This window comes from Ylistrum balloti, unplaced genomic scaffold (assembly GCF_031769215.1).
Source record: "Ylistrum balloti isolate Yb309-2 unplaced genomic scaffold, AGI_CSIRO_Ybal_v1 Utg370196, whole genome shotgun sequence".
In the NCBI taxonomy this organism is placed as follows: Eukaryota; Metazoa; Mollusca; class Bivalvia; order Pectinida; family Pectinidae; genus Ylistrum; species Ylistrum balloti.
This window is the reverse complement of record NW_026782173.1, coordinates 1,876,816-2,020,994: the sequence shown is the minus strand read 5'-3', so window position 1 is coordinate 2,020,994 and position 144,179 is coordinate 1,876,816. Positions and strand designations below refer to the sequence as shown.

The 144,179-nt window shown below is 36.1% G+C and overlaps 2 protein-coding genes across 2 annotated transcripts; one reads left to right on the top strand and one right to left on the bottom strand.

Moving 5' to 3' along the window:
• Positions 1-12,455: 12,455 nt before the first annotated feature.
• LOC132551396 (keratin, type I cytoskeletal 9-like) lies at positions 12,456-13,401 on the bottom strand. Its single transcript, XM_060215537.1, has 2 exons — positions 13,365-13,401; positions 12,456-12,862 (listed from the first exon to the last, which is right to left on the bottom strand). The coding sequence occupies exons 1-2, from the start codon at positions 13,399-13,401 to the stop codon at positions 12,456-12,458; spliced, it is 444 nt and encodes a 147-aa protein (XP_060071520.1).
• A 27,325-nt stretch (positions 13,402-40,726) lies between these two features.
• Positions 40,727-131,600, top strand: LOC132551395 (tachykinin-like peptides receptor 99D). Its single transcript, XM_060215536.1, has 5 exons — positions 40,727-41,103; positions 101,171-101,383; positions 118,714-118,864; positions 125,391-125,584; positions 131,363-131,600. Exons 1-5 carry the CDS (start codon positions 40,727-40,729, stop codon positions 131,598-131,600), a joined length of 1,173 nt encoding a protein of 390 aa, XP_060071519.1.
• Positions 131,601-144,179: the final 12,579 nt, after the last annotated feature.

Here is a 144,179-nt window from a genome sequence, read left to right as displayed (position 1 = left end):
AAGGACCAAAAGCTTTATTTGCAGATTTAGACGTGTGTCATGAAATTATTTTAATATCGAAACCCGGGCGGTCTTTGATAAATCCGTAAAAGGCAGCTAAGGCATTTTCTTCCCAAAAATAACTAAGAGTTCTGTCCCTTGAATTAGAGGGCCATCGGTCATCTGATTGGTCAGGTACTTTCGCGCGGATGCTGAGACCCCAATCATAACGCAGCCATCTTTAATTGTAGCAATACGTATTTCATTTAGTGGAGTGGATTTGCATTTGTTATGCAAAATTTACCCACCTACTTCCACCCTATTGTCTGTTCTATAGTAACGTTATTTATTATAAGCAATTGTGGCGGTTTTTTTTTTGTTAACCCCACATTAGCTTTTTATTATAATTACTTAAAAAATAATCTTTTGTTCATTTTACGGTTTTTGTAACTGTAAGATATGTTTTTAATTTCATAAATAAATACAAAGTCACTCTCTCTGTAAGGGTGGCCTTTTTCATTCATATTCATTGTTGTGTCGTTTCTTGTCGTAGAGTGCAGATACATAAATAGTATTCTAAGTTGTGGGTACGAAATATGGGGCTTTCATAAAGCACCTGAGGTTGAAAAAATTCAATTTGTAAAAAATTATTGGAATATCGGAAAAATTCGTGTAATAGTATGGCTTATTTAGAACTCGGTAGGTTTCCACTGACATTGCTAAGAAAATTAAGAATATTAAGGTATTGGATGAAATTAACAAAGACTGAATATTGTATTTTAAAATCATGCTATGAAACTATGTTGGAGAAGAATGATAAATACGTTTTAAATATCAAAACCGAATTGTGTCGACTATATTTAGACGATAGTTTTCTCTCTCGGGGTGGTTTGTATTGTGTCTGTAATCATGTGTTTGTATATTGTTATAAATGTTTCATGCTGTTACTTTCCTGTATCCGAGGAGTCAATTGACTTGAGGTAAGAAAGAACTTAAAGTAGACGTCTTTCCAATAAACAGATATTGCCGCAGGTCACTTTCGACCTTGATCGACATACAGGAAATAGTCAGTGTTTTAGAATATAAACTTTTGGCAGGGGTGAAGACAGAAAACAGAACATGGCAAGCCTTTGTCACTTTTGTCTTTCTATCCCGAGCCAAAATACAGCTTGTATTTTTCGACACTGACCATCAAAGACGCTGAATTATGTCTGAAGGTGCATAAGTGCCAACCGAATATATTGTTCTACACTTCAATGGGTATAAAAAAAACAATTCTATGAATTTCCGTACTCTGTGTTACAATAAATTAATGTGCTTGTTTAAACAGTTTCTTATTCTTACTTGAAATATTTAGATAATAAGATGTCCAACTGAACAGATGATGCAATGATATTGTTTCCGTTACTGCCCTATACAGCAGAAATGCATATAGTAGGTTTATGCCGGGAACGGCAGCTTCGTTTTCAGGATAAACAGTTATATCCGAAGTTGTTAGGACTTCCTGTAAGAGGTATTCATCTTGATAAGATAACAATGTGCAATCAACTAGTTTCATTCCAAACAAACAAAAACATAAAACATTTTATCTATTTCTGTTATTTTTAGACAGTTGACACTATTGTATAAGAATATAAATTTGAATTTGTTATATCACACAACCTCCCTCTCAATTGTTATATTGTACGTAACATATTCTACGGTAAAGTGGCCATTTTTGAAAGCATGTCTGCGCCCGCGGAAATGTCCGTGGCACAGAACAAGACTCTCCATTAGGATTCAGAGCGGAATGAATCTTGTTTTACACTGAGAATTATTCCTTACATTGTGACGAAATTGTTTCATTGTGCCTCAGACTCTTGACGGCCATCTAAAGCGACGTCTAGTGAAATGTCCATTGAAGCTGTCTGATCATTTCTAACCCTTTGACACACAGGAATATTTTAGACGCACCATTGAGAAATATGTAGGCCGGATAAGAGAGAAAAAACTTTATTTAGAGGGCGATATTAATTCCGAATGACAGTTACCCGAGTTTCTCATTCCAGAAGCGAAGTGAAAATAAAGAAACAGTCTCAACTCCCAGTGAAGTAAATCAGGTGTATGGTAAATTCGTTTTTCGGAGATTAAAGCCCGCCAATAGTTCAGACGGTATTCCCAGTGATGTATAGGCAATGACTGGTAGCGAGGCTACAGATTACACATTAAACTGGGGATAGAACAAAGTCCTGATCCTAATGACTTATTGACGCTTCTAAAAACAACCTTTGAAGGGAATTGAAAAGCTCTTGGCCCAGTAGAATACAGCGATAGATAGGTCTGACGGGAACATTCGATGAATTGCAAACGTCACGAACTCATTTTGTCTGAAAACTAATATCCTAGATATATGACGTAATGAAAGTTGCTATCGTTTCAAATAAACGATGACATTTTCGCGGCAAACATTTAAGATTGGCAAAAACGTAAAACAAGTCAGATAACTGCGTGTTAATGTTATCATAATTGTTCATAACTTAACAGTTTATACAATATCGCTTGCGTGACCATCGTACTGAATCTTGACGAATTTGCTGTCTTAACGACAGTAGATAACTTGTGTACAAGACCTGCACAACGTTTGTACATAACTGTTCTCTGAAAGCTTAACAAATATTGCCATATCTATTGAATGATTCAGACAATTCTAATGCATTAGGTCAGACAATACATTTTACAATGTAAAATCGATTGTTTTGTCAGTATCATGGATTTCTAGATAGACAAGTGTTGTAAAACTCAGCGCCGTATGTAAGAAATAGCCTTCAAAAGCCTTAGTCTAAGATGTTTGGCAGATGTCTTTGAATGACTTCCATCCACATAGTGACTTTTTCAGAAACGTTCCGGCTGAGCCTTTTATCACTGAAAACCATTGCTCTAATCAGAAATTGACGTTACATAATGTGTGGGGAGAGCGCAATGTTGAAGATGTGGTTCATTATGTTGATGTGTTGCGGTGTGAAACGAGATCTGCCTAGAAAATTCCCCTTTATATAATAAAGTGTCCTTTTATTTTAAAGCGACATCACGACAATTTTTTTTTTCTTTTTTTTTTTTTTTTTTTTTACAGATTTTGTTACAGTTATTACTGTTAATGCATTAAAATATCAAGTGTATCGCCTTATGAACAATGACAGTTGATTTCGCTGATATATGCACATAAAGAGGTAAATTAATAATTATGAAAAGAAAATCCTTCTCTGTTAATCAGTCTAGATATGTAAATATTTGCGTCATATATGATAGCTCCAGCGCACAAAACACCGTCGCCTGTAAACAAAATGGCTATCCGCTGAATAGGCCGCGACAATGTTGGCGATTAATGTCACTTAATTCCTAGTTCTAAATTTACTTAGATTTATCGAATAACATTTGCCTCACCTATAACAAAAACCCGGTGCTGAAAACGGAATTTTATCACCTGTGTTACTACTGCTGCAGTCGTTTCTACCGCCATCATGAATTTCGTCTTTACAAAATGAACTGCTCGTTTTAAAAACTATTACGTGATGTCATCAGCTCTTTTTAGAGATTTTTCCCGAGCCAAGGAAATAGTCAAGCTGGACTTTGAAAAACCATTGTGAATATCGGAATAGCATAGACACGTAACTTTAAATAAAAAAAAAAGCACGTACAATTATTTATGTTTCTACAGTGACGTTTCTTTAAGTTCACGAAGGTAATTACATGTGATCTTGTAGTTCACAGACAACAAATCATCAACATGTCACGACTACTGTTGAACATAGTGTTCCCAGGTCTTGATGTCTCCTCGATCACTTCGGCTACGTACAAAAACAAAAACTAAAAAATCTGGAAAGTAGAGAGGTACAGTGTACTGTTTGTTTTTTCTGAAGTTTTTAGATATATTTACCAATTTCATCACTATCTCTCACCCACAGTATACCACGTATTTCCGTCAGTAATGGTTTTCTTTTCACGAAAGACGATAAACATCCCCCGTATTATTTGCAACATGACAAATGGCAGATTGCAGAACAAAGATACTGACAATACCGGTATTTAATCACAGACAAGAATATGGAGATACGTCACATGCGCAAAGAGAATCAACATGGTCGATCACACACCATTGTTCCTCATTTATCGCCTGTGAACATTTGAGTTAACATTGCCCCTTTTTTTACATGTTAAGTAGCATTTATATCACTCACCACTTTAATGGTCCTTTTATATCTGTACGTAATATATCTCACATGCAACGTACTTACTGTGCCCGTAGGCTTTAAAGTCACAGTGGTGTCGTTAAACCGAAGCTCGTTCAAAATATCAGTATCCCCCATGACAAATAAAAAATCAAAACTTTTCTTCTTTAAATAAACTATACCTGTGGACTTTTACCGCCGTTGCCATGACCTTATATCTGCCAAGTCACTTTGTTCACTATACATTACACCAATGAAGATAGATACGCGTTATTATTCTTTAGAGAATCCAATACGACTGTCACTATGGTGACATGGGCCCACGTGTTGTAGATTAAACTGCTATTTGTTGTTATCCTTTTTCGTGTTTTTTTAGATTTCAGTTTCGAGTTTCAAAACTTGTCATTTTCATATTTTTTCTCAATGCTAACGTTAACGTGTATATGACAAAAGATCAATGACATAAAATTTGAAAAAACTTAGCTGTGTTACTGTTTATTGCTAATTGTCTTTTTCTTTCTATAACTTACTCACTACCATTTATTTGATTACACGGTTACCTATTCTCTAGTGACAATAATTGCGTTGAATGCTGCTAATTGAAATGATAATACGCAAGCTTAAACGACAAATTCATGCAATCATCTATTGGTCAGTATACACCCTTACAAGGTACACACTGTATCACAATTGTCTATACTTACTGCCTGTCGTCGGACAGATGATATAGCGTGTTGTAGTGAGTGGACATTTCAACTGTTTAGACCGGGAGCCCACAGGGGTCAGCCTAGCTGGAAAGGTAACAAAATTTGTTGTGCACAGCATGGATCTATATACTTGGGCAAACAAAGAAATGAAAGTCTGCCGGTCCCCTGCTGGTGGGTGTGGTCCTCAGGGGCAGGATAATACATGGAAAATTTGAGCTAGCTTAGCTTTCATGAGTAACAAATAAAAACAACTCAATATGTAATAAGCGTGATAAAGTGTATTAGAAATGACTAATGACAGAATTTTTTCGTAGTGGGGTACCCCTGCCAGAGCTCAAAAAGGCCCCCAAAAAATCATGCTAGCTCAGCTCATGGGGTAACAACTTAAAACCAGCCTCAAATTTATCAGTAGGGCCCACTTTAACAGAAAAGAAAAGTGACAGACATTTTCAGTGGTGGGGGAGGGTCCGAGCCGGATGCCCTCAAAATACCTTGCTGATAGAACCATTTTGTCATGCATGCATGACTTTTTAAACCTTTTTACTTGGTCCAGCTCAATGGATATACAACACATTACCTAATATTGCATTGAATATCCTCTCAGGCCTACATCGTGAATAACTAATCCCAGAGGATTTTTTTCCATCCAGAGTCAGTGAATCCATCATAGATACAATCCTAATTCAAAACTGTGGGCGTTTTCTCCAGCCAGTCAAAAGAACGAAAGTTCAGAACTTCGCTGCTGAGAATGTAAAGAAGAAGGTCAAAGTACCAGCTCTGAAGAAAGCCATTACCAATGCAGAGAGCATGCGTGATGCTTTCATCTTTCTGATAGTGGCTGTCGCAGAAGAAACAAGCGTAGACCTTCGCAAGGTGCTGTCCTTCCCGATCATCTCATATCCCCTGTCAATTGCACACTATGATGGGTCAAATGTGAAGACAGTCAAAGCAGCACTGCTCAACAAGCTGGAGTCCATGCAGACAGTTCTGTTTACAGAGAAATACCTCTCACAGGGGTATGCACAGATCTTTGATGGTGGACTGCTTCTCCACTCGACAGTGTCGCAGACGAATATTGGAGCATCATACGGATCCATTGCTCGGTCAATCCTGTCTACTGTTTGTAAGGGGAGAGCCACAGAGGTACACGTATGCCTTGACAAATTTGTCACAAATTCCATCAAGGACAGCGAAAGGAAGTTGCGCGGAGCAATTGACTGCCAGTACACAATCACAGGACTTGATCAGAAGATGCGGCAGAATGGTCAGAATCTCCTTGGGAATGGCAATTTCAAGGATGAACTGGGAAAGTTTTTGTTGCATGAATGGGGAAAAGAGCACTACCTCAATATCTTTGGAGGGAAAACAGTTATTGTGTCTTATGGAGGAGACTGCTACCAGTACATTCCTGATGACCAACAGCAAGTGATATCTGTCACGAAGCCAGCACACCTGCAAGGAGACCATGAGGAGGCAGACACACTAATAGCCTTCCATGCTGCCAACGTCACAGCTGGACAGATAATCGTCAGAGCCTCAGACACAGACGTGTTGGTGATCCTCATAGGTGCTATTGGGAGTCAACGTCCAGAAGTGAGGTCACTGGCGAACATAATCTCAGACTGTGGGATGGGGAATACAAGGCGATTCATCAATGTCTCAAATATTGCTGAAGTCCTGGAAGAATGCCAGTCCGGATTACCAAGAGCACTCCCAGGGTTCTATGCTTTTACGGGATGCGATTTCACGTCTGCGTTCTACAGGTAAAGTAAAATCACTAGGCATTGCAACTTTAAAAATTGAGAAATTAACATTTGGTTGGCCCTTCGTTCAGAGAACCAGGAACAATAGGACTGATCAGGAATTGGTCTAACCACGTTTAAGTGTTTTATCTGTGTTGAATAGGTCCAAACATGAGATGGCAGAATCGGTATATTCTTGACAATCCCAATTTGAGAGATTTTACCAACGAATCAGAATTAATCAGAGCTGACACCCATGTTTCAATGCTACAATGATAATTTGAATTAAATTTGTCTTCCTTAGGAAAGGTAAAGCCAAACCCTTCGACATCATGAAGAAAGACGTCACCAGAAAATTTGAGATGTTCATCAGTATGGGCGATATCACTGTGGATGTTGACACTGACGTTGCTTCAGAATTCGTCTGCCTCATGTATGCCCAACACAAGACACGAGATGTTAATGAAGCCCGTTACCCCAAGTTGTTTGAAATGACTGGAAAGTTAACCAGGTGAATTGACAATAGACTGAAATGTACATGTATAATAATGTGCTTTACAACAGTACCCAAGGAGGAACCTTATAACCAACCCTCTCTTTTCCTTTCAGGATAATCCGCTTGCCAACAACATCAAAAGGGTGGACTGTGCACTATTGCCACCAAGTCGCCCAACCCTCAAAATGAAGATACGCCGATCAAAGTATGTTACAGCGATATGGAGCCAGGCAACCGAAGCTTCTCCTGGCAGCAGCTTGATACCATCAGGTTATGGGTGGAACAACAAAGACAATATTCTACAACCTGCCTGGTATGAGGGACCTGCAGTTCCATCGAGCCTGTTCAAAACAACTAATGCCGATTCCATGGAAGGGGACAGTGACAGTGATGAGACCATCATCACAGGTAGTGATGACATGGACTTAGACAAAGAAAATCCAGATGAGCTGGATGAACTGATCGAGTCTGACGACGAGCCATGGAGTGAGGACTCCGATTCAGATCACGAAGATGACAGGGAGTAACATAATTCCAATGAAAATTGGAAGGTAACTGGCGATTGCCATTGCCTCGTCCTCTGTTGAGAATGTCACTGTTTATTTCTGAAAAAATGGGCCCTTCTGATAAATAGGAAGTTGGTTTTAAGGATAAACTAAAGTAAATCGCTATTTTGGAAAATCCCGAAACCAGGCATGCCGGTGTAGCCAAACTGACAGATGTGAGCAACCAGTATACATTCAAACTGGGTCTATAACAAAACAGACATGAATGGTTTACTTAATTTGGACTGAAATTGTGTACTTTGGCCTGACTGACTGAATCAATTCATTTCTGCCACTTTCAAAAAATTCCAAAATAATGGTTAACTTTAGTTGATCCTTGAATTGTTACCCTATGAGATGAGCAAGCTTGGCTGTAGGGCGTGGCACTTTGGGGGGGGGGGGGTCTGACTCGGACCCCCCACCACTGAAAATGTCTGTCAGTGGTCATTTCGGATAAAGTAGGCCCTACTGATAAATTTGAGGCTAGTTTTAAGTTTTTACCCCATGAGCTGATCTAGCTCAGCTGTAGGGCGTGGTACTTTGGGGTGTCTGGCTCGGACCCCCCACCACTGAAAATGTCTGTCACTGCTCTTTTCTGTTAAAGTGGACCCTACTGATAAATTTGAGGTTAGTTTTAAGTTGTTACCCCATGAGCTGAGCTAGCTCAGCTGTAGGGCGTGGTACTTTGGGGTGTCTGGCTCAGACCCCCCACCACTGAAAATGTCTGTCACTGCTCTTTTCTGTTAAAGTGGGCCCTGCTGATAAATTTGAGGCTGGTTTTAAGTTGTTTTCCCATGAGCTGAGCTAGCATGATTTTTTGGGGTCCTTTTTTGAGCTCTGACAGGGGTACCCCACTACGAAAAAATTCTGTCATTAGTCATTTCTAATACACTTTATCACGCTTATTACATATTGAGTTGTTTTTATTTGTTACTCATGAAAGCTAAGCTAGCTCAAATTTTCCATGTATTATCCTGCCCCTGAGGACCACACCCACCAGCAGGGGACCGGCAGACTTTCATTTCTTTGTTTGCCCAAGTATATAGATCCATGCTGTGCACAACACATTTTGTTACCTTTCCAGCTAGGCTGACCCCTGTGGGCTCCTGCTCTAGTTGTGTAGGAGTTTGGCTGGCTAGACAAGCTATTACATTAGAGATTGAGATATCTCTGGTCACACAACAGACCAATGTAAAATTCTGTCGATTGATCTTACAATCGATCCGTATCTTGAAAGATTTCAACATGAAAATATATTTTGATACGTTCACTCCTTTAACAGCAAAGACTGCTTGAGTGTTTGCAGACAAGGGCGGGCAACATGATTGCCATAAAAACCGCGTGGAAAGATTTTATTATCTATATATATATAGTATCGTCATTCTATGGTTGGTGCCAAAAGTTATTTTCAGTATGGCCATTTATTTGGATTTATACAACTATCTAGTACATTAAGTTACACCCGCTCCCTAGTGAAGCCTTCCGTGAATTCCATTAGTGTCAAAAACTCGCCATTCGATACAAGACGGTTCATTGCTACGGACGTGTAGAACCGCTTTATTTGACCTTATCGTACTTTTCTATTTTTGCAAATTCGAAAAGTACATTTCAGTAAGTTATATTTTTATGCTAATTATCAGTAAAACTCTTAGATAGGTATCACTTGTTCTTTCAGCTCATCGAAATTGCTTCCTTGAGCAATAATTATTATTTTGTAACACAGTGCACACATGTAGGAAGCTGAACGTAATCTAGTATTATGCCAATCTTCAACAAGAGACCCATGGTAGTGAACATCTGAACATAAAGATTGATGTATGACACACTGGTAATAGCAGCAACAGTAGTTGTGGAAACAACTATTAATTGATTAAAACAGTTCGGAATATCTTATAAGCAAGGGTAAAAACACTCGTCATTTCAATTTTTCAGCTGATCCAAAATATTCCATCGGCAAAGAGAAAATAGGAAATCAGTTTTAAATGTGTATTTAAGACGGCGGTCAAGACTTCCATTTTGGATTTCGGACCGACCCGAAGAATGACAACACTTGGTCAGGACCATCTCTGGAGCAGTTAAGACAAGTTTCAGTTAAATCTCACTGATGGAACTTAAGATGTTTAAAATAGATATTATTCAGGGAAACGATGATTGTTCAATTGTAATACAAAGTGGAGTTTAACCGTGCTTTGTAAGATGGCGGTAATGGCAGTCACTAAGTCGGTGTCATTCACAAATATTTGGTTTGTAATGTCCTTCAATAGTCGGTGTCATTCACAAATATTTGGTTTGTAATGTCCTCCAATAGTCGGTGTCATTCACAAATATTTGGTTTGTAATGTCCTCCAATAGTCGGTGTCATTCACAAATATTTGGTTTGTAATGTCCTCCAATAGTCGGTGTCATTCACAAATATTTGGTTTGTAATGTCCTCCAATAGTCGGTGTCATTCACAAATATTTGGTTTGTAATGTCCTCCAATAGTCGGTGTCATTCACAAATATTTGGTGCACGTATAGTATAAAAGCGATTCTAATAAGATTTAACTCGTCTGTTGGGAAAGTCCGAATTTCAGCAAATGCCGTCTTACTTGAGGTTTATGACTCTCTGTTTGGTCAAGATTATAGAGTTAAATATGTGCGATGTGATCAATAATATTTCGTTTCTTCAAGCTAGTTTATACAGATAACCAAGAACAAGTTAGACTGCTTATTTTACTATGTTCTTAAGATCTCATTATATAGATATAATGTAGAATAAAGTCGTTATTGATCTCATTTCTTAATAATCCCGACACATTTTAAAATATCATTGAGACATCAATACTCCAGATTTGTACATTGCAATATGAGATTTTCAAGATCTCGTAGTAATCATTATTTCTTCTGCCATGGAAACTAATGCGTGAAGAAGACGTGCCATGACAACAACGACCAACATTGTTATCTTGCATTGCTCTATAATTCCTCATATGATCGATCTTCCGGAATGAAACACACAAATAATTACATTAGGAGAATGATATAATTTCACAACAATTAAATATGTGTTCAATCTGTTTCATATCGATTACTTGTCACAATGGCGGAAATCCCTTGACGATAACGTAAACATTCTGTAGCGGTAAAATGTTTATTTTAGGATCACTGATAAGAAATGACATTTAAGTAAAAAAGGATAAAAATGCTGTCTTTGTGTGTATATGTATTTCTGCAGATAACGCTATATCGGATGTAGAGTCTAGTAAAGGAAAATTATCACCCAAACTAAAAACATGCGGTTATTTCGTGACCCATATTATTGTAAGATTTGTTAAATAGATGTGGTGTGCAGAACAAAGCGTCAGAGATAAGCATTTCCGCCTCCCTTTGAGTCACAAATGCGTTTCGTGTAGTCAGTTAATAATGGAATAAATAAGTTTTTAAGAATATAGAAGTTTATAACAGATAAACAAAACTAAGACTTACAAACCATCACTGACTCGGTGCCGGTGATGTGATTGGCCTAAAGGTAGAATGTCTTCAGTAAGCAATTGGTTCAGTTCTTGAAGACATCAACAAAACACTGGTTTTGTGGGCGTACGTCTAGGTATAAGTTAGATGTTTATATTTGGCGTTACAAAGTATTTCTAACGTGTTTTATCTGGGGCAGAGGGAACATGGCGTTCTATGGAATACAAAGTGAACATATCTGTACGAAGTCAAGAGGAGTGACGGCACAGGACTTAGTTCCATTAAGTTGGTTTCTCCAGAACGACTGTACAACCCCTTACTGTAGAACAAAGGAAACACAAACCATTACAGCCACCCCTGCCTACACCTTCCGCACAATATGGAGAACTTAACAGATGTAATGACTCTTACATGAGTGAATTATATATTTTATAACCACTTTGTGAAAGTAAAAAAAAAACTGTTTTTCGTTTCTAAATGTTTGAGTTATTACCTGTATTTACGTCATGCACGGGTGCACACCTTGTGTGTACTTGGTTGTGGGTTAAACTTGGTTAGGTTTATGTACCGCTTGTATTTCTTGTGTTTACTTCATATCATTTATTAATATACAGTTGTATAATGTCACGATAAATGTCTTTGTAAAACACACATATCGATAACTCTGTAAAACGTTAGCTGAATTTGTAACCGTAGTGTTAGTGTAATGAAAAATGAAATGTTTCGCTCTTGTCTTTCCTGTACGAGTCATTCCCCTTGTGAGTTGTGTATGTATGAAAGGATGTTTAAGTTCGCTGTAATGAAATCCTCGAACCCTCCGTCAGTGGCATTGATTGTGTTACGCATACTTGCAAAAACATCCCCCGTTTTTTATGTTGTACATCTTGTCACACTATCACTACGGTTACCACCATAGTTACCACCATAGTTACCATCATAGTTGTCGCCATAGTTACCGCCATAGTTACCACCATAGTTACCACCATAGTTACCCCATAGTTACCACCATAGTTACCACCATAGTCACCACCATAATTACCGTCATAGTTACCACCATAGCTACCACCATAGTTACCGCCATAGTTACCACAGTTACCGTCATAGTTACCACCATAGTTACCACCATAGTTACCACCATAGTTACCCCATAGTTACCACCATACTTACCACCATAGTAACCACCATAGTTACCACCATAGTTACCACCATAGTTACCACTCTAGTTACCACCATAGTTACCACCATAGTTACCACTATAGTTACCACCATAGTTACCACCAGTTACCACAATAGTTGTCGCCATAGTTACCGCCATAGTTACCACCATAGTTACCCCAAAGTTACCACCACAGTTACCACCATAGTTACCACCATAGCTACCACCATAGTTACCGCCATAGTTACCACCATAGTTACCACCATAGTTACCACCATAGTTACCGTCATAGTTACCGCCATAGGTACCACCATAGTTACCCCATAGTTACCACCATAGTTACCACCATAGTTACCGTCATAGTTACCACCATAGCTACCACCATAGTTACCGCCATAGTTACCACCATAGTTACCGCCATAGTTACCACCATAGTTACCGTCATAGTTACCACCATAGTTAACACCATAGTTACCGCCATAGTTACCACCGTAGTTACCGCCACAGTTACCACTATAGTTACACGTAATTACAATGCTCTTACTCTCTCCAACAGCATGCTGTCGTGACACTCGACTCACTTTAAACCTGACAAACACTTTTTATGTCACCATGCCAACATCAGTCCATTATGTACAAACTAACCGTGCTTACTTAATAATGTACCATAATAACACAGTTACGTAATGTGTTAGAAAATAAATGACTTCGCCATTCTTAGAAATCAGCTGATTAATTTCCCCATTTGTCCTAGGGCTGATTACATAAGCCTGTATATAGCAGAGCCATGATTAATGGCGACATACCTACAATGACAAAGACTTACACTAGCAAATATTTACGAAACCATCGTTCAGACTCCTTATCGACAAAATCAGGGCAAAATATTAAGACAAGAAACGGTCATCGTGGACAACACTTAACAAGTATGAGATAATAAGACCATGTGTTTCAGAAGTATATTGTTGATCAAGGAAAGTCGCTAAGTAAGGATAGATGACGTTTCCAAACTGAACGAGAATGTGGTTGGTTGGTAATCAGAAAGCAGCCAGGAACGCAAACTAGCGTGATATGTAACTTACCTGTGTTAACTTGTACACACGATACATACAACGCCATCAATGCATGTAACAAAGGCCTTTGTTTGTATTGGATGTATTGGTTGGAAGTAAATGCTATGATATTTCAAATGTAGGGTTTCCATGGGGCAAGCGCAATCCACATTTTTTACAATGTGATTTATAAGAATGGCGGTTTATGGCATCAATTTAATGAAAGTGGTATTACAGCATGTGCCGCCAATGATGTAACGCTGACTAGTGGGCTTTATTTCACTCGTATTCAGCCAATGTAACTAGAACCTTGATGAAGGCAGGGAATCAAAACACACACAATTGTAAATCATTGATATCACATTGAGAATTTCTTTAACCTGTTGTCATGGCAGCATTGTGCGTTTTTGTGAATAACAATTTGTAGTGACAATTTATTCATGGGGCACATCACTCCAACATATATCTGGTGCTCATTATTGCTTGGCGATTTCCCGTGATACCCTCTCGTGCGGGGTTCCTCCACAGATAACCGGTGCTAACATGACTTTCCTTATTGACTGCGAGGTTGTATCTAATTGACTGAGACACTTTAGCAATGTTAGATCTATACATAAAAACTTGGCAGTGTGATATAATCTAGACTGATCTATTCAGTCTCGATGCCTTTCTGTTCGCTTTGCTTAACACCAAGGATGCAAACTATGTAAACATTATGCATTAGAAATATGGTATATATCCCGCAACATGAAAACCAAAAATATCTTTGAACAATACATTTATCTTATGATTGTGCTGAACGCCTCACTGAAACGTGAGATCCTCCAAAAGTTGGAGAATGGATGAATGAGAGTGACCCGCACCAACACTGGTTCCTGCACTGTTACTCCGGCATGGCTCCTATCAGGTTTGATCAGCTTGGGGGTTTTTGAAGATGTCAGTGTTAATGAATGTCAAAACAAAACAATGGGCTGCAGCACGTCTGTTATACAAATTGTCGAGATTCTCTGTCATTTAGAATAACAACACAAAACAATGATTGACAGCTACACGGAAGTTTTTTGGAACATTGCAATGTTTTAATAATTGGAATCATTTTTATCCGTTATGATCCAATCTGTACAATGTTCTTACTGTTAAAGTGTTGTAGTTGTCGCAATACTACTCTGGGCAAGTGGGAATTTCACTGCAGTCGAGCGGTAGAATAATCCGTTCGAGATTAAATAGTCGCTAGTTAGAACCCCAGCAAGGGTAGGGTATGTTTTATTACTCCTTCTTATAACAGATTTGGTGCCTTTGACCAGTACAAGGGTGAAAACTATAGGAGATTGAGATGCTTGTTTGGATATATTGAACCTAGGTCGACGTTGATTTTGGGGTCAAAGACTTCTTGTAGGAGGGGATAGTATAGATGTTACGTGTACAGGTCGCCTTACTAGCCTCGACTGATAGGAATATCAATTTATTCGAGTTGAAGAGCATTCGACTAGAGACCGAAGGGTCGCTAGTACGAACCCAAGTGAGGCCAGGATCTTTTTCATTACTCTTTCCCATTACGATATTTGTACTGTGTTTATTAGAGTCACAATCCTGAACGAGTAGGTGTATTCAGACTATATGTCGGTCGGCCATTCCAATATTAATAGGTGGATTAGTTCCTTCAACGAGACACGAGAGATCGGAACAGCGCTGATTATATTGACGCGAAAGGGTCAGAGTGATATGTACAAGGTGTTAGTCATTTCGGACCACGGGGAATGCCGTATTCAAAGCGTACCTTTCAATACAAATAAGTTAAATGTGTCATATTTCTATTTTGTCTGTCAAGGACTCTTCAGTGATGCTAAGGGCCAAATCTTTCTGCTATCATAGACCAGATCATCAGGTAGTCTGTCACCAAATCCCGTTTAAAAATGGTTGACTATTTTTATATTTGGTGACTATTTTTATATTTGGTGACTATTCTTGTATTCGATTTAAAATCTACGACATAATTACGGGGTTGTATCGTGTTATTAAAAGTTTATGTTTCCGCTATAGCAATGCATTAAATATGTATTAATGAATTCCTTGAATACAGCGGTACATAAACATCAATACACTCAGAATACACCAGTGTGGTAGGGTTTCATAGTATATTAAAAATTAACAAAACAATCTAAATACACCAATACTACAGAATTTCATAGGTACATACGAGGTTAATCAGTACTTTACATGTACACCAATATAAAATGATTTTATAAGTACATCGGAGGTTTATCAATACATCACAAGAATAACAGGCTGACATCATTACAGTTTGCTCATTCTAGGACCTGCCACTGATACTAAGGACCTACATTCTTAAATCTAGGGGCCCGTTGCGTAAGATCAAAATTGATTTAAAGAAATATCAAAATCAATATGGTGAGGTGTACTAGCCCCATAATTCAATATATTTCGTATTTTCCATAGATCTATGAGACAGTAGTGCGGACGTCATCGTATGATCACTTGGTAGTATTCTATTTCCCGGCACAATATGCAATCTGGCCTACTCACCCTTGTTAATTTGTGGCAGCCTTCCTGAATAGTATGTCCTTCTGTTCTTGTGAAACTATACGCATGCCCGGTGTCTGACGGTTAACATATTGTTCTTAAATTGCCAGCGCAGATAATCTTCATCAAAAAGATTAGGCATAAATGTAAAATGAACCGTGTTTGACAGTTGACAACATATCTTGTAGCTCAAGAAAACAAATCAGAAATAAGTTATAACATTCCCGTGATTTTTGTTTGACAATAGATATTTTAGGAAAAATTTACTTCGTTTGAAGTCAGAATTATGTTCTTTAATCAACGTGTTTAACTGTCAATACTTAACGTATTTCTTGTGTTGTCTGTAGACAATCCTGTGGTTGACGATTAAGGCTGAAGGAAGACACCCTCGCCTTTGTGACTGGACGACATGCCCCGTATTGATACTAAGTCCATTTCTTGGATGGTAAACAATTGTGATGGTTGTCAGAAAAGGGGTGGGGCATGCTTCCTCTTCTTCCTCGTTTTTATTATATTGATTAAATGTTACCGATTACTTCTTTTAAGTATAAAAGGTAGCACATGATTCTATCAATAAACTGAGGATTTATAGTCTAAAAGGTAGCACATGATTATATCAATAAACTGAGGATTTATAGTCTAAAAGGTAGCACATGATTCTATCGATAAAGTGAGGATTTATAGACATCGTTCGTTAATGAATGATGTCTTCCGCCCATGTACTTGACGACATGATCAAGTATCTATCGAATAAACAAGGATTTCATTGATGAAATTATTTATTGCATCAAATCAATTAGAAAAGACCACACATATTTTACTAGACTTGTCAACTTTAAACAACATTCTCTTCCTCTAAATACAATCAATTCATAGTTCCAAAAATAGGGTGTGACAAGTTTAAAAATATTATCATGGGCTATTACTGAAATAATCCGAACAAAAACATTTTCCAAATTAATCAATGTGGCAGACTTTTTTTAGACGATATACCAAAGGAACAGCTAACATCCTTCTGGTGAGGAGGCAAAATCGCAGTTCAAGACAATGGCGGCGAACAGGAGTGACCAATACACACTCACACAATCTGTCAAAAAGGAAAGGCAATCATCACATCGCACTCGTCGCTCTCCAGATACAATATTGTTGAATCGATATGCCATGCGGGTTCAACAAATGATTTTTGGCTTTTTAAATATTTCAAGTACACGTTGACGTGATAAGTTGGGAAAACTCTGACAAATGACACAGGTGAACTACAAATTTGATCTTTTCAAAATTGGAAGCAACACTGGTGTGATTGAATACCCCTGTGTATATTTGCTTGCTTTCATATTTAATTAACTGTTTCAGTAAACAAACAGACGCCTTTCCCGCTAAGCAATATCAAGTCGGATAGGAGAAAACAAACATCAAATAGACAGTAGAACTTTGAATAAAACAAATTAGCGACGAAAGAAACTAGAGAGCGAAAAGGAATACCGATTAATAATGTACAACGGTGGATATCTCTCTCTGGTAGAATAATAACGAAAAATTATCACATAAGGAAACCTAGATAGAAATGACATACGTAGAACTGTTAATTGTGTTTTTTTTTTTTTTTTACTTTTTTCCTTCCAATAATTCCGTGAAATACCGATATATCTACAAAACCTATATTCATAATTAAATTAGATTGGATTAGAAACTTAGGAGAATGAACTACAAAAATTTTACACGAAACCAGCTCAATAACATCGGATATTCCGGAAGGTAGATCATTGGCTTCAGTTTGTAAATCTTGGTCAATCCATGTAAGTAATGTCACCTTCCTAAATGGGGACCAAATATGTTGCAATGCAATCCCTAGGCATTCTACATTGTAACAAGAATCGAAAAATTTCAGAGCACAAGAAAATAGAATATTTCAAGCTTCTTCAGAGAATTTATAAACATACAATTCTTTAAAATCTATGTTGTAAAATTATGTGTCATTTGTCGCCAGCTTTCGTGATATTATATCTTCGACATGCCCATATATTAAAAAAATGGAATATTCAACGTAGGGACTATTTTCAAGTTTATCACAAATATCCTAGCTTAGTGGAAAGCTGACGAAGAGTTAATCGTAATTTCCGAGGTTTGCAGTAAATTGTATGCTATGTTTTATAATTACATAATTATTCATGTGGGAGTTTTATAATTCATTCGAACAGCGGCGTGGTTCAGAAAATATACAAGTACTTGGCGTTCTTTTGAAATAATCAGATATATTAAAAAATGAGAAATGTATTGAATTATGGGGCTGGGGTACCTTACCACCTTTTTAAGACACAAATGTCGAATTTGTAAAGACAAATTATGATATATGTATTGCCAGATTGAATTAAGCATATATTCCTTATTTAACATGAAAATTTAAATTGTTAAGCTCGTTGCATATGAAGTCTAATAAAAATAGAAAATTGGAAGTAGGAAACATTAACGCTGACATCATCACTCTAAATCGCCCGTGACCTTTATATCTATTATCGCGAAACCGTAGACAATCGATTGGCCTTAAACATTTCTTGTCATTAGAATCTCCCGAGTCCTTTTCTTCCAAATTGTGGAATTTACGTTTAATTAATCTAATATTGAAACTTGTTTTGGAAACTTCGAACTGGATAATATGTATATATATTCTTTCCGTCTCATCCTGTCAAGAAACAGGTTTTGCCTTGGTAGCTTTTTTAATTACTTATTTCCATAAACATAGGAACCATATCGGAGATCGGAAATTCAGAGAAGCATATTAGAAGTCATTTATCATGCATCTCCGCAAGAAAATCATTCAAAATTAATGTACGATTTGTTTATGATACAAATATTTGAGACTGGCTGAAATTGTTATTTGTTTCCTGCTTAATTCCATGCATATATCCAGGAACTGAGATACCTAAGTCCGTGATATATCAAATGTGATATAGGATCAGTATGCATTGAACACAAACTCCTCGATCAGCGGTAAACAGCGCCTTTGTATAATCGGTTTCGTTAGCATGGGCGTTCCTGTGACTTCGAGGACACTCGAATCATCCACTGGCAAATCACATACTTGTATGTACTACTACAATGTTTTGCTAGAAAATAAAGACGACAAGAGGCATGTATTTGTCGATTTCCCTAATGATCTAGGGAGCTCTCATTTTCCTTCGCTGTTATACCATGAGATCTGTGTATTATCTCCATATTCCAACAATCTACGTTTGTGGATAGGATTACTTAGATTTTAATGTAATGACGCGTGATTAGGGGTGTAACCATACTATCAACTATTACCACAGTTCTGACTACTTTTACTAAAATTAAGAAATAAGTACATCGTTTTTCAAATGGAGAAAACAAATTAGGATATATCTATATAGTAAACAAACTGATAACATAGACAAAGTAATAAATAAAGACAAAGTAGGTTCTTTTTTATTTTTATCACCAGCTTAGAAACAGATACAACAGAGTCATATGGTCCCGTGTACATATAATGTCCTGTTACAAACAGTATCGCCTTCGTACGACAGCCGACTATTACCATAAGAAATAATACGGCTCTTACGAGTTATGTCATCTCGTTATAACGAGTTACTAAATAAGTTATTCCATTATTACGAATTGAAACGCCATTTCGTTATTACGAGTTACGTTATCCCGTTATTACGACTTAAGTTTATATTTATCTCGCTATCACAAGGCTTTCTATCTCGTAATTACAAATAAAGTTACCTCCTCATTACGACTGAGCGTAACTCGTAATAACGATATAATTTTTTTATTTTATATCTTGTACTACTCGGCTTTCATAGTTTTCGTACCTTCGTATATAAAAAGTCATAGAGAATCAAATGATGCTGTGGCGACTCAAGAAGAACTAGTGAGAGCTAACGTAATATTGGCTACGTAAACTAAAGCTCCCGCGACCACGTTTTTTCTTTACGTAGTTTCTAGCAATTATCTGCATGATATTTCAAAGCATGACACATTCCAGAGCATAATTTATTTCCTGGCGCGTCCTAGTCAAATTAAAAAAAAAACTGTTATTGAATAATTTCGCAACCTCAGAATGGGGTTTTGCGGTGATGATATTTGATATCTTCACTGAGTGAGAATAACAAGTTTTGATATTTTCATTCGTTTGTTCTGGATAATTAGAATGTCGAGTGTGCTGTATTTACAATTTTAATTTAAATATAATGTTATTTGAAGACTTGTATCCTAGATCAGAAACCACTCTATATTATCCAGCTGAATAAATCATGATAGTCACACGACATTTAAATAGATAGAGCGACAAATGCATATACCAGCATCGATGAGAATTCTGATATGAATGATATTTATTTCATCTCGTAGGGTGGAAGCCGTTAAGTACCTGGTCTCACATCTGTCATGAATCACTCATCCCTTACCGTTTCTTCTGTAAGTAATCCATTCTCCCATTCTCGAGTGTCTACCCTCTGTCTTGTTCTGTAACCGTCTGGGATGACTCGTCCTTTCCCCTTATGACTTGCCTCGTATTCATCTTGTTGGACGCCAAATATATTGGGTATTCACCTCTACTGTTCGTGGGTACCTCGTCTCAAGTGCTTTGTACTTTTTCCTCTTTTTATAACGTTTTTTGTTTTCTTCCTCCTTCCAGACAAAATTAATTTCCTTCCGACAGTTTATCGGGTAACTCAGCTCTCCCATTATATAGAGAAAAAAGTGTATTGAAGTACAATAACTTTGGAAAGTACACCTTTCCAATCAGCTTATTTTCTCGATAGTTTTTTGTTAGCAATTTTTTATTTTTCTTTTTACAAATCGATCTGTCTGCACACTGAGTAAATGTAATATTCAATAAAATGAATGAAATTCTGTGTATACTTATTTGGCGCGTGTTGAAGTAGCAACGTGGCTGATAACTGATATTGTTGTTACATGTAATAATAACATGGACAGTTAGTCATTATCCTGCTGCTCATATCTGTAAAACAAACGTGTTGTGACAGTGTGTTGCAGCAGTTTCCTTTCGCAAGCAATGCTCTGTTAAAAGAAGACGTTTTATTTTTAAAGTTGAACTAATCGGAAAAAACTTGCGCGATCTGGCAGAAGACGGATATTTTTTCAAGTGCTATCGAGGAATTGAACATTTTGTCGCAGAGTGAAAGGCGGACACGTTATCTTCTGTACCACTCTACCCCGTATGTATTGATTCTGTCCTGTTCGATGAATATCATCTCGTAGATGGTCTTCGCTCTGTTGAGACTCAAACATTGAGTTCTGTATCTTACATTAACGGAAATCTCTCAAAATATCCCAAAATCTAGATTTCTATCGCCGTTTCTCTGTAAAAAGTATGTAAAAAATCAGTTTGATGAAATGCAGTCCTTTAAGAGAAGATTCATTGCAAGTGAAATGATGCTACTATAACCTGAACTATACATCTCATTTGTCAGGATTCGGCACTTACGAAGCCTTTTGGACACTAACAAGTTTTATACTGAATAACGAGTTAATAATGTTGTACAGAATGCTATCACCTATTAAAACTAGTAACGTTATAGGGAGTGGTAAACTGTACAGCGGAAAGGGAATCTGTTATGATACAAATTGGTTTGATAATAACAGGCGATATTTTAGCCTTTCCCTGTATCAATGAAACATGTAATTGCGTCATTTCTATTTTAGTAGTATTCGTCTTCTTACTTTCTGCTATTTCTATTTTTGAATCGGTCAAATCAGTGCCGACCAATTAACAGAAATGTTTTAGTTTAAGTTACAACACAGTAAAACGATTTTTTATTATTGCATCATAAATCAAGTGTATCGCTTTATGAACAACGACAGAATTTTATTTAAAAATTACAAAAGGGAATCCTTATCTGTTGTTCTGTAAATTATGTATATATGTAAATAAGCGCGTCATATATGATAACGCATGCGCACAAAACAATCGTCGCCTGTAAACAAAAATGGCTTCAAGCCTGAATCGGTCGCGATAAATGTTACTTATTTCGTCATTTTGAATTGACTTTAGAGTTGTCAAATAACATTTGCCACAACTAAAACAAAAACCAGTGCTGAAAAACAGGATTTTACTCACTGTGTTACTATTGTCGTTGTCATTTCTGCCCGCCATCATGTGTTCGTGTTTACAAAAGGAAATGCCTCGTTTTCAAAACTAAATATAGTTATCAGTCATAAATTTTAGAAGGTTTCTAGAACCAAAGAGCTGGTCAAGTTGGACATTGGAAATAGACCGTGAATATCGTGATAGCATGGAAACGTAAAAAGAAATTCATTAAACAGATAAAATCAATCACAAAAATAATGTTTATACTTTGATGTAACTTAAAAACATAATCTCGTTTACAAACACTAGAAGTAATAAACATAATATGACTTGATTAGCTACATTTATGAAGAGTATGGAGCCAAAGGAACAAAGGACACTGATGATGTACAATGTATTGTCCCTTACCCTGAGATTATATAACAAACGACACTGATGACGTACAATGTATTGTCCCTTACCTGGAGATTATATAACAAAGGACACTGATGACGTACAATGTATTGTCCCTTACCTGGAGATTATATAACAAACGACACTGATGACGTTCAATGTATTGTCCCTTACCTGGAGATTATAGAACGAAGGACACTGATGACGTACAATGTATGGTCCCTTACCTGGAGATTATATAACTGTTAGTCTCATAATTTCTGTTTTGTGTCATTAAAATTCTTCACGTCGGTAAGCAAATTGCTTTCCGAAAATAGCATTGACGCCCAGGTTACACACACAAGATATTTAATGTTTTTGTTTGTACCTCATCAACACAGCGGTAACATTTGTAACACAGATAAAAACTTTCATTTTTCAGTACGTATACCTGCATCTATTTATGGCAATACATAATATTATTTGGACTGATGAAATATATCACCTTATTTCTTTTTTGGGGTTACCTGTATATTTCTTGGCGCGCGTTTGTACGTATTGGAAATAAGCAATTTTTATAACTAAGCACATGTAAAACATTGAAATACAAACAGTCATATAATTATACACATTGTTAGAACACCGTTGCGATTAATTAAACAGTCATTATTACCGAAAGCAGTAGGTGGCGCCAATAAGGCGTCATAGAGAACCTCATGACAAGAAATTTTTTTTTTTTTTTAAATAATGTTTTTATCCACTTAATGGATACATTACATGTAGATGTCTTACATCTTTCTTCACATTTTCACATTTTTCACATTTTGTATAAAATTTAGGGATACAAGCAAACATCTCGCATTTACAAGCGGTATAATAAATAATGACCATAGATTATAATCTTCAAGCAAAATCGCAATCTGTGAAAAAAAACTAAACATTTAGCAAAACCTTGCACATAGTTATGCCACTTTGTACATCGGGCAACAACACGTTGAGAGACTGACCTACTGGTTTGGAGAAGAGTACAGCTGTATGTCAATCGGCGACTAACTGACAAAGTTCCTGTCTCAAAAGATAAAGGCGGTTAAGAAAATATTACATGTTTTTTATCGACAGGCAGGACTTACTACTGAGACATGAATACGACAGGATTAACCGATCCTTCCCCGTTTTTTATTCTAATCTTTCTGTTATCTGTAGTTTTAGGGTTTACAACAAAACTCACCAGCTGAACACATCACTTTGAATCAGACAAAGGATATTTTAACGTTTTAGGTTTTTTATCCATACTTTGGGGGTTTTTTTTATCTATTTTACATTATACCTTTCTAAACTCTTCTTTTTTTCCGTGGCATGTTTTTTCGCGACAGACCAAACTTCTATACTGTACATCCCACTAACTCTGTACTACCATCGAACTGTGGACTTCTTAGAGGCTCTAATTTTTCCTCTTTTTTAGATGGAATAGCATACAAAGAGCAGATGAAATAAGATTATCACACAACTTATTCTCTCACCAGATATATATGTTCATCACACAGTCATGACATGCTTATTAACACCGAGCGGGGCTGTGATTGACTGAAGATATTGATTATTTCAGTGATGACGTCGTAACTTTATGGCGTCACAAACACCATAACGTTAACAGAAGAAGATACAGGGGGTCAAACTCCAAGTTAGATTATAAATCAGAATAAGTAAAGTTTGTTTCCACAAATGCTTACGAAATTACATGTAAGTTATTCGATCAATATGATATTACGTACGATTCACATGAGACTTATGACACCAGTAAAATAAATAAATCTTTCACTCTTCCATGAATCCTCTGTAAAATGGAATGTGTGATCTTTTTTTATACAGACAGCTTCTTATCTACATTTATTACATAATGCACTGTGTTTGCTTACACCTGGTTTTCAACAAATCAACTCATAATACAGACGTGTCATGTACTCATAAATAGTATCGTGGTGCCAGATTAGTCTGTAGTGCCGACATGATTTCGAAATTCGTTTTCATTTCATGTGTCATTTATGAAGCTCATGCCAGTTTTGTTTCGTTTGAATTCACTAGAGTCCTACTAAAATCATACCTGATCCTTCACATACCATAAACAGGCATCTCAAAGTGTTGTCGTGCAAAATCGGTTGTCTTAGCCTGAACCATAACGTTCAATGATACCAGATCGTGGTCTGTGGTGACGAGGGATACTAGAACATTGTACGGTATATCACATTCAATGATACCAGATCGTGGTCTGTAGTGACGAGGGATACTAGAACATTGTACGGTATATCACTTTCAATGATACCTGATCGTGGTCTGTGGTGACGAGGGATACTAGACCATTGTACGGTATATCACATTCAATGATACCAGATCGTGGTCTGTAGTGACGAGGGATACTAGAACATTATACGGTATATCACATTCAATGATACCAGATCGTGGTCTGAAGTGACGAGGGATACTAGAACATTGTACGGTATATCACATTCAATGATACCAGATCGTGGTCTGTGGTGACGAGGGATACTAGAACATTGTACGGTATATCACATTCAATGATACCAGGTCGTGGTCTGTGGTGACGAGGGGTACTAGAACATTGTCCGGTATATCACATTCAATGATACCAGATCGTGGTCTGTAGTGACGAGGGATACTAGATCATTTTACGGTATATCACATTCAGTGATACCAGATCGTGGTCTGTAGTGACGAGGGATACTAGATCATTTTACGGTGTATCACATTCAATGATACCAGATCGTGGTCTGTGGTGACGAGGAATACTAGAACATTATACGGTATATCACATTCAATGATACCAGATCGTGGTCTGTGGTGACGAGGGATACTAGAACATTGTCCGGTATATCACATTCAGTGATACCAGATCGTGGTCTGTGGTGACGAGGGATACTAGATCATTGTCCGGTATATCACATTCAATGATACCAGATCGTGGTCTGTGGTGACGAGGGTTACTACAACATTGTCCGGTATATCACATTCAATGATACCAGATCGTGGTCTGTGGTGACGAGGGATACTAGATCATTTTACGGTATATCACATTCAGTGATACCAGATCGTGGTCTGTAGTGACGAGGGATACTAGATCATTTTACGGTGTATCACATTCAATGATACCAGATCGTGGTCTGTGGTGACGAGGGATACTAGAACATTGTACGGTATATCACATTCAATGATACCAGATCGTGGTCTGTGGTGACGAGGGATACTAGACCATTGTACGGTATATCACATTCAATGATACCAGATCGTGGTCTGTGGTGACGAGGGATACTAGATCATTTTACGGTATATCACATTCAGTGATACCAGATCGTGGTCTGTGGTGACGAGGGATACTAGATCATTTTACGGTATATCACATTCAATGATACCAGATCGTGGTCTGTGGTGACGAGGGATACTAGATCATTGTACGGTATATCACATTCAATGATACCAGATCGTGGTCTGTGGTGACGAGGGATACTAGATCATTTTACGGTATATCACATTCAATGATACCAGATCGTGGTCTGTGGTGACGAGGGATACTAGATCATTGTACGGTATATCACATTCAATGATACCAGATCGTGGTCTGAAGTGACGAGGGATACTAGATCATTTTACGGTATATCACATTCAATGATACCAGATCGTGGTCTGTGGTGACGAGGGATACTAGATCATTTTACGGTATATCACATTCAATGATACCAGATCATGGTCTGTGGTGACGAGGGATGCTAGATCATTTTACGGTATATCACATTCAATGATACCAGATCATGGTCTGTGGTGACGAGGGATGCTAGATCATTTTACGGTATATCACATTCAATGATACCAGATCATGGTCTGTGGTGACGAGGGATGCTAGATCATTTTACGGTATATCACATTCAATGATACCAGATCATGGTCTGTGGTGACGAGGGATGCTAGATCATTTTACGGTATATCACATTCAATGATACCAGATCATGGTCTGTGGTGACGAGGGATGCTAGATCATTTTACGGTATATCACATTCAATGATACCAGATCGTGGTCTGAAGTGACGAGGGATACTAGACCATTGTACGGTATATCACATTCAATGATACCAGATCATGGTCTGTGGTGACGAGGGATGCTAGATCATTTTACGGTATATCACATTCAGTGATATTAGGTCATGACCTTTAGTTTTCAGGATATACTTAACACCTGAATGCCGAACCCGTGTTAAAATAGTTTTTCCCTGATATACAAATTTAAAAACAGCCTTTGTTGAGTCACATCAAAGGATGATTAGGTTCCTGCCACGCCCGAAGATTTGAAATCTGTTTGTTCTATTTCGATATAAATACCAGACCCAACAGATATAATATCTACCACGCCCTGATACCAGAATTTCTACTTCCGAGTTACAAGATATTGCTATCCAATCCCTAGATATAGAAGAGAGTTGCTCTGTCACTCAGACCTACCAGGATTAACAGAACCAGATTGGTTGTCATTTGCCATGTCTATCGTCTATAGATAAAAGGCCAATCACAAACTGTACTACATCTGACCGACACTTTTATTTGATATCTAGACACTGGATCACTGTTCTGAGATAAAATACATATATTATTAACAAAAAATCCGACAATAGTTCTCAGAGTAACATAACTATTATGTTTCGATGTTCATTTGCATCGCTTTGAGAATAACAGAGTTCTATTTAGAACTTGAACACTATTAGCGCCCCTCCCCCCACCCCTCCTGCCTCCAACCCTTTGTGGATTCCGTTGTAGGGACAATGGGCCTAGGGCCTTATTAATTAATTACATATAGGTATGCTTGAAGCTTTTAAGTTATCTGATCTTGAGTACTAATGAACTCCAAGTGTACCCAAGGAAATGTAAACAATACGAAGCATTCGATCATAATTACACGCCTCGTTGAACGTAGATCATCCGTAGCCTAGGGAAGCTAAGTAGATATACATATCCTGTGGCTGTTCATTGATTGGTTTAAATCGTGTACATGCTTAGAGTCTGTGAGGTTTTCTTGTCAAGGTTTTCAGATATACCGGAAAAAACTACATTTATAATCGCATATATAATGCTGCAATAAATGAAATTGTTAGAAAATAAAACATCTCTTCAATCTGATTAAATCTGTTATATCACCACATATATAGGCCGTTAACACGCCGCTCCAGTATGTATGTTGATACTAAATATTCGCTCACATGATCCATTTTCTGTATAATTTCCGGAAAGGCAAACACTCAAAAGTAGTCACCACAATTCTATCTTGTACACTGAATTGAATACTGTCATTTGGAAATCAAGAATGACATCTAACATTCTTTTTCATGTTTACTGCGGTAGGAAGAGATAGATGAAGACGTTCCTACTGTAGACAACATATCACAGAAAAAGGAGCGTTGTCACTTAAACCGGATAATGAACAAGATTCCGTCATCGGGGTCTACACGTGTTTATTTACATCGTTACTCATACAGCATTATGTTTATAAATAATTATATAAAATTCACACGGGAGCTCGGAATGATCATACTATAACTAGTTCCCTTATATTTACTAAGCATGATAATACTTGTTGATATATATAAATATATATATATATTTCAGACATATTTTTATTCTTGCTCTGTTCGGACCTCGAACTCACGATTTACGATTCCAAATCGTCCAAACTGCATAACCATTACACCACGACACCCCCAAAAAAGGATGTATGGAAGTTGTACTGGAAATTCTCGACATGATCATAGTGATAAATTGTCTAATTGTGTGATATAAGCACCTGGATCGCAATGTATATACCTACATACGGATTGTACTGATAACACAAAACAAATAAATATATATTATAATTTATCAACCACGTGTGTAATATTTGTATTTGACTACTGGTGAAAACTGTGAATTTCAGTGCACTTATCTTTGCCCTTTTCGCAAGTCCTTTGTATTAATATAATGTTTTGAAAATATTAAAGAATTATTGTTCAACACAGCCAAATTTTTTTAAAATCTACAAAGGATGCAAAATAGAAATACCATAATTCCCAGCGGTGAGGCATAGTCTATAGGCTGTATCGAGAGAATTCAGCAACATCAGTGGGGACACGGAAAATGTCCGCTGTCATCTTTTTTTATGCTTTTACCAAACATTTCTCTGAACAACTTAAAAACTTCTTTCAAAGCACACCTATAAGGAGCTTGTCATGGTAACATTAACTCTTTTTATCGTGGTTTGGGTTCTACGTGATTGTGTAATACGGAGCAAAAGTGGTAGTCCTTACAGTATACATGTTAATCTTTAGCCAGAGTTGTCGTTCCTTTACTCAGTCCCTTTTAAATTTTACAACTACTTGTTATTATAGATTAATAACGCCAATTGGAGTAAAAGGAAAATAAAAATAAAGAGACATGTGTCAAGCCCTCTAATGTAGAAAAACTATACAAAACGCATTCGATTGAATTAATTAAGAATTAAATTCCAAACTAGCTTTACCTTGAATATGTAAACAATAACATACCTGCATCAAACATTGCCTGTAATACAAGAACCTAATTGCTTATGTAAACCAAAAAACACATATCCTAAAAAAAAAAACGTTGCTTAGTATTTTTATTTGTGGTCGCCTGGTGCGGTGACTAGTTAACGTCAAAAATAAAACCCCACACAATACACAGAAATGAAGTAATTTACAAAGACAAACAGTAACAAATCAGAAGTGTAAGAGCTTAGCAGGAACATAAAATCGTCTGGGAACATTTTATTGAATTACTGACATGGCATGGCATGGGACTTCTATATATTGTTGTGTAATGGTGTCCTCTCCTGTACCTGCCAATAAGTCGCAGGGGCAACTGTTTTATGATTATTTAGTAGTCTGGACTCTGTCATGTTCCTTTTAAATCTCCCTACGTTTTAACTGTCGTAACGGTATGCTGGTTGATTTATATCGTTTTGTCTTTTCGTCCCCTCCCCCCTCCATCCCACTCCCAAATGTATATTTCAATAAACGTTATTGCGACTCAAATTTTGTATTTTTTTACAGCCGACCTTGTTGAAATTGAATAAGAGAAATAAAGAGGTTTCAAACGGCTCCATGTATTATATTGAAAGAAAAAAGTAAAAAGAGGTGTCGAACGAAAACAGAGGAATTAAAGCTGTTAATTTTGTATTTTCTTTGTGTGTTGTTATTGTTGTTGTTGTTGTTGTTGTTGTTGTTGTTGTTGTTGTTGTTGTTGTTGTTGTTGTTGTTGTTGTTGTTGTTGTTGTTTTTGTTGTTTTTGTCAATCCAATAGAATCCTGATTGCTTTCTCGTCTGATAGGTTCCCATATGCCATGAATAGTTCCCCTACGGAATTCTGGGACATTGTTTTGTCCATATGGTCATTTATTTCTTCATGACTGATATTGGAACATTTTTTTCATCCAAGCCTGATTCACGTGTGAAGTAATTTTTCTTTACTAATGTGGTGTGTTGTGCATATGAATTATCATATTGAAGAAAAAAATTCATATACAGAATGTTGATCATCGGTGAGAGATTTTCCTTTCATAATTATCAATTTATATCGCTATGGGTACATTTCATTGAAAACCACTATCATTGTTCGTAAGGTCAACATACCTGATATATATACATCGATGTAATTATAAAGAACACCACGTTTTACCGTGACGTAGCTTTAAGAACTATCGAAGGTTATTCAATCGATTCGGAAGGACATGCAGAAGTTTCCTCTAGTCATTAGCCCGTGACACGGTTATGCATAGTAAGGTAGAACTCCTGTTACAGACATGAATAAATAACCATGTCTGTTGAATACATACTTCACAGTAATGCAACACTCTCAAATGGACTATGCGCATATACAGAATATGCACGGAATGTACAGAGAGCACGGACTGCACAGAGAGCACGGACTGCGCAGGGAGCACGGACGGTACAGACAGTACAGAGAACACGGACTGTACAGAGAGCACGGACTGAACAGAGAGCACGGACTGTACAGAGAGCACGAACCGTGCTCTCTGTACGGTTCGTGCGCTCTTTACACTCCGTGCTCTCTGTACGGTTCGTGCGCTCTTTACAGTTCGTGCGCTCTTTACAGTCCGTGCTCTCTGTACGGTTAGTGCTCTCTGTACAGTCCGTGCTCTCTTTACAGTTCGTGCTCTCTGTACAGTCCGTGCCTATGTAGAGTCCGTGCTCTCTGTACAGTCCGTGCTCTCTGTACATTCCTTGCTCTCTGTACAGTCCGTGCTCTCTGTACAGTCCTTGCTCTCTGTACAGTCCGTGCTCTCTGTACGGTTCGTGCTCTCTGTACCGTCTGTGCTCTCTTTACAGTCCGTGCTCTCTGTACAGTCCGTGCTCTTTGTACAGTCCGTGCTCCCTGCGCAGTCCGTGCTCTCTGTACAGTTCGTGCTCTCTGTACAGTCCGTGCTCTCTGTAGAGTCCGTGCCTATGTACAGTCCGTGCTCTGTACAGTCCGTGCTCTCTGTACAGTCCGTGCTCTCTGTACTGTCTGTACAGTCCGTGCTCTCTGTACAGTCCGTGTTCTCTGTACTGTCTGTACAGTCCGTACAGAGAGCACGGACTGTACAGAGAGCACGAACTGTAAAGAGAGCACGTACAGAGAGCACAGACTGTACAGAGAGCACGAACTGTAAAGAGAGCACGGACTGTAAAGAGCGCACGAACCGTACAGAAAGCACGGACTCTACAGAGAGCACGGACTGCACAGTGACCACGGACTGCACAGAGAGCACGGACTGTACAGAGAGCACGGACTGCACATAGAGCACGGACTGTGCAGAGAGCACGAACTGTAAAGAGAGCACGGACTGTACAGAGACGAACTGTAACATCGAGATTCGTTGGATGCAAATCAAAGGATCAAACTACTCTTTTTGTCTTGTCCACAAGACACAAGGTGACGCTGTGGAACCTTCAATTTTGCCATGACATGTTCCAGGGGAATATAGAGAGAAAGTGATTGTAACCCCTGGAGTATTGAGAATGGTTCTAGGGGTTAAGAGAGCGAAAGTGAATGTAAATCCTTGAGTATTGAGAATGGTTCTATGGGTACAGAGAGCGAAAATGATTGTAACCCTTGGAGTATTGAGAATGGTTCTATGGGTACAGAGAGCGAAAATGATTGTAACCCTTGGAGTATTGAGAATGGCTCTAGGGGTACAGAGAGCGAAAGTGATTGTAACCCCTGGAGTATCGAGGATGTGTAAGGGTTTCAAATCTTACAAACCGAACGATGGTCGGGTATGATACAAGTTATTATAAATATTCAGCTACAATCGATAAAACTCCCAAACCAAACTTAAATTTCTTGTTAACGCTAAGGTAGTTTGTTTTGGTAACTATCGAATCCGGGTCGTTTACAGTAATGTCGTCACAGTTGTGGTTGTGGGTAGGCTATCAAGTTCTGCACGTGTGTTGCAATTAATTTCCATCTTTTATGGAATGCAACACTTCGCGTGTTAAGTGGTTCATCTCGGTTCCTCGATATTCTATTCATCATGTGCAGGTTTTGAAACTCGAAAAAAATATATATCAACCATAACAGTAAAAACAGGATTTAGCAAGTGCCCCAGAACTCGAGATTATAATGTCAAATTAGTGTAGCAGGGATTGTTAGCCCTGTTCTAAAGATAACGAACGAATTAGAGTTATGAGTCATTACGGAACTGTGTATTTAACACCAGAAAGATATCAAATGTCAATGTTAAGGGTTGAAAGTAGTGTATAATGTGCCATTTACATTAGTGTTGTATTTTAATGATCTGCTAATACGTTCCGTTGATTGCCTTTGATTGCCTAGACGGTTGATGAAAAGATAAAACGAATTTCAGTTTTAACCACATTTCACACAAACCGTCATAAACTTGCTGCGGTTGAAATGAACACCACCATTACAAATGCTAGAAAACAAGTAATGTAGCATCCCGTAATGAAATACATATCGAGACTGGTAACTTGTTTATCTTATTGATATTACTAGACATAAATGGTATCAAGATTCCCCGTTGTGTTTTGAAGAGTTATATAAAACACTAAGCTAATAAATTCCATATATATGTTCATCTTAAGAACATTTCAAAGTAGTCATGTTGCTGGTGAACGTGTTGTGCGAAATTATCAATGTGATGTAAAAACAGCATGTTTCATAACATTATCATTTCACTGTGGTGTAAAAACAGCATGTTTCATAACATTATCATTTCACTGTGGTGTAAAAACAGTATATTTCACAACATTGTCATTTCACTATGGTGTAAAAACAGTATATTTCACAACATTTACATATAACTGTGGTGTAAAAACAGTATATTTCACAACATTTACATATAACTGTGGTGTAAAAACAGTATATTTCACAACATATACATATCACTATGGTGTAAAAACAGTATATTTCACAACATTTACATATAACTGTGGTGTAAAAACGGTATATTTCACAACATATACATATCACTATGGTGTAAAAACAGTATATTTCACAACATTTACATATAACTGTGGTGTAAAAACAGTATATTTCACAACATTTACATATCACTATGGTGTAAAAACAGTATATTTCACAACATTTACATATAACTGTGGTGTAAAAACAGTATATTTCACATTTACATATAACTGTGGTGTAAAAACAGTATATTTCACAACATTTACATATAACCGTGGTGTAAAAACAGTATATTTCACAACATTTACATATAACTGTGGTGTAAAAACAGTATATTTCACAACATTGTCATTTCACTATGGTGTAAAAACAGTATATTTCACAACATTTACATATAACTGTGGTGTAAAAACAGTATATTTCACATTTACATATAACTGTGGTGTAAAAACAGTATATTTCACAACATTTACATATAACTGTGGTGTAAAAACAGTATATTTCACAACATTTACATATCACTATGGTGTAAAAACAGTATATTTCACAACATTTACATATAACTGTGGTGTAAAAACAGTATATTTCACAACATATACATATCACTATGGTGTAAAAAATGCATATTTCACAACATTTACATATAACTGTGGTGTAAAAACAGTATATTTCACAACATCTAGCTAATATCCATTATAATGAAATTTCATCAACCAGAATAACTGCTGTTTTATCTGATTAGTTAAATGTATAAGTGCTTGTCGAATTTAATACAACGTCTCTATGTTTATGTTTGCTCTGGATTTTAACATCTTCACTGGTGATAGAATTATCGCCATTTTGGTACCTGAATTGTGCATGTGAGGTAGAAAGAATACGCCTGCTGTAGCTCATTGCATGTCGATAGAAGCGACCAATTGTATGACAAACCTTGCAAATCAGGGATAGTTTCTTCGATTCGTTCTGTTTATGAGACATCGGAGAGCTAAGGAATGAGATCTGCTGTATTTCACTAAATGTTTCTGAGATAAAACAAGAAATATCATCCTCTCCCTGCAGTCTTTTCTTTCGTCTTTCTTTCTACTGTCCCCATTGCAACACTTTTCGTCTAGTTCCCTATTTCTGTACTCTTGGTGTCCCTCTTTACACCGGTCATCATTCGAGCCTGGCTGTAGCTAGGATGTTAAGTCTGTTAAGTACAGGTTTAACATACCCTCGTGCTTATCAGCATGCTACCGCTATTGCAGCAGCGCATGTAAAAATGTTGCGAAAGATTATTTAATATTCACTGCGACTGTTTACGTCCTTTATCAGTATAAACAACAAATAGCATCTCCAGTGTTTAATTTGTCAGCATGATAAATAATATTAATCTCATTCCTATCTCTATGTTATCATTTTCTTTTCTGTTATTTTAACTCTCCAAGTCTGAAAAAATATATAAATGTTTGATACTAAACTTTAAATGAAAGTACAAGTGCAATTCCTTTAATTTCAGATTAGCAGGATATTAATTGCCACAGTAAATATGTGGTATATTTTAGCAGTACCGATTTCTTTTCATGTTGTGACGATATTTGCATGAAACCTTGTAAATCTTGTCGTTTACTTGTACATGGCCAACAATTTAATAGATTTTATCCTCCACTGCCTTAAAGTGTAGATCATGAGTTTGTAAGATTCTGATACAAAGCTGCTTCTGGACTTAGTTCTTGTTACTATGGATACACAAGAAGAGTCGAATACACGCCATGACAATTTAAAGATGGCTGCCGCCGAAATCGAAGCGAGGCGGGAGGTGGCCGTAGGGCATACTATAGTCAATATTCTTCTGTGTAGTACTTTCATAGTAATTTCTTAATCCTTGACAAAATTAATAATTGCAATTAAACGTTTTCAACTCCTTTATTTCAATGTGTTGCATAATTGTAACACTGTTTGATATCCTTTAATGTCAGACTATTTTTTATCCAAGCCATTAGACTTGTATAATAGTAATTGTAGACTTTCATTTTTTCAAAATTATGAACGCAAACAATCTTAACTGAAATCATTAATCATTTCTAAATATTATATTTAGATCAATTTCATAATTTTCATAGATTAAATAATTTCAAATTAACGTCAAGTACATGTGTATATTCTGAACCGTGGCATGCAGGTTACGCCAAACCTCGGGGACTTCAACAAATCCACCAGCTCCACTTGCAATCTCGAAAATTGTACAAAAGACACACAAGTGAAAAGCATCTTTCAATAAAAATGTTATTAGATTTATTAGAGCTAAATTGTGATGACAGTTTGACATAGCCAATCATTCCATCAATTTCTTTAAAACCATTACATCAAAGCATCATGAGGACATTCCTCCATGTATAAAAAAAACTTATTCAAAACCTGAGTGAATTTAATAAATATTAAGAGGAATTTCGTTCCAAACATTTTTTATGAAAGTTATGTGGAAGTTTTATGGTTGTCATAGTGATCTCATTGAGAAATGTTCTATTTCTTGGTGTGACATAAAGCTGGACATATTTGATGCTCGTTTGTTTGCCTGTTGGTTCTGTTGTTGTATACCTTGTTCTCATTTGCGAACATTACTTGATTGGATTGACCAATGTTTATATGGTGGATGTTGTCAATAAAGCAAAAGATGCTTACTCTTCTGGAACACCTGGTCTTATTATCCTTGTACTTTTTCCGTGTAAATCTTTCTTTCGGTCATATATTGCCCTAGTTTTATGGAGTTTGAGTTCGAATGATTATGTTGCCATATTGATATTTTCTTGAAAGAACTGACGTAGAGTGCATTCCAGGTCAGTTTCTAGAAGATGCTGCATCAGTGATTACGGTGCCTGTTACAGGTTTGATAAACACGTCCATATCTGTTGTACCAGATTGCGAAGAAAAAAACATTATTTGGGTTAAAAGGGTATTTAGGGTATCGATTACACAATTATGGGGGGAAAGTCGTATACAAGCAGCTTGAGCAGTTTGTAATTGATAGCAGTATTTCACACGAATTCAAATCTGGTTCGCGAAGATCCTACCTCACTGACTCGAGTTTGATTCATCTGGTTGACTGTATAAAATCAAAATTATTGGGACCCCTTCTTTTAATGATCTATGTAAATGATATGAGTATCAGTGTTGACCCACATGTTACCAGATGACAGTACAATCATCTTTTCGCACATACATCGAACTGTAATCACTAAACTTTTATCTAACGTGACGTCTGATTTATTGTTAATGTATTTTCCTTAGATCTTAGAAAAACAGAGAGTTTCTGTTTGGCCCTAATTATCTCACAGCTCTTTCTCTATTTCATGTGTGTGTTAAATATTTCAGTATTATACGGAACAAGTTGATATCTGGAGATTATAAAATTACATTATGAATAAAAAAATAAACAAATAAGAAACAAAAAGGCAGCTGTCTCACAATATGACCTAGAGAAATACCCAGGTGTCGGCATCATTTTAACTAAGTTTTCAATATTCAAAAAATCTTACAAGAAAGAATTAATAGCACAGACAAAATACTAGAAACAGTAATCTATACTTGAACACAAAAGGCGGGGGATTTTCTTTCTGCAATATGTGCAAGATCCTGAATAATTTGCTTCATTCAATAAAATCTCAAGATCATAAATGATGTGTGTGTGTGTGTGTGTGTGTGTGTGTGTGTGTGTGTGTGTGTGTGTGTGTGTGTGTGTGTAAGTGTGTGTGCGTGTGTGTGTGAATCACTTTAAATAACATACCAAATAAAAATACCAACATTGCAATATGATATAATCATAATTCAAACTGAAATTCCATAAAACTAGGGCAGGATATGAACAAAAGAAATTTTATTACATGGAGACTCCTGAAAAAGTACAAGAGTAAGCGTCTTCTACTTCATCGAGGACACCCGCCATGTATACATTTGTCAATACAAGTACTGAATGTCTGCTTCTCAAATGAGAACTAGGTATACAACAACTGAACCAAAAAGTAAAATAAGGGGCATAAAACTCGTCGAGCTTCATATCACACAAAGAAATAGAATGTTTCTCAATGAGATTACTATGATGACCATACAACTTTCCCATAATTTCCATCGACCTGCATTTTTTGAAACCCTGTGTTACGAGTTTGTCCGTCAGTTGGCGACTTCTTGCAGTAAAATCGTGATAATGGGACCAGACCCTTAAATATCGAATCAACTGTGACATAAAAATACAACAGGCTGGACATGTAGTTATTTTACTATCAAGGAATGGAAAATTCACAATAGGGAAATTGAAATCATCACGTTTAGCATACAGATTGGAGGAAGATATGTCATTATGGTTTCGTTGTAGGAAAAGAAATCAAGATAAGCAGTTGATGTAGAAGAGTCTGTCGTGTCTTAAATTTCCAGTTCTGGTGGGTTTATACGATAGACGTGGTCAATAAAGTTCTAGTTATTTAAAGACAAGACGTCATCAATATATCTGAAAGTAAAATTACACAACTTTACATTTGGATAAATCTCAACTTCTACAGGTATTCATTGTCCCCCTCCCCTTTCCCCTGTTGCACACTTAAATAACTAGGATAACTATAACTGATCACAGAGATAAGTAGTGACATTGCCTTCAGTTGTATAGGCTAGTCAGTTATCATCTACCCTATTATTAATCAACTCAATTGTCTTGGTAAGCATTATACATATCAACTACCAAGTATTTTTGACATAAGAATTCACAATAACACCGTTGGTTCTACTCCCATCTTAGTAATTTGTATTGCATGTCTGATCCTACCGTGGAGGGGCAGAAGAGGAGTCGATAAAGGCCACAGGTGGAGGAAGGATTCACTAGTCATCTTCTTCACATTAGATGTTAAGCAGAAGTCTGATTCGAAGTTTGTCTCCCTTGCTGACCTTAAATGATAGATGTTAGGCTTGGCCAGACACAAGTTGGAGCTATTCAACGGACAATAGATCATTATACCCACGGCAGGGATGACCCAGACGACCATCCAGTAACAGTACATCGACAGATGCCACGCATATCCTCATTTTTGACGACAACGGAGAGACGGACATCACCAACGAACAATGAAGCTACATACATGTATATGAGGTCCACTATTCCTAATGCAACAAGAAATTCTTTCTACCAACGGTTCTACAAGCAGTTAGACTTTCATTGAAAGGATATACCGAACATGTAGATATGACAGTTAGTTATGACGCCACGTTATCAGATCCTGGACAAACCAGTTTGAATCTATAAGACAGACAAGCGAGCTGATGACCTGATGAAGGAAGAGTATACACGGCAGAAAGGTGCCACTAGATGGGGATGTATAGTGCAGCAGTTCTTCACCAAGGTAATGAGGTAACGGGAGAAGGCAATACCATTAGGCCAATATTCTACTCCGGATGATGTATTGGAAGCCACTGAGAAAACCACTTCTAAATCTGAAATGAAAAATCATATATAAAATACCAACGAAAGCAGACTAGGTTTCATACTTTCTGGTAGTAGATGGTAAACGTTAAAAAAGTGGCTGCTACCTTTCCGAAACTCTGGTTACCATACTTCACAGTAAAGGAGATTAAAGCGCATGCAAATGTCTTAAATGACAGTGATCGTGAAGGCAGATAAATGGTGACATTTTCCTGAGAGTATTGAGAGACAGTTGCATTAAATGCCTTGTAGTTTTAAATATAAAGTACTGTGACCTGTATCGTATACATAACCAATGCAAAATATATAGTACTGGCATAGTGCGCTCTTCTTTTGAGAACGGCTAACCAGACGTGCTGCAGTATTCTGGAACTTTCGAATAACTTTACTTTAACCAATAAGCACCGCGTGGTAAACTGTTTCCACAGTCAATGTTCTTCTATGTTATCATGCATGAGAAGAATATAGATTTTGTTGAATAATACATACATACATATACAGGTATAACTTTGTTTCATTTCAATTGATTTTTACTTGACTCGTTCTTATGTATATAATTGTAGTTAACGTTGCCATAGGTCAGCTGTCATTTACGTACCTTATCAAGGAATGTTTGGCTTACCTAAATCGTCATGTACGTTTTAATATATCTCCATATAGTGAGATAGGGGCATGAAACGCCGAACTTGAGGCATAGAGAAGAGATAATGCTTAATAAAATGACTGCTTAATTACTTTTGAAGAAAATATTGTTATCGTACTCACCATAACATAATCCTGACATACACCCCTCCTAATAGATGCTGTCACATCAATCTAACTTTTTTTAAAAGAAAATCCCGATGCACAGTGTTAAAATTTGAGCTCGCAGATTCTAAATTTCATTTACAGATTTCCGATTATTTCACTTTCGTTATCAATTAAACATAGATATGATACTGGTAAAATGGTGAATCCTGATGAAATGCTGAGACACACGAGAACTACAATTATGTGTAAGTATTATCTGTTTCTCCGTGTAGATAATTACTGTTAAAATCAGAATCTGAATCGACATTTTTCAGTAAATGTTTGAGAAATTATGATATTAATTGAACGACAGACCTAACAACAAACAGAGAGTGTTTTGGGGGGTTTTATGGTGTTTCGTCAAGTTTCACTCTCGATCTAATACACCAAAACGCATCCTGACTATTTCAACGAAGTACAGAATTAGTTTAGGAGATCTGTTTTTACAACGTGAAACAGTGTGTCTTGCAAGTGTGAGAGAGACTTGGCATTTGAACAAACAATAAAAAGTAGCAACTTTGGTGTGGAGAATAAAGGGACACAAGGACACAAGACAAAAAAAATGTCACTTCGAATCTACAAGAAAGATGGGCAATCAAGTTGTACAAAGCTCATTACTGTTTGGAAAAAAATAGTTTCCTCTCGAGCTCTAGTATTCCGTATAAGAATGTGGAAGACTTTGAGTTTATTTTCGACATTTACTACAAATGCCGTAGAAACTAATTGGAACTTAAACGTGTAAATAGTTCCTTAGATGGAAGCTGTCAGCTGTGTTTCCTTTACTGGTCTTTCCTGCCGTAACATGTTAGTCAAGACATTCGCCCTCTTTACCAGCGATGCATTGAAGCTAATTGTCGTTAATATCATCGGTGAACATAACACTTCTATGCAATATCCTCGAAACCTTGCCTGTGAAAGTCAACAGGTCTAAAGTACACAAATAGCGCAGAATGTGACGCCTCCCGCGTAACAAATTAACCTTTATCAAGGCAGGTTGATTATCAAAGTATTTAGATAAGGATTGACTTTCGCCACAAACTAAGTCATGGCAAGACCATCAAATATTAATTTTAGATCGAACGACAACAACATGTATAATCGGTTATGCCTTGTCTAGTGTTAATATCCCAGTACCGAACATAGCGGTAGGTACCGCCACTCAGCCACTGGTAAAGTATATGTTATTAACGAACAGCGAAATCTTAGTGAGAGAGCCAACCACTGATAGGTATTGGCCAACAGCGCTGCGAATCTATACATTCATTCATGGATTCTCATATAGTCTGTAATATATTATAAGGGACAACATATGCTGAGTGTACACTGAGTTCGCGTAGACTCCGCAGCCGACGGATTTTTACTCTGCGCACTCAGCGATCATATTGATAGGCTCTTCTGTATTTCGCCTTTTCAAAGAAGACTGGAAACCAACAGCCATCGGATTCTCACAAATATTCTGAATTGTCTTGAACTCTTTCTCAAACAAGAGTTCTCAGATAGAATGTTGTGATATGTTATATATATTTCACAAGTATCACCTGTTTAATTTGTTACATTCCTTACTATATGAGCCTACCCAAATGTGTAAATTTAGAATATATTAGCTTTCTAATATAGTTAACAACACTAGGAGAAACACGTTCCGAGGAACTACAGATTAGACAAATATTTCGTGAAGTTGAAATTCAATAAACAGTTATGGCTTTACTTGGAAGTAACAGCACGAATGACAACGAAACTATTCACATGGTTTTTGGATTCAACTTACCATGGTGGCAACAGTTTATCTTTATTACCGCTTTTTCGTTGTTGTTCATCGTCGCCGCGGCGGGAAATATCATCGTCATTTGGATTGTTATGGCGCACAAACGAATGCGAACAGTGACAAATTACTTCCTGGTGAACTTAGCTATTGCGGACACTCTTATCTCTGTCCTGAACACATTGTTCACGTTTACCTATTGTTTGTACCAGGACTGGTGGTACGGAGACGCTTATTGTCGATTTACACTATTCATCAGTCTATGTACAGTGACCGCCAGTGTCCTCACATTCATGGCCATCGCAATCGACAGGTAAGTCAATGTCAAATAGATGTATCTTAGATTCACATGTTATTCACTACATTTCTGCTAAAACGAAATATAGCTACTTGACAACTTCACAAAATATTGATGATGAAATAAAGTTACTTGACAATCAACTGAAATCAACTAATGAATTAAACCTACCTGACAACAACTTTAGCACAAAATTGAATCAATTGATGGAATAAACCTAACTTTGCTGCTGAGTTAAAACAGCTCATGAAATAAATCTAACTTTACTACAAAATTAAATCAGTTTGTGAAATAAACCTACCTGACAACTTTACTAAAAAAATTTAATCAGTTGATGAAATAAACCTTACTTTGCTGCTGAGTTAAAACAGTTGGTGAAATAAACCTAACTTTGCTGCTGAGTTAAAACAGTTGTTGAAATAAACCTAACTTTGCTGCTGAGTTAAAACAGTTGGTGAAATAAACCTTACTTTGCTGCTGAGTTGAAACAGTTGGTGAAATTAGCCTACCTGACAACCTTGTTATAGAGTTATATCAGTGAATGAAATAAAACAACCTGACAACTTCGCTACAGAGTTATATCAGTTGATGAAATAAAACAACCTGACAACATCGCTACAGAGTTATATCAGTTAATGAAATAAAACAACCTGACAACATCGCTACAGAGTTATATCAGTTGATGAAATAAAACAACCTGACAACATCGCTACAGAGTTATATCAGTTGATGAAATAAAACAACCTGACAACATCGCTACAGAGTTATATCAGTTGATGAAATAACCTACCTGACAATCTCAAAATAGAGTTAAACCAATTGAAGAAAATCTTACCTGAAAACGCCACTACAGAGTTATATCAGTTGATAAAATCAACATATATGACAGCCTCAGTATAGAGTTAGATAAGTTGATAAAATGCTTACCTGAATTAAATCAGTACATAAAAACAGTTTTACACTTTTTCGCTAGCTTTTACTTAGAAGAGAGATATTCCGCCAACAGAAAATACTTAACGGAATCACCTATAATAGTTTCACTTTCAATAACACTTTATTCTTTAAAGAACTTTTTTTGAAAAATGGAATTTCCAGGACAAATTAAAGTTCAATATTACTGGGCTTAGCACATTTGACCAACGATGATTGGACCGAAGAATACATGTGGAGATATACGCCGAGGTCTTAAACGTTTAAAATACACAAAAGAAATGTTATGTCTTTGTATCAATTACATTTCTTGTAATATTGTCGATTCGCATTACACTTAAGTAGTATGCAGTGCCATTTTTACAGAAAATATGCCATGCCTGCTCTGTTTACTGAATACATTTTTTTTTTCATTACTGAAATAGGAATAGTTTTACATTTACGGAGACAATGATGCATTTTGTCCGATGCAAAGACTGGCATGAAATAGCCTTTTCAAAAGTTACACATCGTTTTTCACACTTTCAACACCAGGTGCTTCATTGGCCTTGGTATGCACTAGTTGAATCTGAAAATGATGAAGGTTTCTTCGCCGTAGATTCCATTTCCCACCACTGACACTTTGTTATAGTAACGCTATTTATTTCCCAAATTCCATCGTTTATGTCAGCGAATTACAAACAATGCCTTAAGTACGAGATTTGGTAGCCAAATGTAACCTCTCATCATCTCGACAGAAACGATACAACATCGGGATGGTTTCTGTTTAAAAAACAACTCTTGGCCTGCTGTTAATTTACCTTGCTCCTTTGTGCTGTTTATCATCCATAAAGCAATGTTTTATATATAAAAAAACAATGTTTGGCTTTATCTTTTCACATGTACCGTGTAATTATTCTCACAGATTTTTTAACTTTTCCTGTGTGCTGTTAAAGATAATTCTGACGAAAGTACTGGAACTGATTTTGATATGATTTATCTTGCTACAATACAACCTCCAGAGAATAAGTCAGTCAAACTACAATAGACGCTCGTGAGGTGAGGTGCCCGTTAATAATCAAGGCATTCATGTTTATATCTAATATGTATTCCATGGGGTTTTTTCCTCGTTCTATAGTTTATAATGAACAGTAAGCTGTTGCCGTCTCAATCAATATTTATGTATTGTGTTGCATACTATTCATAGCACCTATAATAATTTACATTATAAATACCTGTCAAGAAATATTTCTAATTAAATTTTAATCAATAAAGTGAACGCTGAATCAGTTATTATATAATTCATTAAGGTTTAGTCGCACTTTCCTTTCTGAGCGATCTGAAATAGAATTTTATTGAATTATTCTGAATTAGAGGAAAATACATGCAGCTGCCTTTTTGAAATTGGAAGTTTTTATGCCTAATGTTGTTTGTCTTTTTTAATGCAAATCTCCGTCGTCTGATTAAGAATGTGTATGTTTTCTAAATAAACCATGGTCCATACTGAACTCCTCACAAACACGATGTCGTCTTTAATTGAAAGAGTCTATTTTTACTGTAATTCCTAAAAACATTTATATCAGAATTATTGTTGGATAAGAATTTATCATTTTTCGAACTGATTTTCAAATACTATTACTGATATAATGACGGACCTCCCCCCGATGTATCATATTGCTTAATTTACCACAGCAGTATGATTAGATTGTCTCTTCACACCTATACTTTATTTCTTTTCCAATGAGACACAGAAAAGGAAAATAGAGAAACAACTACCTTCATTTGGTATCACCATCATCTCCATTTTGAAATCTAATTTTAAAATCGAATAGGTTTTTTCTTGATTAAATTATATACGATTGAAATCACCTCTACTTCCCCCGAGGGTCGTCTTTGACCATTTGTCTGTATCTTTCGCCTTATGCCATCCGTTATCAGCATACAATTACATTCCATATTTGACCATTCTGATCCAACTAGAGGATACAGCTAAATGTTATCAGTCTCAGCTGGTGTGTCACGCGAAAAAGAATACCCTGGAAAGCATTTCTTATTACAACAGACGAGACTCAGGAAATATATTAAGACCCGAACAAGACTGCCAGCTACTTATAGGATCATGACTGACCAAAGATGTACATTGAAATAGAAGACTTAAATAGTAATTGATGTTCTTTAATCACATTAACAAAAATACGAAATGTGTGTTACTAATTTTGAAAGGAAAAAGAAAATGAATTAAATACCTAGTATGTTTGATATCTATCTTTACTTTTGTATATTCTACAGCATCCTATATACAGGCTGAACTGGTATATCGGTTTCATATATAATACCAAACAACAACAACAAAAATATAAGAAATCTTCTAAATTTTGAATTCCAATGGTCGACACTTTCAACATTCAGATGTCAATCGAAGAAAATCATTTTATGTAATGAGATCTGAATGTTGCAATACTATTCAAGAAATCAAATATTGTTTGACGTCGCACAAGGACGTGTTAACATTTATTTTAGATACAGGATCAGTCATGTCCTGTTAGAGTATTACCTCCCTTCACCAACGACAACGTACTTCTGATCACAGGTAACTAGACATCATATCAGACTTCACATAGATATGAATTAACAATCTCATCGGTTGTGTACGGCGAACATGATATTGGATCTATGTATACATGCTACAGCTCCATTGTTAATTTAACTTAATCAGGGATATCGCTTTGTCTTGTGTATCGAATGTTACAATTTTTGGAAGGAAATCAAATACACAATATTTCTTATTGAAAATAGCTTATGTGAAACGACGCGCTAAGTCTGCCACACACAATCAACGTTTGTCTGCCATGAGTCTTCTTATGTGCTCTGTTTTCTTATGAGATTTCAACTTATCTTGGGCAGATAGTACATATCGTGTTACAATAAGCTTGTTTCCCTCTGGATTGGGGATATCATTACACGTCATTATCTCGACGTATTAGCCAATTCTTACCACGTGATGTTAAATATAGACTACAAATTACTATTTATAATTTGAACATGCAAAACATGTGCACGGGCGTTTTTCATTTTCGAATACAGTACGTGTTACGACAACAACGTGGTTTTTAAACCATTATCTAACAAAATCTGTTAATATGTACAGTTTATCATAAATGAAGCTAATTTTATGTCTATGTTATCAAATCATCCATTAGATTAAGATGACATACATTTGCAGGCGGATGAAGCAGGCTGGGTACTTACACGACATGGAAATAGACGGATTGGCTCTAAAATTGTCCCACTTTTCATACACTTTCTGTCTTAGTTGTAAACCATTAACAGGTAAAACCCAAGGGAATAGCCGATCCAATGATCATGAATGGTGTTTGTAGGCTTAGTCAACATATTTGTTGTGATTTATATCAAAGCACATCATCGACATGAATACAAGCTAGTTCCAAGGACGATATACAGATCGGTAAGAAAACTACATACTAACAGAGCTATAGAGTTGTACATAGAAACAGCTGTAATGGCCAAAGTGTCTAACTTAATCAATGCAATATTAGGGAGAACATCACAAGAAAGAACAATGGCGATAATACATATATCATAACCAAAGGTGATCGACAGATAGATGGAAATTGGTTTCTTTTATTTGATTCATTTACAAATTTATCTATAAATACAATGTTCATCATCTCTTTTACAAGAGTGTTACTCTGTGTTCTACTGTTACAAGAGTGTTACTCTGTGTTCTATAGTTACAAGAGTGTTACTCTATGTTCTACTGTTACAAGAGTGTTTATCTGTGTTATATTGTTACAAGAGTGTTACTCTGTGCTCTACTGTTACAAGATTATTACTCTGTGTTCTACTGTTACAAGAGTGTTAATCTGTGTTCTACTGTTTCAAGAGTGTTACTCTGCGTTCTACTATTACAAGATTGTAACTCTGTGTTCTACTGTTACAAGAGTGTTACTCTGCGTTCTACTATTACAAGATTGTAACTCTGTGTTCTACTGTTACAAGAGTGTTACTCTGCGTTCTACTATTACAAGATTGTAACTCTGTGTTCTACTGTTACAAGAGTGTTACTCTGCGTTCTACTATTACAAGATTGTAACTCTGTGTTCTACTGTTACAAGAGTGTTACTCTGCGTTCTACTATGTGTTACAAGTGTTACTCTGTGTTCTAATGTTACAAGAGTGTTACTCTGTGCTCTACTGTTACAAGATTATTAATCTGTGTTCTACTGTTACAAGAGTGTTAATCTGTGTTCTACTGTTTCAAGAGTGTTACTCTGCGTTCTACTATTACAAGATTGTAACTCTGTGTTCTACTGTTACAAGAGTGTTAATCTGTGTTCTACTGTTACAAGAGTGTTACTCTGCGTTCTACTATGTGTTACAAGTGTTACTCTGTGTTCTACTGTTACAAGAATGTTACTCTGTGTTCTACTATTACAAGATTGTAACTCTGTGTTCTACTGTTACAAGAGTGTTACTCTGCGTTCTACTATGTGTTACAAGTGTTACTCTGTGTTCTACTGTTACAAGAGTGTTACTCTGTGTTCTACTATGTGTTACAAGTGTTACTCTGTGTTCTACTGTTACAAGAGTGTAACTATGTGTTCTACTGTTACAAGAGTGTCACTCTGTGTTCTATAGTTACAAGAGTGTTACTCTATGTTCTGCTGTTACAAGAGTGTTTATCTGTGTTATATTGATACAAGAGTGTTACTCTGTGTTCTACTGTTACAAGAGTGTTACTCTATGTTCTGCTGTTACAAGAGTGTTTATCTGTGTTATATTGATACAAGAGTGTTACTCTGTATTCTACTGTTACAAGAGTGTTACTCTGTGTTCTATAGTTACAAGAGTGTTACTCTGTGTTCTGCTGTTACAAGAGTGTTACTCTGTGTTCTACTGTTTCAAGAGTGTTACTCTGCGTTCTACTTTTACAAGAGTGTTACTCTGTGTTCTACTGTTTCAAGAGTGTTTATCTGTGTTATATTGATACAAGAGTGTTACTCTGTGTTCTACTGTTACAAGAGTGTTACTCTGTGTTCTACTGTTACAAGAGTGTTACTCTGTGTTCTACTGTTACAAGAGTGTTACTCTGTGTTCTACTGTTTCAAGAGTGTTACTCTGCGTTCTACTGTTACAAGAGTGTTACTCTGTGTTCTACTCTGTGTTACAAGAGTGTTACTCTGTGTTCTACTGTTTCAAGAGTGTTACTGTGCGTTCTACTGTTACAAGATTGTTACTCTGTGTTCTACTGTTACAAGAGTGTTACTCTGTGTTATATTGTTACAAGAGTGTTACTCTGTGTTCTACTGTTACAAGAGTGTTACTCTGTGTTCTACTCTGTGTCACAAGAGTGTTACTCTGTGTTCTACTCTGTGTTACAAGAGTGTTACTCTGTGTTCTACTGTTACAAGAATGCTTCTCTGTGTTCTACCGTTACAATTTCGACTTTACTAAATTATAGTTTGTCAGATAACATGATCAGACATATATTCACACTCATTTATGACAGCATGTAAAGAAACTAATGAAGAGGGAAACGCCTATTATATAAATACCTGTTCAGACAAGTAACTGTTACATGCTGGTGTGTTGGTAACTTAGTGTACAGGTCATGTTCTTCATCCTCCAATCAATTATAAGACGTCCCGTTACTATAGATATAATAATGCAGATCTCAGCTAGGGTCACATGAGGCTACATATTGCCAACAGTCGGCAATCACTCACTGTAAATAGCTCGCACTAAAATACTTTATCATCTCACATAATTTGTCCTCTGCATGCAGTTTAATCAGACCATGTGCCCTATTAACATGACTTGGGCTCGTATACACGTGGTTTATAGGCTAACAAACGTAATTACTCTGAAAAGAGAAATTATCCATTTTATGACAACATATTACTAACTGCCGACTTCTGGTGTTAAATTCAAGGGAAAACGGAATAATTATATCTGTTTTTTATTGCTTAAGTAAAGACAGACATTTTTGCAGCCTATGACGTTTCGGAACATTACGTTTTGTTTAAAAGGCATTGAGCCTCAACTGACCTATACGTAAACGATAACAGCACACATAAAGAAACAAATGCATTACACATGCATAATTTGCAGTCCTTCAGAGAACGCGATGTTGAAAATTTGTACAATAAAGGAATACAGCACTGCTCAAGAGTAATACTTAAACCGAGGTTAGTGTGGGTTAAGTTAATCAGCTGATATTTACAGTATTCTATCAACATTGACTGGATAGACACAGGTAACATACCTAGTGAATAATCAGGACATTTTACCTTGTCTTCATCACAGATACTAACACATCATATCATTTGATATTAATTAAAAGTCTATATCAATATACCTTGAAGGATGTTTTGTATCACAATCCTGGTTTTTGAGTTATGCTTATCGTGTGTTACCAGTACATTTCCGTGAGTAAATTCATGCTTTGATAAAACCGTACATTAGATAAGCTTATTGATAACATGTAATCTTTTGATATTTTAATCATTTTCAGCGAAGTAGGACTGACAATATATTTTCTTTTTGTTTAAGATATGGGTTCTAATTTGTCATTGGTTTGATCTTAAATATTTTGGTACAAATTGATATATATTTGTTGATAAGAAAGACAGTGCTATATTGTAGACTGTATTGCTTTGACCAAGTTATAAAAGACCTATTGCATCGGAACGACAAAAAGCTAAGTTAAAAAAGAACTGGATCACGTACATCACGCAAACGAGTTTTTCGAAATTAAACTACTCAACATTACTTATATCAGAATTATCAAAATACCAACACATGTGAAAGGGTGTTTTCCAATTACTACTGAAAATCAATATGGAATTATCAATTTATAAAATGTTCCAGTATTTGCTTTTTGTGACATAACGAAATTTTGGTAACACATTTTGTTCGGAATAACTTTTTTTATATAAACCCAATGTACATAAAACACACGATAAAGAGTAAAAGGATTGTGGCCCTGTAATGACCATATAAGGCAACTCGGCATTTCCTTCGGGCAATATAACATTCTAGTATATCTACCATATTTAAAGTTAATAGAACTCTACAGCTCCAATTTGTCGTCCATTGGAAAATATTTATAACGTGGGCCTGCAATAAAACACTACAACATGGCCTTGCAGCTATGACCTTATTCATAGTTACATATCTAAATATGATAGGTATCCGATATATTTTCTCGCTTTTAAGCTCGTTTATTAACCATCTGAATACTACTTTTGTAATTCTCAACCGGAAATTACCATACTGATACCGGACATTATCATTGTGTTTCACCAAATTAAATTCTTGAATTGTGCTTATTGACAACCCTCTCATTTCATCACTAGTCCGTGGATTGCCTGTCAAGTGACCACGACGTCATTACTACCTTTTTTACGTCTAATCGATATATGCCAACCAGCGTGTAATTCGTGTACTTTCAAGGTGAAAACACTATCCTGGGCTGACTTTCGAATATCACCTTTCGTGTGGCCAAATAAATATACTAAATACAATATCTGTCTATTATATGTCTGTGTCGTATCTATGATTTATCTGATACACGTGGTACCTGTATCTATTCTCTCGTGTTATCATATGTCTGTGCCGAATCTATGATTTATCTATTCTCTCGTGTTATCATATCCATAACATTGTTCTGTGATTTATCTGATTCCTTGAAAGACTTTTTCACGATAACATGTTATTTTAATAAAGTGGAATTAAAGTTAAAATGATATTTCATATATAAAAAAAGTAAACTTACTTTCAATGGTACAAAATGGGGATATGCTAATTAATCTTCGATTGGACTTGATGAAAAAATGCAGTTAACATCTTTATGTCATAAAATCAGTTTGGTAATTGGATGAAAAAACAAGCAAAGAAAAGATTTTCGTTATTCTCAGCAATGAACAACTATTCTTTGAAATTACATGGAGTGAAATTCTGATTACATGAATTTGGACACATCTCTGAAGTCACGTGACCAAACTCCGTTTTTCAGTTGAGAGATACAGAGGCACACAAGGATGTAAAAAAAAATACCAACCCGTCAACACAATTTTAATGTCCAAGCACAAATTTAATAAAACCAGGGCAAAATATGAACAAAAGATTTACATGGAGACGCACAGTGAGAATAAGACCATGTGTTTCAGAAAATTAAGCGTCTTCTGCTTCGTTGACGACCTTCCCGCCATGTAAACCTTGGTCAATCGAAGTAAGACTTGCAACGTTCTCAAATGTGAACAGCGTATACAACAACGAAACTAACAGGCAAGCTGACGAGCATTGAACACGTCCAGCTTCACATCGCACAAAGAAATGGAATATATGTATATATATAAAGAGAGAGAGTGAGTGTGAGTGGGCGTGGGGGTTGGGGGGTTGGGTGGGTAAGTAATATCGACGGTATGATCCAATGTTGGTACTGTATACTTACAAACAAATGTTCGTTGAATGCGTATTACAGGAATAGATAAATGATCAATGAAGTAATAACGACGGTACAGAAAAGTGGATTGTCAAACTTTATCAAAACACAAATATTGTATAAATTACATCACATACATAGACCATAAAACAAAAACAAAGTTACAGTGCGCAACGCACCGATACTTATATAACACATGTTTGATGTTTGATCAACATCTTTCATGCTACAACTACAAGAGGAATTTTTGCCCCTTATAAATAACCCTCGGGGTCCATCAACAGAAGAGGTTATCGAGACACCTTAAATTACACCGCCGTTCTCGATTGTAGTTTATAACTTTGTGTCAGTTTATGTTCTATTGATGTAATGTAATTTATGTAATATGTAGGCCTTGATAAATGGGCAGATTGCCTCGAAAATTTGACAATTCACTTGTCCGTAATGTTACTTATTTCATTGATCATATGTAGATACATTGCATAAAACTTTCCCATCATTTTCATCCACTTACACCGTTTGAAATGCTGTGTTACGAGTTTGTGCATCAGCTGACAATTTTTGCACGAAGATGGTGATAAATTTTTGATGATTTTCTAATTACATGGTGCAGGAAATGGTAGTTTGTTCATTTTTTTCGTAAAATAACACCAAATGAGCATAATTAGCCAAATGTAATGAATCAGAACATGGAAATTGAATACAAAATTGATAAAACCGCCATATTTTGAAAACTCGAATTTAAACCTACATTACTTAGCAGATTTATTAATAACAATTATACATCTAAAAAAAAAAAAAAAACAAGAACAGCCCATGACAGCAGATTAAAGATATTTTCCAGAAATATTTCAACATTGAACGTTCAATATTTTTAATGTAACAAATTTGGCGACCATTTTGAAAATTTTCATATTTGTATTCTTGTGCTTTTTAATTTCGCATGTTCGATGTTACAAATAGATGTTTCACATAAATATGGTAAGATATGTCTTTTTCCTTATTTTAATGACCCCGTATAACACAGATATACATTTTTCCCAGAAATAAATTCTTTTATATGTGTGTCACGGTTCGGATTTTTTTTAAATCGACCGACCTCCAGATGTCACAACGTTTTCAACAAATTGTGAATTCAGGTCGGGATGACTTTAAAGCAACAATTTAACAATTAGGTACAGTGTATGTCACACAGAGGAGCAATTTTAAAATATTTTATTCCAGTCCAGATTGATCTTACTCTAAAACAAAGGCTATTTTTCACCTGCCCTCGTGTCTGTTCTCTACACCAGAATTTGCGTTTGTATCCGTATAATTTTGTTTTATCATCATTTTGGGCAAAGCAGTATGCATATGAAATGGAGACTCCATGTGGAATGTCTTCCTTTGACACAGTTTATAAACCAGAGTTCAGATAATGTATCTTATACTATCCATACATGATTATACATAAGACAGAAGACATAAATGTAGAATCTGACATGAATTTCAATTTTTTTAGGAAATATGATATTCTATTTATCAACATGACCGATTATTTAGGTACGAATTGCAAACAATTTCAAATCATATTTGAAATAATTTTTGCTCTGTATCTATCGACTCCACTGCCAGTCTCAAAGTAATCTATGAGCGTGTGACGTAATTTCATTCACTAAACCTGACTTTACAAAAGGTTTCCAAGCTTTTTCCTATGATTGTTATTGATGATGACACGAGGAACTATGTCACGTATTAGGACTGCTCTCTGGTTTGAAATTGCTTACGTCAGTATTTGATTAAGCGGGATATTGAAACACGATATTTTGTTTCAATTGACGAAAATTATATATAAATGAAAATTAAGGTATTTGTCGGTCACCCAAATCGTATATATTTAGACTGTAGTACCATCTAGTAACAGTTCATTACTTAAGTGACCGCGCAAAAATAGCATATGCAGGATGTCTTGTCTGTGAAGTGACGTCATAGTGACGTCGTAGTTACGCCATGGGAACATTGTAAACAAAAAGACGTTGATTTCAAACGTTCCACTGCTACTGATTCTGTCGTTTCTCTGTCCCCTTACTGTATTCACAAAGGGGTATTGCGTTACTCGGAAAGATATGAAAAATCTTAAAGGTGGACATCATAACAAAACATACAGTTAAACACATCGGAAAGTCAAACAGTGTGTGTTCACTAAGGAGTTCCGAGCCATTTGTCGATGAATATTTGTACAAAATCTGCGTGAATTATAATCGTTATTATGTAATAAAACAGATATTAAGTGCTGACGATGTGTTTTACACATGCCAGGAATATGTTATATATAACACTGACAATATAACACAGACAATATGTTACATATAACACTGACAATATGTTTACATAAAACACTGACAATATGTTATATATAACACTGACAATAGGTTATATATAACACTGACAATATGTTTACATAAAACACTGACAATATGTTATATATTACACTTACAATATGTTTTATTATATGCATGAAATTTTCTAGAAATCGCATTGGCTGGATCCTATACACGTGATCAGTTCTCAAAAACTGATGGGGACTGGTTTTTCGGTGAATATCGATTTCTAAATATAGCCTAAATGGAAATTCCCTACGGCTTGTCGCAGTGCATGCGCAGTTAGACCGGAACGCGATCTGTCAGATGATCACACACGTTGCGATGGCTGCCGGCGAACGTTTCGCCTTTGTTACAGATGAGGGTTTTGAAAAACTGCTGGAGGACAAAGATGCTGTAAACACCAAAAAGGCAACCGAGCACGTAGTGCGTGTTCTTCATTTGTATCTCAAGGAAAACAACATGGATCTTGAATTTGAAAAATATGATGCGGGCGTGTTAAAGCATTCAATAAAGTCAGAATCTTTGTTTATGTTTTGTGTTCTTCGCCTCGGTCAATAGCATTTTTTCAGGTTCATATCACATCATATTCACCAGCACCGAAGTCCATAATTGTATAATATATAACACTGACAATATGTTATATATAACACTGACAATTTATTGAGTATGGTTCATATTTCAAGTTTTAACAACTGAAAAGCTGCAATGACTCTCAAACGAGGCTGACACATAAAACTATTCTCACTAGAGGGAGTTGTATACCCATCATACTTTCCATATAAATAACTTTCCTCGGAGTGACAATTTACTGCTGTGTACCTATTATTGTAATATACATGACGAACACTGACGTTGGTTATACGACAGGTCTGGGTATCGAAATGATTAATAGATTTTTAACACCCCGATTTTACCTATAATCTCTTAAATCTACAGTTTGTCATGCTGTTGACGACAAAGACATATAGAACATGTACTGCTTTACAACCGTAACAAAGCACTCCAAGATATATTACTGTGGCAACTGATGAAAATTGGAGGCATGTTCTCTCTTTTGATGGTATATATTTAGGAGATGCAGTTTTTATCTAATTTTGATTATAACACCAAACTAAGTCGAGTTTTAAAACGACAAATCTCTAGATCTAATATCCTGTTTTCTATCTGAAATGACAATAATTGAGCAGTTACTGTGATAAATTGCTGATACTAGACTATATCATACTGTCATAACGTCCCTGTAATCCGCGACACACAAGAACATAATATCTAGTATCGCTGGAACAGATTGTTTAATGTAAATTTATACCTCAGTCTCGTTTCGTGAACCCAGTCTTGAGAACAAAAGCATTGATCAGTGTCACCGAGAGATATACAAATGTACGGGGAGCTATATTTTTAATGCGGTAGTTTGTTGTTTGTTTTTCAATTTTTTTTTTTTTTCATCGTTACGAAATTCGTCTCAAGAAGATAGGCGCACTGTTACAGCGGTGATAAATTGGTAATTCTTGCATGTAACTGAAGTTACGTGTTCATGAATTTATTTGGAACATTTTACCGATCTTATATAACCCAGAATTGTATTTCTAGACGTCATTTAAGTATGCATCAATAAAAAATATTTTTTTCTGAACCTGTTTATATATGTATTTTATATAATTGCAAGTTACCTTTTGGCAAATCACACTAAAACGACAGGTTTTCAAGAAAGGAATCTTTCAATTATTTCGGCTATAATTACATTAATAAAACTTTTAATTACCCATATTTACGTCATCAAGACATCGGGGAAATATTAGCTAGATAATGAGAAAAATGTCATTATACGATGAAGTAAATCAAGTATTGCTAACAGAAGAGACATAGAATCACAGGCAAGTCATTGTGACGTTATGATACTGTTGTACTGGGAGGCTGGGGTGGGGAGAGGTTTGTGACGTTATGATACTGTTGTACTGTTGTACTGGGAGGCCGGGGGTAGGGCAGAGGATCGTGACGTTATGATATTGTTGTACTGTTGTACTGGGAGGCCGGGGGTGGGGAGTGGTTTGTGACGTTATGATACGGATGTACTGTTGTACTGGGAGGCCGGGGGGTGGGGAGTGGTTTGTGACGTTATGATACGGATGTACTGTTGTACTGGGAGGCCGGGGGTGGGGAGTGGTTTGTGACGTTATGATACGGATGTACTGTTGTATTGGGAGGCTGGGGTGGGGAGAGGATCGTGACGTTATGATACGGATGTACTGTTGTACTGGGAGGCCGGGGGTGGTGCAGAGGATCGTGACGTTATGATACTGTTGTACTGTTGTACTGGGAGGCCGGGGGTGGGAAGAGGTTTGTGACGTTATGATACGGATGTACTGTTGTACTGGGAGGCTGGGGTGGGGAGAGGTTTGTGACGTTATGATACGGATGTACTGTTGTACTGGGAGGCTGGGGTGGGGAGAGGTTTGTGACGTTATGATACTGTTGTACTGTTGTACTGGGAGGCCGGGGGTGGGAAGAGGTTTGTGACGTTATGATACGGATGTACTGTTGTACTGGGAGGCTGGGGTGGGGAGAGGTTTGTGACGTTATGATACGGATGTACTGTTGTACTGGGAGGCTGGGGTGGGGAGAGGTTTGTGACGTTATGATACTGTTGTACTGTTGTACTGGGAGGCCGGGGGTTAGGGAGAGGTTTGTGACGTTATGATACTGTTGTACTGTTGTACTGGGAGGCTGGGGTGGGGAGAGGTTTGTGACGTTATGATACTGTTGTACTGTTGTACTGAGAGGCTAGGGTGGGGAGAGGTTTGTGACGTTATGATACGGTTGTACGGTTGTACTGGGAGGCTGGGGTGGGGAGAGGTTTGTGACGTTATGATACGGATGTACTGTTGTACTGGGAGGCTGGGGTGGGGAGAGGTTTGTGACGTTATGATACGGATGTACTGTTGTACTGGGAGGCTGGGGTGGGGAGAGGTTTGTGACGTTATGATACGGATGTACTGTTGTACTGGGAGGCTGGGGTGGGGAGAGGTTTGTGACGTTATGATACGGATGTACTGTTGTACTGGGAGGCTGGGGTGGGGAGAGGTTTGTGACGTTATGATACTGTTGTACTGTTGTACTGGGAGGCCGGGGGTTAGGGAGAGGTTTGTGACGTTATGATACTGTTGTACTGTTGTACTGGGAGGCTGGGGTGGGGAGAGGTTTGTGACGTTATGATACTGTTGTACTGTTGTACTGGGAGGCTGGGGTGGGGAGAGGTTTGTGACGTTATGATACGGTTGAACTTTTGTACTGTATGGTATATCTATATACAATGAGTTGACACTATAGTATATTTATATACAATGAGTTGACACTATAATATATCTATATACAATGAGTTGACACTATAGTATATTTATATACAATGAGTTGACGCTATAGTATATATTGTATAGAATGAGTTGACACTATAACACATTTTGTATACAATGAGTTGACACTATAGTATAATTTGTTTACAATGAGTTGACACTATAGTACATTTTGTATACAATGAGTTGACACTATAATATATATTGTATACAATGATATATGACACTATAGTATATATTGTATACAATGAGTTGACACTATAATATATCTATATACAATGAGTTGACAGTATAGTATATATTGTATACAATGAGTTGACAGTATAGTATATGTACATATAATGAGTTGACACTATAGTATATGTAGATACAATGAGTTGACACTATAGTATATGTACATATAATGAGTTGACACTATAGTATATGTAGATACAATGAGTTGACACTATAGTATATGTATATGTACATATAATGAGTTGACACTATAGTATAATTTGTATACAATGAGTTGACACTATAATACATTTTGTATACAATGAGTTGACACTATAGTATATCTATATACAATGAGTTGACAGTATAGTATATGTACATATAATGAGTTGACACTATGGAATATATTGTATACAATGAGTTGACACTATAGTATATTTATATACAATGAGTTGACACTATAGTATATATTGTATACAATGAGTTGACACTATAGTATATATTGTATACAATGAGTTGACAGTATAGTATATGTATATACAATGAGTTGACAGTATAGTATATGTACATATAATGAGTTGACACAATAGTATATCTATATACAATGAGTTGACACAATAGTATATTTATATACAATGAGTTGACACTATAGTATATATTGTATACAATGAGTTGACAGTATAGTATATGTATATACAATGAGTTGACAGTATAGTATATATTGTATACAATGAGTTGACAGTATAGTATATGTACATATAATGAGTTGACAGTATAGTATATATTGTATACAATGAGTAGACAGTATAGTATATGTACATATAATGAGTTGACAGTATAGTATATATTGTATACAATGAGTTGACAGTATAGTATATATTGTATACAATGAGTTGACACTATAGTATATATTGTATACAATGAGTTGACAGTATAGTATATGTACATATAATGAGTTGACAGTATAGTATATACTTATTAACCCGACACGTTTTACATACTTATAGACCCGACATATTTTTTATACTTATAAACCCGACACATTTTATATACTTATAAACCCGACACGTTTTATAAACTCATAAACCCGACATGTTTTATATACTTATAAACCCGACACGTGTTATAAACTCATAAATCCGACACGTTTTATATCCATATAAACTCGACATATTTTACATACTCATAAACCCGACACGTTTTATATACAGCCATGGGTGCAGACATAGCAAATTAAACTACTCATTACTACATCTTCTTTTGATTTACTGATTAAATATCTAAGAACAAAATATTGACGGAAATGAAATTTCTTTAAACAATAAATTAGTGTTTCATCAACGTTAGGAATGGTTTTTGATGTCACTAATTGAGGTTTTCAGAAATAAAGTTTCAGTATAATTGGTTTTTAGCATGTCTACATATGAAAGAGCTACAGTCGGCAGAGGATGACTGATAACGTTATTAGCTAAAGCTCACAAAACATAGAGTGTTACCAAGAATGTTTTAAACACCTGGTGTCTTTTTTTCTAACCCTACAGGTGTTGACTGAATTTAGGATACAAGCATTCCAAATGCACGTGAAGGAAGAAAATGTTCAACATAATTATATATCTAGATATTTATCATCTCACAGCTTCAAATATCTGAAAGCATATCATCTTTTCACCTTTGTATTGGTTTTAGTACTGCATCTTCAAATATCATAATAATAAAACATCGCTCCAGTGAAGTGATTTTATTCAAAGTTACAAATTATAAGCTTTATTGCATATTGGTGTTTACAGTAATTTCGACCAATCTGGATTTGATGTTGTATACATTATTATACTGCTCTGTTCCGAGAGGTGCCGTTGACTTGTGTGTTGCTTGTAGGATTCAAAGTACATGTATGGCCGATGTCCTAAAATACATCCGCTGACGTACATCTCAACATCTGACTTTGTACAAAAGATTATGACGTATGTTCTCTGGAAGACAGGACATAAAGATGTCAAATGAAATCTATTTTTAACTGTTAATTGATTAAGCGAAAGGACACGAACATCATTAAATCAATGACTTAAGAAAAGTACAAGGAGAATAATACAAGGTGGCTCAGAAGCGTCCTCTACTTCTTCAATGAAATCATCTTTTGGTTTTTAGTGCAGAATCTTAACAGAAAATTGCAACAGAATTCCCTTCAGTATTAAAGTAACACAGACAGCATCAAGTAATGCGTTATACTTTTTAAGACAGACGACATCTTATGCATTGTGTTTACGGTATCGATAGCTGAAATGTATGTTCCAAACAGGGGGTTTTCAGAAGGAGGATGATGAAGAGAAACACATGACGAGGTTTCATGGTCACAATTAAGATATCATTGAGGAATAAAATACCTTATGTGAAATGAAGTGAGAGTTGCTAGACGCTCCTTAGTACGTCCATTGGCTTCGTTGTTATAAACTCGAATATCTATAACATCTACATACTTTTGTCGCCGATGAAACAGAAGGCGGTAACCATTTCAGAGCCCCTGGTCCTATCGTTCTTTTTCTCAGGCTAAATATTTGTTGCGTTCATCAACCAAAGCTGTGTAATTAGCATAGATACAATATTGAGACAGCTTCACAGTAAGGTACTCAGTATGTTTAATTGTTTCGTAAAATGTAGATTCTCCATTGATAGGTGTATCTTTAATTGACATAATGCGCCTCTTAAAACAAAGTATAAAACCAGTGACATCTTATATTGTCGTATAATTGTTTGATCTCCAGAGCGAAAACTTTTATTAATGATTCAGAGTTTTTAGAATTTGCATAATACATAAACAGATTAGGAGAGTCTTTTACAAAAGCATTGGTTATTGTTTACAAACAAATTGTGAACATTTATCACACGAATCCTCTATTTTCAAGGTTATGGACCCAATGACGTCACTTTTATATGATTGTGAGACAAAGCATGACTTCTTGATGTAAAGAAGTCCAAGAATTCCGTTCTAAATTCACTCAGACAAACACTTGACTTTGGTTTGATCATTATTATATGTGGTCCTTATTAAAAGTAATCGAGGCTTGAAATCATTAATTGATTGGTTGTCTTAGAACATACTTTCTGTGACATTACATTTGTATTCCTGACAGTTAATGTGATGTGTCGGGTTTTTTTTTTTTTTTTTTTACTAGCCTGTTCTTTAACATCCTGATGCCACATTTCAATATATGATGTATCTATATATTGATATCATTACACTCATTACGCGGGGGGAGGGGGTAATATTGTAAGAATACCTTATGGGTGTTAATGAGGCTATAATTATGATTCAATTGATTTTTGTTCTAGGAGTGAACAGTGGCAGGACACACAGTCGTTTAATAACAAAATAGAAATCAATTATAAGCCATTCTCTTGTTAGACTTTCTAGTCAGTGGATACCATTTTTTTCATAGTGTGTAATGGCACAGAGCTAATTATTTACACCTGATTTATGAAAATCGTTTAGATTGACAGAAAGACACATTAGGGCTCTAGATTACGCTTCAGGATATGAAAAATATTAGATGGGATGACTGATCGTCCATTTATTGTTTGAAATGTGGGACGAGTATCCTGGAGGGAAGTCGTTAAGAGTTTACATCCAGGGTTTCTGTCCGCTAAAACATGGTGCAATATGCAAATGAACATTTACTTGGGAAATATGTAAATGATGCCACACTAAGGGGGTTGTTCAGTAGTTCATAAGGACAATGACTACATATCGATACATCGTAGCGGTAATAATCTACATTATCATAGACGATGATACTTCTCTCTTGGCACATGCTGGTGAATGTAGACAAACCCGACCTTACATATAGTATATATTGTCCTACACTTTAATTTTCTGGGGATTTTTTTATTGACAATAAAAACGGTCCCACCCCCAGCCCGTGAAAATTTACACTGTGAAAAATAACATGGCCGGTATCTTGGATTTTGACTGTAATAGTTTGACGGTATTTCTCTAGAATATAAGTAGGTTCACCATTTTTTTAACTCTTAAAGATCAAATGAATATCAAACAAGGAGGGGCGCCAATATATCTCAGTGATCTCTTGTTATTAGATGGTAATAATAATTTCATTTCAAGAATCACATGCTATAGGGTTTCACTGTGTCATTAACTGATTGTTCATCATCAGAATGTTACCAGATCATAGCCTGACAAATCATCATCTTTGGGTACTATATCAACCACAGATAGAATATCGTTTGGTTCTGATGTTTTCACATTATGTCTTTGATAGCAGTTTGTCTTTATCATGCAGAGGAGTCCGTTGAGACCTCTGTTTATACTTGATAGCTCGTGCCATGCCAGTGGGTAATCAATGGATTTCTACAACAGATTTAATCAGGGGTTTGTGAGTAAGTTACACCATCACACCCACGACGATATATCACAGAGAGGGAGTGAGTTATCATTGTATTAAAAACAAGATATAATGATGAAATCGACCTTGAACAAACAAATGTATATGAATCATATCTTGTTGACTGCATTAAGTTCGTTCAAACCAGCCTAAGGTTTTTACGGTCGTTCTAATGATCTCAATGGGAAATATTATATTTGTACAATATACAGCTGGTTTGATGCTAATTAATTTGCCTGTTGGTGTCTTTATTGTTGACCTTGTTTTCATTTTATAACGTGCCATTCCTTTCTTCGATTGACAAAGACTTTCAATGCGGATGTCGTTGGTGAAGCAGGAAATGCTTACCATTCCGAATCACCTGGTCTTTTTCTCTTTGTCTCCGTGTTTGCCTTTCTTTTGTCCATATTTCCCTCAGTTTCATCGAAAATGAGTTTGAAATAAAAAACTGTTGAAATATCGGATCGGTATTTTCTTAATTGTCTTTCGCTAAACATTCTATGTTGCCGACACATAAGGTGTGGCCTGGAGGACATGGCATCCTTGTACATAGTGTATGTGTATGTTGTGTCGTTGTCTTGGCCATCAGATTTCTAGAAAGGCGTGTTGTTAATCGGATAGTAACTTAAAAACAAACCAAGTAAGACGAGAATAATTTTGGAAAACTTTAATAACACGTCAATAGAAACCACGTGACAAGACGACGAAACAAACAGAATCATTACTGGAAACCAATCATACATGTATGTACACATAATAGATACAAACGGTACTAAACTAATTCAACTATATTACAATCAATACAATACAGTGAATCAGTGACTACAGCAATTAAAAATGAAGCCTAATACATTTGTAGTTGTAATAAAAAAAAAATCACGGTAGGAATATTAATGTGGGTTTTTTCGTGCATTAAAATGTCAAGTTGAATAAAAAGTGAGATGAAAACGTTCTGTCATATTTCATCATCATTTAATGCAGACAATTTCCAGTTCATGACGTCGAGATCCCTTATCCCTAGTTTGGGTTGGCAGGGTTTCTCGTTGATTCCTATAAATACACTTACGTCCATGTGTACATGTCACTGATATGGATTCAAAGTTCACTTACGATTGTCTTATCTTTTATATCACATGCCGTGTTAAAATGTCGTAAAGAAAATCAGGTTTTTGTACGAGGTTTTATTTTGACCTATCAGTCCATGAAGGATATATCCGCACCCATCCACTATTATCTACTACCAACATCTGTTTTTTTCCGAAATCGAGTTTTATTAAGTGGGACAAGAAATGGACGCCAATCACGTCCTTGAACTTAGAAAGCGTCGATAAGAAGTAAGTACCTTTTAAGCTAAAGCATTTCTATAGAATGTATACATCATGTACATCCTTCTGGATTTGAGAGGACAGATTTATAAATGAAATATCGAAAATGGCATACGATAAAATCTTTCGATTTCGCATAACAAATATTTACCACAGTCCTTGACGAACTCTTAATATTTATTGCATTACTCTAAACCTGCCGTAAAGAGTTGCATATCTATGTAGTTTGCATTTTTTTAACTTTTTGAACTTTGCTGACTTTCCACTGCGGTTAAGATAGAAGTGCGTAAAAAAGTGTGCTAAAATTGGATATGTCTCATTATCCCGTCATCTGAAACTCTCCTCTCTTGTGTCATGATCTGTAGGAGTCTGATTGGTGTACCAAATGACTTTTGGTCACTGATGAACAGCATCATACAACGTTTTTTAAGTATCCAGACCAGATGCGACCCGCACTATTCTGTACACCGTGGAGACCCTTCCACTTCACCTTTGTCTATATCGCTATCTAATCGAGTCGTTAATCTTAAGAGCCCCCAGTTTTTCTTCTTTTTTCTGTCTGACCTCAACAAAACAATTCACATTTAAGTGAATTACTTTTGCCTGAAGACAGTCAATCATGTTTGGTGATTTTCTCTCCTTCATGCCACATGTGTATATATATATATATATCGGTTTTATTGATAATTAGTCATTTCAATTTCCATCTAGTTTAGAATTCTAATCTGTCAATATCAGCAACGTAAATTTTACACTAAATTGAAGTTAATTTTGATAAAGACGAAAACTGACCTTTGACATTTACTGTTTCGTTGACAAGATTTACATTTCATTATCAATTCATCAAAATTCACCGAAAAGAAACATTCATTGTCATACACTAGGAAATCAGTGTAAATTGCTTTAATTATCATCGGAGTGAATATATCGCTTGTAAGGCAGGTATTATATCAGAAACTGTGCTATGCACTTGAAAATTCGGATTTAGACACATAAAGTGACTTTTGAGTGAGGTGATGTTATGATCACACTAATTAATAATGCTTTGATTTATGGAAATCTTGCACATGTAGAGACGAACGGGAGCAGAATCGAATGAACCATAGCCAGGTCAACACACACGAAAGCATAGGGAGGCACAAAGACCTGGATGTGGGAACGCGGTTTGTCCACGCGTTAAAGCACCACCAACAGTGGATATCAAATTACCAAGTATCGGGAATACGACCAGTATGCATATGTTTATTCCTTGAGTACGAAGTTAATGTCTGATTAGATAATTAAAAGTTAACTCTAGTTAATTACGGTTTTTAGCTACTTTTTGAATAATTCTGTTCATCATCAAATAATAATTGGTTTAGGAACAATCTAAGATCTCGTTAATGTCAACTGAAACTGACTTGCATTTCTCATTTCGAAAGACCGTCCTTGGAATACAGCCTCCCCCATCAGATTGATACCAAAACGAATATAAAAAGCGCTTAGATTGTATAACTGCTCACCAGTAATGACCCTACCGGAGTTATAGAAATAATTCTTATTATCTTGTAGGAAGTATGTCACAATCCAAGTACCGAATGCATAGCGAGCAAAATGTCTGCCAAAATTGTCTTTATATGACAATGGAATTATAGAAGAAAATCTTATAAGTCTTTCAGGTAAAAAGGAAATAGCTTGCATAACGTCCTGAATCTGTAATCATTTTTATCCAAACACTCAGATAATATATTCATTTTTACAATCCCATTATTCTTACAATCAGCATTGAATCAGCATTATGAGATGAAACCGATTTCTGACACGACACCAGCGGTTTAAAACTAATCTACTCTTCACAACCAGCGCTATCCAATAGTTACCAGGCGTGCTTAAAGCAAACCACCCTTCTTCATCCCGATGGCGCCATTCGAATGGATGAGGATTGCCATTATCAATATAGTACAGCCATTAAGGTGCTAGTGCTTGTTGAAAAATGTACGAGACATTGTAGAGGAACATTTAATCAACAGATCTGGTCAGCTAACTTATCACTTTTATATCTGAACAATACATATGTTACGATATTGAGATGTGCGTTCTCGTGCCGATACCCAATGTGAGCCATTGACGGTTATTGGTGGGCACGCTGTCCCTTTCGTCTTCTGTCTGACCGTTGTAAATCTCCCACACCTTGATTGAGGGCACTATCGGGGTTAGACTTTGCCTATTCTGGTTGAATTCTTCGTTAAAGATTGCTTGATGTGAGGTACTTAACCGTGAAATTTGTGTGATATTATGCCAAATTCTATTACACATATTGTAATACTGGTCATTACTGAACATTTCGCAAGACGACTGGTCATTGTCTCTGACTAGTGGCCAATAACAGTTATCGATTTCAATCGAATGGATTCACAATTTACCATGAACTAAACTGTAAATCGCCCCAACACTATCACGAATGATAGACAATACCGTTATGGCGGTGAATATTTCTTAAAAAGGAATAAGTTTTCAGCTAGAAGAACGTCGCTTGTTCATGAATCGTTTGAAGAGAATTTGTCATCTGCGTAAGAAAAAGTCTTAAATGTTTTTGTAAAACCAGAAAATTGGTAACCATTAGTTTTGATAACGGTGTTTCTCCTTCCAAAAACCTGAACAGGTAAACTGATGATTAAATCTGCTTTTTAAAAATATTTAAAATCATACCAAGCCATATTTTAATCTGTATTTTGCCTTGTACCACACATTTCTTAGAGAGCACGTTTTCAGGATTGAGAGCAAAACAGTATTTGGAAACATTCGAAAACAGCATACATCTGTAACACACGATGTCATCTCGAATGCATTCAAATTCATATTATATGGACGTGTTTATCTTATATCCCACTAAATGAAATCGAATGTGGACAATCGTGATGTATTGTTGATTTGTGATTTGTATCATTCTGTATGACCCGTGTGTAGATCTGTAGGATAAGTGATTTCATTCTGTCTGACCCGTGTGTAGATCTGTAGGATAAGTGATATCATTCTGTCTGACCCGTGTGTAGATCTGTAGGATAAGTGATTTCATTCTGTCTGACCCGTGTGTACATCTGTAGGATAAGTGATATCATTCTGTCTGACCCGTGTGTAGATCTGTAGGATAAGTGATTTCATTCTGTCTGACCCGTGTGTAGATCTGTAGGATAAGTGATATCATTCTGTCTGACCCGTGTGTACATCTGTAGGATAAGTGATATCATTCTGTCTGACCCATGTGTACATCTGTAAGAAAAGTGGTCATGTCATGTCTGTCTTGTGTACATCTGTCGGGTATGTGATTTTGCCCAAGCTGTTCCAATCATATTTGTAGGGCTGAATGTGACTGTTGTGAAAAAGCTTCTACCGTATGTGTCTCTTGCATGACTAGAAATGTCCTCTAGAGTTCACCTGTTCTCCAAGAAATCACAAAACGTGGTTTATGAACGTCTTTATTTGTAGCATCATTGGAAATTACGGTGATTTGAACATAAAGTCTATAACTATTAAAACAGCGAAAATAATTACAGGATGTCTTAAATAAAGATAAAATATATTCTTCTTTACTACGTATTAAGTCGTTTGTTAGCCACAAACTTCCCCAGCCATTGTTATATGTAGAGTCTGGGGTATTTGTCTCGTAGTTAGCATTGCCCACTTATAGGTGAATTCAATAATTACAAAAATACTAAGAACATAAAATTCTGCTCCCTAACGACTTCAAAAAATGTGAAGATAATTGGAATCGTCTATTTATAATGATCAAACACGATACTCTTGTTCAATATAGAAATACGTTAGTAAAACTACTCTTCTGATTTATATAATTGCTTTTCGCCTCAACGAATAACGCGCTCTAGACACGCATTGAAGACATCACACAATGTAGGCCGTATGGTTATCACACAGTATGTACTATAACTGATTAACTGTCAAACGCTCTAATAACTTAAAAACTGCGCATGTGACGTAATAATAAATTTAGTGCCTTACGACATTGACACACGTTTAACGGAAAGCTATCTAATCAAAACAACGTTTTCCACTCTCCTTCTCTCATTACACCGACTACCTACTGACAAAGATCTGACATTGCACAAATATTGCGGTCTGTGCTATCACCACAACTTCACTGTCGACCTTCTATTTTGACTCTATATCATGAAAATATAACGTTTTCCGACAAGCTGATTACCGCATTGTTTGAAAATATAATGTAGAAGTGATGGCGACGGGACAACAATATCTTCCAACTTGAAATGCCATTTTTGTGAAATCAAACGCCTTTACCTGAAAGTAATGTATACTTTCCGTCCAAATATCTACTGTTGTCTGATTTAACATGTCATTAAAGATGCCTAAACACTGAACTGCTTTCAGATGGCATTCATGAGCATATAAATGCCAACATGATAAAAGCAATCTTTGCCTTTACTATAATTTGTTAATTCTCAATATTCATATGCTTTTGAGTTCATGGGCTGGCAATACACAACGGATTTTTGAAAGCTTGCACCGTGACGATGCCATATGAAATATAATTATCTCTATACTTTGTGAATATATTCTAGATTCCGCAGAGAAATCGGTGCTCTTTAATGGATGATGAGGGTTTGACGTATGGTGTGATTTATTTCTGTTGGCTATTGGATATAACTCATATTTCGTTTTATCGGACATATGAGAAAAGCTGATTCTCTGTCTAGAAAAATATGCCATTGGTTGTAATCAGATAGGACAGTGTAATATTTGTCGATAATTATACCGTTGACTTTGTCATGCCCTGCCTGTCTGTATATCTTTCGTGAAAAAACGTCTGTAATGATTGTATTGCGCTGAGAGAATGGCAGATAGGGGAAATCGCCAAACGTATTGTATTTCAGTGTCAATCCCATATCCCTAAATATTTATATAGCGTATAAATGATGATGTTGGTTCTCTATAAACCAAACCCAAATTGATTTCATTACGAGTCTCGGAGACGTCTCCCGTGATTTGGAGAGATGTTCCTTCCGTCAACATGAGTATAACGTTTCAGAAGGTTATGTGATTTAGAGGTTTGCTAAGTGGAGATAGAGAATCTTCCAGAGCTTCAATCACAGTGATATTTGTTAAGCCACGTTTGTGTTTAAGTAAGTCCTAATTCTATAAGTAACATAAGACATTTCTAAAAGATTGACGACGGCAGAATATCTCCATACTTGTATAAAATCTAATGTCGCTCTGAATCTACTACATCTTCTTTTGCAACGCAATCAATAATCCATTGATAAAAGTTTTATACCTGAAGACTTTGCAAAAAGCACCCATGTTAACAGTACCTTTCAACACAAATTTAGAGTAATATACAGTAGAGTTAAGCCGTGAATATTAAACTGCATGCAACCGCTGTTTCGTCCCTCCAAGACCCGTCAGTGATGCTAAGGGCCTAATCAGGTTTTGAAACCGAGGAGGCAACTGAGGAAAATAAATATTGATCGAAAGAAATGTCAAATCTAAATTGGGAGGTGCTCTACTTCCATAATCAAATTAAAAAACTTTACAATGATATATATCTGGTGATTTCAACAGAACATCAAGTACATGTGTAGATTCTGATGTGTACTGTAGATGAAGTGATTAAGGTTTCCACAATGTCGCCCTTTGACATCATTGTCTAGAACTGGAAGGACAAAATAGGTGTATGATGAATTTCTATCGTTTTCTGTTGTAGCATATCCAGTTCTAAATTTGTATTGCAAGGCGATATTCTGTTTTGTGCCTTTTGTACAATATTGATAAAGTACATATCACTTTTATGATAAATAAACGTTCCACGTCTACACAAACCTTGTCAGTTTCGTGTAATCTGATAGGACCTACAAGTACTTGAAGGGTGTAAGTGAAGTTAAACCAAGTCGAAAGACGATAAGATGCCGAACGCCGAGCATTCGTCTGATGAAAATGAACAGTGTTAGAACAGGAAATCAATTTTCTATTAGCTCTACTATAGTGGAAGTGACGAACAAACTGAACAGATTGATTTTTTTAATCATACAAAATAAATTAATAAAAATATTAGAATAGACGCAATTAAAATAATTTTTTATCGAAAGCGCCAGACCTGACGTTTACCGGAGTGTAAACATTCAATGTTATTTGTAAGGTGGTCAAAAAGCTAATACACACCGGGAATGAATATCTTTAGAGGGTACGAACATCTTGTTATTTATGATTCTGGTGACTGTCGGTTTAACGACGGGACACTGACCACAGGCTTGTCCCCGGACTGTTACTAGACACAGACCACAAGTTTGTCTCGGGACTGTTACTAGACACTGACCACAAGCTTGTCTCCGGACTGTTATTAGACACTGACCACAGGCTTGTCCCCGGACTGTTACTAGACACAGACCACAAGTTTGTCTCGGGACTGTTCCTAGACACTGACCACAAGCTTGTCTCCGGACTGTTATTAGACACTGAACACAGGCTTGTCCCCGCACTGTTACTAGACACAGACCACAAGTTTGTCTCGGGACTGTTACTAGACACAGACCACAAGTTTGTCTCGGGACTGTTACTAGACACTGACCACAAGCTTGTCTCCGGACTGTCATTAGACAATGACCACAAGCTTGTCTCCGGACTGTTACTAGACACAGACCACAACCTTGTCTCGGGACTGTTACTAGGCACAGACCACAAGCTTGTCTCCGGACTGATACTAAACACTGACCACAAGTCTCCCTAATATTACAAAACACACAGACCACATGCTTGTTCACGTAATGTTACTAGACCCACTGACAACACGCTTGTCTCTGTAATGCTGCTAGACACACAGCTTACACACTTGTCTTCGTAATGTTACTAGATAGGCAGACAACACACTTGTCTCAGTAATGTTACTAGACACACAGACAACACACTTGTCTCAGTAATGTTACTAGACACACTGACCACAAGTTTGTCTCTGTAATGTTACCTGACACACTGACCACACAGTTGTTCACGTAATGTTACTAGACACAGACCACAAGTTTGTCTCTGTAATGTTACCTGACACACTGACCACACACTTGTTCACGTAATGTTACTAGACACTGACCACACGCTTGTCTCCGCACTGTTACTAGACACACATCTTACACACTTGTCTTCGTAAAGTTACTAGACACGCAGACAATACACTTGTCTGCGTAATGTTACTAGACACACAGACAATACACTTGTCTCAGTAAAGTTACTAAATAGGCAGATAACACACTTGTCTCAGTAATGTTACTAGGCACACATCTTACACACTTGTATCCGTAATGTTATTAGACACAGACCAAACACTTGTCTCCATTATGTTACTAGACACACAGACCACACACTTGTCTCAGTAATGTTACTAGACACGCAGACCACACACTTGTCTCAGCACTGTTACTAGACACACAGACAGCACACTTGTCTCAGCACTGTTACTAGACACACAGACCACACATTTGTCTCAGTAATGTTACTAGACACACAGACCACACATTTGTCTCAGTACTGTTAATAGACACGCAGACCACACATTTGTCTCAGTAATGTTACTAGACACACAGACCACACATTTGTCTCAGTAATGTTACTAGACACGCAGACCACACATTTGTCTCAGTAATGTTACTAGAAACGCAGACCACACATTTGTCTCCGTGCTGTTACCAAGCCGACATAAATTCATCAAACAGATTTTCTAAAACAAAATATTAATGAGGTTCGTTTTGTATTTCGGTTCCACTCACATTACAACGACAAAGATTTGTTTCAATTCGCTTTCTTTACTAGTCGTAAATCACGCAAGGGTTGGTTTGGACATATTGAGAACAAAAAGGCAGTTTGATGTATTTGACAGGAATCTATGGAGACCATTAAATGGTTGTTACCATTCACAAATTAGCAGGCGTTCCACCTCAGAACATCAGTAGGTGAAAACAAAATACGTTGATCTATGTCCCAGTATCGATGGACATAACATTCCCATGGAACATTCCTGAAAGCAAATCACCCATTTTTATTGGAAGCAGAAACATCACTTTTCTTAATTTCGAATAAGTGACGTCGGGTGATTAAGAGGGCACTAACGGGAAGGAGAAGTGGAGGTACATTGGATGGCCATGTAAATATCCATTCCTGTAATTGGTCTCGCTTTCAACGCAAACTCCCGCGAGACTTGCCTGTGTTATTATATGATGCTGTAATTGGACGTAGCGAAGGATATATTATCAAAACGAGGCGAAAGACAATAAATATTCGCTACATTACGTAAATCGGACAGCGCTTATCACCTGGTTGTAGCCTCACCCAATATTCTCTATAATGTCATTGACCAATACTGTCTGAGAACTTGAATGGACAATCAGACACCACATCCACACAGAGACGAAATTACAATAAAAAGAGAACCGAACGGAGACGATATTATAATAACAAGCAAAGAACAGAGACATAATTACAATAAAAAGAGAAACAAACGGAACCGAAATTACAATAACAAGCAACGGACATAGACGTAATTACATTGATAAACACAGAACAGAAACGAAATTACAACAATAAGCTCGGAACAGAGACGATGTTACAATATCAAACACGGAACAGAGACGATATTACAATACCAAACACGGAACAGAGACGATATTACAATACCAAACACGGAACAGAGACGATATTACAATACCAAACACGGTACAGAGATGATATTACAATACCACACACGGCACAGAGACGATATTACAATACCAAACACGGAACAGAGACGATATTACAATACCAAACACGGCACAGAGACGATATTACAATACCAAACACGGAACAGAGACGATATTACAATACCAAACACGGAACAGAGACGATATTACAATACCAAACACGGCACAGAGACGATATTACAATACCAAACACGGCACAGAGACGATATTACAATACCAAACACGGAACAGAGACGATATTACAATACCAAACACGGAACAGAGACGATATTACAATACCAAACACGGCACAGAGACGATATTACAATACCAAACACGGAACAGAGGCGATATTACAATACCAAACACGGAACAGAGGCGATATTACAATACCAAACACGATACAGAGACGATATTACAATACCAAACACGGAACAGAGACGATATTACAATACCAAACACGGAACAGAGACGATATTACAATACCAAACACGGAACAGAGACGATATTACAATACCAAACACGGAACAGAGACGATATTACAATACCAAACACGGAACAGAGACGATATTACAATACCAAACACGGAACAGAGACGATATTACAATACCAAACACGGAACAGAGACGATATTACAATACCAAACACCATTTGGGGAGAAAATTACAATAAAAATATCCAAACAGAGACCTAATTACAATAAAAAGCGCCGAAAAATACGAAGTTACAATAGGAAGCAACGATTAGAGACGTAATTACGATAACAAGCACCGGACAGGGACGAAATGACAATAACCGGCAACGAAGTCGAAATTACAATTCTGACAAGCACGGAACAGAGACGGCATCACGGTAGCAAGCACCAAGCAAATCAAATACTTGACATCGAACTTCCATAAAACAGTGTTTGGTAATATCTGACTCCATGCAATTAATAACAAGATTTTTATCATCGCCATCAGCAAGAGGTTACCTTTGATATAATCGTAATTGATATTTAAGGCATCGAAATATCATAGCGACAAGCTTTGTACCTTTAAGAACTGCCTTACCAAATATAGACGTACAGGTGGACAATTACATCTTTCATTCGTTTGGACAATACACTTGTCACTTTAACCAGCTGCCATGTTGTAAGATACCACTCAATAACTGATGTCTTGGTTAATGTTCTGTTCACCAAACGTAAGTACTATGTGTCACACGAAAAGCCGTACAACGATTGGAACCATTAGCAGACACTCCTCACTGGTAAATAATAATAGGATGATAGCGTTGTTCCCGTCACTATACACTTACTATGTAAGGAGACAAAAAGAGGAGCGCGTGTATCATATACAAGTAATGCACGTGCAAACTCTGTTTTAGGGGTAAAGCAAACTTGTGTGTTGTTTACCCTGTAGAAAATATAATATCATATACGTGTAAATAATTAGGCAGTATGTACTTTAGCTAAGCATTTTATTTCGCGAAATGCAGGTATGACAGGCACAAATGTGTCATTATATACTTCTGTATACACTGTTCATGCTCCGATTAAAAAACGTGTATCTATCGGTAGTGAAGAAGAAGAAGATGGTGTAAAGCCTGGAACGGTTCCGGAATATCAAGAGTGCTAGCGATTCTGAAATAGTGAGACTAAAAGCTGTTCCAGGATAATGAGACAGGGATCTGCAGATCTGTAGATATATATAGAGAATGCTGAATCAGAAAATTGGGAACTGTATAAATCAGAAAATGACATCTAGATTTGTTTATGATGTCTAAGACCTATAAACTATTTTATTCCACAGAATAACACTCAAAAAGTCTGATTGAATTTTTTTTTCAAATCTCAGTGAAGAAACATTGATTGAGAACGGATTTCATATAGAAATATGATAGTCGGAATTTTGTGATCAGCTGTGAGACGCATTTCATTCATCTACAAAAAAATGCATTGCAGACAATTTGGACTTTGAGATGCGATGTCGTTATAAACTCTTATGATGGAAAATAATGAAATATCTGAAGGCGTACAGGAAATGATAATTTTCAATTCTAAGACCAATTCAATTGCCATTTGAATTATAAGAGTACAAGAGTCATCTTGTCAGAAAGATATCGCATTAAAGGGAGCGTTTAAAGATATCTTGCCGTTTTATAAGTTAAAAGCTGAATGCCTAAATTACTAAATCCCCAAGACGGCAGCGTGGAAATTCCATCAACGATAATGAGGCCATCATTTGAAAATGATACATTCCGTGGTAACTCTCCTCTTTGATCGACACGACTTTGATGAATATTTATCTCTAGCAAAACTTAATTAAAATTCGTACAGATGTAATAGATAGCTATTGCAGAGATTTCCTTCAGCACCGAATCATCAATAGATGTAACTTAAACCCTCATTGGCTAAGCAGAAAATATGTCCTCTCGGTCACAACCGGATGTGATTTACAGCTGTTTAACACTTCCGTTCGTGTTTTGTTCAAGACATTGGTAAGTGTAAGACGATGTGCTAAAATAACGTCAAAATCTCTGACAATTGTGGCAAACACTTCTCCGGTTGTTAATGTGTGAGCAGGTATGTAATACAAAGTTGGCTGTAAAAGTGTCATGATTTATGGTACGATAAACTTTACACTCACAAAACCTTACTTTACAGCATGTCATCGTAGCACAGTGAAAGTCCGAAGCTTGTTTTCCCATCCCAAGTATAATGTATATGTTTGGGATATATGCTTGAAGTATTTCATGGAAAAATTCTGTTAAAATCAAATAAGCTGATTGACTTTTCAACACGAATACTCAATTACCAGTTGATATACTGTCGCTTTACCCCAATTGTACGTCCTTCCGAAACCGTGAAAACACAACCACTTTACAATAACAGATCCATCTATTACCTGATGCCCATGCGTTTTATGTTTTTGATAAACTAGTCTGTGGGTGCTTTCTCCTTGCTGATACTACAGCATGAAAAAAGTTTTAAAAAAATGGTTCTTATCTCAGAAACTTGTGTTCAATGTAGCAGAAAGCACGTGTAAACCTATAGTGTTTGAGTCATTCTAGCTTTCCGTCGATAAATAAGAACTAGTTAAGATGTTCTATCTGCTCTTTTATGTGAATTTATTGTACGGTAGTGTGCGCGGATATGATTACAACGCTTGTTCAGCCGGTGAACTCCGCAATGAAACAATTGTTCTTTATTCATTTGCATGGAAGACTATATTGTATACATACACGCCTCCTTAGATGACTAACTACAATCAATAGTCAGATGTTTTAAAAGAAAGTGGGAAAATGACAAAAATAATGTTAATAAAGTTTGTGGTGCGCTTGTGAAATTTTCCTTGATGTCGATTTGAGTAATTTTGCCTCCTATATACACTGTTTAATATATCACCTAAGATAATGACAAGAATACATATCTACTGACTTTACGAGGATCTACGGGGATCTACACCTCCGCAGTGTCATGACAGGGAGCTACGCTGCCGCAGTGTCATGACAGGGAGCTTCACTTCCGCAGTGTCATGACAGGGAGCTACACTGCCGCAGTGTCATGGCAGAGAACTACACTGCCGCAGTGTCATGACAGGGAGTTACACCTTTGCAGTGTCATGACAGAGAGTTACACTGCCGCAGTGTCATGACAGGGAGTTACACCTCCGCAGTGTCATGACAGGGAGTTACACTGCCGCGGTGTCATGGCAAGGAGCTACACTGCCGCAGTGTCATGACACGGAGCTACACTGCCACAGTGTCATGACACGGAGCTACACCTCCGCAGTGTCATGACAGGGAGCTACACCTCCATAGTGTCATGACAGGGAGCTACACTGCCGCAGTGTCAGCAGTGTCATGACAGGGAGCTTCACTGCCGCAGTGTCATGACAGGGAGCTACACCTCCGCAGTGTCATGACAGGGAGCTACACTGCCGCAGTGTCATGACAGGGAGCTACACTGCCGCAGTGTCATGACACGGAGCTACACCTCCGCAGTGTCATGACAGGGAGCTACACCTCCATAGTGTCATGACAGGGAGCTACACTGCCGCAGTGTCATGACAGGGAGCTACACTACCGAAGTGTCATGACAGGGAGTTACACTGCCGCAGTGTCATGACAGGGAGTTACACCTCCGCAGTGTCATGACAGGGAGTTGCACTGCTGCAGTGTCATGACAGGGAGCTACACTGCCGCGATGTCATGGCAGGGAGCTACATTGCCGCGGTGTCATGACAGGGAGCTACACTGCCGCAGTGTCATGACAGGGAGTTACACCGCCGCGGTGTCATGACAGGTAGCTACACTGTTGTAGTTACATTACAGAGAGCTATGGGGTAGTGGTTACTTGACAGAGAGCTACAGGGTTGTAGTTACATGTGACAGAGAGCTACAGGGTTGTAGTAACATGGCAGAAAGCTACACTGTTGTTGTAGTTTCATGACAGAGAGCTACACTGTTGTAGTTTCATGAAAGTGAGCTACACTGTTGTAGTTACATGACAAAGAGCTACACTGTTGTAGTTACATGACAGAGAGCTACACTGTTGTAGTTACATGACAGGGAGCTACACTGTTGTAATAACATGACAGGGAGCTACACTGTTGTAGTTACATGACAAAGAGCTACACTGTTATAGTTACATGACAGAGAGCTACACTGTTGTAGTTTCATGACAAAGAGCTACACTGTTGTAATTACATGACAGGGGGCTACACTGTTGTAGCTACATGAAAGGGAGCTACACTGTTGTAGTTACATGACAGGGAGCTACAGGGTTGTAATTACATTACAGAGAGCTACACTATTGTAGTTACATGAAAGGGAGCTACAGGGTTGAAGTAACATGACAGGGAGCTACACTGTTGTAGTAACATGGCAGAGAGCTACACTGTTGTAGTTACATGAAAGGGAGCTACAGGGTTGAAGAAACATGACAGGGAGCTACACTGTTGTAGTAACATGGCAGAGAGCTACAGGGTTGTAGTTACATGACAGGGAGCTACACATGTATGGGGATGTACATTGTTGTATTTGGATGAAGGTGGAGCTACACTGCCGTATTTACATGTATGGGGAAGTACATTGTTGTATTTGGATAAAGGTGGAGCTACACTGCCGTATTTACATGTATGGGGAAGTACAATGTTGTATTTGGATGTAGGTGGAGCTACACTGCCGTATTTACATATATGGGGAAGTACAATGTTGTATTTGGATAAAGGTGGAGCTACACTGCCGTATTTACATGTATGGGGAAGTACAATGTTGTATTTGGATGTAGGTGGAGCTACACTGCTGTATTTACATGTATGGGGAAGTACAATGTTGTATTTGGATAAAGGTGGAGCTACACTGCCGTATTTACATGTATGGGGAAGTACAATGTTGTATTTGGATGTAAGTGGAGCTACACTGCCGTATTTACATGTATGGGGAAGTACAATGTTGTATTTGGATGTAGGTGGAGCTACACTGCCGTATTTACATGTATGGGGAAGTACAATGTTGTATTTGGATGTAGGTGGAGCTACACTGCCGTAGTTCGGGAAAGCTTTACTGTCGATGATCATGATTTCTTTAGTTTCTTTAGTCGACTTTATCGATCTAAATTATAGAACTTTAAAGTTTGCATAACCATTTCAATAACAACATCAAAAAATGAAAATACTATAGGAGCGACCCAACAATGATTCGTATCATTATCGTTCGGAGAGTGTAAACAATGTCTTTGCGCATGCAATTTTAGAGTCAGATTAATTCTAATTCCTTTATTTCACACTGTCACGCGTATAGCAAGGAACAAGAGGTCATTTTACAAATTAAGAATTGAAACGTGTGGCAAATTAAGTTTTGGCTAATTACATAATTACTCATGTAATCAAATCATATCAAAGCGGAGGTTTAAAACGAGGCTCCGAAAGGTCACGTGACGAACTCGCCTATCTCCGTTCAAAACAGCGATGGTTGCTAAACATAAAAGCGAGTGTCGATTAGCGTTAGTTTGAAGGTGATAATCATTATCTATTACTCTGAAATCAAACGCGCGTGAAAAAATAACGAAATCTTACCATTTAGTTCCTTTAAGAAACAACCAGAAGCAATGAAATCCTGTACATTACAGTGAGATTACCTACACTCAGCCAACTGAAATTAACACTCCCTAAATGTGTACAACCATCACACATTTAGAAGTTTTCAAATGTCTCCTCCGATATTGTGTTCATCGACTTCTTTGACTTAAACATTATAACCACGTATATAAATCATTTAAATATACACTGCTACCAATAGCAAAGCAAAGACACAGAACATTGCCCATGCTATCAATTTCGGTGACAATTTGGTTGAATTTGATGCTCAGTATTCATACGGGATTAAACTGTGAGCCTCTTGATTTATTTTGTGTATATTTATAAGGCTGCATGTATGAAAAGGAAACTGAATAAAACATATTCTAATTGTGATGTATATATTCTTCTTTATCTCCTAATAACAAGTATTTCCAAGGCAAAATGTCTCGTTTATCACCTCCAATTCAACCTTGCGAAGAACATGGTATTACTATCACCCAAGCCGGCGTCTCCAGTGGAAACATTAAGAAAATCTTTTTATCTTTGTAACTTATTATCATATCGAGTTTTGTGTTTAGCGTCTGTATGATTTAAAAGAGAAACTAGGGATATTGATCTTTTGTTTTCTTCAAAGTGCCATGATATTGGCCAAAGGGTCCAGTTACACAGGATACATCGGTTGTTGTGAAACAAAGACAAAACAATGGTAAATGATCTGGTTGTCACTAGTTTCACATGATACAACGGTCTTTGTTGAAACGGGGGAAAACCTGCGTGCAAGGAAACGTTTATGGTAAACGATTTTGTTTTCACCAATTTCTTTGTAGAAATATTAGACTTAAACAAAAGGTAAGTAAATAAAAATGAAACAAACTGAAAAATAAAAAGGGTCCCGACTTAGCATGGAACACCCAACTATAGCTAAATCCCTTCTTTAAAACTATATCTATACATAAGGTATCATAAATTTATCGACTATTTGCTCCAAATTACATAAGCAGCTACTTGACCTATGAATAATCCGGTAGCTGCTTCCTACGTGAGGAAAGAATAGCCGATAAATTTCTGGAGGAATTTCTGAGCCGTTTAGAGGACATGCGCATAAGAATTTAAAACAAATATTTCGGCAAGTAAACCTTCTACAAAATCCCCGTGTAGTCCAAACATCTGATTTTGTCGATACGTACTCAAATCAATAGTCGTAAATTCCACAAGGTCATAATAACACAAAAATAGTACTATATAAATAATTATTTAAATTACTTCTCCCGATATGAAGATCGATTTTTTGTTATCCTCGGTCGGTTATCACTACGTAGATCCCCAGTTAAGGTTGATTGACATTGTGTGTGCCGAAGCAGAAGGTTTTTGTTTATTTGTGCCCTTCTAAAACACCTGTTTTTATTTAGCTTGTATTTAATCCAAAGTGTTGATGTGGAAAATATCCAATGTTCACGTTTTGTTCTACCATTATCGGATACGAAATGAATTTTTTTTATTTAAGTAGCATTATGGTTTCTCTCTGTCTTTGACCCTCTGTATGGTTTATTTCTGTTTTTGGCCCTCTTTATGGTTTCTCTCCGTCTTTGGCCCTCTGTATGGTTTCTCTCCGTCTTTGGCCCTCTGTATGGTTTCTCTCTGTCTTTGACCTTCTTTATAGCATCTCTCCGTCTTTGGCCTTCTTTATAGCATCTCTCTGTCTTTGGTCCTTTTTATAGTATCTCTCTGTCTTTGGCCTTCTTTATGGTTTCTATCTGTCTCTGGCCTTCTTTATAGTATCTCTCTGTCTTTGGTCCTCTTTATGGTTTCTATCTGTCTATGGCCTTCTTTATAGTATCTCTCTGTCTTTGGCCCTCTTTATGGTTTCTATCTGTCTGTGGCCTTCTTTATGGTTTCTCTCTGTCTTTGGCCTTCTGATATGATATAATCTGTATAACCGTTGCTTCGTACCTTGTTTAGATCAAGTTGTACATTGTAACTAAGCTTACATATCCTTGCCGCTACCATCGCTATGTGCTACACGAACCTCAACCATAACCCTTGTCGACAGCATTCACTTAGAATTCATCAGATCGTTGATCAGTTGAAACGTTCACCATTGTAGTTTGATGTAAATACAGCTTTCTCCACTAGGGAGGGGGTTTGTTCAAGTAAAGAACGAGACTTTGTCAAGTTCTAAACAAGTTAAAATGTCACTCAGGGGGTTGAGATACCTCTCTCGTCACATTTTTCTGCCACTCTGCTCAATCTTAAAATACTGTTGGTCAAGTTCTAAACCTTAAACATGTCATCTCAAGGCTGAGATAACTTACATCATACAAGGATGATTATTTTTCTACCGCTCTGTCCTATCGTAAAATGTCGTAAACAATATTCTAACAATTGTCAGTTGCCCGTGATGGTGTTGGGGCCGATGACGTTATCCCATCGTTACTGTGTATAGAGACGGTACGACTTAAGTGTAAGTAGCGACATGAAACAGTAAGTTAACTATCACTAGCTTTAGAATATATTTATCTTTGCCAAGCAAGCACGGGAATGTCATATCTAATGCCCGCTCTCGTGTATTTGCAAGATCAGTAAAATAAAGATATTCTTCTGTATAGGTCTTTCGCTATTTCACTAATAGGGTTTCGAGAGCTGCGAGTCAACGAAGATGTTTTGGACGTCACCGAGACTTCTAATTTCTTTGTCATTTTAGAAAGCAATACATCTTACTTGGATTGACCAAGAAGAAAATGGCGCTTACCTTCCCAGAACAACTAATATTTTCAAGTATATCCTTAAAAATATGTGTGTCGTGTTAAAACCAATCTTCACGATCTAATCTTCAGTATAGGCACACAAACAAGCATACTATTCCCTAAATAATATGCTTGTCTAGCCATTTTCAACCTTCTCCAGCAAGACTGTATGATTTGTATCTCGACTCCTACGCTAAACTTTTTTTTCAACAATGTGAAGTGATATATCAAAATAGATATGGAATTTTTTCATTATTCAACCCAATATTGTCATAATTGATGATCATGGCAGAACTCTGAATTTCAGTCATGAGTGTTAGATATAGAACAAAGAATTTTCCTAAACAAAAAAATGTTTTTTCATAATATGCCCACAGGCTTTTCCTTTCGCATTTTAAGCATAATAGTTGATGTTCTAAATGTTCTTTTCTGGAAATCGGGACCAACATATTTAAAAATGTGTTTCGATGAAATAGAGCGAGCATCAAAAAGACGATTGTGATGATCATTACATTCCAAAAATTATTAATGTTCTTAAATATTGATACAGTTAATATAGAATCTTTAATTGTTTTCCGGTGAACTATGAAATTTTAAGCCATGGCGGAACGCTCTGTTGTTGCTCTAATGTGTTCCGCATACGGTCGACATATTTTACCGATATCATAATGAATAGAAAATGTATCTAATTATATTATCATGTGCGTATCTAATTGCATATCCGAGCATGTAGATTACATACACAGGAAACAAGGCATTGCTTACGGTGTACAGCTGTACGGATCCAGATAGAATTTTCTCAGATGCCTAAGTGAGCATCTACACCCATTTTTACCTCTTATATCTGGTCTTTTATACAAATAATACTCAGTTAGACCAAACGTTACCATAGACTATAGAACATCTTCCTACAACATGAATGAAGCGTTATTGATATAGCTGTCTCTTACATTTTAAATTGTTGAAGCGCGTAATATTGTTTGGAAATATAGAACACTATATTACCATAACGTGTACAATAGCATGGGTATCAAATATATTTTATTATACCCCTTGCAATATCAATCCTGTCGGGTCTTAAATCCAATATTTCAAATGCATAGCTATGTTTATGGTATTGAATTTAGAGAATAAAATATCTTCTTTTATATATATATATATATATATTAGCCTCAGACTTTCGATATGTGTATAGATGGAAAATGGATAACAGTTAATGTTTTCACTGGTTTGATCGTGTTATCGAACCAGTAAAAGAGACACTGTATTGTAATTACAAAAGTGAAAAGATATCCTTTATTCGTCTGTCCTTTTCTTCATAAAGTATAAATATTGTTCGAAAAAGACTTGTCTGGTCCTAACTGATGAAGATTGCGGTCCTGGCAGACTTGTAGATTGCAGACTTATCTGTTTTTTGGGAACGAAATATGATTGATTAGTCAAAATATGTTTTCACATGCATGTGGCGTTTGACGTCTTTTCACAGCTCACGCCAAATGTTGACGAGAAATCGGTACGGAAATGTCACTTTAGACATAAACTTTATAACAGACAGTACACTGTAAGAAATATCGGTTTCCTTAACAAGTTGCTTTCCATAACCGGCGTATCGAAAATAAGAATCAAAATGCGAAATCAGACTGAGAGAAATCGGTAGTAACAAAATATCTATTGATTTTTGAATTATGTCCAATAAACAAAAGAATTTTTCTGGCATACAGTCAAACAACAGTCAATGTGTCGATTGCACATTAAGATATGCACATCACATATCTCCGATTGGCATCCATTCCTAACAATTTAGTCTGGACTCATTTACGAGTGTTGGAGAAATGAAGTCAAATGCTATAGTTGTGTATCAAACGGACACAAAATCATGCTAGGCTGTGACGTTCTAGTTTAAATCCAGACAAAATTTGCACATTTGTAATTTACGCTTTTGATTGGATGACTAAACAAATACAAACATATGAATTGTGAAAAGTAATCAAGCGTGATATTGATACTGAATATATCTAATGACAAACCAAATGCATGTCCATCATCTCGGTTCTAATTACTGTGAATAAATCAACAGGTGAGGTATGTCGATCTAGAAAATGACATTTTGGGGGGAAATGTAGGTTCAAGTTCGGTGATTAAAACGATAGGACAGTCAGGACAAGCTTCGAATTCTACAGCCTAATACTTGCGTTGCTCACGCAAGCTTTCTGTCAATTATGAGAAACATAAGGCGGACGATGTATGATGTAATTTCATTGTTTGGCTCTTCTTTTCTAACTCTTAATTTGTATTCAAAGTGTCATTCGCTTTGTACAATCATCTATTTACAAGTTAAAATTCAAATCTTAACGAAAGTTGTTCTCACCTAGTTGCAAAATCGCTAGGGAGGATTTATCGATGTTTATACATAATTTTCGTGTTTTATTTTGTACCATTTTAAGTCGGTTTTTTTCATTACCGTCATTGTAACTCAGGAACAGTGACGTGATAGTCATTGTATTGCAGAAACAGTCACGTTACGGGCATCTTTAATTAGGAATGATGACGTGATGTTCGTTGTGATACAGGAACGTGACGGTCATTGTGGTACAAGAATGGTGACGTGACGGTTAATGTGATACAAGAACGGTGACGTAATGCTCATTGTGATATAAGAACAGTCGTGAGACGGTCATTGTGATACAAGAACAGTGACGTGGTGTTGATTGTGATACAAGAACAGTGACGCGGTGTTGATTGTGATAAAAGCAAAACCATCCTTATGTGTTGATCTGACGATTCGGATCGCCCTCGTTGGTTGCGTGGAGGGAAATTCCCGTCAGATCTCGTCAGATCAACACATAAGGGTGGTTTTGCTTATGTATCACATACTTTTATCGTTCTAAAATTTTCTATTTATTTGAAATAAAATTACAGCTTTAGTAGCCACGGTATAGTTTTAGGTTTTTTTCAACCAGTTGAGTTCGACGGACAGGACAAAATTCTCCTTACATCAAAATCAATTATGTGATTTTTAACGCATTCTGCAACTAAAACTACTGCCGTTTAGCGACAGCAAATGTTCATATAGACTGTTTCAATATAATCATAGTCAATAAATAAGCAAACACACCATTTAGTAATTAAATTCTATAATATTATTTTTCCCAAATATTATTTTTGTACAAATTCTCCACAGATACACTATAGTGTAGTCGCGACATTGACGTCATGATCATAGCACGTGCAGGTATTCGTCGCACGCAAGTCTCTGTTCATTCATAAAAAGTGTCAACAGTAAGCATGGATCTGGTAACATTTCACACAAAATCTTCATCGTCAGAGTCAGTTATTGGCAGGATTCCTCTGTGTCGAGGTAACATGAGAGGAATTAGATTGTGATGACATCTGAAAAGATATATTGAATGTGCCGCCAATAATGTTCGCCCCGGAAAACATCCCGGTGGCCAGACGACCTCGGCAAAGAACTTGGGAACACATTTTCATTTCTGGAATGTCGTACTTCACGACAGGACAGTGTTGATGAAACACCCTTTGATGAAAGAGATGTTTTCAGGACATTTTGTAACAGTTCGCACATAAAGTACAGCTGAAGTTTATTTCATCCAATAAACAGTCTATTTTTAATTTCCATCATCTGGGTAAAAAGGGAATTCCCCTAAAGAAGTAGTTCCGGCTACTGTGGTGATACAATATCTTGTATCACACATGTGCGATACAAGTCGACAGAAAATATGCACAGAAAATTGTTGTATTAATATAGTAAGACTAAACAAGTATGTGATAAAAGAACGGTGACGTGATGTTGATTGTGATACAAGACCAGTGACGTGGTGTTGATTGTGATACAATAACGGTGACGTGATGTTGATTGTGATACCAGAACCATGCCGTGATTTTGATTGTGATACAAGAACGGCGGTGAGACGGTCATTGAGATACAAGAACGATGACGTGACGGTTGATGTGATACAAGAACGATGACGTGACGGTCGTGGTGATAAAAGAACGGTGACGTGACGGTTTATGTGATACAAGAACGGTGACGTGATGACCAAGATTATACAAGAACGTTGGCGTGACGTCATTGTTATACAGGAACCGTGATGTATTGACCTTCGTGATACAGGGTTGTTGGTGTGGGGGTCTTGTCAAATAATATCGTCGTACCCAATGCATTAACGACCGTTTTGTAGACACATACTACAGCTTACAACTGTATTGCATTACGAAATTGCTTGGATATAAAGCCGCTATATAACTCTCGTAATATACCGATGGGAAACACATTAAGTATTAAAGAGCGGTTTACTTAATGGAGTGAACATTTGCACTTAACACTTTCAATATAATGAGATATGATTTGTACGGGCTTTTCATCGACAGGTCGGACCTACCTTAATCTTTTTAGCATCTGACTCAGTCATGTTCCAAAGGCTACCAGTTCAAAATGTGATATTCACCTTGAAATAGCTACCTAGTCCGCGCGTGGTCAATCATTTCTATTCTGGTTTTCGTCGACAATAAAACAGGAAATGACATCTTTGCAATATCCTGTTCTTTGAACTGAACCAATCACCGAACTCGTCCTTATCCTATAGTTCACTGAACTATCTGGAAATATAGAATTTATCTAGCGTTAAAAGCATCATTTTTATAAAATGTTACATCAAAGGCTATAGACAAGCCAAAATTGTTGACATTTTTTCATTGATTTTAACATAAATATTGAATTTGTCGTAATTGATTGACACTAGTTTACCACGTGTACCAAACAAAATATTTTTTTTTTTTTTTGTAGACTTTTATATTTAATAATTGAGAATTATGTCCTTCAAATCTGTTACACCACAAGTAGATAAATCAAAAGAAAGTATTAGACAGGATAAATAGACATTGAAACATAAGTCAACAGGAACTGACGAAACACTTCTTCAAGAATTTTTGTCTACCACATATGGCACATTACGATTTTATCGTTACAGTCATGGTAGGAAATCATACTATGATGCTGAAACACAAATCCGAAAATGAAATTTTACAGGTAAAAAACAGGTGCTGAACAACTGGGACTGTACACTGTAGACATCGATGTTTTAAACCTTTATGATACTTGGTACGATGATATGATAGAATCATGCAGCACGTTTATTAAACATTAAAGTCTTAAGATACCATTAAGACCGTGCAGTTGAAAAACAATGTACAAACAATGTTCAAAAGAGGTAAGGATGTTAATACTTTTTATATACATAATTTTCCTGGGGCCAGTTAAGGCCGTAATTTGGTAAACAAATCTCATTAATGTGTTACGATAAGATCAGCGTTAAGCAGTAAATATGCATTACACCATAGTACTGTCTACGGCTCTGTTTCGTTTGGTATTTGTTCATACCAGTTTCCATGTAACAATGACTCATATTTCCATTATACATATTTGTACCTCTTATTTCATTTTTAATTCAGTCTAGTTTTTAAGGTTAATTATCAACATAAAAAGAACTTTTGAAAGAAAAAAGTTGCGTATCGTGTTATGTGAGTGCTATTGCTTGTAACTAATGCTTGAAATGTTATTCCGCCAGTCGGGAGATTCGCTAACATAATGTCGGCGCCTAACTATCCCATGTCACCACGCAGTCTCTGCGTCTGCTTAATCAGGGGTATTTCATCTTCATATCATACAGATTGGTAAACACAACGCCATTTCAAAGTCGTAGGCACCTTTAATCAATCCCAGTACTGGTTCTGACTCCATCAATGCATGGTAACTGATTAAACTAAATAGTTTCTGTGCCAGGGGTCACGTGGATCGATGACTCGGAAATTGACCTCGTTTTCGATCTCACTTCCGCCAAACATTTTGTCGATACACTTAAATGCTAACGTAATTCGAACGGCAAAGGTTTCGTGTACTTATAATCTTCCACAGAAAGATAGGTTTGCTTGACGAAATGTTGAACTGCCAGTGCGGCGTGGATGAACTAAGGATACACCAGAAAAGCCAAGCCTGAAAAAAACTTGTAATAGATATTCATCGGTAGTATCATAATACACACTTGTAGGGCTGACCTGAAGACCTTTCTATTATCAAAATTTTCGGGGAATCAATGCTGGATAAGGGTAATGTTAGTGATCACCAGAAGCTTTTACAGTTAATTCAAACAGTTATTTACAATTGAAACGAAAAACAGATCGTTGAGTGGAGGGTTTGTACTTAAGTAGTATTGTTGATGTTTTGTCCTAATTTTGGAAACCGTCAATTAACATTCTAAACAAATCATTATTTTTTCATGAATTCGTAACATTTTGATTATGTAAAAGAACGGTAATGATTTTCGTATGATTTGGTAATATCATGTATGTAATTATGAATTTGAAGGAAATCTTAGTCGAAGTTCTGTATTTGGAATGTTGTTTATAAAGTTTTTACGTGATTCTACAACAACATGCTATTCTAGATATGATTCAAAGAGGATATCTAATAGTGTCTTCAATGATAACAAATATATTTTACAAGTGTGTCTAATTCTTAAGTATCTTGCTACGCACTAGTGAAACATACAAAACTATAAGACACGCGATTACAATTTATATGTTATTACTGAAGACACTATTACATATTCTGTTTATCACATTTTAACAAGCAAAATAGCCAAATCGCTAGCAAATCTTGAATAGATATAAAACGAATAAGCAGACTATGCTTTTCCCGGACACTTCTCACTAATTATAACAAAATAAAGCCAAGACGTTCGGTTGAAGATTGTGTTTGATCTCTAAAAATGTAATATGTGTTGCATTGTTTGATGACGTTCAAGGGAATGAAAGTTTTTCATGGAATTAAATGTCGTGTTACTAGTAAACAACCCATTCAGGTTTCGGAGTTTATTAAATTTTTTAGCGTTCTTTATGATTTGCTAATTCTATCAGATGATCTGTATTCTCTCCCTTCATTGGGGTAGGTCTGCAAAAGTATTATTTTTCACTAGTGAAAAATAACACTTTTATCAATGAGATATTCTCTACATTTTAATGGCAAAAATTAACAAAACGTAATAAATCTGTAAACAGCCAGGAAAATGCCAGGTTTGGATAATGGTAGTTGAAAGTCAAAGTTCGCGTCGAGAAAACACCGATGTGTGGCCAGTATCTGGACTTTGCCCAAAGTAGGTCTCGAAACCGCGACCAGAGGTAGAGGGCTAGCGGTATAGAATGCCAGGAGCCTTAACCAGTCAGTCACTGCGACCCCTCATATGACCAAGTAGACAACACTATCTCATGTGATACAATGTAACACAGAGATACGACAGAGAGAAAATCAGCAGTATCTCATGTGATACAATGTAACACAGAGATACGACAGAGAGAAAATCGACACTATCACATGCGATACAATGTAACACAGAGATACGACAGAGAGAAAATCGACACTATCTCATGTGATACAATGTAACAAAGAGATACGACAGAGAGAAAATCGACACTACGACACTATCTCATGTGATCCAATGTAACACAGCGATACGACAGAGAGAAAATCGACACTATCTCATGTGATACAATGTAACACAGAGAGAAAATCGACACTATCTCATGTGATACAATGTTACACAGCGATACGACAGAGAGCAGACCAAAGCTATTTGCTGTGTTTCAATGTTACACAGCGATACGACAGAGAGCAGACCAAAGCCATTTGCTGTGCTACAATGTGTGACGACTGTATGTCTTGGTTGATCACTGTAACTGATGTATGTATCGCCGTGAAATGTTTCTAATTAGGCATGTGATGCCCGATACATAAGTAAACATTATAACACGTCTGTTGTAATCTATATGCTCTAAATACCAGGACTTTTGATGTATTTCAGTCGGAAGCGTATTGGTCGTTCTCGATAAAACAGCTGGAAGGATTAGCTGTTATTGGTCAGAACCCAATCATCCTGACATTTTCTTCATTTCCAATAACAAATGCTTCAGTTACAGTACTGTCTTTCATATCCTTGTTTTCACAGAGTAATAAAGATTGTATCAACACGGCCTTGGCCGTTATCCCAACTAACTACGAATCCATGCTTTATTTTACCAAAACAAAAAAAAACAAACAAAAAACATTCTGTGCATGTCACGAAACATGTTACAAGTATTGTCTTCGTTCGTTATAGGTAACGGCCGATCAGACCCTCCAACCAATCGTAACAATATCTGCTATTGAAAGCAGACAAATTCTTGTAAAGATATACATTACTATTATTGGACCCCACTAATAATTGAATTTCAATCAAGTACTTCAGTGTTCACCATCGTTATCCGAGTACAATTATGTTAAACATCAACATGACCGCTACGCTTGTTAAAGAGTCCATTGTTCAATATCAGTTCGGCGCTTGTATGTTATATTTCGAGGAAGTGCCACTGTCGCTAGTTATTTGTATGACTTGCAATTAATGCAAGTGTGTGGTTGCTTCTTTCAATTTTCACTTAATGCACTTATCGGATAAAAAGCGTTTTTGTGCAATATTGCAGAACAGAAGTTCTAAGAGTTATTGCTACCAACGTCATGAACCAGCAAAGCATTGACCTTTCTTATTTCTTGGTAAAGGCAAGTCCTTAATGCTTATAATGCAATATATATGTAACATGTATGGAAATCAATTTTGTCTTCAAAACTTTGGATGTAAATGGACGAGGGAATATCTAAAGCCGTTTCCGTGTCTCCCTTATTTCCGCTGTGGTCATTACATAGGACCATTTCCTAAGCTCACGAGAGCGGAATTTTCTATCAGTCACAGTGGTTGTAACGTCCTGGTATCGTCGTGTGAATTTAATGTTGCTCGCTAGCTAATCTTTCTCGCCCGATACATTGTATAGACAAGCCGAGCAGTAACTTTTCTCTATCCTACTTCCTTACTGAGGACGCTGATTCGTTGATGAATACTGATGAGATAGTCAGTTACAGCCTCGCTGGGATATTAGGGAGTTTGTAATTGTTTGTCAATATACAGCGTTGGATGGTTAACATAGGGTTTCTTTGGAAGTGGGGCCTTGTAACGGCGCTACCGGCAGTCACGCATTGATTGAATTCATAAGATGGAGAACATCATTTTCTATACATCAAGAATCAAATGATTGATTAGTCAAACCGCACTCATTTCATGGAGAGTAGGATGCTATAAACCACACAGATATATCATAGATATTGCACTGTTTATGCTGTCTATTTAGACATTAACTTCGTGTTCTCCGTTTTTTTCTCAGTCTCTTCACATGTGGGTCAACATATTTGATATCAACTGTAGAGTCAAATACATGAAAATATCATTGGAAACCTCGATCCAATTTATCATATAAATAATTCGGATTAGTTTGGAATATGTTCAAGATTGATAATTATTCCATTTGTGAAGAATCGATAAAGCAGATCGAAGATGTCATTTAGACTCTATGCTAAGTTATAGCACCATCCGACGATAGCATATAATTGACTCTTTGTCCGTCACTGTATCTACACCAAAATAATTTTCCACACGTAGGATCAGTTGCAGCCAGTTGGTTTGAAAAGTTGGGCGGTTTTAGATATTGGACTGGGTTAGTATGTGGAACATCCATACGAATACCCTTGTAATTAGGGGTTCAATATATGCATCACGGTACCAGATAGATTATATCTAACAATGGAAAGAATTGTTGGATTCCTTTCCGATAATAACCATATGAGAAATCACAATTTTCCCCTTCTTGAAGAAGTCAATCATCGGATTCCGAACTAAGGTCAATAAATTCTGTTATCACTGACTTCCTGTGTCTTGATGAGAGAATTGGAAATGGTGTGAAGAACTTTGGACCTTGAGAACATTAACACGTCTGTTGATACACAATATATACAATCAAGTGATATTTAAATATTGTTAAACACCTTCCTGAATGTCTTAACCTTTGCACGTGCGTTAAATGTTTTCCAACTGACATTCTAAAGTATACAGTTGATACATATGGCTTGGATATATCATGAGTAGCCTATTACTTACTACACGTGTTCTTTTTTCAACACTACGAAATAGTATCAGCTGCGGAACACGATGTATAGTACTTCCGGAAATCTGACAAGGTATTTCCCAAAGTTGAAGATGCTATCAAAGACATACTGTTAACGTGTAACGTTGATTTTAAAATGTTTCATTCTTGATCAGTAGTTTAATCAGAAATTCTTATTACCAAAACTTCAACTTAAATAATTACAGATAGGATATTTTTTTAGTCATTTTCTTTCAGTATCTAACACGCATTCAGCCGTATATCTTTTCGTGGGCAAAGTATCGTGATGATGACAGTATCCTTGATATGAGAATAACCTTTTCGTTTGTAAACGAGAAAATCACATTTGAGAAGGAGAGCCTTTTTTAGACAGCGATCACTCCAAATGAGTACAGTCGACAGCCAGGATTATCTTGAGCGAACAATCTATTATTTGAAACGTTGATAGATCACCGGTCGAGACATGTGTTGAATTGTTTTAGGACGATATCAGTAGAAGTGAATATTAAAGCGTGTTATAAGCTCTGTTGTTTCTCTCTCATCAAACTATATACTATCATGCAATGAAATATCCCAAACCTTGTGCGAACAATGTCTTCTCTTACCCAACAACGCCTAGGTGATTGACAGGAAACATTGCTTCTTTAATGAAGTCGACTTAGTTAATATCAATTTCCATATTATCACTAAAGTGAATATCCGCAAAAACTATTACATGGCATCTTGCTGAGAGATGCGTTACAGAACCTGAAGAAAACGCGAACAATTTCCCTCCCAGACAGGACGCTCGGATAAAACTGATGTGTATCATGATCATGCTTCAAAATGTGACATGCATTGGAAGAATGATGCATCCTGGCCATTTCTAGGTGTCCTCGATAGGTCTTCAAACAGATAGATACACCTTCCTAGATAGGAGGCGAGCCAAATATACGGTGCTATACATAGACTCCTGGTTAGTTGTTTGCAGCTTCGTATCTTACATATCAGAGTTCTATCCCAAACGTCATTCTGCAACAAAGATGCGTATGATGTTATGTATCAAGTCACATTGTTACATTTTCTAATATGCAATTAATATTTATCAAACATAAGCTAAGTAGTAAGTTGCCTGCACTATACAATTAAAAACTAAATCAGACATTTCGCAGTGTTGCAACTACTGTACTGAAGCCACACGAGTTAGCATCCAAGTGAAATTTCAGTCTTGACGTAATAAGATAAACAACTTGTGACATCTATAATTTGCCCGTAAATATAAGTCAGGACTTGAAATTCGAAGAACTGGATCCAGAGCCATTACTTTAATATACAACCAACTTGTTGCATTAAAACCTAGACATGGTATCGAGTTTTTGTACCGTCATCCAACGGTTTATTAGCGGATAAGAGCTTAGAACCTGAATATGAAGGAGAGGAAGCACAATGCTAATACGTCTGTTAGACAGAACATCAATTTCAATACATACAATCTTTTTAATCTATATTACAGTGATATTAATCTATCCCTACCGATTTTAACAAGTTACTTACTTTTACAAATTACTACATTTGTATATATACAGCATAACTTTTACAAAGTACTGATATTGAAGTAATACCGTTGATAAACTATTGAATTCTAATATACATATTTTACTTTATGTCGTTTCTTCTACAATGTCCTTTTGTTATCTTCTCTTTATTTTACCACACATTCTACATTCAAATTTCTTAAAGTGTGTTTCGTGTTATGATTAGAGGATATTCTCCAACGTTTGGCTTCCTTCATGTGATTTGGATCGGAACAAGACACTTGTCAAAATAATTGTGTTGTTTTGTTATAAATGTCAATAAAATATCATCAAAATGCCTGATGATTTTTGCACCGCATTAAACAAATATCGATATAATTCTGAAAAAAATCATTTGACAAAGCCGCTAAACAGGATTTCTATTTTTTTATTTTGCGTCCGAACTTTATATGAAACATTTGCTTTTTTTTGAGAAACAGACATAAATATACTTAGACTAAGTTAAAAAAATAAAATTTGTTTTGACCTTATTTTTTATCTGTGACCTTAAGTGATATACATGTATTGAGCAACATTGTACAGTTATCATATACGACCCATGTGTTATTTCAAATATGTTCCTAATTTCTGTATGAAATATTGATGTCTCAAATTTTGAAACAGAAGGATCTTGCTACTGCAACTTACCAACAACAAATTTAAAATTCGTAACGGTCGGTATTTTTATGAAATACCACCTACCACAACAATCTAAACGTGTCTCAAAGGCAAAGGATACCTTCTTAAACATCTGTCAGAAAATCTGACATTGCATTACCAACAACTCTGCAAAGGTTAAACACAAAAGTGAAAAACAACTTTAAATTTGCTTTTCGAAATCGATATAGCCTAATTAATGCTGAAGAATGAAAGAAACTGCACCACGACAACGTTACTTGTTTGGTAAATCTCTACCAAAATATGCAACAGCTTCTAGACATCAAAGACCTTACAAACATGTATATAAGATATGAGATATAATGTTTTAATTACTACAATAGAGAATTGTTCATGTCAAAACTACCAGTATCTTCGCCACACAATGTTTCACAGCTATCGTTGAAATATTGTCTGTCTATACTATACATGCTTCTATGGGCTTATAAAACACGTAGTTCTTTTTCATTTTGGCCATGTTATCCATCTGATCGCTTGTAGGGTAATCAGACATCAGATTCTCAGGGATATGGGTAAGTATTGTGTAACAAATTCGTAATGAGATGGCAAACAGAAAGCATCTTGTAATTCTCGTGTTTGCGTATTAAGCTTGCAATTAAAAAAAACTTCCATACTCGAAACAGCAATGGTCAGAAAATATTTGTAATATCATAGCCTTTATTAAAGTACTATTTTTCATATAACCATAAATATAAATATACATAAATATATTTCTATAACTCCAAAATCAGAGTATGTCAGTTTTATTTCGCGGATAAGCACGTGAAAATCACTAACAGTTCCCAAATTTTCCCGGCACGGAGTATTTGATTTAATCAACGGTAACTTTATGTGTATGATAGTATGCTACATACTGAGAGTCACACCTCAACTTCACGGCGACAGCCATTAGTAATAACATGAACATGTAGTCAGCGTACAAGTTTATGTCTGATTATATCTCATTGTAACATAATAAACTACTCAATGAACATCTGATGAAGCTGTTAATGGACGACTTCAAATCATCTAATGCTAACTTGGATTTCTGCATTAGGCAGATGTTGGGCTCAAATGACAACATACTGTTTGCATATATTCAGCGTTTAAGTCCATAATGGAACGTAGAAAGGTTCAACTGTTCAACGATATGGATTTTCCTCGAATACTCCAGTCTCTTCCCACTATAAAACCCATTGCGTGATTCCATCCTGGCTAACAAAAGTAATCAGTATCAGTTGATGTGACTGGCATTTAGGCAGAAAGAATTTTATATAATATTTTTTTTCAAATTCAAAAATAATGTCAGTTTTCTGTCTCTTATTTTAATCAAAGTTTGGAAAACGTAAACTTCTGTCGAGGCTTTGGAAGTTATGACTGGTTTGTCAGATGAGGTTTCGGAGTTAAAATGTGTGGGAAAATAACATATAAGCGTATACTATTATGCGACGATAAAATTTGTGGTTATAACTAAAAAAGCACAAGAAAACATTGTCTTCTGTCTTTTATAAATTTTGGTGCATACGTAACCTACATGAATTTGTTTCTTCGGATAACTTGTTTTCATCGTATTGAACAAACAACAAGAAATACAAAGATGTCAACACATTCATAATCCAAAGTCAAATTCAATAAAACTATGCCAAAATATGGACAACAAAAGTTGACACGGAAACTCATGAAAAAATGACAAGGAGAATAAGACCAGGTGTACCAGAGGAGTAAACGTCTTCTGCTTCATCGCCGACACATGGTCAATTCAATTAAGTTATATCACGTTTTCAACTGAGAACATGGTATACAACATCGAATGCATCAGGCGAACTCAGAGCATCAAACATATCGATTCATATCGTACAAATGACATCAATGAGATCACTCTGACAATTGACTCCTTGAACGGAAATCGTGATAATGGGATCAAGCCCTTGAATATCGAATCAACTTTGACATCGTAGCACCATAGGTTGCGGATGAAGGCTCGTTGCTATCCAGAAATAGCTTGGTGGAAATATGTCCGTTTAGTTATTTGTTGGAACGGATAAAGGTAAGCGGGTGTTGTTGAAGAGTCTGTCGTGTCTTTGAATTCCAAACCTGGTGGGTATACACGATAGAAATGGTTCATTGACTTCTTGTCATTTAAAGACAACAAAGGAGTACACTAAGTTCCCCTAGGTATGCCAAAATCCTATTGGATCTTACCACCAAACTCGACGAAGATTTTGTTAACCAGAAACACGACTATTTTATTATTTTCTGCTCCGTATATTTTATCTTTGATTTGGACATATTTTTCACAAAATGCTCTTCAGTATAGATCACAACCGTTTACCATTCTTGGAAAACAAAACTCTCATAACAATAGAGAGAAGGCATTTTTTCTCTGTAAAATTGGGTAGATTTCTTCCGTGTTGATCGGTTATTAAGGACTTTAAATGGCTATTCAACATAATAACCAAATATTTACCATACAACTTTTATCTGTTGGAATAGCTAGTAATTTCAGTAAAACATCATTACTTTTTTGAGGGCTTACGACTGACAAACAATCTACAGTAATCGACAAATAGTGATAATTAACTATCAGAATTTACTATGTAATTATGTCAAAGACATCCTCTGTTGACTTACATAAAGATCACCTTAGTTTTATTTGTTTCATAAACACTGGCGCCATTAACGCAATTGATCACTTGGTAAGTGTTCCAGAAAAAAATGGAATTTATAAAGTCACAACGGTAGCTAGATAAAGTGCAAATAATAATCCCTTTATCTATAGTAATGTATATAATACAAACAAGTATCACTATATCTGAATGATATGATACAATAATCCCTATATCTATATTAATTGATGTAAACAACAACCTTGTATTCATATAACATACAACCCTTAAGGATTCATGTTACAGAACTTTTCTCATTTCCAATACTCAAAATTCCTGTTAATGATTATCTTTATAAATGCTCGCATATCTACCTTATTCCTGTAAGTCACATGACAATGAAAATAACAATGAGCAGGTCATCAACCTAAAAACTTTAATAAAATTCTCTGTTAAAATAGCACAAAGGCCAGAACATATACGTCATTTTAAACTTCAAAGCCGGAAAGGATAGAAATATACAACTTCCTGAAAAACGAAACGTTATCACTTTAAAATCATAATAAAACGGAACGAAATGCCAATGCTGGTTAGAGGAGTTGTCCTCTCTTGTCAGCTCGTATCTTGATAACACATTAGGTGGCCTGAAAATAGAACTGAACAAACTGATGATAAAACATGACTACTTTACATTATCCATTGATCCTGGAGGCTAATAGTCAAGTCTACCATTATACATACAAACCTCTAAACCTTTCCAGTTAATCACCACATCAGATTGGTATTTGAAATCGACATCAAAACAATTACTCGTCTTATAAGTTGCATTGTTTGTGACTTTATGGTGTTGCAAAACATTGCATGTTAATGTACATTCCATACACCGCGGGCTGCTCATGATATCCCCGGAATCGTTGACATAGCCGACAAGGCGGAAGGAAAATAGATGATGGCATCGATGAAAAACTGTCTGCAAATTGCATGTAGATTATCAATAGTTCCTCGTGTGTGAGTTAATGCATATATCTATCCAGGCATTATAGTGCAGACCGGAGAACTTATCTGACAGGCATATTAATTACAGTTCACTCTCGCATTCAATTTTAATTAGCTGTTATGCAGAGGAGTAGAAGATACATTTAGAGTAGGGTTAAAAACCACAATGAAAATAGTGGAGTGTTTATAGGTTTCTGTTGCACCCAAACCAAACTACTGAATTATCACAACCTTATCGTGGCATTAAGCAAAACAAGGCAAATGAGCTGTCGTTCTCTGAATACAGGCACTAGGAAATACATATCAGTGTATTTATGTGAATGAATTTTCATGGCAAGATCTATTTCTCAGAAAAGCGTATACTTTTTTATATAATAGATATACTTTTGCATTCGTAAGTTTCTGTTTTCAATGTAAGAGGCGTGCTAGACACTAAACACAGACTTGAACCATTGCAACACAGTTTACTATAGGTTTTACAGGTTTTGATCGTGTTAGTTCTATGCTGTTTTGAATTCGCAACAATGGTATAGCATGTTTACGTAACTTTGCTTTTAACGGGAATTTCACAATTGGACGAACTTCCAAAATCTGACATCTGTATAAACATGTACCTGTATTCAATAGTTATCTTAAATTGAAATGTTTGGGATTTTGTCAAATCCAAAACAATCCATATATCATATTTCTCTAGTTAAGAGAAGCATTTATTAAACTACGTAGAACTCGCAGTTAATTTCGCCGCCTGTGATAATTATACCCTTGTAGTTTCTAAATTTCCTATTTGATGACACTACCCTCATAAACTGAGACGATCAATGTTGCTAGGAAATTGCTATATCTTCAACGTTTGATCATTCATGATACAAAATCATGTCTACCAATTGTACAAAACATCGATATATCAACATTTGAGAGCTTTAACACTATAAATCACTACACTTATATCTGCTTACTCCCTTTCACAATAGTAAACAACTTCTCTGTCTCACAATTAATGTTCTTAGGAGTGTGATGCTACTAATGTCAATTTCCACACAGTTTACTAATTTAAAGTTTCTTTTAAAACACGACTCCTCACAGGTCCAGCACAAAGACTAGAAATGCTATATAGTAATAGATAAAAGACAGTAAATGTGGAGAGGTGCCATGGGGTAGTAAGTGAGAAAGATTCTTGTCATCAACATCTTAAATAAAATATACCGGCTACTGAAACAACATCTCAGCATAACTGTCGAGAGGAATACAAAATATTCATCAACACATTTATTATCAATATAACAAGAATAAATATAACGACATAAATACTTCCTTGATTTTGAATTTAATATCAATTAATAATTCTTGTATAACAAGTTAATGTTGATTGTATTGGTACTGGGTTAATGTTGATTGTATAGGTACACTGGGTTAATGTTGATTGTATTGGTACACTGGGTTAATGTTGATTGTATTGGTACACTGGGTTAATGTTGATTGTATTGGTACACTGGGTTAATGTTGATTGTATTGGTACTGGTACACTGGGTTAATGTTGATTGTATTGGTACACTGGGTTAATGTTGATTGTATTGGTACACTGGGTTAATGTTGATTGTATTGGTACACTGGGTTAATGTTGATTGTATTGGTACACTGGGTTAATGTTGATTGTATTGGTACACTGGGTTAATGTTGATTGTATTGGTACTGGGTTAATGTTGATTGTATTGGTACACTGGGTTAATGTTGATTGTATTGGTACTGGGTTAATGTTGATTGTATTGGTACTGGGTTAATGTTGATTGTATTGGTACACTGGGTTAATGTTGATTGTATGGGTACACTGGGTTAATGTTGATTGTATTGGTACACTGGGTTAATGTTGATTGTATGGGTACACTGGGTTAATGTTGATTGTATTGGTACACTGGGTTAATGTTGATTGTATTGGTACACTGGGTTAATGTTGATTGTATTGGTACACTGGGTTAATGTTGATTGTATTGGTACTGGGTTAATGTTGATCGTATTGGTACACTGGGTTAATGTTGATTGTATTGGTACACTGGGTTAATGTTGATTGTTTTGGGACACTGGGTTAATGTTGATTGTATTGGTACACTGGGTTAATGTTGATTGTATTGGTACACTGGGTTAATGTTGATTGTATTGGTACACTGGGTTAATGTTGATTGTATTGGTACACTGGGTTAATGTTGATTGTATTGGTACACTGGGTTAATGTTGATTGTATTGGTACATTGGGTTAATGTTGATTGTATTGGTACACTGGGTTAATGTTGATTGTATTGGTTTGGTACACTGGGTTAATGTTGATTGTATTGGTACACTGGGTTAATGTTGATTGTATTGGTACACTGGGTTAATGTTGATTGTATGGGTACACTGGGTTAATGTTGATTGTATTGGTACACTGGGTTAATGTTGATTGTATTGGTACACTGGGTTAATGTTGATTGTATTGGTACACTGGGTTAATGTTGATTGTATTGGTACACTGGGTTAATGTTGATTGTATTGGTACACTAATATCAATGTTTTTGACATATATATGTATAATATGTAATATAGTTAAGATATCCTTTTGCGTATTTTTAGTGTTTCTTACATTACAATGGTAGATCGAGACACTTGCCAAATTTATCATTTGTAAATTATATATAGGTTTTCTCACACTTTAAACAATACCATGTCGCAGAACGATTCCGATTTCGATGTCGTGCTGGCAAATAGTAAAGTTTTATCGAAAGTAAATAAAAACATGAGAAGAATTCATATTCTTATTCAGATCGATTGGTATGAAACAGACTGGTGACACATTGGAGCTGGATGAGTACTTAAGTTTGCTCTAATGGCTAGAAGGAGGTTGAATGTGGATATGCCATGCATTAGATATGATGATATCTCGAAATGAACAATGATAACATGTCACTCGGAATTAGTGAAAACGACGTCAAAAATTTACAATAGTGCAAATAATATTATTTGGTTAAAAGCAAACATCTTTCATTTCATTTAATGGACTGAAAAAGAAACCTTCCAAACAAATGGGCGTAGCTGATACTTAAAACGCTATCTTTTTTCCATTGAGTAATTTTTGTCTTGATAAGCGGAACATAAATGTTTTCGTCTTAGGACCTGTAGTAATGCTATATAACGATTCGTGCAAATCGTCCTCCCTCTGATGTTGGGGTCAATCAAAAATACATTAAGAGAACATCGAATATACAGACAGGTCTGTTTCACCAGAAGTACATCAATTACACCCTTGTACATGAAATGTATTGACATGCATGTTAAAAAATTAGCCAATTTCATATTTGAAATGAAATGACAACTACAGGGATCAGAAAAAATACATGCAAAAATAAAAGACATGATAAGTACATCGCTTAAAAGAAATGGCAAACGTTAATATACCCGGTGACATGATGTTAAAAACCTTGTTACCATGACAATCTTAAAATTATCCTGCGTAGAATACAGTAAAGTCTTGTTAGCGATAAAAAAATACGTTCTCAACGTCAGCCATCCTGACACTAGGACATGGATAAGTAGCTTAACGTAACATTGAAGATACTAATAAATGAGACTATAGGGGAAAATAAAGTTAACGAAAATCAGCATTTATTGGTACTAAACAGCGATCCCTGTACCGACATCATTGTCAGTAGTATAACATCCTACAAGAACAATCTGTGGAGAAAATAATTAGATCCAAGATCAATGATATGACGTCATGATTTCGGGTGCCAACGGTGAGCGGATTGGATAATTCGTATTCAAATCAGATGTTGTGGTATTTTATCGTACATTATTAACAATACATCACGCTTCGAAATGTTTAATCAAATTTCATCCAACTTCTAAACATTCTGTCAAATCTTCAGCAGCAGCAACTACAGCAGCAGCATATATAGTAGAAACGGTTAAATTGAAATAGGCATGTTTCGAAGATGGATTCAAGCAACTGATCAGTTTCTCAACTTAATATTGACACCAGTTTTCTGTTTCACATTTCACCAACACGAAAGTAGATAAATTCTTGCAAATTTCTTGAAAAGGTACAAAGAATCCCTCCCCTTTTTTAATTGTTTACTTTATATTAAATGAGCTACTATTGGAAATATTGGAGAGCAGTTCAAATTCAGAAGAAATAAGTTTCGAGCCTCGAAAAAAAATATGTACTCGATAATGCTTCATCGATAGCAATGCTATAGGGGATTGTGCAAGTGAAGTGGTAACTCATGTATAATACTAAACAAGGTTTTACCTAACTCGGAAGTTTAATACATTACCTACATATTTTCACTTAGTAGAGTAATAAGCATGGCGTAGTTTTTATGACTCTCTACTCTCTACAACTCTCTACAACTCACAGATAACCATACATCAGATGGTTGCGAGAGTTGTCGACAACTCACAGATAACCGTACATCAGATGGTTGCGAGAGTTGTCGACAACTCACAGATAACCGTACATCAGATGGTTGCGAGAGTTGTCGACAACTCACAGATAACCGTACATCAGATGGTTGCGAGAGTTGTCGACAACTCACAGATAACCGTACATCAGATGGTTGCGAGAGTTGTCGACAACTCACAGATAACCGTACATCAGATGGTTGCGAGAGTTGTCGACAACTCACAGATAACCGTACATCAGATGGTTGCGAGAGTTGTCGACAACAAACAGATAACCATACATCGGATGGTTGCGAGAGTTGTCGACAACTCACAGATAACCATACATCGGATGGTTGCGAGAGTTGTCGACAACTCACAGATAACCATACATCAGATGGTTGCGAGAGTTGTCGACAACTCACAGATAACCGTACATCAGATGGTTGCGAGAGTTGTCGACAACTCACAGATAACCGTACATCAGATGGTTGCGAGAGTTGTCGACAACTCACAGATAACCGTACATCAGATGGTTGCGAGAGTTGTCGACAACTCACAGATAACCATACATCAGATGGTTGCGAGAGGTGCAGATTGATCAACATTATGGGTTTTATGAATATTGTGAAATCTTCTATTTCCAAGTGATATTTGATGCGTTTGACGTTCTTTAGTATGTTTTATAGGCCCTATGTTATAATCGAATAATAGTTTGGGAACGTGACATTGTATATTTAGAGATTGATAAAGAAGCAAAAGACGCTTACACTTCTAGAACACCTGATCTTATTTTCCTTATTTCTCCCGTGATCTACAAGTAAATATGTCTTCAGTTCATGCCGTGCCCCCAAAAAATCATGTCGGTATTTACTTTCTGATTTTCACAAACAACACACAGAGCAAGCATTTGAAATAAGTACTACAACCAAATATGATAATGTTGTACATATTTTCTGACGTAAAAGGTATTTAAAGTAAGAACCTTCACATTGCAATTGTGATTATTTATGACGCACACTTTCTCACTTCTTCTACCTCATTTCCTTTTAAAGTCTTAATAATGAATCATGATTCTTTGTATTGTGAAGAATAATTGTAATATTTGTATTGTTGTCTGTGTTTTGGTTAACTGTCATTCTCCTATAGATTTATCAATGATTTAAACGAACTACAGTTTAGTAACAAACGCATTATCCTTATTGTGTACACATATACCTGTATTCCACCAACAGCTGGTGATAAATTACTGCTAACTCACCTGTGTTTGTTTCTATTTTACAGATACATGGCTATCATACACCCACTTCGGCCACGTAAGACGGGTCGCGTGGTGCTCGCTATCTGTATCATCTGGGGCGTGTCCACATTCCTCTCGATACCAAATCTCATATATGGAAACACGGAAGTGAAAGATTTCGGCAATATCTCAATCACCATGTGCTTTATTCAATGGCCTGATGGCAATGCTACCACAGGAAGTAGAACTGATTTTGCGTAAGTATTTTCAATTTTGAACCAATTTCTTAAAATATTTTCATTAATCGCACGACCTTTTACCAGATGAATTAATATCAAATTCCTGTTAAATTCATGCTTAAACTCTCCAAAGTCGTAGAAGAATTCGGAAAGTCCATTGCTACAACACAAAAGGTAATGGTAAGAATGCTTATTTTGCTAAAGATACATCAACATGCTCATTGCTTATGCACTCTTTGAGGCAATTTAAGGAACATCATGGCCTACACGCCTTACCACAATAAATTACTAAATTCTCCATCTATATTCAAGAAGGGATAAATAGTTTGCTCTAAGAATCTTAATTATTGCCATCTTAAATGGTCGGCCATTGACAAGAGTACTCCAACATACAAGTATACTCATAGTGTTGTAACCAGAATATCAATTTACTGTGTGATGAGGACGTTAGGGTAGGACGACTGTTGACATACTTTCAGTTCTAATATATTAGCCCAATGCTTACAAACTTGATGATTCCATTGTTGTTCTAACGGAAAATAATAAACGTCTCAGTTGAGGAATAAATTTGCAAAAAGACATTGAGTGCAGCAAAATGATTACCAGTTTGGTTTTAAACAAAAATGGACAACAACATATTTATGTCTTTAGTCGAATTAATCACCCACTAAAATATTTACATCTTGACTTCCGCTCCACCTCATCTAGTTAACTCCGACCATTTCAATTCCCGATGAAAGAATTAGGTTGCTACTACGTCATGGGCGAAAAGATATAGTTTGTAACATGGTGCATCGTTTTGTAACAGTGCTGCAGGACAGATCTATTGTACGTGTTCATACGTATACCAGCTGTTCTATAGGCAAAATCAAACATACCAGTAGAATGCAGACCGTTTAAAAGCACAGAGCCTGACTGAACACTGACAATCCTGAAATCATCATAACGTGAACAATTATCTAATACTCGATAATTTCCTCAGGTAAAACGGTATTGTATATGAACTTCTCAGTTCACTCATTTGCACGAGGTTCACTTCCTTTTATCAGTCTAGACAAGCAACAAAACAATCAAATTGTAAGCGTAAACGTATATACTGCTGTTCATGGATTCAGACGCTTTTATGGACAAATTCAGTTTTATTAAATGATAAGATAGACATTTTTCATTTTGTAAAGGGGTGAAGGTAATCAGATTACTTATGTGAAAATAAAGATGCCACTTGTAATAGATGTAAGTATTACAATATTTTCCCCATTTCTTCCATCTCCTGCGAATGTTAAAAATATGATTGGTCGGAAATTACACTATATGATACCTGCGCATGTTTGTAAGCTGTAAAAGCGATACCCTCCTAGTATCTATGACGCACAGTTCTGATTATATTTGAATTTAACTTTATATTGAAATTATCAGATATATCAAAAAAAAATAATTAAATTAAGTGGCTAAAGCACCATCCCATCTAATTTTTAATATTCATTTCGATCACTTTAAAATTTCCTCAGTCGCTTACTAGTTCAAAAAGCATCACTGACGAGTCCTAGAAGGACGAAACAGCTGTATGTTGTAGCATCTTTGACGAATCCTAGAAGGACGAAACAGCTATATGTTGTAGCATCACTAACGAGTTCTAGAAGGACGAAACAGCTGTATGCTGTAGCATCACTGTCGAGTCCAAGAGGGACGAAACAGCTATATGTTGTAGCATCACTAACGAGTTCTAGAAGGACGAAACAGCTGTATGCTGTAGCATTACTGACGAGTCCTGGAAGGTCGAAACAACTGTATGTTGTAGCATCACTGACGAGTCCTAGAAGGACGAAACATCTGTATGTTGTAGCATCACTAACGAGTCCTAGAAGGACGAAACAGCTGTATGCTGAAGCATTACTGACGAGTCCTAGAAGGACGAAACAGCTGTATGTTGTAGCATCACTGACGAGTCCTAGAAGGACGAATGAGCAGTATGTTGTAGCATCACTGACGAGTCCTAGAAGGACGAAACAGCTGTATGTTGTAGCATCACTGATGAGTCCTGGAAGGTCGAAACAGCTGTATGTTGTAGCATCACTGACGAGTCCTAGAAGGACGAATGAGCAGTATGTTGTATCATCACTGACGAGTCCTAGAAGGACGAAACAGCTGTATGTTGAAGCATCACTGACGAGTCCTGGAAGGTCGAAACAGCTGTATGTTGTAGCATCACTGACGAGTTCTAGAAGGACGAAACAGCAGTATGTTGTAGCATCACTGACGAGTCCTAGAAGACTCTAACAGACTAAAATACATATTTGAAAAAGAAAATTAAAATGACGGAAAGTCGAAGTGTCATGGACATGCTTAATACTTAACCCACGGATCCAACTACGTTAAATACAGTCATGTGGATACATGTGAACATTTAGTTGGTTGTTGGTTGGTTGGTAGTTGGTTGGTTAGTTAGTGTTTTTTAGCAGTTTCCGTGTAAAATCTTTCTTTTGTTCATATTTTGCCTTAATTTCATCGAATTTATGTTTTTTAATTTTGATTATGACTATAATTTTCTTTGTTTTTATACCACCAATTAGATTGGGGTTATTGTTGGTTGGTAACTCTAGTCCTGTCTAACGGAGATTCCACTTGGGACTAAAGTCTGCAGTTATCTCAAATCTGTTGAAGATGAACGTGAAGATGCTGTTGTTTCAAACGTGAAGATACTGTTCTTTCAATAAAAATATTCCAATGAACTAATGTTTTACACAATGCCATGGAGTCATATCTGTGTTTTTCCTGAACGTAAACGATAGCTCCGTGTGGTATGTGAAATAAATCTGTATTTTTTTGCATATTTTTCCGAGGTGTGGAAGAACATCAAGAAATGTCATATAGTTGAGTTTTTTTTGACATTTGTCATACAACGAATATTCTAAGGTATAACATTTCCTACAGTTGCCAACAGGTAGAGCATTCACAAAAAAAAAACATGTAAGAATGATCCACTTTCAAAAAGCGTTCTGGTCTTCCTTCATGGTTGCCAATAAATTCCTAATAAACGGTACATTAAAACCGAAAGGGATGAAGCTGTTTTTTAGACTTATACTGCTACTGTAATTTATGATACCTTTTAATCACATTCCCCTAATTTCCTGGCCTCTGTAAATAACTTGGTTTTATACAATGGTTTGACATGTGTTTGGCAGCAGACTGCACGTTACCATATGGCTGGGATCTCATAGCCTATATACATGTGCTCTTTATAAACACGTCGTGGTGGCAAATATGCAACCCAATACTGGAGAACAGATCCAAAATAAATATCACCTGCTGTAGATACTATTTAGTTGGTAAAGAAAGAGTCCTCCATGACACGTTTATCAAAGTATGTCGGTGAAGATGGCTAAATCATAACGCCCTAATTAATTTTTTATGGTAATTGCTCACTTGCAGACTAATTATTTTACCTACCCCCGTGTCGGGGCGATAACTGCTAAGCTGTTTCATGGTCGTGAGACTGTCTGTAAATATTGGTAGAACAGCTAGGACTAGATCAACCATCTCGGTCGGATATGTGTTAAGTGTAGTGATATGTTAGGATTGTCGAATGATTGGTGATTCCACAGTATACTGTGTTACAACTATCAATAAATTCACTTGTGTGTCCTTTGCACAGTCTTTGATATTACAGATGGTTGACACTTCTGGTGGACTTTAAGACCCCAATGTTACCGTAACCTGCATGCCTCGTTTTGATTCATTCGAATAGTGACACAGTTTAGAACAGACGTTCCTTTAAAACTCTCACACATATTGGAATTACTGTTTTTAAATATGGAGCTGGTGCTCCATCCCACCTCTTTTTTTCTCTCTCGATCACTTTTGGTTTTAATTATTGGCCCTGAATATCACTGACAAGTCCTGGATGGCCGAAACAGATGTATGATGCAATTTCATTAAATATTTGGCTCTACTGTAACAATAACTTTCCTTAAAAGGTGTTGTTCTCTCGTGTGTCTTTGGTACAACTTTTATTTCTTCACCGTAGCAAATATATGCATCTGTCATAGATGGTTGTCGATTAAAGCACTTAGAGGTGATAACAAGATCAACTGCAGGTCCTTTTTATCAAAGATTGACATAAAAGAAGCAGAATTAAATGTTTGAACAACTTCACTAGTTAAATTTGAATGAAATACTTGTGTGAAATACTAGCCTGAAATCAAACTGATTTGACTGCTTCTATGGGACAATCAGGATGAATACGCATAAGGAATTGTCTTGCGAGGTAATCTAGAGTTAACTAAGACCTCTCCGAATGAAGCATCAGGTCTTTTTATATATCAAATGCTCTATCACACTGCAATAAAACTGTAATGGAGAACGGAAATAAAGTTTGATAATAAAATCCTTATCGTCAAGGGCATTAGTTCGTGCTGTGGGAGAGCGACACATCAGTGATCAAAGGGTATTGTATCGGAGGCATCATCAACCCCAGTTGCTAATACAGCGGGAGACATGTGACAGATATTTTGTCGATGGTTCCGGTTACAAATGTCGCTGATGAGAGGTCTATCTAAACTCATTATCACTGCCTATCAGCGCGTGATTTATCTGTCTCGTAGCAGGGGAAAATGGCAGCCGATACTAGCCGGAAGTTCTACGTCTCATTACATCAGGCAAACCACTTTAACTCAGATAAGCAAAGCTTCGCATCTATTTTCTTTAACCATTATTATCAACGTCAAGTACATGGACGTGTCATGGAAAAAGTATACGACATTTGGAGGGGTTGTCTTCCGCTATTTGGTTCCGCTCTCTCCGTTAATGAATATCGTGATATGTTGAGGTGTGGTCAGAACAATTTACCCTCTTAAATTAATGCCACCATTAAATCTAGTCCGACGATTGATCCTTTAAATCCGAATTGAAAAACAAAACCTGATTTTGAACAAATTGGGGAAGTAATTTCAGGAAGGATATGTGGTAATATTCGGATATGCTTGTATTCTGTTGAGTTATCAATCAATGAGGTCCTAGGGACGTTGTCAGTCATTTTATCGTCTGTGGTGACTTTGCTGCTGATATTGGGGAAGCGAGTGTTGATGATGCGTCTATGTACACAATTAGAGAGCATCGAATGCAAACAAATGGACACCACGATTTGATAGAGGGCCCGTACTGCCTTACTGTAGATGTTCGCAGTTACAAAGACCAGACACTCGTAACAAGTAATAATGGGAAACATGTACGTCCGGCATGCTATCTCGTGTAGGTAAATAGCCCTGATATCTCGAGGTGTTGGTCAGTTATGGGACCATCGTTCTCTTAGAGCACCAGATACAGCCTCAATAAAACTTCGAATGGTAATACCAATGAGATACTCGACCGATTTTCTTCTGCTAACAATTTCAAGTTATAGATTCTTACAAATATCGTATAGACAATGATGTAGAGGTCGCTTGTACTTTATGTGTCGGTGAATAGACAATGATGTAGAGGTCGCTTGTACTTTATGTGTCGGTGAATAGACAATGATGTAGAGGTCGCTTGTACTTTATGTGTCGGTGAATAGACAATGATGTAGAGATCGCTCAATGATGTAGAGTACTTTATGTGTCGGTGAATAGACAATGATGTAGAGGTCGCTTGTACTTTATGTGTCGGTGAATAGACAATGATGTAGAGGTCGCTTGTACTTTATGTGTCGGTGAATAGACAATGATGTAGAGGTCGCTTGTACTTTATGTGTCGGTGAATAGACAATGATGTAGAGGTCGCTTGTACTTTATGTGTCGGTGAATAGACAATGATGTAGAGGTCGCTTGTACTTTATGTGTCGGTACTTTATGTGTCGGTGAATAGACAATGATGTAGAGGTCGCTTGTACTTTATGTGTCGGTGAATAGACAATGATGTAGAGGTCGCTTGTACTTTATGTGTCGGTGAATAGACAATGATGTAGAGGTCGCTTGTACTTTATGTGTCGGTGAATAGACAATGATGTAGAGATCGCTTGTACTTTATGTGTCGGTGAATAGACAATGATGTAGAGGTCGCTTGTACTTTATGTGTCGGTGAATAGACAATGATGTAGAGGTCGCTTGTACTTTATGTGTCGGTGAATAGACAATGATGTAGAGGTCGCTTGATGTCGGTGAATAGACAATGATGTAGAGGTCGCTTGTACTTTATGTGTCGGTGAATAGACAATGATGTAGAGATCGCTTGTACTTTATGTGTCGGTGAATAGACAATGATGTATAGATCGCTTGTGCTTTATGTGTCGGTGAATAGACAATGATGTAGAGATCGCTTGTACTTTATGTGTCGGTGAATAGACAATGATGTAGAGATCGCTTGTACTTTATGTGTCGGTGAATAGACAATGATGTAGAGATCGCTTGTACTTTATGTGTCGGTGAATAGACAATGATGTGTCGGTGAATAGACAATGATGTAGAGATCGCTTGTACTTTATGTGTCGGTGAATAGACAATGATGTAGAGATCGCTTGTACTTTATGTGTCGGTGAATAGACAATGATGTAGAGATCGCTGGTACTTTATGTGTCGGTGAATAGACAATGATGGAGAGATCGCTTGTACTTTATGTTTCGGTGAATAGACAATGATGTGGAGATCGCTTGTACTTTATGTGTCGGTGAATAGACAATGATGTAGAGATCGCTTGTACTTTATGTGTCGGTGAATAGACAATGATGTAGAGATCGCTTGTACTTTATGTGTCGGTGAATAGACAATGATGTGGAGATCGCTAGGAACGAATAGAGACACTTTATGTGTCGGTGAATAGACAATGATGTAGAGATCGCTTGTACTTTATGTGTCGGTGAATAGACAATGATGTAGACATTTATTGGCATACTGAAGAAATGAACCGCGGTCCTTTGTTTTGATACGATGGTGAATTTATGGAAGAGCTTATCAAAATAGGTCACAAAGACCTTGCGATGTGATTTATTTCTCTATAAGAAATAATGATGACGTTTTTTAAATAACAAGGAATTTACCCGCCATAATTTGAAATCAATGACACGATTGACTCCTCTACATCAGCTGCTTATCTCGATCTTTTCCTACGGAAAACCCGTCAAGTTGTATGATAACTTCAATTTTCCTATCGTGATTTTTTTTTTCCATTTCTGGATAGCAACTTGCATGTCGCAGTTGATTCGAAATCAAGTCTTCTTTCCATTATCACGATTTGTGGTCCAAGAAGTCGTCAACTGACGGACAAACTCAAAACACCTGATTTCAAAAGATGCAGGTTGATGCAAATTATGATGGAAGCTTACAGTCGTCATAGTGATCTCGCTCCGACAATTATACTCTATTTCTCTGTGCGATATGTATGTGTTTGATGCTCGTTAGTTTGCTGGAAACCTGGTTATATTCTTCTTATTCTTTTACATGAGTGTCCGTGTAAATCTTTTGCTCCTATATATCATGGTTTTCTTGAATTTGACAGTGGACTTTGATTGTGTTGACAAATTGGCATTTTTTGTTGTTTTAGGCCAAAACAACAAAATAGATTTATGAATAAATTGCACATTTGAGTATTTTCTGTTTCTTTTAATATCAATTGATAATTCATTTTTATTTACTATGTTTCATTATAGTTGATTTCAGATTCGCTGTATGAAGTTAGACCAGTTTGATAATTCTTACTATACATGATGGTTCCGTTGTTGTTTACTTTGTTCTTCTTACGAAACATCACATTGCTTTCTTGGATTGACAAAGATTTACATACCGGATGTCGTAGCAGGATTCTACGTGTAAAACACGCGCTAGTTTCACAGACTTCATATTTGAATCATGATTCCGTTAACATGTCCCTAAGTGATATGATGTAATTTCTTTTCTATAAGTATGTAATCTACATAACAGAAAAATTAGCGTCTTATATAGTATTGACTTACGTAAATTTGCGTTTGTCATTTTCAATGCCACATACTTAACGAGCATTTGTTGAAAAAAAAACTACTTTTATTAGACTATGAAAATAATAACCTTCATGTGCCATATCATACCAAATGTTATGCTTACTATTCCAAACAACGAAACTGAAACCCTGGAAGTTAATCTCCGAAAACATTTAATCAGGTGGTATTTGTAATAGCTGTTCTTAGATCTTCTATATATATATATATCAAAACAAGCTTACTTGATGTCGTAGCCCTGATTGATGTCTCCAAGCAGTCAAAAGCCATATCGACCAGCCAGTCTAGAAAGGTAGATTTGACATGGTTCTGATATCTGTCAACGATTTGTGATAAAACAAACTCGTTATTAATACTGTCTATATTAGCTAAAGCCTATCAGAACAATTGGTTGCAACGATTCAAATACCATAATTCAATTGTTCATTCCTACTCAAGAACCCGTTTTATTTTGTTCCGATTGTTTACTGACTTTGATCAGATTTAACTATTTTTTTCTAAATAAAACGATGAGGGCAATAAAACCTATATATGGTTCAATTTGCAATCAATAAAAAAACACAGGTTGTTACTAAACACTGCAGTAGACATATCAGCCAATGAAAATGATCCCCATTATCTGTACATATTGCTCTCAGCTTTCATTAATCACATTCTTAATACACAGCTGGCTTATATTCGAGACTTGGTTTTAGTTATATAAATTCATTACAAGAGTTAAACGTTGTGCTGCATTTTCATCTTCAATTTTGGCTTTTGAGCTAAATTGAAGTTATTGTTAAATATTTTACAAGAATATGATACAAATTCATTGTGAATTGAACTGGATAAGTCATGCTGAAATCCAATTTAGAATTTAGAATTTTATGTTACAGACATGGCACGACATTTGGATTCCCCACCCAAAATCCACGTGTGTCAAGAAAAACATAAGTTGAAATACGGTCCCTAACTTTTAAAGGATGGAAAAGACATGTATAATGTCCTTATATAAAGTGGTTACAAGAGAACCTTTAAGTATTCATGTCTGAATTTATGACTTAGCGTGATTGCGAAGCGCTGTCCAGCTGGATAAGAGCCAGTTTGAGTCGTTCGTCTGAAGTGAGATGGCTCCGGATGCTGTCTTCTATCTTTTAACGATTTTGCTAATGTTGTTTCCTACTTTGTATATCTCATAACTTTTTAATTTTATTCTTTGTTTATTTGCTGACTTTAATACTAATTATCTTAAGAATCATCTCTCCCAACGAGTCAACAAAACGCCACCATCAGTCATTTGTTTTGTGTTTGTAAACTACAAAACCTTTACTGTGCTTGTTTGCGCATATTTTAACTCGCTGGTGAGATATAACTTTGTACTTTAGTCGAAGTGAACCTTTCAAATTTTTTAAAGAAATGTTTTAGGTTGCCTTTGGACTTTAACTGCCGGATTAGTGTTAATAAATTTTACAATTTCAGAAAAAATACAGGATTTTTATTTTGTTTTATTTTTATAACTTAAAATAAAGCTAGTGATGAAACGCCTGTATAAATCAGATACACCAGCAATACATGCTCCACATGGAGACCCACGGTCTCATAAAATAATTACAGCTTACGTCCATCACACAGCTGGAGGTTAGAAACACTGTAAACCAATTTTTGTAAATTCAGGTTTTTATGGAAATAATTACCGAGCGTACTGATCGTTGTCTTCGTCGATGATACGCCATTGTAGGACCAGGCCACGCTTCTGTAACGTGGTGGTGATCTGATAAATAGAGGTAACACGAGAGGGTCATTAATTTGCAATATATAAACTAATCTTCATTAAAAGGACAATTTAATACCCATGCTGATATCCCAGGGTTATTTACACTAACGTCTTACGTTGACAAAACAAGAATCCAAATAATGGAAATCGTGTTTTCGATTATGTAATTCCTCACACTACCAATAACAAATATTAAGTTACCATCATCAAAAGAACTCCAAGGAAATAAAAACAGCGACAAAATAAATGACAATAACCCATGCAACGACAATCCTAATACCGATAATCAAAATAATAACATTTTTAAAACAATTAATTAGACAAAATCAAATAATAGTTATAAAGAAAACTGATTGGAAACACAATTTGGATTCAATATGGCGAATTTATAGACGAATAGCAATGATGAAATTGTAGTAAATATTTGTACGTAAATGACACTTTCAGAACATCATGTTAGTATATCATTAGTTGACAAGTATCATATACTTATCTGAATGTACTATGTGTCTGATATGCTCTGATAAAGTATCTTTCTAAAACACATTGGGACAAGATTACACAAAATACACACAAGTGAGAAGCGCTTTACTATATCTTTAGTTAGATGCAGTAGAGCCAAAAACGAATGAATGAAACAACATCATACAGCTGTTTTGTCCTTCTAGGACAAGTCAGTGATGCTACAGCATACAGCTGTTTCGTCCTTCTAGGACTCGTCAGTGATGCTACATCATACAGCGGTTTCGTCCTTCTAGGACAAGTCAGTGATGTTACATCATACAGCTGTTTCGTCCTTCTAGGACCACACAATGATGTTACATCATACAACTGTTTCGTCCTTCTAGGACAAGTCAGTGACGCTACATCATACAGCGGTTTCGTCCTTCTAGGACAAGTCAGTGATGTTACATCATACAGCGGTTTCGTCCTTCTAGAACAAGTCAGTGATGTTACAACATACAGCGGTTTCGTCCTTCTAGGACAAGTCAGTGGTGCTACATCATACAGCTGTTCCGTTATTCTAGGACTCGTCAATGATGGAATCTAGAAGATTTTAGAAAAGCCACACAAATAAATAGCACCTTTTAATACTTTACAGTTAGTTACATTAGGGCCAAACAATGAATAAACTGCATCCTATATATGTTTCGTCCTTTTAGGACTTGTCAGTGATGCTACATCATACAGTTGCTTCGTCCTTCTAGGACTCGTCAGTGATGTTACATCATACAGCTGTTACGTCCTTCTAGGACTTGCCAGTGATGTTACATCATACAGCTGTTTCGTCCTTCAAGGACACGTCAGTGATGCTACACCATACAGCTGTTACGTCCTTCTAGGACTCGTCAGTGATGTTAATGGCCAAAATGTTGAAGCCAAATTGGATTCGGTTATTCTTTTCAACTCACTGACGACAAGTTGTAAAGATATCTGGTGTGTTCATAATTATTCTTACTTATTCTTACAAAACTCATTCGACATCACAGAGATATTGGTAATCAACGTGATCTCGTGATTTCTTCATCACATGGTGCCAATATGACTTAGTACTGCAGACTAGGAAAAGTCAGTAACTGTGACTAATAATTTACCGGAAATGATTTTTTATACATCCCCGCCCCTGAGGACCAATTATGTAAGTGTACTTCATGTTATAAACGTCAGCCCTGGAGTTATGATTACCCGTTCAGAACTATTTCAAAGGACCAATTATATTACCGGGAAGGTCACTATTGGTGAATAATCAATACAGGCCTAATATGTCAGTCATAAAAATGACAAGACCTGGTGGCCAATAACAATTTCTTGTTACTTATTGTTGTTTTTATTGTGATTTGATATATCTTATATTTGAAATTAGAAACAAAATCAAATGAAATTCGCAATAAAATCCATTTCTAAAGGAGGTTTTTTTCCCCCAAAGTCAATTATCATTCAAAAATATATATTTCCTTACTAGTTTAAGTCCCTAACGTACTGCAACTTATAAATGACAGCTGTCAGCTTGTTTTTGTGTTTAGTGAAATAACTATTTGATTTAACAGAAAATATTTATTTTATATATTTGATATTGAATCAGTGTGGAAACGTTAAAGACTTAATTTATAGGACAAAATAGCAACTTTGTAATTCTTTAGTAATCACTATCCATCCGTATCACAAAACACTAGAAAATATCATCATGTATGCAACGTTCTACTGTATGACTGAAAGCCGTCTCTAATGTTCGTGTGTGGAGCTCTGAATTGAAAAGTGTTGTCAGTTGAAAAAGTTGTAAGATTAATTCATCTTTAAAGAGCAAAACTAGACAAGCATGAATAACATATGGGAAGATTTTTCTATAGATTATTGGTGACGAAACCGCCCTTACATAAGTTATCTTAAACTTATCACTAAAATGTCTATCTAATGGACCTAAACTAAAGATATATAAGGTCTGGTCACGCGAATTCGCCGGAAATTGTGACGTACTTGGCCATTTAAGTTTCATTTCTCATTTTATCGATTTTTACTTTTTTGTTTATGCAGAAAGAGGTGCATGACCAGTATAATTTATAAATATGAATTATAGTTTTATAACGCTGTGAAACGTTCACAAGTAATTACCATGTCAAGCGACGGAATTCCTTCTGCTCTGCTACAAATGTTAACTAAACATGATAAGATTGCAGCCTTTGCCACGTTGTATTTTGGGTACGAGAAGTGTGAACATAAAGTATATGATATTGTCTTGTGTATTATAAGACGATAGAGGTATCAATTATTTTCAAACCATTATACTGGTGTAGTTGTATCAGAGAAGTCCTGTTGAAACTTTTTTTTTTTAATTATTTCAAATTAATTTAATGCGTCTTTTTAAACGTCTTATCCATTAAAAATTACAAACGAAATGAAAATATAAGCTTTATCTTTCACCTAAATTCATCATACGAAAAACCGAGCACCAATTTGAAGACATTCTGATATATAATGGAAAAAGAGTTTTTTTTTTCAAATATGATTTTATGCGAAACGAATATACCAAAAATGTTTAAAAAAACGTACAAAAAAAAAACAACACGAAAATACAAAGCATATTGAAGCTAACATGTATAGTATCGGTAACAAAATTGGAGGTGTACCAACAATCTTTGTTAAAACTCATAAATGAATTTGAGTTATGCTAAAGGAATCTATAATTAAGATTCTTGAATGAAAAATGATATAAAAACGATTTGTCAGAGAGGTAAAAACAGTCAAAGTAACGACCAAGGTTTATACACAAATAACACTAAAATAGAACTGGAGCATCAACATCGTAAACAGCGATAGCTTCCACAGGTCGGTTTTCGGCAACTTCCACTAAATTTCAACAAGGCTGTGCACATCGCGCCATATATTTTTTTTCTATAAAAATTCTTTTACATGTCAAATTGAAACGGCATTAATTCTGAAGAAAAAAAAGAATTCCAAAAAAGTAGAACATGGACTGCATCTTATCAATATAAAAATTTCTATCTGATTACCGTCCAAAATCTCCATTTAAACGAACCAATTAGCAGCTTAAATTTTGTTTACTAAATATCTCATTAAATAAATCACATATATTGCAGCATAACTTTTACACATCAGTTTACATAGCAACTTATTGATTAAAATATACTGCCGCATTCAGAGATTTCAATTATAATCTACACGCGTAACCTAATTGCCTTGTTATAACATGTACAAACTTATCTGTTTGTCTGCCAGTTATACTAACACAGTTTGCACATCTCTTAATTCAGCCTTACTTACAGCAGACAATAAACATACAGGAAATATAAAAATAGCACATCACCAACATTGTATAAAATGGTAGCCAAGCGTTTCTATAAGTAAAAAACGGTACATCATTTATATCTACAAACATAACCGACTTATCACCGAAATCGGTTCATAAAGACAATTCTATACAGCAATTCCATTAGCATGATCTAAATAGGATTTCATATCCTCGACTAAAAAATCTACCACAGGTAGGTAAATAACTGCTGCCAACTTAATCTTTATTTACATCTATTTAAACATTGACGTTTGATGTCGAGTGTGAATTTATCCTTTGCGTAATGAAGACCTCTATATTGGATATGTGTTAAATTCAAAAGGTGTCATTACACCTGGCAAATGGAAGTTTGCACTACTCGGTTGTGATTAGATACTGAATTGGCCTAATGGAATGAGAGTGTATTTACCCTGATACTAACATAACACTAAATGAAATGTCCGTAACACCTACGTATGTAAGTTAATCCCCTAAACCCTATTTATCATCCGTTATTAATGAAATTGCACTCATAATTATGATAAACCCGTGTACTTCTCATTCAAAAAAATCTCCCGTTTCCTATGAAATATTCCAATTAATTATACGTGATATCGGATGTAGAATCTAAGTAGGTTAAAACAGCCGTCTACATGATGTAGGAGTATTCATGATGTTCCATCACTAATTATACATTCCTACTTGATCCGGGATAATAGACAGGTTGATGACGACGTAATATCCTGAAAACCTTTTGAAAATTTATAATATCAATACTTTGTGGCAAATAATAAAGACCCCCGTCTGTGTCTATGTGGAATGGTCTGTCTCGGCTTAAATAATATATAACGAATCCTTTTTCACCAAACGAGTATACAAAAGTTCTCTCTCTGATAATGTGGGTGTCATACTAACAAAGTGTAAGGTCTTGTGGCAGACACTCCTACTGTTCGCGAGAAGTTTTACTGTAAAGAGGTCAACCAAAGGGTCCGATGGGTTGTCTGACCTAGCGCTGACCTACAAGTCTGTGTCTGATGGTTGTCCTGTACAAGTCATTGGGAACACAAAACCATTAGTTATACACAGCATTACCAATTTGTCCACAAGCGATCATTGAATGACCTGAGTGATACATTCTTTTTTTCTGGATTTGAAGTTTCAATTTGTGATGCATTTTCTTTGGCTAATGGAAATTTCCGTTAGGAAACTTTACACGAAGGATCTATAATTGAATAATGTTTTTTTATCCGTACAGTAATTAAACAGCCGGTCCTGATTCTCAATGCATGTTACACGATTCCAACTCTGTCCCAATCCTTTCGCGCCGTATTAAAAGACAAGAAAAATATACTGATGAAATTTTAGTTAAAACCTCTTCTAGGAGTCATTAACCAACTCAATTAATAGATGGTTCTTCCGGAAGTCTTGAGGAAAAAATGGAGCGAACGATTTTTTTTTTCTTTATCTTCCTTTCCGTAATTGAAATGTTCATTTTGAGATTCTCCGAGATGGTGGGAGTCTAGTATAGAACGTCCAGTAGTATTCATGGCAGCGTGAGTATGTATATCTCAATGAGATAAAATCTTATTGTACGAAACATCGGTGTTCTTTTGAGAATAGTGTTTTCAATAATATGAACACAGAAGTGTTAACATAAATCAACATTACATACGATAGGATCAAATACTAATTCAATTGAAAAATTAACCAATATTACAAAATTAAGGAGATTTAAGAACACGCCATTGTCTCATTTAAAAGAATATCCTAAGCCTTGTGGAACCTAGGAAGTGTATACAAGACATCCATGCCCCCGCTCCTATAAAAACAAAACTTGAACAAGCTTTTTATTGCAGTAGTTGTCAAATGTGGCCTGTTAATCTTTAACCCAGACAGATGAAAATATGATCAGGTGTAGATATTGACATTACTGTATGTTACACTATGGTGTTGATATGAACACAATCTCTTGGGAGTTAACAACCTTGCATGGATATTGTCTAGTATAAGGGTAAAAAAAAACCTGTTTCTGGCATCATGTAGATATGAATTGTATTCATTGTACAACAATTGCGAAACAAGTTATTGCAACTGATACTAATCACTCGCGCGATGGGACCCGCTGTGGGAGGAATGCGGAGTACCTAGGGAAAACCCACATTGTCGGACAAGTGTCCTCATACCTTACCATGTTCGTTCAGGAAATCGAACCCCGATCAGCTAAGTGTCTTACCACTGCTGCACCCGACCACCTAAATGTATTTTATAGGACAGTTACTGAGATATTCAATATTTCTGAAGGTGGTTTTAGAAGTTACGACTTCCAACGACTTTTATAGCATGCACATCTATCAACAAGATAGTACATAACATCGTCTTTGCCAATGACATCTTCACTGTTTGTACCGCTTCTACAACTGAAAACTCCTCAACTCATTTTTGTTAAAAATGAGCCATTTCACGTCAGATTAGCAATATGGTCTTGTCATTACTGCTTGATAAAACCTCAAACGTGTATTCCAGCCTGTTCTAGTCATCTTTGTAGTTATGTGTAAAGCTTCTGCAAGACGTAATATAAAAAAAAAAAAACAGTAAAAAAAAAGTCCGGAATTGTCATGACCCGATTTAGTGGGGGAGAGTGTCTGCTTTACCATCTTGTTCTTAACGTGTTTTTAGAGCGGGATCCCTAATTAAGTACTTATTTAATTTGGTGTGGCCCTAGTGTTATCTAGGCTATATTTCATCTTTACGTCAGTGGATATCATCAGACTTTTAATGTAACTCATGTTTTGTTTTCATAATCCATCATTTCATCCATCAATAAATGTTCAGAAATGGAATAAAAATCAATAAAACTACAGAACAAGGAAATAAGTCAGAGTGAGGAAGGATCTTAATAAGTCAGATGAAGGAAGGATATCAATAAGTCAGAGTGAGGAAGGATATCAATAAGTCAGAGTAAGGAAGGATATCAATAAGTCAGAATAAGGAAGGATATCAATAAGTCAGAGTAAGGAAGGATATCAATATGTCAGAGTGAGGAAGGATATCAATAAGTCAGAGTGAGGAAGGATATCAATAAGTCAGAATCAGGAAGGATATCAATAAGTCAGAATAAGGAAGGATATCAGTAAGTCAGAGTGAGGAAGGATATCAATAAGTCAGAGTGAGGAAGAAAATCCAAACGTATTGAAATTAAGATGATGAAATATTACATCCACTAAGGTAAAGTCGGGCAGATGGAGATGAGACATACGGTACTTTACTACGTTTTATAAAAGACGTCAATTTGAAATGTTTCAGATTAATATGTATGATAAAGAGACACTATAAGATACTGGGTATTATACGCGCAAGCTGTAGAGTACTTACCAGGTTTTAAGATTTAAAGATTTAAATATGTTTGTTGATATAAAAACCAATAACAATATGTTATTTTGTTAATAAAGTTTATACATTTCCGTTATTTGAATTGAACTGGAAACACGCCCAATCAAAATTCTAGTGTTTAAAATTCGCCATACCTGACGAAAACTGGAGTTCGTTAAACACGCCCAACCAAAATTTAGTGTTTAAAATTCGCCATACCTGACGAAAACTGGAGTTCGTTAAACACGCCCAATCAAAATTCTAGTGTTTAAAATTCGCCATACCTGACGAAAACTGGAGTTCGTTAAACACGCCCAACCAAAATTTAGTGTTTAAAATTCGCCATACCTGACGAAAACTGGAGTTCGTTAAACACGCCCAATCAAAATTCTAGTGTTTAAAATTCGCCATACCTGACGAAAACTGGAGTTCGTTAGGGAATTCATTGTCCTACACGAAACTTTCTGGAAAACTTATGTCGTTATCGTATTTTACAGATACAACGTACTCATCATTCTCGTGACATACCTGTTGCCTATGACGACACTGGCAGTGACGTATTCACGGATAGGTGTGGAGCTATGGGGAAGTCGTGCTATCGGAGAGAACACACCGGTACAGTACGAACGCATCAAGTCCAAGCGCAAGGTAAAATATCAGTCATCATCTTAATTAATCTATAACTGATTATAGTAACGATATTCATGCCGCTAATTTACACTTAACGTTAAATTTGTTTGCAAAAGCAAAAAAAATTATGACGATAACATGTCTTTTAAAGCTGCCATTCTATAATGGGTCTGTGTAATTTAATGACGCTGTAAATATGGAGAGCTGCAGAATCTGACAGTTTTTCTTCCTGCAATTGAAAATTTCAACAAAAAAAATCAAAATATGCTTGATGTCTTCATTTTAACGCTCTGACTGGTCTCTTATTATAGCTTTAGACGGGTTATAAGTCTGTCATTAGACTATTATCGTCACACAGTTGTATTCATCGTACAGTCATCTATGTTGTAAACTCAACAAAAAATTCCAAATAAAGAATTCTGCATCTAGATATATGCATCGCATTAGGTTTTGCACATGCATCCGGAAACCTTGACTGGAGTGTATTGTACCTGCCTCAGTCCAACTCTTCTTCCCTAGACTGGGTTAATTGAACCCTTTGAAGCGACGACTAGCGCAAAGACGAAAAATCACGGCTGGCAATCCAGTCTATGGAAACTTGAAAATTGTCTTCGAATTGAAAACAAAATTTTAAAAAAAATAGTAAACGCGATATGTTTATATATATATATATATATATATATACATATGTATATATATATATATATATATATGCAACAGCGATACAAATTTACTACAAACTTACCAAATATAACATCCTTTTAATACATGTAATCAAACCAGTATCAATTATTACAGATACATTTCTTTTCTATTAGGAACAAACTTCACAAGTCACATAAGATGTTATTTATCGCGTCCGTAACGTTAAGCTTGTGAGATGAAAACGATAATTTCCACGCAAGAAGAATTTACGGCAAATTGTAATGAAGAACTTATGTAGCTTTAACAGTTGTTAGACGTGTTACAAATTGATATCGTCAACTTCGTTACCAATTAAATATACGGAATGCTTACGGTTCCCTTTTACACTAAACTTAATATGTTATTTATGGTTGCCATATTCTAACATCTAGTTAGACTCGTGTTTTATATAGTACAATGTTTTATATCTCATTGCTTGTTAGGTATATTTGATATAAATTGCATCATGTGTAACCTGACGTTATCGAATAAATACCGCGCGATGTTACAGTATAAATTACATGTTTTACAATATGAGACACAAGATCATGAATAGACATTCACAAGACAATAGAATATTGTAACGTTTTACACGTCAGACGTTAGGGCAAAGAAGGTATATTTTGCACGATGTATCTGGTTGTTTTTGTTTTGAGTTATCGGCAGTGAAACCTGATTCTAGTAAGCCGTGATATCTCGGATATTACATTAAAGATTTAGATTGAAGAGGAAAGGTCACTGCCATACAGTAGTGTAAAGTTATGGTTTCATATTATATTTTACACAAACATATCAAATAGTTACCTTTAATTGTGCCAAGATTTCTTTCTCTTTTGTCTTCGTTTTACTGAATTAGTTCGTCTCATACATCGATGATGATACCGTGTAGTGAGTTATTTAATCTCTCAATCATTAAGGCTATAGTCAGAGGTGCTTATTACATGTGTTTGTACACTTTTTACAGAAATAATTTTGTTCAGACAGTAGTGTTTCGACATGATAACTTGAACATTAATTGATAAAACTGATATCATAAAAAAACTGTATTTCTTCAAGAGTTTCGCTGTAATGTTAATGAATACTGCCAAATCAGCGCCTTGGTTGTACATAATAAAACAAGCAATCTCAATTTGAGGACCAACCAGGAACTACTGGGCAATTGACTTTCAGCTCATTACATTCAAACTGTTCAACTACAAACAAAGGCTACAACAATTGAATGTAGATGACCTTAGAACTACTCTTCCGTCAGCTTGTTCTTGTTCTACCTCTTCATATAACTATGGTCCTCTACTAACTAAGGTTCCCTAATTATGACTTTGGTTCAAGAAGGCAAATAATGACTGGTAATATCAGCATTACTTTTCATGAAAGATCCTAATTTGATTCGCTTTCGGAGTAGGTTAGAGCCATTCAGTTCATCATTTCTTTATAGAACTTGAAGCTTGAAATTAAAAGTGTAAATAAAACACAAGTCCTGACATCCTGAATCCGCACTTCAAGATTTAAATGATAGGTATATTATTGTACCTGTAGATAAGGCGTCAGATAATATGTTCCTTGTCTGTAAACATTATTACAATTCATCTATACAAAAAGGGCTGAATTTGCTTGATATCGAAAGAAACCACGCCTATATATATTGTATATAATGCAATCTTTCCAAAAGAGAAATACTACTTAACCATGATTCGGTATTACAATAATTTAGATTGCCAATTAATGATAAGGATTAGGACCTTCCCCATTTATATTGGAAAACAAGAATCAATATAAACAACGATTTACTGCTATCTCGTATGACTATTCAACCAAACCTATGGCAAAACTACTAACCACTATTCTTAGCAATATCAAATCTGGGTCAAAGTCTGGTTTTTAACTCTGTGCACCACCATATCCCATTGTAAAAAGAAAGAACGCCTCGTCCTCTTGTTATGAAAGCATTTTGTCCAGGAAAGGTGAACCGAAGTACAAATAGATGGTTGTGAACTATACTGAAGAGCATTTCGTGGAAAATACGTTCAAATCAAATAAGAAATATATTGAGGACGATATCATAAAAATGATCTTCGTCGAGTTTTGTGGTAACCTATGGCAACTAACTCTGTCCCTCTGTTGGCTGTCTTTTTTTGTTTTCATACGAGATTTATTGAAAAGCCTATCACGAATGGTCACAAAAGCCTTGTTAAGTCTTTTAATTTCATCTTCAGACAAATTGATGATGTTTTTGTACTTAAATAAAAAGAGATTTATTGACTTTGTCCATCGTATATAAACCACCATAACTAGAAATCACAGATACGACAGACTCTTCTACATTAGCTGCTTATCTCAATCTTTTCCTACAACGAAGCCAACATGGGCAGCTGTCCACTAAGCTGTTTGATGAGCGTGATTCCCATTTTCCTATTGTGAATTTCCATTTCTAGATAACATCAAGCATGTATTTTCAACCTTTGGTGTTTACATTTAGCGGTTGGTTCGATATTCAAGGGTCTATTCCCATTATCACGATTTTCGTGCAAGAAGCCGTCAACTGGCGGACAAACTCTTAACATTGGGTTTCAAATGATTTAAGTTAATGAAAATTATGGGGAAATTTTAAGGTCGTCACAGTGATCTCATTCAGAAGAATTTTATTTCTTTGTACGATTGAAGCTGGACGTGTTTGACTGTTGTTTCATTTGTTGTACATCTTGTTGTCATTTGAGAACGTGACATAACTTACTTGGATTCACCAAGGTTTACATGGAAGATGTCGTCGATAAACAAAAGACGCATACTCTTCCGAGACACCTTGTCTTATCATCCTCGTATCTTTTCAGGAGTGTCTGTGTATTTTTTTCTTTTGTTCAGATCGTGACAGAGTTTGATTGAATTCGAGATTTGATTATGTTATGTTGCTATTTATTTATTTGTTTTTATTCAATCTGTTTTTTTTTTTTTTTTTTTTTTACTTAAAGGAGTGCTATAGTTCTGTAACTTATGTCAAGTTGCTGCTTTCTAATTAATATAACAGAAACAAGTTTTCAACTCGCAATTTTCTTCTAGGTAAACTAACCCGACATTCACGCTAATACATAGATGGCGGCATTGCTACACTGACCTTGATTATAAGAGACTGCGTTATATCAGCCGTATTACACCATGAACAACACAGAAAATCTAGACGTTTCAACACATTATTCCCCATCGGGAAACTAACAGGCTAATCTGTTTTAGTGAAAACTCCTGATTAAAACGTGTGTATGTCATTATTTCAGGCTGTGGCGCTGAATGGCGCTGAAAAGACAGTGATGAAGTCACACAGCAACACATTAATGGAATCACTTTCATTTCTGCTGTTAAACTTTTCGATTGAAAATGTTGGTTTGAAATATTGACTTTTGATTTGGATACAAGATTAGCATTTTGATGGCTTTTAACTTTGGTAATTATAAATTATAATTAAGTGAGCGTTATTTTAGGCTATTTGATACTTACTCACCTGAAACATTTATAAAACAATTTTTCTCTCGTTTATCTGTCAAATAAATGGTACAGTCCCCATGTAAGCGACCTCATTCACATCTGCTAAATTGTTATTAGTTATTAGATTATTTTTCACTGTTATCTGGAAAAGTCGTACATGGAACTATTTGTCTTAACGATTAAGAAATTAACTAGTAATTCGTCAATGCACTATTGGGTGTAATGAGTCACCAGCATCAGCAGTAGCGGGTCTATTTATTTTTACAGCTGTGATTTTTTAATGAACAAACGTTCTTGAGATATGGTGATGGATGTGGGATTGACGTGCACTGTGGAAGTTGTATAACGAACAGGAATACCCCGCACATTTATTTATGGATAAATACAGAAATATTGATACAAGTAAAAGTCTTATATGTTCTATGAAATTCCGTAAACGACAGCATTCTATTGATTTCTACATTTGTTCACTGTTCATTGCTGACTGCATACTCCTTGTTATATTGTAATTGTTCACTGTTCATTGCTGACTGCCTACTCCTTGTTATATTGTAATTGTTCACTGTTCCTTGCTGACTGCCTACTCCATGTTAAAATGTGATTGTTCACTGTTAGGCCCTTAGCATCACTGCTACGTGCTAGAAGGCCGAAACAAATGTATGGTGCTGTTCAATTCTACTGTGTCTTATCTAAATTCTTGTTAAAATGTGCTATTGTATTTGTACAATCTTTGATTGCTTACAGCCTACTAAATTCCTTATTTTCGTTTACTTCTGCTTACTGCCTACTTTATATCTACGTATATAAATATATCTAAATGAGTTGTTATTTGAAATGTAATTTAAATTTTGATAAAAAAAAATTTAAAGATACATCCCATATGTATATACATATTGACAGATTCGTTGTAATTGAGTCTCTAACCTTTGCTACCCATTACTTTGATAATTATTGATGATAAATACAAATACATATATTCAATTTACTGGGGGTTAATTGCAGAGATTTAGGCTTACTTTACTAAAAAATGGACACTAGACAAGTGGCCGTAGACAGTAAGCAGCAGGCGGTAAGGAGTAAACATATAGTGTATAGTAAAAACATAGCTGACAGTTCGCAGCAGGCAGTAAACACGTAACAGGAAGTACAATATGTTGTAAAAATAAGCAGCCAGTAAGCACATCTGTAGGCAACGAGAACAGTGGCAGTAATAGCCAGTAAGCAGTGATCAGTTGGATATAGCTAGCAGTAGGTACCAAGTTATAGGGAAAATGTTGTCCTGTATAGAATTGTATGCTCAGTCATTGTTAATATATAGTATCTCAACGCTCTGTGCTACATCTGTATAAAGAGTTCATTTTATCATTACTTACAACAACAGCCAATGGTCCACTCCTGTGAAATTTTGAATTACTTATCGTATTACTATAATGATTTGTTTGTAGTTGCTTTCAACATATTTGTTACTCAAAGTTTTGTTGTGATATGAATTCGCCCCCTTTTTAGATAACGTCGCAAAATTGGTTTGTACAAGTTTACGTCGTGAAAAGCCCCGCTATCTGTAAAACTCCTTGGTGTAAACATACCGTTTATAATGCAGATTTAAAAGAAAATTATTTTGACTCCGTCTTAATCTGCCTTAATCTGCCACGGAGCGCAGATGACAAACAGACAAAAATTGATATCCCATTATATTGCTTACAAAATTCTACCTCACATCTATTCGTCCACCCATACACAGTGTGTGTTTTCATGAACGTCACATAAATGACGTGCATAGATCTGATATACCTGCCTTGTAATAACCACAGATTTATTGAATATTGTTGATCATATTAAAGTTATTTTGGGGCTTTCCACTTCCTTTGATTTAATAACAATGACACCATGACAGACCCAGGACATATCATGTACTTGAGAGGTGTACAAGCAAGTGAAGAATACGACATTTACATTGATTAACATATTAAATATTTCATTAGTTATGATAATGACTTTTACTGGTGGTGAAGAGGATAAGGATGATAATCCATGACTTAACTGTTATATTTTAAAGTTGGTGAAGATGATGATAACCCATGTCTTACTGTTATATTTTAAAGTTGGTGAAGATGATAATAACCCATGACTTACCTGTTATATTTCACAGCTTGTGAAGATGATAACCCAGGACTTACCTGTTATATTTTACAGCTGGTGAAGATGTTGATAAACCATGACTTACCTGTTATATTTTACAGTTGGTGAAGATGATGATAACCCATGACTTACCTGTTATATTTTACTGGTGCGAAGATGATGGGGATTACATATGACTTACCTGTTATATTTTACTGGTGGTGAAAATAATGGTGATAATATGTCACTTATCTGTTATATTTTACAGGTGGTGAAGATGATGGTGGTTGTGGTGGTGATATTTGGGATATGCTGGGTCCCTTATCACTTGTACTTTATATTCGCGTCCTATACAGAGATTGAGCTCTATAACAATGTTCAGCAGGTCTACCTGATTATTTACTGGCTGGCTATGAGTAATTCCATGTACAATCCACTCATCTACTGCTGGATGAATGCTAAGTAAGTATTCTGGTCCAAATAGCTTCTTCATTGATATCGATATCTCCTATAACATTCACAATATTGTCTCCAAAGTGAACATAATGTAAAGGTGAGTTGACAAGTGTGTAGAGAATTAAACATTAAGAAATCATCACAAAAGAAACTGGATGTGTTGGTTCCATATTTGACATATTTTCAGTGTATGTAGTTTACCAAGTATTACCAGATATTCCACATCGTAAGCAGCTCCTCCTTGTTGGGACGTTATAATATTCCTAATAAAACATGACCTGTGTAAAAATGAAAAATAATACGTTATCTTTTTCTTATAAAAACAAACATTATAGTCTGTGTGTTGTATAAATCAATTAAACATTATCTAAAACTTTAATCTACGATAACTTGAAGGGTCAAAAGTATCATGGAATCCCATCCATTAATTGGAATGTAAATCTCAGATGGAATCTATGGTAACTATGCAAGAGAGTCAGCGAAACGAGAACGTGCTGTGTAGATTCCACTTCAGTGTGCATTAGATCTAGTTGGTCCATCATGCTCAAAAGAATTAGCAGCCTGGAATCCAAAATGAAAGCAGAACACAGGACTGTGTTCCTTGATCCTGATGTTAAATCCACACTTCACACTTTACATGATAGGTATGATGTCGTGTATATAGATAAGGCAACCAATAACATTTGTTCGATAACTAAGGAACACCTGCCTGCACTACATCCAATCTTTTCAAAGAAGAGAAAGCTGGTTAATCCTGCTTCAGTATTACAATCGTTTAGATTGTATAGTAATGATAAAGATATGTATTGGATTCCTGGCCTTCAGAACAGGTTTTATAAACATCGTTTTATTTCTAGCTCGCTTAGTTAATCAACCAATCAAAATTCCTTATATCCATTTCTAATTATAACAAAATGAGGGTTAGAGCCTTATGATGATACTGTGTTTTACTAAAGAAGATATATATTTTAGAGCACACCAAGAATTTTGACCATTCGAAAACAAAGTTTCTTCAAAAAGAACGTTTTATTTTTCTGCTACCACATCCCATTATCTTGTAATCCTTCTTGCTATCCTTTCAAAGTTCTTCCAACAGACTCTTGACATACCTATGGCGAAAACCGTGCTCCTCTTTTGGCTGACTTGTATTTTATTTTCATACGGGCTGAAGTCATCAAAGAACGTATCAAAATAGATCCTTGCAAAGTTGTTAAATTTCACTCTCAGATTTATCAATGGCATCTTCTCAAGTGATTCATTCCCCGGGTTTATAATATAAACTGACCAGATTCGTAAACAAGGGACGTGACAGTCTTTTTATTTCCATTGGATTGGTAATGTCAAAAGAATAGAAGTTTTTACAAACACAACCAGTTTACAACTCGTCACACTATTTTTTACCTTAGTGTACATAAGAGTACAGACGAAAAAGTTGGTCGATTCCGTACCATCTCGTACACTCTATTCAACTAATAATCTTCACATTGCTCATTTGTCTGATGAAGTGATGAAGGTGACAGGGACACACCAAATTCTTCAACTACAGGTTTAAACAAGTTTAGCTTTAAACCAAATTATATAATAAATTGGATTATTTAAATTTTCCGACTTTGAATTTTCGATTTCTGGATAGTAACAAACCTGTATCTCCAACTTGTGGCATCAACAGCTCACAGTTTATTAGATATCCAATGGCTTGATCCCAATAACACGATTTGCGAGTAGAATGTTTTAAACTGACTGACAAACTCACAATACAGGGTTTAGAGAGATACTGCTCAGTGAAGATTACTTAACGGTCGTCGTCTCATTGGGATTTTTTTTTTTTTTTTTTTTTTATTCTTGAACAATATCAAGTTGGATGTGCTTGATTTTCGTTAGTATGCTTGGTAATTCTGTTGCTGTTTAACATTTGAAAATATGACATTACCTACTTGGATTAACCAAGATTGCATACCGGGTGCTGATGCTTGCCTTTCAGGAACACGTGGTCATTTTCTTCTTGTATTTCTTCAGGAATTTTAGGGTAAATCTTTTTCATGAGTTTGAACTGAAATATTTTCGACATATTGGTATATCATAGAAAATACTAATGATACTAAGGCTTCCATCGAAAAAAACAACTAAACAGTAAAAACAAGTCTAAGGAAGAAATATCAATTTCAGGCACGAAACAGTTTCATCGTGACGTATTTGCTTTGATCGTTAAATCAGACACAGTTAATACTAGTCAACACATTGAGCGTGCAATGAAACGTGGCAATTATATTTGGTTGTTTAAAGATTTGCAATGTACTCACAAGCGAATAACACCTTTAAAACTATTTTCTACATCATTTCGTCTTGAAGACGCCATTTTAAATGCTACAGACATCAAACATCAAAGTCAGCATCTTTACCCGCAAGTAATATTGCGTTACAATTATATCAAAAGAATGGCATTGTGCGGGATGTATTTCTGTATTGCAACAATCATTTAGACTTGTCTTAAGGTTGCCGCAGGGAATGTAATCTTTGTCAAGCTCGAAATTAAACTCCATAAAATTAACACTTGCAACCAATTTAGAGTTATACTCGTGTTTGAGAGAATATAATGTAATTTGCAAATCAAACAATTCTGCAATTACCCAAAAACATCAAGAATTTATATTCTTTGTATTTATATTCAAAGACAGACGCAAGAATTTTCACGTACAACATTTGTTAATTCCTATAAAATTGGATAGAATTCATAACATAAAATCTTGGTTTGGAATCGGCAAATAGGTAAAAAAATGTTTCAAAGGAAAAATGTTGAGCATTGTTAAGCTGATCGAATCGCACGCAATCGTTGCTGTCAATCAGTGTTAACCAATACTTTTGTCGCCTGTAATCCCCAGTATGGCGACAGAGATGTTGGAATAGGGACGTCCGTGACAAGGCAAAAAGCCGATTTCCTTGGCTTGGAAATCGAGGGAAATTGAACTTTTACGATTATTTCCGTTCAGTAAACAAAGGTTAAAGAGTAGTGAGTGAATAACAAGTTATAACAGTCCCCTTTTGATATACATCACCGTCAGGGTTGCATACAGTTATCGGATTGTGTGCCGAGCGATTGGATTATGGTCGGCTCATGGACAATGGCAGACACAAATTGCCACTATACTGATTTAGATTATACCTCGTGATACTCACTTTGACGCTTGTAATTAAATGTCAAAAGAGACGACTGTTGAATGATGTCTCGTGTATTAGCCATATGCTGGTTATCGTGTGCCAAATACGAATTGGGCTCATAGTTAACCATACAAGTCGGCCAACGCAGACTACAACAGAAAGGAAGAGACCACGTGATATTGAAACGGTCCTATCGACCAATCAATCAGTTCCTTTTCATGGCATACATACATGTGGGTAACTGACGACAGCTTACGTCACTTACATGTAACACATGGTAGATATAGTTATTGTCAACTCATTGTCTAGGGTGATGATTACATTTGGAGGAAAATAAAGTTGACTTACCAAATTAATTTTTTTATTTTATTTACGACTATCCTTTTTATTTCCGACACAAATAAAACATTTCTGATAATATAAGTTGTAATATCATATGTTTTTAATCCACTGTTGGTATATCTGTTCGCTCACTTATACCGTGATTTGTCTGGTCGCTCACTCATGCTGTTGATTTGTCTGGTCGCTCACTCATGCTGTTGTTTTGTTTGGTCGCTCACTCATTCTCTTGATTTGTCTGGTCGCTCGCTCATTTCGTTGATTTGTCTGGTCGCTCACTCATGCTGTTGATTTTTCTGGTCGTTCACTCATTCTTTTGATTTGTCTGGTCGCTCACTCATTTCGTTGATTTGCCTATCTAATCGCTCAGTCATTCATTGCTTACATTGTCGCTTACAAGGTCACACGTTCATGATTAGTTACTCTTTATAAATGCAATTTATTCAACTAAATTGTATTTAATACTTCCGGCACTTCATATCCGGTAACAAGATATGTGATATTTCCTATCATAATTGTTTGGTTCCTCAATACTGTGAAATACGTCCAGTGTTAATTCATTCGTCCTATGATATGAAATACTTCCTGTTCAGGTTTATTATTTCACGTGTTATGCAATAATTCTAAATGTATCCCGTCATATATTACACAATACTTCCGGTGTAAGGTTATGGAGCCACACGCTTTTTCTCCCAGTCCCAGTTCCCAGTCAACATCAATGTTTAGAGGTTCCTGACAGGTCAGTTTCAAATCAGAGGTTTCTTCCTGTTGAAATAGGGAAATTGCTAAATTATTTCTTTTTCTTTCAATCATGTTGATTTTTTTCTCAGTTGCCTACAATCAGTACTTGCTCATAGTAACAATACACCCTGATAATGCATTCATATAGAGGAATCCCTACAAACCATGGACTTAGTACAGGGACAATTGGGAACACTGTTAACTTGGGTTTCAAACCTTAAGCCCTTACCATCACTGACGAGTACGAAACGGCTCTATGTTGACTTCATTATTTAGTACTATGGTATAAACTTGCATTTCTTTGTCTTTTGTACAATATTTTACTTTTTGCCGAAATACCATAAGATTTCTATTACTTTTCTTTGAGATTTAAAGCTACACCACTGCAGTTCTTCTACAGGATTGTACGGTCAGATTACTGTTGTGTATATAAGTTAATATTATTACTATGGTGACCATCGACATAAAACGATGGAATAACCTTATATTGTTGTGATTACGACCCTTATGTGCCTTTTGTTTTCTCTACATGTTGCGTCATCAGGGATTGGAATCTAGATAAAAAAAAACAACAATAAAATACCGGTTTTATGACAAATCTTAATTCAAACTCAAAATATGATACATGGTCAAAAAATGGAGACCTTCGAAAAATAATACCCGTAAAACTGCATGTTCCGAAAGGGTAAGCGTCTTTGCTCCATAGAAGTCACTCTTGATGAAAATCTTGGTCAATCAATCGCATGCTTTTACTAGATATTCGTGATAACTAGGTTTTCCGCCGAGATCATGGTAACGACAAAAACACTCTCCCGATGTCTTCATTAACCACCGTTTTCCTAAATCGTTATGGTGGAACAAGTCTGATATTATCAACGTGTAAGGATTCTTGTTTAGTTACTAAATATTTTAATCAATTCAAAAAGAGCAATACTGTTATGAGTTAATAGCAAATTTTAAGTTTTCTTTAACCCTCATTCATTCTCCGCTGCTTTTTTTATTTTTTATTTTATTTTATTGTATTTTTATGTCGCTTTTTCCAGTTTAGATATCGATTTTGAAACAATTCACGGTGGAATCTCATAAAAATCGTTGTGCATAAGACATAAATCTTCAAAAGAGTGTAGATCATTCTCAAGGAGGCGTTGTCAATGGCCGACATACAGAATATATCAGTACCTATTTAGGAATACTTTATTAGGACATATACCTAACTGCTCTCATAATTCTATCAGACTGATTCCATAGAATCATTTGGACAGAACACAGTGGAAATGGTTGGTTTTGGATTGCTACAAACAACAAAAATCTGGGCCATTAGTTGGAAAACAGCATGTGTCTATACAACCAAATTGTACGTTTCTGTTTTAAATAATATTTATCTAATGTCAGTCGAAATATTGTCCGTACTCCATTTCGTTAGAAATATTATATGTCGTTAATGCTAAACATGCTAGATATCTCGTCAGAAGGCAAAAGAAGCAATCTTGGTAAAAAAAAAAATCCTACTTTTCTCATATAAATTATTTTCTGTTTGCTTTTTTGTAGATTCCGTCAGGGTTTCATCCGGGTGTTTTGTTGTTGTCCATGTGCCCCATGTAAGCGCGCGCGAAACACGATACGTCATGGGCGAACACTGTTTCCTGCAGGACAATATACAACCACCGAAAAATATGACCGTAATGGGTCCATGATGCATACGATGACAGAGTATGTGGACGATCACAACAGTGCTGTGACGAGAAAAGACAAGAAAGGCAGGCGGGACAGTGATGATTACCTGTAAATTAGACGCTATAATATGTGGGCATCACGGAGATGCTAGACTCGGAGGAATCGCCCAGCGCTAACTGGCCTTAGTTATACCCAAACAAGGAATAACAAAAATGGTATTTTTACTTCGAGTTTGAGGTTTGCAGGGAGAAGTTAAGTACATCAGTGATTAATTGTTTTAATAAACATCTATACGTAACTGAAATAATATGTATTCATTTCATTCAAGAATATGTTCACAATGACAAGCTAGAAAGAAAGCGAGAGAACTGTGTTGGAATGTTTAGAGAACATCAGTCGGCATTACATGTCAAGAGGTAAGGTATTTGTTTTGTGACCAATACAATAGTTATGAAACTAAGTTTCTGTCGATACTGAAAATGTTAACAAGTGTTGGAATTTGAGGACTGATAAAGTGCCCGAAACAAGTACTGATCTAAACATAAGTTCTAATACAAGGTGAGAATTTTCCGGCGTCTAACATAATTTAGAACAGAACCAGTTGTAAGGACTGTAAGACGAACATACCCCGTACATTCTGTAAATGTACACGGGACAAATGTATGTGTTACATCCATACATGTCTCTATAATCTACTTTAGGTTGGATTTTGTTTTAAAAGAATACTTGAGTATTGTTACATTCTATGCTGCTTTGTCTTTTTTATAATATACATATATATCCCCGTCATACCTTTTATTTCCGAGTGTGTTTGTAAATTACTAACCACGGCTACAGCGCCGGATACCTGCTCGCTATTGACCTAGGTCTGTTATGTATCCCTTGTCATAGTGATCAACATTGCATCAGCCGATGATGGATCAGCCATGTCACAGAAAACCTTTGAAGCCGTGATAAGGTTTTGTATTTAAATAATTTCTTGTCTGCCATTGATCATAGAATCAAGTTGGAATTTAATCGAAAACAGGCATCATCATCATCATCATCATCATCATCATCATCATCGTCATCATCATCATCATTATCGTCGTCGTCGTCGTCGTCATTATTTATTTTCATTGACGTAAGCGGTACGTATCCTGCTCCGGATTCTTCCAGATACAGTATTATCTGACTCTGCGCCAGACCCTGAGATCATTGTAACACAAAGGTACGCAACTAGTTGAGGGCAAGTTGTAAGTCCAAGACTTATCTTTAAACATAATGACAGATCTCTAAGCAGTATATACATCTCAATACCTTTTAAATCATTACATCCTAATGGAGTACATGGAGGGAAAATGTACGGTGTGCAGCATCAACGATTTACATAGATTGTTATACGCATTAAAGAACATAAGGGTGTGTATAATTGTACATGAAAGTAAGTAAATGATGTAAGGAACCATACCTTCGTTCTCGGTCCATCTCTCATCCGTTAAAATTACGTTTTTATTGATAAGACATAATCATGTTTGTGTACAATCCAATCAAATTATAATTAGTGGAAACTAGCTTTCCTCAGGATAGTATGTCAAGTGTAAGTTTAAGTATATAAAATGATTGTATTATTTGTATTTGAAATCACAATGTTACGAAGGTAGCACAAAGCTATTCTATTCTGATTTAAATATGGTATATTATAAATCGTCCATTCCCTGAAATACATAGCTGACTTACGTATCGACGCTTTACATGTCTCTGTGGAAAGAACACTAGGTATGGGAGAGAAACGCTTACTTAAGCTTCTCATACCTGATTAATAATTAGATTAGATATAAATCTAAAGTAAATGACTAGATCTTGTAACATCATAATCTCTACTAACGCCTCGGTTGGGATTATGTTACAGGATCTTAGCCCTCAACTGAAATACCCCGATCTCGTTCAGTTACAGGTGATAGATTTTTCTCGCACCTACTTCTCTGAAAGTTATTCAATATTTCATTAAAGTTTGGCGTATCCCGTGGGAGCCTGAAACTACCCTTACAGCCTCTTCACTTTTAAACAACGTTTGGATAGTACCGCGTAAACAATGTAGGTCGCACATTGTTTACTTTTCAAGAGTGAGAGGCCGCATTTTCAGTTTCGTTTTAAATAGGATTAATTGAATAGAATATCATTGAAATTTCAATAACAACTCATCCTACGTTTTTGTTGAAATGCACGGGCGTAGGTGCCATTATGCATACATGAATACATGAATACATCGATGCGTAAAGAATTCCGCGAAAACACACGTAAGGGTAAGTGAGACAGATCGGGCAAGATAAAAAAATCTAGGATGGGTTATTGCGTGGGAAATACCCTGTTTGATGTCCAAGAAACAATGATGAGGTGTTATTTTTGTTTTCCTTTTTTCCTTTCTTCTCTAAACAAATGAATATTGGCCAAGGATACTATAACCGATCCATGTTCATTTGTTTTTTTTATGTTATACCAAATCTAATTAAAATCGTCCCTTTTAATTCACTTTGTTTTTATTTTTATAAGGTGTACATTTCAAAGTGAAATGAGCAATCTCATTTGAATTAGCTTTCCCTAAATGATGTACAAATACTCGTAATCACGAAATGTTCACTTTTGAAGTAGGATTATATACAAGATAAATGATGAGGTTTCAGTGTATTCCAGCAACCTTGTTATTAATATGTTTTCACTTGATATGATAAGCTTTGTAATATCTATACATTTTCATTGGAATTTGTTTGTAGAAAGGTGTACCATACATTGTACATGTGTCTACATTTCAGGTTCATTTGTTCATCAATAAGATTAATTGTGATTATATTACAGTGTCTATCTTGTATATTGTTTATTATATGAGAATAATTAATACATTTTGTTATTTTTGGACTAATATGCTATTCGTCAATTTACACTGTTCGCTTGACCCTGTAAATAAGATTGTATGTATGTGTATATACTGCTCGTCATTGTGTTATATTTATGTTTGTGTTTAAAGAAGAGTGGTCATTATTTACAATGGCGTTGATCACTAAACAATCAATAACGTATATTTTGACATGATTTCTCTCTTCCTTACCTTATATTGTATAAATGATAAGTTATTGGAATATTCTGATTTGTGTATAAAGATGTTATCGTTGCCGTTCCATATGTCATCACCGTGGTGTCAGTAATTTATGTATAAGTAAGGTTTCGCTTCTTTACTAACGATGTTTAAAAACGTTTTCATTCTTCTCTTATGACAATGTATAAGATTTACTAAGGACACCAGGTATGTATTGAGGACGAGTTCTCGTTACTGATGAGGTCAGCACCATATGTGATCGCCATTGGTTCTAAATAAGGGACGTGTTCACATCACTGAACATGTACACTGGTTGTGTTCTTATTAAATACACGGGAGGTGAAATGGTCACGTTATTAATTATGTATGCGAGACGTGTTCATGTCGTTAATTATGTATACGGGACATGTTCACGTCATCGAGTAAGTTTTTCAACGTCGTCTAGATCTAATCCATCACAAACAAAACGTCCTTGTGGTTGTTTTTAAGGATGACTTGAGGAATTCAATTCTTCCGGAAATTCCCGGATTTTAACTTGCTGACGTCAATATCTCGTCAAGTTGGAGTATAAAAGCATTTATTTGTTCCAGATTATAAAAAATTATATATGAATATTAATATAAGCATTAAACTTTTACCAGATGGTAGTTTATAGTCAATATAAATATTATTTGGATGTCGTCCGTTAGAGTCCGTTCAGGCGACATCCGATTTATCTGCCCAAAACGGGCAACATGATCATTTATCTGTCACCCAAATTGTTTTGGTATCGACAGTATATTACCAACATTCATTCATTGCTGAAGTATACGGACTTTTATTGAGGTCAATATTAATTTATACGGGTTATGTTGACGTCATTGATTACGTATACAGGACATTTTCACCATATTAAGAATGTCCGAAAATGTATACTCGTCATGTTGATATCATTGATTAGGTGTATGGAACATTACATGTCGTGTTCACGTCAATGATTATGTACACAGGATATGTTGACGTCAATGATTATGTATACGTGTCGTGTTCACGTCAATGATTATGTACACAGGATATGTTGACGTCAATGGTTATGTACACAGGACATGTTGACGTCATTGATTATAAATACGGTCCGTGTTAACGTTAGTGGCTAAGTACACAGGACATGTTGACGTCATTGATTATGTACACAGGACATGTTGACGTCAATGATTATATATACGGTCCGTGTTTACGTTAGTGGCTAAGTACACAGAACATGTTGACGTCATTGATTATATATACGGTCCGTGTTTACGTTAGTGGCTAAGTACACAGGACATGTTGACGTCATTGATTATATGTACGGTCCGTGTTTACGTTAGTGGCTAAGTACACAGGACATGTTGACGTCATTGATTATATATACGGTCCGTGTTAACGTTAGTGGCTAAGTACACAGGACATGTTGACGTCATTGATTGTGTACACAGGACATGTTGACGTCATTGATTATATATACGGGCCGTTTTTACGTTAGTGACTAAGTACACAGGACATGTTGACGTCATTGATTATATATACGGTCCGTGTTTACGTTAGTGACTAAGTACACAGGACATGTTGACGTCATTGATTATATATACGGTCCGTGTTCACGTCAATGGTTATGTACACAGGACATGTTGACGTCATTGATTATATATACGGGCCGTGTTCACGCCAATGACTACATACACAAAATGTGCTTCTCCTTTTGTCTGATGACTTTTTTCTGAAATTATTTTACCGTGTATTGTTTTAGACAGCTAAGTCATTAAATGTATATAAACAATCGTTTAATTATCACCAGACTTGCCCCTGTCCTTATTGTTCTGTATTTTGTCTTGTTCTACAATAAACTGTGACTCGTTTGAATTGCGTTTAAGACTTGTCTATTTCATCTGCCAAAGACCATAAGATCTCGGGCAAAGCACGCCTTCTTGATAATTAGGAACGATCGTATTTGTGTAGAGAGTATTATAAGGTCATTCCAGAAGTTTAATAACACCAGCTAGAAATGTAAGCAACAGAAAAAAATAATGAAATATGAGATAAAATTATGGCATATACTAGTCTGTGTTGTCAACAGTAAATTGTAACAAGATAATGTACGATACGTGAAATAGAAAAGTCACCTACGTCACACCGATGTTGGATAATTCGTCCTGTCAGAGCTAATAACACTAATAAATAAATACACTAATATAATATGATATAGAAGTATGTAGTGTACTCCACTTTTTGTTAATTCAGTAAAGATTCAAAATGGCGCCGTGTACCAACATTGTATATTCTTAGAGCAAAATTCTGTAATAGTCTCGAAAAGTGAATCAAACAAAAAATTCTCACTTTTAGATAATCACAAAACAGCGTCATGTACATTGAAATATTCTATAATATTTCATCTATTTCTTAAATTTAGTTGCAACATGTTAGAAACTGTCAATATTGAATTTGATGCGTAAACACTTGGCATAATGGTCCTAGTGCCAATATTGAAGTATACCCCAAACACTTGACATACGGGTCCTAGTGTCAGTATTGAAATATACCCTAAACACCTGACATACGGTTCCTAGTGTCAATATTTAATTATACGAAAATACCAGACAAACGGGTAACTAAATTCTATAGAGCGTATTGCAAAGTAGTCTTCAGTGATCGTAAGAAAGACACATGAGTAAATGACACTGTTCATTTCGAGAAAAAGACATCATGATCAACAACTCGGAGGGTTTGTGCTGCCATAATCCGAGAGGTCAGAGCCAATCGATCACCTGTATTTATTTTGTTTTAGTAACAAGTTAACGACAGAAAATAAGACAAATGTTCGACAACATTAGTGACCTTGATAATCGAATATTTCTCCATCATAAAAATAATTTCTCTGTTCAACATAAATAAAATATACTTCGGCAATATATTCAAGCAATGAATCTAATTTTGTGTTGTATCTATCATAATTACACCATTTTACGTATGATATTCATCAATTTACGACTATGTGTGTAATCTATAAAAATGATCCCCAGTATGGCATCATTAAGCCAATTTAAGTGTGCCGAAAATCAGATAAACCCCAATTTGTCTCGCTGTGTGAGATGGTGAAAATACCAGGGATGATTGATAAGTTGTGAGTCATGTATTGAAGAATTTCAGCAGGGATGTCCTTTTTCAGCTCTACTATACCCTGACTATCTAAGGCTGTAAACCCGAAAACTGGTGTCATTTGCACAGTTTATGTAGGAGAGATAGCACTCTAAAGTAAACAAGGCAAGTGGACAAAGTCGCTGAAAAAAACAGTGATTCAATATTTATACGAGAAAGGTGTAGCAACTAAGGACATCCATACTGATATGGTAGCGACACTAGGGAATGATCCCCCTTCATGTGTTAAAGTGAAAAGATGGGTGGCGGAATTCAAATGCGGCAGGCAGAGCCTTGGGGATGATACCCCACCCCCTCTTGGAAGGCCTGTCACTGTTACCTCCCCTGAAATGGTCAGTAAAGTCTATGCATTGTTGTTATAGTTGACAAGCGAACTAGAAAGAGACATATAGCCAGTTAAGTTAGGATTTTACAGGAAAGAGTGCATTCCATTCGTACGGCATATTTTGCAATTTCTTCTGTTGCGTTAACTTTGATACAGATAAATGTTAATATTTATTTTGCGTTATGTGTTTACATGTCACATCTGGATATCTGGGCTTCCACATATAGAAAGACTTATGTTACTTTTCTCAAACTCACATAATAAAAGAAGTTAACTAAATTTCTTGATTAACTCGTCATATTTAACTGTATATCATGAAATGTTCGTCTCGGAGAGGCTTTCGGGTTTTTTGGGATTTTTTTTTTTTTTTTTTTTTGAGGGGGGGCGGGAGAATGTTTTTTATTTATTTTTTTTTTATTTATTTATATTTTTTTCTTGTTTTAAACACAAACGAAATTTCAAATGAACGAATACTGTCCAGTCTTTGGGTATCCACAGACGCTTATGTCTGGGGTAACACTGAACAATTTCACTTTATTTTTCGTATCTCATTTCTGTCTCATTTATTAACACTCTACGAATTTAACCAATGTGTTACTATGAAATTCATAAAACTTACTAAACATTTACCGCCTAATTTACGATAAAAACTTCGAAGCACAAAGTTGCAGTCTTTTTTCATCGTGACTCTCCCAAAATGGAACGCTAGTAAAAACTGAACCGTATCATTTATTTGATACAGTTTTTTTTTTCATTTTGTAAAACAAGTGGCTATTCTAAAAGTGTATGAAATTTCGACAGTTTTAACAACCTAAACATTCTGTGTTGGTCATCCCGTAAAAATGAAATGACAAAAATAATGCCGTGCTACAACCAAAATGTCATGTTTTCGAACATTCTCCGAACAGCTACCATTAAAACATTATATCATTTTTAATCCTTTCGCACATCACCATGGAAACAACAAATCTGACCACGTATCAATGCCTCAAAACGTCTCTCTATCCCAAGGAGTCACTGTGAAAGTAGTCTAACTATATACGGCGTGTGTTCTAAAGCTACACAGAATGTACACCGTGGACGGCAATCGTATCTTCAATTCTACACATACGAATATTACCAATTAAGGAGATGTGTATATTATCAGTACCACTGTATTAAGTATTCTAGACTTAAACTATACAGGTACGATTACTATACAGACGTGTCTACTGTCAGTATTAGCCAATTTGTGATCTACAATCCCTACAAAGTATCACTATCATTATGATTGATAACGATTAAACCTTTATAAATCATTGTCCTTACACGTCTTCTTGCAAATCATTCAATGTTTAAATAATCAATCGTTTCCATTTTTGGGGGGTTTTCGTGGTTTTATTTTTTTTTTCATGTATCATGATCGTGTTCGTCTAATAATCTTCGCAAATTTTGACAAACATAGAATTTGGTGTCGTCCCGTATTGTTAGTCACATAGAAGTACCAGTACCAGCACCTTCTTTTAGATTCCTTGATTGGTTTGTGTGAAATTGACATTGGAAATGATCGTTTGTTTGTCTTCTTATTGAATAAAAGACACGAAAATAGAAATAATCTTCAATTTGGACAGGATTGAGAATAATGGAATAGTTTTAATGAAGATATGATTCATGAAAACCAGCTAATATAAACAGCCATGTTTTAAGTAAAAGGTTCCGTACGGTAGAGACGTTCGCTATAACTTGATTTACATCCTCGGGAGAATGTGCTTTAACATACTATACAGCAGGTTGTTAAGTGGGTCCCGGTTTCCCGTCATTTGAATTCCTGTTATGACTGTAACTGTTAACAGAAACATGATGGAATATGACATTAAGACCCGACAAATGGAACGCCATTATGTGTTGGACTTCCCCCAGTGTTTCTAATGACCGCTTCTCCATACCACCAAGCATGTGTAGCTAATTTGAAGAAAAGCATACTAATGTACTCATTATTGTCACACCACTTATTATTTCTGACCCTAGTAGGGCTTAAGTACACTGACCGAAACAATGATGCGGTACATCAAAGCTTTTCTAGACAGTAAACGGCTGTAGGACAAAAATGATATATCTCTCTATTTGTCAGTAAGAACTATGCCAGACCTAACTTCACGATTGTTTATTAACTTAATTCCTGAACATTGATCTATCCATAAGATGCATTATTTGTTGGAGTTCAGTAATACCATTCCAAAATTTCTATCGGATATTTTAAGTAAAGAACATTCGCATACTTTGCTCTTCAATTTAAAGAATATCGATATACACACTTGGGTCAAAAGTTAGGGACTACCAACATGTTAGTTTGGGCTTAATTCTGTTCGCTATTTTAAAGAAAAAATATTCAAGACAATTAACAGGAAATATATAGGAATGTAGTTTTAGGCATCTAATGATATTATGTAAACAATCGATAGGGAAAGAAATTTCCAGAACCGGAAGTGATGTATCATTTTAAAAACACGTACTCAAAAAGGTATTCCCAAAGTTTAGCAAAACTGTTTCCTAATAACAGATACGCCATTAAATCACAAAAACATGGTACTTGACCAAAGAGTTCAAAGAGTTCCGTGCGATATGCAAATGTCATTATCAGGTATAGCCACCACGCTTCTGGTACATGTGCGCGTTGTCTCATACCATTGACCTGACTCCGAAACTTGTTCTGCAGAAGCCTCTGCCACACCTGAATCACTGAAACCTGTAAATCGAAATGCAGAACAATTGAAGATAAAAGGATCTTGTCACGATATATCTGTCCTTGTAAGTTCATGTAAGGATTCGCAAGCGAGGCATCTAGTTTAGAGAAGAGCATTCCTAAAGTGTAATGCCGGCATTACCAAATGTTGCTGTTCCCGGAATGTGATTCTAACGTTAAGTCGTATTTCTTGGTCTCCAAACATGAATCCTGGGATCTGTTGAACTGAAATCTGATTAAACCGGTGGACTCTTTGCTAAGACCTAATATACCATGTCCGGTGATCACGTGATAATTGCAGTCTTCATTGTTTGTAATTTCTTGTCAACAGAGGACGTTTACTGATCGCCGAGAGAGAATTCACCTATTGTGCAAACATCTGTTGACAATATGCCACTAACTCGATCATCGACGTTCAACTGTCCCCTAAGCAACTATGCAATGAAACTACACCTGTCCATACGGAATTCTGTCTTTTCTGTCTGTAGTCTCTCGAGGTCTGTCCTACCTATATTGTATTAACTTAGAAATAACAGAATGGTTGTCATGAAAAGGAGCAACTACTCGCCTGTATAGTCAAACCACCTTTAACCATTACAGGAGCTTACAGTTTGAGCACGTGTCTGACTTACCAGTAATATATGATCAAACACAGCATTAGGTGGCAAAGCAAACATCTGTATTCTTAGCGTACTGGGTATCCCAGTTTAAATCCGGGTTATCATTAAGTTTCTTGCATCGCTTAGTGGCTTACGGCGCTAAAACACCAATAGAAACACTGCAAGAAGTACGACAAGGTTTATTTAACAAGAGGAAAAATCCGTTTTCATACTGAAATTGATGGCACCTAACTTATTGCCAAGTGTGTATATAACACTGGCAGTAAACGAAGTGTTTAGATCAGACGAGCTTGCCTCTATGACATTTAAAGTTCATCAACAGTTTCATCTGACCTCTGTATCTTCATCATATTAACATTATACTTGTCCTTCAAATTTTCTATGTTGACCGCGATGGTGTTAAAAGGAAAATTATCTACTAAGCTGGAAGTCTCTAGACAGTGGTTTATCGCTCGATAACAGTGCTTTTGTTCTCGCTGACTTAACCACTATAATAATCCAGTACTCTGATAGGGCACAATAAAAATAATTATCCCGGGACGCTCGATAATTATGTGTTTTACTACAATGTGTCACAGTGCGGCCATATTCTCTTTCTCGCATCGCTTCCGATACGGCAATGACCAAACAGAAGTACAGAAGAATTATAGTGCTACACACTGCTGCCTAATTCGCTTCGCTGTAGCTGCTGATAAGTTTATTTTCTTTTATATCTTTTTATTTTTTATATTTCTGTCCACATTGTTCAAAACTTGATCGATATCGTGTTCGTATTAATCGCAGTCCAGCGATGCCGTCCAGTCTCATTGTCTCGATACTCTCTGTATAAGCTGTGTAAAAATTTCATCTGAAAACATTACATTTCTTAACTTTGGATAATATATCGTTTGTGTCAGGTTGATTACCAAAGCTTCTACATCTGCCTACGCTAATTACTGCCACCGGTGTTATTATGTCTGATGGATTGCGTTGTAACCTCCATGACAGCACTTCCGTTTTAGTTTTACCTGTTTGTTGAAGCATCTATGCGACTAGAACAGAGTACGTTTTCGTCACGTGACAACATATTCGGAAGCTGACTAGTTTAATAATCCAATAAATGTAACTGGAATCAGGAATGTCCCTGCTGGAACCACGAAATAATTGACGGGGAAATGTGAATTTACGTGGAACAGTATTAGGGTTTTTCACCGTGTTAATGGAAAGGCCCGGGAGCATGGGAAAACAAACACCTTTACATGTTTTTCTTCGTCATGATTGCAACAACAAGATGGGAACGTTGCAAGGGATGGGCATTGAGTGTGGACTTTAAGTCCTCGATATTTGTCACAATTTACATTCAGAATATACACATGCCACGGTTTTTTCTAAGCATTCAAAAATATTACATATGAAGCTGATTGGATTTCATGGTTAGTGAACCTCCCCATCTAGTTTTTTAAGATTGATTTTAACCAATGTGGACTTCCCTCGGTCGACTATTCTACATCAAGAGTTGAAGCCCTCGGCAACAACAGTATGAGCTAATTCAATTCAATTATTTGGCACTATCGTCTTTAATTCTAAAGTTGTGTTAAAAGGTGAAATTCACGTGTGTGACATTGGTACAATCATAGAAATCCATATACAGCAGGGGTTTGACCATATGCAGTAGTCGGCAGCCATACGTAGTTATACATGCCTGTTGTTGTATTTACACAGTGCTTAATGTCACAGGTTACAGTGTAAGTCACAATAGATTCTGCGATTTGCTATAGAAACAATCTTTAATTCTCAAAACACTCTCTTAGAAGCTAGGCGATATTGCCGTCATCGTGATACCAATACGTTAAATATCATCACTTCTTTCCTTTATACAAAGATTAAAATTGAGACTTAATAATGGAATGAAAAGAAGAAGCCCAAAATATTGTAGAGACGGAATTAAATATCAGTCTCACAAATGGAAATATGACAAAGTGGTACTTACTGTCAAATTAAATGGTTAGTTTGAGTATTTAATTTATTTGTTCCATCTAACATATGTAATTAGACGCAAGTTATCACAGTTTAGAGACGCCTTCTCCTGTGAAATGGTTGCGTGCTAGCAACAACGCACATAGAAAAATTAACAACACAATCTCTATTAAGTGTTGTAAAATGTCTTAAACCTTAGATACAAGGTCAATGTCTCGATCTGACTGAACAATGTCACTTCATTTTGTGAAACCATTTGAAGTTGGGATTGAATTTCTATGCATTATTTAATACGAAGAATGATGTATTGGGGATCATGGGAGTGTTCTGCTCACTTTAATGAGTACGATCATTACTCCTAGCTACCTGGAATCGTTGTGGAGTTTTCCTGTCTATATTCAATGGGAAAGTAAATATGTGTTTACTCCCGTGACATTGTACTAAATGAAATGCAAACTGCAAGATCAGCTATTTATAAGTCTTATTCAAATTGCATCTTATACATTTATTATTTTTTTTTATTTTTTTTTACATTTTGATGTTACTACTTTTCTGTAGACCGACAGTAGGAAGTTTCCAATGATTATATAGGATAAGAGTTCGTACAAAGTATGGATATGTTACATCTCAGTGGTAAAAATAAGTAAAATCACTTTGCTCCTTAAAGGCTCAGCACTTATTGAAATAATTGATAACAAAAATATATTTTTTACAAAGAAAACGGTCTCCCTCGAAGCAAAATACACGACATGATGTCTTCGGTAGCCATATTTCTGCTAATAACACCTTCCGATTCACTCCGAATAAATTCTATTCATCACATT

What these genes read in the sequence shown, in the direction of transcription:
- LOC132551396 (XM_060215537.1), bottom strand. Translation starts at nt 13,401, where the DNA reads ATGGCGTTGTATGTATCGTGTGTACAAGTTAACACAG. An exon ending in GTGTGTACAAGTTAACACAG is followed by an intron (nt 12,863 to 13,364) that starts GTAAGTTACATA and finishes TCAGGTTTAAAG; the next exon opens with TGAGTCGAGTGTCACGACAG.
- LOC132551395 (XM_060215536.1), top strand. Translation starts at nt 40,727, where the DNA reads ATGGCTTTACTTGGAAGTAACAGCACGAATGACAACGAAACTATTCAC. An exon ending in ATGGCCATCGCAATCGACAG is followed by an intron (nt 41,104 to 101,170) that starts GTAAGTCAATGT and finishes TCTATTTTACAG; the next exon opens with ATACATGGCTATCATACACC. An exon ending in GGAAGTAGAACTGATTTTGC is followed by an intron (nt 101,384 to 118,713) that starts GTAAGTATTTTC and finishes CGTATTTTACAG; the next exon opens with ATACAACGTACTCATCATTC.